General features: G+C 36.4%; 3 protein-coding genes, 1 non-coding gene and 3 pseudogenes across 6 annotated transcripts; 4 read left to right on the top strand and 3 right to left on the bottom strand.

Moving 5' to 3' along the window:
• Positions 1–8336: 8336 nt before the first annotated feature.
• Positions 8337–12266, bottom strand: LOC120158461 (GRF1-interacting factor 2-like). 2 transcript variants are annotated; one of them, XM_039169287.1, is made up of 6 exons: positions 12194–12266; positions 12027–12116; positions 11774–11914; positions 9634–9710; positions 8997–9084; positions 8518–8913 (listed from the first exon to the last, which is right to left on the bottom strand). In XM_039169287.1, the coding sequence occupies exons 3-6, from the start codon at positions 11849–11851 to the stop codon at positions 8518–8520; spliced, it is 639 nt and encodes a 212-aa protein (XP_039025218.1). In that variant the 5' UTR covers positions 11852–11914; positions 12027–12116; positions 12194–12266. The 2 variants fall into 2 exon arrangements, with proteins under 2 accessions (XP_039025219.1, XP_039025218.1); XM_039169288.1 differs by lacking the exons at positions 12027–12116; positions 12194–12266 and having other exon boundaries at positions 8337–8913; positions 11774–11851.
• A 33822-nt stretch (positions 12267–46088) lies between these two features.
• On the top strand, positions 46089–60997 carry LOC120158467 (CBL-interacting serine/threonine-protein kinase 9-like). Of its 2 annotated transcripts, none has more exons than XM_039169292.1 (17): positions 46089–46097; positions 54948–54955; positions 57028–57253; positions 57409–57471; positions 57573–57644; positions 57793–57900; positions 58049–58129; positions 58665–58718; positions 58815–58940; positions 59025–59114; positions 59232–59354; positions 59594–59701; positions 59876–59992; positions 60105–60161; positions 60370–60444; positions 60589–60659; positions 60752–60997. In XM_039169292.1, exons 3-16 carry the CDS (start codon positions 57062–57064, stop codon positions 60655–60657), a joined length of 1335 nt encoding a protein of 444 aa, XP_039025223.1. In that variant the 5' UTR covers positions 46089–46097; positions 54948–54955; positions 57028–57061; the 3' UTR covers positions 60658–60659; positions 60752–60997. The 2 variants fall into 2 exon arrangements, with proteins under 2 accessions (XP_039025223.1, XP_039025224.1); XM_039169293.1 differs by having other exon boundaries at positions 60589–60674.
• Positions 60998–72779: 11782 nt separating this feature from the next.
• On the top strand, positions 72780–74173 carry LOC120158466 (annotated as a pseudogene).
• Positions 74174–74968: 795 nt separating this feature from the next.
• Positions 74969–78116, top strand: LOC120158465 (annotated as a pseudogene).
• Positions 78117–85454: 7338 nt separating this feature from the next.
• LOC120158464 (3-ketoacyl-CoA synthase 1-like) lies at positions 85455–88304 on the top strand. Its single transcript, XM_039169291.1, has 3 exons — positions 85455–85708; positions 85927–85989; positions 87809–88304. The coding sequence occupies exons 1-3, from the start codon at positions 85455–85457 to the stop codon at positions 88302–88304; spliced, it is 813 nt and encodes a 270-aa protein (XP_039025222.1).
• Positions 88305–88769: 465 nt separating this feature from the next.
• Positions 88770–88841, bottom strand: TRNAQ-CUG. Its single transcript has one exon. It is a non-coding gene; the product is annotated as a tRNA-Gln (tRNA).
• A 1920-nt stretch (positions 88842–90761) lies between these two features.
• On the bottom strand, positions 90762–93916 carry LOC120158462 (annotated as a pseudogene).
• Between the last annotated feature and the right edge of the window lie 50263 nt (positions 93917–144179).

Genomic DNA, 144179 nt, shown 5'->3' with positions numbered 1-144179 from the left:
CGCATAAATGGTGTCATAGCAGATGTGCACAATGCATGATTATGTTTCTGATCAGACTTACTTATACCCACTGATCGTTTGTATTTGTTGCTGTAACTACGACTCTAGCCTTACATCCTGTTCTTGTGACTGGCGTATGAGCACGTTGACGATCAACAGTATTGACTTTTGATACTCGAAACCCTTCTTTGGAACAACAAAATTCTTGTGTCTTCACATTCCCTTCCACGTCAAGCCGTGTTGTTCCCTTACGTGCACTAAACCCATGTTCCCGTGCGAATCCCTTGTAAAAGTGCCAAGCTTGATCACGTGAACAGAAGAGCTGACCAACCAATCTGTCAGATTCATCAACATTATGTACTTCATGGCATTCCTCGGTTGGCTTAACATTGTCTACATCAGTATTATCCATGGCAAAAATTTTGTTGTGCAAGTTCAGTGCTCCAGGAGTTGATGGATATGTAAACGAAGGTTCATTTTGAACATGTTTCTGTCGTGCTGCTTTCAATAGGATGTGGCATTGGTAGTGGTAGTTAAAGGGTGGGTACAACATTAAATTCGCAGTACATATTTAGGTATGTACAATAACTACAAGTATATTATCATTTTAAATTCGCAGTACACTGTTAAAAAAATTGAAACATAAATTACATAAGTTTTAAAAAAGTATCGATCCTTTTTATAAAAGTATGGACACTTTCAATATAATAGGTAAACATATGATGTAATAGGTAGCCCTTATATAATGTAATAGGTATCGTTTATATAATGTAATAGGTAGTGGTTATATTGTAAAGTGTCTATCCTTTTTATAAAAGTGTCCATACTTTTTTCACTGTGGAAAACATTAATTTAAGGTTATCTTTTGAGTGAGTTTTAAGATATTAATTTAGTAATTATAGGCGTCTAATGATTTATTTTTTACGTTACGGTATATATTATTATTAAATTAAAAATTCTAAATAATATTTTATAAAATATAAAAACAATCAAATAATTTTTTGTGCAAATGAAATTATTAAATCAATATTGTAGGTGGAAAACATGAAACACTGTTAAAAAAATTGAAACATAAATTACATAACTTTTAAAAAAAGTATCGATCCTTTTATAAAAGTATGGACACTTTCAATATAATAGGTAAACATATGATGTAATAGGTAGCCCTTATATAATGTAATAGGTATCGTTTATATAATGTAATAGGTAGTGGTTATATTGTAAAGTGTCTATCCTTTTTATAAAAGTGTCCATACTTTTTTCACTGTGGAAAACATTAATTTAAGGTTATCTTTTGAGTGAGTTTTATATTAATTAGTAATTATAGGCGTATAATGATTTATTTTTACATTACGATATATATTATTATTAAATTAAAATTCTAATATTATTTTATAAAATATCAAAACAATCAAATAATTTTTTGTGCAAATGAAATTATTAAATCAAATAATTCAAATTGAAAATTAAACAACAAATCAATTAAACATTGTTGTGGGTACATTAATTGAACATTGTTATGGGTACATTATTTGGATTAATTTCGTTGAGATGGGTTATGTATAACAAAACAATCTATCTCGCATGTGAGTACTTTATTCCAACCATGTGACAAGTGTGACAACTCCATCAACTCACAACTCAGCTTTGAACTCAATCAATATTGTCTTTTAGCTTGATGGTTCATAAAGCATGTTACTTGAACAGTATGAATCAATTATGCAATTTTCATGTTCAATTTAACACTGCATTTCAAATTCATTTCATATGTAATTGGAGTTTGAATTTAAATTTCAATTTGAGTTTGAATTTCAATATATATTTCGGCTCCACTATAAATATTAGCCCAAGCCAATATGCATGTTATCATTGATTATTCCTAATTTCCATTGTTTTTTTTCCAACGTATAAACGCGAGGGAAATCCCGACCATTTTATTTTTTGGTCAACTTTAAAGCGTCAGAAACGTTTCGGGCGTATGATCTGGGTGGTATACAAGAAATGTAACAAATAGCAACTAAAATCATAAGTTGAGTACCACCCAAATCATAAGTCTGAAATACTTCCGATGCTCATCAAAATCCAAAGCTCATATGGTGCCAAGCAAAAGGAAATCAAAATCCAAATCTCATATGATGCCAAGCAAAAGGAAATCAAAATCTACAACTTGAGTTTGAACATTGATATGATATGTTCAGTTGTTATCATGTTGGGATTTTCTCGTTTTTGATTGCTTGGATAGTTGTTCTCTTGCTTCTTCAAGTGTTCTTAAGGTTATCCTTTGAGTGAGTTTTAATATATTAATTTAGTAATTATAGGCGTCTAATGATTTATTTCTTACGTTACGATATATTATTATTAAATTAAAAATTCTAAATATTATTTTATAAAATATAAAAACAATCAAATAATTTTTTGTGCAAATGAAATTATTAAATTAATATTGTAGGTGGAAAACATGAAACACTGTTAAAAAAATTGAAACATAAATTACATAAGTTTTAAAAAAAGTATCGATCCTTTTTATAAAAAGTATGGACACTTTTAATATAATAGGTAAACATATGATGTAATAGGTAGCCCTTATATAATGTAATAGGTATCGTTTATATAATGTAATAGGTAGTGGTTATATTGTAAAGTGTCTATCCTTTTTATAAAAGTGTCCATACTTTTTTCACTGTGGAAAACATTAATTTAAGGTTATCTTTTGAGTGAGTTTTAAGATATTAATTTAGTAATTATAGGCGTCTAATGATTTATTTTTTACGTTACGATATATATTATTATTAAATTAAAAATTCTAAATATTATTTTATAAAATATCAAAACAATCAAATAATTTTTTGTGCAAATGAAATTATTAAATTAATATTGTAGGTGGAAAACATGAAACACTGTTAAAGTATCGATCCTTTTTATAAAAAGTATGGACACTTTCAATATAATATAATGTAATAGGTAAATTTGCAATGCTATCGGTATAAATATACCGGTTTACTTATAAAATAGGTAAATATAAGCGCTACCTAGTATGTTATTGTACTTTATAATATTTCCGGTTAAATAATATAACATAACCGGTCTAAATTTTAACCGGTCACTTGTTTAACCGGTCACGCCGTATATTAGCCGTTTTTTAGGCGCCGCACCGCAGAACCACCCTTAATCAATACTCTATCGCTGAGCAGTGAATAGATACAGCGATGCACCTACGCGGGGTGGAGGTGGTCACTCTCTCTCTCTCAAAATTTAAAATTATTATATATTTTAAATTTTTTTATTAAAAATATATTTTTATTATTCTAAAATTTTATTCGTCCTTTTAAATTTTGTAAGTTTAAATTCATTTCTTATAATATAAAATATTACGTTCGCTCATGAGTAGATAGGAGGTTAAGAGAGAGAGGGGAGGGGAGGGGAGGGGGGGCTTTGCCGTTGTCAAGTTTGGCCGTTTGATTGTCTACGGAAGGTGGGAACCATGAAAATGAACGTTTCGTGACCATATCTCTAATCCTAAAAAAAATTGAATTAGTTTATATATAGATATATAAAGAGAGAGTCATAATCAACCCTTTGCCCCTTAAATTATATATATGTATTATCATTATATTATCTTTTATTTTTTTTTATAAAATTTTTAATCTCTAATATTTAACGGTTATCGAATTATGCCAAAAATGTTAACTCCTTTTAAAATATATATATAATCAATAGAAACGTAACACATGATACTTTTTTTTTGAATTAATCACTGGTATCTGATTTATTGACCGATTAATTCAGATCGAGTATTGTAGAGGTGAGGGAGATCCTCCCAACTCAGTTTGCTCCATTCACAAACGTCAGGATTCGAACCTCTGACATTGCTTAAGGGACTTAACACATAATACTTTAATCATCGCTTGACCTTTTAATTATTATTATTACATTTACACAATCAAACTAAAGCATTCTCTTCAAATTTTCTTTAAATTTTGTTTTTGACTTAATTGCATAAGATGTTTCTGAATTATAATTTTTATTTTAGATTCATCTTTTAAATTTTAAAATATTTTATATCAATATCTAAATATGATTCACATTCTAAATTTTAAAACTCTTTTATATCAATACTCAAGCTATTAATATTGTTCTACTTTGATCCCTTTCGTTAATGTACTGTTAATTTCACTAATTTTTTAAGGTCATTGGAATTGAACTTGTGACCTAAAATAATTTTATTTTTTTTAAAAGGTTTTAATTTTTAAGGGTAAACTACAAAAATAATCACTGAACTTTTAGGATGTTTGCATTTTGGTCACCCAACTTTTAAAAATTACAACATAGTAACTGAACTTTCAGTTCATTTTCAATTAGGTCCCTAATGTTATCTCGTGTTAGTTTTATTTGACATGACACTTCTTCTTCTTCTTCTTATTATTATTATTTTTCTTGCTTGAATGGTATTATCATCCTTGCAACAATTTTTTTCTTTTCGAAGCCGTTCCTTTAAAATAGTTATTCCCATAACTATCAGGATTGCCAGTCTCATGGAACTGAATGGTATTATCATCCTTGCAACAAAATTGTATTTGTTTATCTTCCTGATCGTTTGTGTCAACTCGCTTCTTCTGAAAGTACCTACTTCTTACAATGCTCTTTTAGCTATCAGTTATTGTTTTACTTTTAGCCGCATGTGCAAGAGTACTATGATAATGCTCATGTGATGCTGGAGAGGGTCTATGTGTTGGCTGGTCAGATTCTTTTGGCAACACACGGTCAGGGCTTCTCGTCTCATACACCCTAGCTTCTATATCCATAAGCACACAAAGTATTTAACTGATGGTAAAATTATAAACTAATCTATCAGACATGAATATTTACCACGATTTGGAGATGCTGCATACTCAGAAAGCTCAAAAATGAAGACGTTTTCTTCCTGTAGAAGTTGAGGCAGGAAACGTAACAAAAAATTACAACTATTTAAATGAACTAAATGTAAATCTAACTCGCATCAGTCACAATGTTGTTAGTATTATTTGACTCGAGTGAGGTTGACAACAGGGTATCAATCTTGCAAGAAGCATCCTCCGCAGTAACGTGTTTGTCAGGACTGATAGAAGAATTAACAACCAGACTTGAATGCTTAGGTGATACTCGAGGGGCCTTGAAGATTCTTTTTGCTTCAAGAGAAGCAAAGCCTTCAGTTGTTAAGCAACAACAATATACAAACAACTAGACAGCTTCTTGATAACTGAATAATGCTCATTCCATATATTGCAATTTTCCCCTAAATATGTCATAAATCAAAGTTAAGAGAAAGTAACATCAAGGGATACAAAAATAGTTGGTCAGAAGTTTCTTCTACACAGGCAAATCTAGCCTTTTTCTTTCACTGTCAGGCTTAAAACTTTTCAGCTGTAATTTCTGTTGGACACCGACTGAGAACTATCACGACACCCTGTTGAAGGACCAAGTAGTCAGGAACAATCGTCAATTAGTGAAAATGATGAAAGAAAAATATGGAATTCAAATACTAAATAGAACAATTACCTGAAACGGCATTTGCGTAAATGGATCAAGTTCACCTCTTGCTATGCCTTGAGCTATTTGTTGGGGTATTGGGGTATTCCAAATCAAGGTTTATCAAGGTTGATCATGAAGATAAATAAGTAAACAAGATAAAACGGGAGGTAACGTGCCACGTCAGATAAAACTAACGGGAAGTAACGTCAGTGACCTTATTGAAAATAAATTAAAAGTTCAGTGATTGTATTGCAAGTTTTAAAATTAGAGCAACCAAAATACAAGCACTCTAAAAATTTGGTGACTATTTATGTAGTTTACCCCTTTTTAAAGGTCATGAATCATCACTTTTAAGAATATATTGATTTTTTAATTAAAAAATTAATAAAACGTCAACATATGATCAAAATGAAATGATATTTATAATTTGAGAATTGATATTAAATGTTTTTATTCGTAAGAGACATTCTATACTATTATCTCTATTTTTCTTATTATTTCTAATTTTGAAAATAATATTTTTTTTTCAAAATTGAATCATAGTCCTAAAAATATAAATATTTAAAATTTAAAAACCAATTAAGTTCTTAAGGGATATTCTTTACTATAATCTTTTTTTGCTTCATTTATCATTGACATATGAAGTATAAATGTAGAAAAATTATTCCCTGACTCGAAAAAAAAGGTAGAACAACTATTTTGGTATCAAATTTGTTTTGCTGGAATAGTATCAATGACCCTATGCTGACCATCTGTTTTGATGGTAAGATTATTCATTTTCCCAAACAAATTTACCGCTCTTCTTACTCCGTGGTTATCGGCTGCAGTAAAATAATCATGGCCAAAAATCACGTTCAGTTTTAGGCCCATCGAACGGTTGACGACGAAGATGGAATGATGAAAATTTTGAAGAGTCCAACGTCGATTTAGGGAGATTGAAACATTTTTTGATAAAACATATGTCGAAATCACATTCAAAAGGTAAAAAATGTACGGATTGGAAAGTTTGAGCTTTACCGGCCGACAGATGCGATGACCGACATCTGTAGACACGGTGGCTGACGAGCTCATCCTTTAAATTTTTAATTGCGGGGTACTAAAATGAAACAAAAAGTAAACATTAAGTATGATTTTAAAAAAATTAAAGTTTAAGTATTAAAACAAACTAAAATTGATAATTTAGATACTAAACACGTAATTTACACACACAAAAATATGTTAAACATTGAATATATTATACTTTTGGTTTGGAGATGGTTTTTGAAATTTCTAAATCTTGATTATGTTGAATTCACTAAAACTATGTTAAGGTCCTTAAACATGCTGCTCCGCCTACTAGAGCTTCCATCAAGCTCACATCTTTTATATACAATTTTTTTAACACCGGCAATGGGATTTCATTAATATAAATAATGGAAAGAATCAGAAGTATAATGCATTCTAAAAAACAAATTGGAGACAATAATTATAAAAAAAAGCATAAATAAAACAAAATATTAAATTAAAAATATGAAGAAAAATGAAATATTCTATTGAGAATGACATCAACATCAAAATAATTCAATGGCCTTGATAAAACTTCTTATCTTTGTCGAACAAGACACTTTAAGAAGTATAAAGTGATAAAGGAATAGTGACTGAACCAAATAATTTGACAAATTGCTTCACTATACAATTCTAACAACCTTTTATTAAAGATGGATTTGAAATACGTGACTACCGACAAACCAAGCAGAAAATAAATGTTGTGAGGATCAAGCACCAACAGGACCGCTGTGGTACGCGAAAAAAGTATCAAAAGTCATAAAGAACGTGTCACAAAAGCAGGAAAAGAGCATGTCACAAGAACATAGAAAAATGTGTCACAATGACATAAATTCTTATTTAAAAATAAAAAAATTCAAAAAAAAAACGACATAATATAAAAAAAGAGAAAGAAAATAATAATCATTGGCAGTTAACAATTAATATTAAAATTGGTGATACCGTCTGCTAAACAAAATTCGAGGAAGGTAGTTTTGGCTTTGCTTGTAGACGCAGCATTTTTTTAAGTCAAATTACATAGATCAACATCTTAATTTAAAAATAATTTCTTAGATTCTTTTTATATAATTGAAACAGTTCAGGCAGAACTTTCACTAATGACTTGGAAAGATTCCAACCTTCCAGGAGAATCGTAAAAGCTAATGGATATTATTTTCACATATATATGTGGTTATTAAAATTAAAAAATGATAAATATATTTTGAAAAGAATTATAAACTTACATTCGTATTTCTTTAAAAGGTTATTTAGGATTCCTTTTTCTTATCAATAAAATATTTTATTAGAAGTGGATGTCTTTCTTTCCGTCTATACCTTATTCGTTGCTCTTTACCTCCCCTTCCTCAAAGCTCGGCGCCATCAATTTGATGTACCAACACAAATTTAATATCATACCAAACCGGATAATTAAAAGGCTAGTGAAGGTACACGGCAGCCAACTGCTTGTGACAATAGACCGGCATCGCTATCTTCCTCAACCATAGGCTTAGCCTTATCTCATGGACCCCTGTTTGTAAAGGAGAAGCCAACTGCTTGCCGGCACCTTTAACTCCATTCACTTGAACTCGACTACTCATCTTTAACGAATATTTAAGTGGTCTCATGGTAGGTTCCACTTACAACCATGACCACCATGGGCTGTTTTAGCACAAACATTACCGGCAGCAACCGAGAAAGCTTTAACTGGGATCACAATTCAGATACACGCAGAAGCTTTAAGCTTTTCTTCCGATTACAATTAAAACTGTCATCTAATTAGCTGCTTTTTCGATTCATTGGCATGCCAAGAGCCTCCCAACAAAGGTTAACTACCTAAACCCTTTAATACTAAAGAGCAACAAAGATAAACTTTTAGTTCTAACACCGTCTGCCCATCGAAAGATTACCGAAACAGTACAACTATTGTAAGAGGCGCTTACTATCAACATCCATAAGTATCGGATCAAAACAACTTAGGGTGGGCAGTCACTTTGCCTTGTCTACTCCGTCACTGTGACCACCAGCTGTGCCGCCCTGCCCATCAACACCGGCTTCAGCACCCTCTTGCTTGTTCCCACCACGTCCATCATTTGGGCCCGAAGCTGAAGAGAGACCACCACTGCCACCACCTCCAAGATTAGCCTCGGCTTGCATGGGATGCATGCCGTTATTGGACCCTCCAGGTCTGATTCCCATTTGAGCTTGCATGGCTTGTTGATGCTGCAGGTGTAGCTGCTGTTGCTGTGCATCCTGCATTTGATGCGGGTTGTTGAATTGAAACGGCATCCTTTGGGAGAACATTCCCTGCTGCTGTGCCATTGCAGCGGCCTGAGGGTGCTGCATAAAATATCCTCCTGGTTGCATTGCAGGATGCGGTGCCATCTGTAGTTGTTGGAAAAACATATGTGAGCAGACAGTGTAACAGCAGATAGAATAGAAGGAAACAATTTAATTTTAACACTCACTTGAAGAGGCATTGTGGGCGTTGTTTGTGGTTGCGCATCCGCAATCGCAGCTAAGTACATCAAATTCTTTTGCAGCTGAGCTTGATACCTAAAACATCAAAATCTTAGATATATTTGCTGCCTAAATCTCACGCATGTAAGCATATGTCCTTGCGTGAATGTGCAAAACCAAACACATGTACGGGATGGAAAACAAACGGTAGAATGCAAGTAAAAAAACTAGTTTTACTTGCATTTAAAATTCACCTCTTTGGTAGAATGCAAGTATAAATTATTGTCCCAATTTCCAAGCTTTATAGCTTCTAAAATTCTCCTCTTTGGTACCATCTGGATCGAAACTAAGCTAATTGACTATATCATTCATATGCTAATGACCAAAAAAATGTAGAATGCAAGTAAAATAAACTAGTTTCCCATCACAAATCCCTAATAGCATGTTTGAAGAAAACCAAGACAACAAAAAGTTGTAGCTTCTGCCGACCAGAACAATACATGTTATCCTGACTTCTCCGGATATTGTTGAATTATGCAAGGACCAAAAGCGGACAAGAAAACCACAAGACTAAATGAGAGCAAATAATGATGCACGCACCATCAAGATAAATAGAAGAAAAAGATAGATTCATAAATTACTTACTGGGCACATTCAGCGAGTTTTCCGAGATTCTGGTTGTCCAAAATTGCCAAAATCAACTTCTTGTTCTCATCAAGGTACTGCAATAAGATTGGGAAACGAAAAAACCACAAGAACAACTTAATGTCCCAATTATTATATATTGCATTCTTTGGCACTATGCGACAAAAACTGTCAATATGCCCAACAGATAACTATTTGGGGCAGATATTCAGACTCCTCTAAATATTACAAAATCTTGGGGGTATGCAGTTTACCGAAAGATTGTATGTCAACCAAACTCTACCAAAATAATTTTCATTTAAGCACTTCTTAAATTCGTCGAGGTCTTCCTGAAACTTCATTTTTCAAAAGGGATGTTGACCTAGGAAGGATAGCCCATTCAGTAGGAAGTTTTGGCATAAAAATGGATAGTAGGAATGTCGAATGTACAGACCCCTTCAAATGCATTCCCTTTGATAGAACAAATGATAGCTTTTAAGGTTTTAGGTTAGTCCACAACAGACATAATCATCATCCATGAGAAATAACTCATAGAGCCCACGTCTTAGAAGCTTCTAAAAATCAGCAAACAGCTTTGCTAAATAATATCACTGACCTTCTATCTAATACCTCTATGACTTTCGGGAAACAAAACACAATATCAATAAATTCTTTAATAATTAATAATATCAATGTTTAAGATTTATGGCACAATATAACTAACTAATGCTTTTCCTCGAAAGGAATATTAGCATTTCAGGAACAGATAATAAAAAGTGGAACATGAAAATCTCATCTATCACCCTGTCTTGATCTAAACTAAAGTTAAGCGATGAAAAGTAAGCATAACTATCGAGGCATAAGCGGATATGAATTGCTTTTAATTAGTTTAACTCAAGCACGGACCAGATAAGAGCCACTGGGACAGCTTTATTTATTTATTTATTTGAAAAACTGGGACAGCTTTAAGCTAGGGGCCCTTTATTAGGAAAGCAGCATTTCAGCTTCTGCTGCAAGGACCATATCTTTGGAACCATGTAAACAGCTTAACTAATCTAGTAACTCCATTTGGATTCCATTCCCGAGCATGGTAACCAAGAGGGAATTCACAACAATTAAGTAGTTGGAGAATTAATACACACTGAAGATCAGTAAAACCTCAACATGGATCTATAATATATGCCCACAAACTCTCAAGTATGTCTCAGATTTTTTTTTCATGTCAAAATATTCCAAGTAAAATGTTTCATTGCTTTAATGAATTTTCAGGAAACATTGCAAATAAATTTCAAAAAGATGTTATATAAGAAAATAAATTCGAAAAGACATTAAAAGGGTTGTTATAGATGATTTGCATACTTCGTAAAAGACAAACAAAAGGGAGGAAATGCTTTAGGAGACAAAACGGTGAGAATCAAATTGACAGAATAGATCAGAACTTTGATTCTCCCCAGCACCAAGAATAATCACTAGATGTGCCAGATGCATCTCACCATTCAATATGGCACAACTTTCTTGCTTGTAATGACAGATTCTAAAACTACAAACGGAACCAAATTAATCAACCACATCGTATATGACAAAAATATTAGTTAGATCAAATCCCCTGCATTACCAAGAACATCTCATTTAAACAACCACATCATACCCGACAAAAAGAATAATTAGATCCCCAACATGACCAACAACTTCCAATTTAATCAACCACACCTTTAGCGACCGTATACGACAAAAAGAATAATTAGATCGCTGCATCAGCAATAACTTCCATTCATCTCTCTATGCTATCCATCTCTGTTACCCTAACTTCTTAAACCAACATCAGCTAACCCTTACCTTTTCAGCATCGTTGTTCTGTTGCAATAACTACTAATATATACAACCAATTCACAAAAGCACAACTCTTCCATCTCATAAACGTAATAACCATAAACATACATGAAAACGAGCTGCTTCTTTTTCTCTTTTGGAACAAAATAAGATTACGGGGCTTCTTCTATCTCATCAAAAATTATTCTTTTTTAAAGGAGAGTTGAAGCCATATCTAAAAATTACCATAAAAATGAAAACTTCCAGGTCAGCATCTAACCATCAACAACCCCATAACTTATAAGTACTAGCACTAAACAAAGTATATCTATCACTATAAATACAAATATACCTTCTGAATCTGTTCGGTAGTGATGTTGTTAGGTGGGAATGAAGGCATCATGGGAATCGTTTGCTGTGGCTGCTGCATCTTGTGTGAGATTAACTTTACTCCAAGAAGAAACCCTAACCCTAATAACCTTAAAAAAATCTCCAGCAAAAAGAAAACCCAAAAAAGAAAAAAGAAACAAGTTGAATATCCCCAAATAATAAACAATGTGAATAGAAATAAAGGGTATGTACTATTTCTTAGTTTGTCTTTTTACCTTAGTTTCAGCAGGTGAGTGTGAACGAGTTTTGCTACCTTCTTTAATGGTTTAGAGGGGTTTCACTTTCATTAGGCAGTGATGATGATTCTGGAAATTAAGACAATGGAAGTTAACATAATAATGAACTCAAAGAAAGAGAAAATTTAAAATTTAAAGATTGTAACCGAAGGAAAAGAATCAAAAGACAGAGATTTTGGTGTGTCGGGTTGCGTTGTTAAGACAAAAAGCCCAGGCTTTGGTTAGTTTATTGGTTTCTTGCACGGTTGCTTACGTCGGTTGGTTTTTGATTTATGGGTAAAGTACACACAAAGTCAATGAACTATTTATAAATGATTATTTACTCTTTTAAATCTTAAAAATTACAAAATAATTATTAATATTATTAAATTGTTATAAAATGATCATTGCATCATTATAATAATATTATAAAATTGTTATAGAATGATCATTAAATCATTATAATAAGTATAAAGGTTCAATTAATTTAATTATAATTTTATAATACATATATAAAATTTAATTATTATTTTGTATTAATATAAAAAATATATTGTTTATAACTTTTGAAAGTACATTGATCAAAATGACCATTTTAAAATAATTAAGTGACCGTTGATATACTTTTACCCTTAATTTTTGGTTTGTTTGGGCTTTGGTTTGAGTTCGCATGCCTTTCTCCAACATTTGACCTACTTTTATGGGACTGTCGATGGTTTTCAACTCTCAAGAACTTGAATTATAACTCACATTTTTCTTTTTCCTTTTTTCTTAGGCTTAAATATAAAAAAGTGTCTAATTTATGCCTTTGATTTTATTTTGGTACCTAATATTTTTTCGTTTCAGTTTAGTACCTAAAGTTTCATTCTGTAACTCAGTTTGAGTCAAATCATGACGAACTGTTAAGTTTGGTCGTTAAGTGACACGTGTCACAAAGTTATAATTTTAAAAATTTATTTGAAATTGAAAAATTAAATTATATATATATATTGTTTAAAGGAAAACACAAAATTTTGAAATAAACCTAAAACTTTAAAAACTTTTATTTCAATCCCTAAAACTTAAAAAACATTCATTTCAACCCCTAAACCTATGTCGACCACCGCCTTTTGCCATCGACGAAGCTCCACTCAACCTCCCTCCCCCCGGCGACCAAAAACCCTATGAAATCATGATTAATTGACCGTCGAAATCGCATGGGATCGCGATTTTCATCCTATGGTTCGCGAATATAAAACGTTGATTTATCATCGACCGACCATCGATCAGTCACGAATTCAAAGTTTTGGGGTTTTTTTCAAAATTTGAGTTTTCTTTTTAATATATATATATATATATATATATATATTAAATTTAAATAAAAAATTTAAAATTACCAAGTTGTGACATGTGTCACTTAACTGCCAAACTTAATGGTCCGTCACGACCTGACCCAAACTAGTTAAAGAATGAAACATTAGACACCAAACTGGAACCAAAGGCATACTTTGAGCACCTTTTTTATATTTAAGCCTTTTTCGTAGTTAATCTATTACAATTATAAATGATAATATTTATTTTAAATATATTTAATTATTTAATAATAAATGTTCAAATACTTTATAGTTGTTGGTACTTGAATTCGAGACTTTTAAAAATATCAATTATACATTTAATCATTAAGGTCGCTTAATTCAATACTAATACTTATTTTTATGTGAAAAGTTTCTCTTAATATAATAATTTAAAAAAATGAATAGGTTTAATTGGTAGGTACCATAATACATACACACACACATATATATATATATATATATATATATATATATATATATATATATAACGTTAAGATACATTTACATTGTGTAAAACTCTTTTAGTTTTATACTCTTTTATGATCATTGGATGGGAGAAATTAAAGGCTGAGATTAACTCATTGTTTTTTTTCCAGTGAATATCTTCTCATTTTTTACTATTAATCTCAACCTTTGATTTATCCTTCTCTAATGATACTAAAAAATGTGTAAAACTGTTTAGTTTACATAGTGTAAGCGAATCCTATATATATATTAAGTAATAACACACAAAACTATTTCATCATTAAGTGAAAAAATATTATATTTACACCAATTTAAAATATAAATTACTGCACGAATCAAGCAATTGTGGTGGTAAAGGAATTGTAATTATTCTTTGAGGTATTAGTTTCGAGCACCAAAAATATTAAAGGTACAATGTACTTACTCCATATTGATAAAAAAGTAAATTACTTTATTATATAAAATAAATATTTATAAAATTTGAATACATGATTTTCAAGTTGTTATAATAGTAATAATAATCACTAAACTAAACTGTTCTTTGAAAAAAACATTGTTGACTTTTTAAATTTTGCTTATGGGTTATTTTGATGCCAATGTCAAAATTAATTGAAGTAATTAAATTAAAAATTATTCGATATGTCTGTTGAGTTTTTAGATTCCACAATAAAGTAAAAAAGCTAAAGAAACAAACATAAATTGTGGCAATATCAAAGACTAACCTTTGATTAAATTATTCAAAATATATAATATACTAATTAAATAAACTTATTTAATATAAAAGTTGTATAAATTTTAATGTATATAGATTTATTGAACTTATTGAGTGATCTCAGTGGTCAATGAAAGTGTTGTTCTCTCTTGAAATCATGGGTTCGAACAACTACGTTTGTAAGGTGTGTGTGTTCAGGGATGGACCTAGGTGAGGGCGGGTGCCTCCCTAAAATCTTTAAATCTCTATATATTTTAGATATTTTCTTTGTATTTTCTGTTGAAAATCTATTTTCGTCCCCCTAAAATTTTATAAGTTCGTCCATTCTAACTTAAAATCATGTGTTCGTCCATGTGTGCAGTGTCAATGGCTAAGAAATATTATAAACAAATGATATTTTATAATCATCCCAGACTATTCAAAAAAATATAAATATACTTATTTTAATGGCATGTATTTCATTTAAAATTTTAAAGTTTTCAAATTTAGAGTAGATTTAAATTTAGTATTTTTTTAACTAAAAGTTTTTATTATTGTAAGTTATATAAAATTTAAATATTCTCAAATACATAATGTTACGGGACTAAACTTTTTTTAGCTGATTCGTGCAGCACTTAGACATTTTCATGATCAAAAAGGCGTCCAAGTCAAACTTAACTACATCCTTGTGAGAATTCAAGCTCACCAAGCGACGAATAAACCCGCTAGGGTTAAACAAATGTGCAGAAACTAAAGACCAACGGGGCTACACAAGCCACTAAGGTTGAACACAATGCGGAAGTATAAACACTTTCGGAGCTTTCTAAGCCACCACGAGAAGTAACAAAACACAAAGGCTAATACAAAGAGAAATAAGGCCAAAAGGCTAAGAAGCTATAAAAAAAAGTAACTCAGATAGAAAATAAAAGTAAATGCTTGAGATTTTACTCAGAAAGAATGAAATGATTACAAAAGAGATGAGAAGACCTCTATTTATAGTTGAGCTCCTCAAGATCCAACAGTTTAGATCAAAATACATCGATGACTTACACTGAATCCCACCTTACCAAGATCTTTATCTTTATATTGTCTAAGGTATTTTAATTCAAATCAAACATTATCTACGGGATAAAATATAAACTTTTCAAAATTATATTTTTGGGTCCCTAAACTTTTACATAGTTTATACTTTAGCCACCAAACTTTCAAATCTTACATTTTAGTCATTAGTCAAAATTTGGGGTATTACAATATCAATGTCCCGCTTTTGGAGGCCATTGATAGGGGTGTTCACTGTTCGGTTAAAACCGAATTAACAGACCAAATCAAAATTTTGGTCGGTTAATTTTGGGTTCGATTGGTTATCGGTTAATAGTTTTTTTTCAAATTTTGGTTTTGATTAATTCAGTTTGAAATCAGTTAATTAACCGAATTAACTGGAATTATTAAATATTTAATATTATATATATATTATTTAGCTTTCAGGGTGTTTGAACTCGATTTTTACCGAATTAACAGACCAAATTAATCCAATAAACCAAAAAATATTAATTATTTAATATATAATATATATTATTTATAAATTTTGGTTAATTCGGTTACTTTGGTTAACCGATCAATTAACCGAACTTAGTTCGGTTTAGTTAATTTTTTTAGAAAAAATTTGGTTCGGTTAACAGTTAATGGGAAAAATTTGGTTAATGGAATTTAGGTAATTCAGTTTAGTCAGTTAACCAAATTACCTGTTTGAACACCCCTAGCCATTGATCAGATGCCAACATATGCTAAATTTCTCAAGGACATTGTCACCAAGAAGAGAAATGTGGAAAGGTTTGAAACTGTCGCCACAGGAAAAGAATAATGTTCTGCGCTGAGTAAACTTCCGCCGAAGCGAGAAGATCCTGACATCTTTGTTATTCCATGTTTTATTGGTGATAAATATGTGGGGGAGCCCTGTGTGACCTTGGGTCAAGTGTAAATTTGATACCCAAGTCCATGATCTTGAAGCTTGGAATGGGTAATGCTCGACCGACCACCGTGATCCTACAATTACCTAACTGAACTCACATTTGTCTCAAAGGAATAATTGAGGATGTCATAGTAAAAGTTGACAAGTTTGTGTTTCCTGTTGATTTTCTCATTCTCGACTGTGAGGGCGACGATAATGCGCACACCATTCTGGGGCGTCCCTTTTTAGCCACTGGTCACATTCTCATTGATTGTGAGAAGAGAGAGTTCACAATGAGGGTGGTTGATCAGAGTGTAACTATCAATGTCTTCAACACACTTAAGTATGTGGACGATTCGGAAGAATGCCAATGTTTGTTAGATGTGAAGCGTGCGGATAACGCTGTAAATTTCTGCTGCAACAACTTTTTACAGCTGGAAGAGTATGAGAGATTTACTGAAGCTGAAGAAATTGTGGAGTCCGAGGAATTTTCCTTAGTGGTGGAGCAGTCTAGCTTACTTCTAGCTAGACCAGGTACGCGCTTTGAACCTCTTGACTTTGATGAATTTGTTCCTCCGAAACCTTCACTACAACATGCTCATACCTTGGAACTTAAACCTTTTCCATCACATTTGAAGTATTTTTACCTAGGTAGTGATGATACTTTACCTGTTACAATATCTGCTAGTCTAACCCCTAAGCAAGAATACAATTTGATAAATGTTCTTTCACAGCATAAGAAAGCTCTAGGTTTGACTGTGACAGATTTGAAGGGAATAAGCCCTAAAATTTGCATGCACAAGATTCAGTTAGATGATTGCTATAACAATTCTGTAGAACCCAAAGGAGACTTAATCACGTCATGAACAAAAATTATTATGAAGGACATTATTAAGTGGCTTAACGTTGGTGTGATTTACCCTATCTCCAATAGTTCATGGGTCAACCTAGTGCAATGTGTGCCTAAGAAATGTGGCATGACCATGGTGAGTAACGAGGAGATTGCCGAAGAGGACTGTCATGGGCTGGAGGATTTGTATGAACTACCGAAAGCTAAACAAGGCGACAAAGAATGATCATTTCCCCTCCCTTCATTGATCAGGGTATGCAAATCATTTTATTGCTTCCTCGATGAATACTCAGGCTATAATCAGATTGCATAGTGTCAGAAAACTAGGAGAAGACCACCTTTATATGCCCTTATGGAACCTACACCTTTAGAAGGATGTTGTTCGTGCTATGTAATGCCTTAGTAACCTTTCAGAGGTACATGTTAATAATTTTTTCAAATATGGTGCAGGACTTCTTGGAAATCTTTATGGACAATTTTTCCGCCTCGGGCGACGACTTTGACAAATGCCTCAGCAATTTGGATAAGGCATTGAAGAGATGTGAGGAGGCTAATTTAGTGCTCAACTGTGAAAAATGACATTTCATGGTGACAGAAGGAATCATGATATGGCATAAGATTTCACAAAAGGGAATCGAGGTCGACAAAGCCAAGGTTGAAGTTATCGAGAAATTACCTCCACCCACTATCATGAAGGGTATAAGGAGTTTCCTGGGACACGCTAGATTCTACAGGCGATTCATCAAAGACTTCTCCAAAATTTTGAAACCTCTCTGTATTATGCTACAGTAGAATCAACCATTTATGTCTGATAAAGAATGCTACAACGTGTTTACAGAGTTAAAGAACAGACTTGTCACAACACCAATGGTTGTCCCTCCTGACTGGATGACTTTTTGAATTGATGTGCGTTGCAAGTGACTACGCCGTGGGAGCAGTTTTTTGGAAAATACGAGGTAAAATTTTCCATGCCATTTATTATGCTAGTCGCACACTTAATGAAGCACAGATAAACTATAAAACCACGGAAAAAAGAATTACTTGATGTGGTATTTGCTTTGATAAGTTTAGGGCATACTTTATAGGAATTAAGGTCATTGTGAACACCGATCACTCGGCTATTAAGTACTTGGTGAATAAAAAAGATGTCAAACCTAGACTATTAGGTGGATATTTTTGCTGTAAGAATTCAATATAGAGGTTAAGGATAGGAAATGAACTAAAAATCAGGTTACTGATCATTTATCTAGGCTAGACAACATAAATGAATGCCATGACAATTTAGAAATCTAGGAGGAATTCTCTGACGATAAAATTTTATTTGTCGCTTCATGTCCGTGGTATGCTGACATAGTTAACTTTCTTATGAGTGGTGTTTTGCCTCCTGATTTAAATAGCCAGGGAAGAAGAAAGTTCAGACATGATGTGTGACACTATCAGTGGGACGAGCCCTATCTATTCAAGCAATGTGTTGATCAAATAATTAGAATATGTGTACCTGAAGAATAACAACAAGATATTTTATACCATTGGCACAACGCACCGTGTAGAGTCCACTTTGGAGGTGTTAGGACTATTGCAAAGGTCTTACAGTATGGGAGTATTCATTTCGTATGATCGATGTCAGCGCACTAGGAATATTTCGAAGAGACAGGAAATACTATGGCATAACATTTTGGAAATAGAGCTCTTCGACATATGTGGAATAAATTTCAATTGACCCTTCCCATAATCCTTTGATGATCTTTACATACTCTTAGCAGTGGACTATGTGTCCAAGTGGGTTAAAGCTAAAGAAACTCCAAGAAATTACTCAAATACCATGCTCAAGTTTCTTCACAAAAACATATTCACACGATTCAGAGTACCTAGAGTCATCATAAGCGATGAAGGCACCCACTTCGACAATAAATTCATTGCTAAGGCATTGCATAGGTACAGAGTGCGACATAAAATTGGCATAGAATATCACCCCAAACTAATGGACAGGTTGAGGTATCCAACTGAGAGATCAAGCAGATTCTTAAAAAGGCAGTGAATACAAAGCAGAAAAGCTGGTCACCGAAGCTGAATAAAGCACTTTGTGTCTATCATATAACCTTTAAAACTCCACTGGGCATGTCCCCATTTAAACTCATGTATGGAAAGGCATGCCATCTACCCGTCGAGCTAGAGCATAAGGCCTACTGGGCGATTAAGAAACTCAATATGAATGCCCAGCTAGCTGGTGAGAAAAGGTTGCTAGAGCTTAGTGAAATAAAGGAACTTCGTGCCCAAGCTTATGAGAGTGCCCTTATATACAAGGAGAATACCAAACGTTGTCATGACAAAAATCTTCTGCAGAGGCAATTTCATGAAGGCCAACAAGTCCTCCTATATAATTATCGGTTGAAGCTTTTTCAAGGTAAACTGAAGTCCCGATGATCTGGACCATTCCAAGTGCATAATGTGTATCCACTTGGAGTTGTGGACATTAAAAACCTTGACGATGGTTCTATCTCTTAAGGTGAATGGCCAACGCCTCAAGGTGTACAATAGAGCCCCAATCTTGTGAGACAAGTCAACACTTCTCCTCCATGACGTTTCAGAGTTTGCACTAATTCTTTAAATTCTCGCTAGAACAGTTATTTTCATAGTTTGTATATAAATAATTATTTTAACTTAATCATTTCTTTCCTTTTTATTTTTACTTTAACCTTAGTTTTCTTTCTAGACATGACAACTTGGAGAGAGAGCTCAAAAGATGACAAAAAGAAAACCTAATATTTTTTTTTTGCTAAGGCGGAAAAAAGGGAAAGAACAAATCTCTTTATTATTTTATTTATTTTTATTTCTTTTTAACTTTTCAAACCCACCAATCACATTATAAGTGATTATTACATTCTTTTTCTCTTTCATACTTTTTCATTAACTCCCCCAAAACCACCCATTTTTTCTTTAAAACCTCACACTCATATTCTCTTTCTTCTTCAATTTATTTTTATTCTTTTTAGTTTTCTCTCAAATTTATTCTTCTCCACCAATTTTTGTTATAACCACCATCTGAGTTTCTTTCTTTTTCTACTTTCCACGTGAAACTGTCACTACTACCACAATAGAGTTTTCTTTTATGTTTTCTTTTTGTCAAGTTGAGATGGCACGATGCAAGAATGTTTTCGGTGAGGGTTCTTCCTCTCAACTACCACAACAAACCCCCGTTTAAAAATTTAAAAATAATACGACGGAAGAGAGATTTCAGCATATAAAAGGCTTGATTAAGCTCGGGAATCACTCAAGAAGCACCCCAAACGACATGAGTTGGTTTATAAACTTATTCAAAAGCTTTAGTAAGTTATTCATGGTCTTAAGACATCATTTAAACATATTATTAACACCTAAAACATGATTTGGTTGAGAAATCAAAGATGAACCATAAAATTCTCAAATCACCAAATCTTAGCAAAAAAACATAGATTTATGAAACCTTAATACTCCAAAGGATTAGTGTAATACCCTACACCAGTACGACACACAATTGACCAATAAGAGTTCCACAATGAACCATCAGAGTGGCTAACCAAAAAATTTCCTTATCATACTCACTTAAAACCAAAGCTTCATGTGTAAATACTTGCAATGGAATAGAAAATAAATTCCATGTAAAAATAGTTTACAGTCGGGAGCTCTCATAATTACAAAATAAATGAAAATATACATACAATGTATTTAAAACAATTTATAACTCAAATTTACAAAATAGAACTTTGAATATACATGTCTTCTAGAAATTTGAGACGTACTCTGCACTGTTGTTTGGTCTGGACTTATTCTAGTCAAAAGGCTCCTCTACTGATCTTCACCTAATCTGCAAAAGGAAACAAACTCCAAACACTGATCTAACTAGCCCAGTACCACACTAACAACTAAAATATACTAACAGGGGTACATTTACAATATATTTTAATAACTGAAAACAATACAATGCATCATCAATACAACATTAGTGAGTATCCTTGCGATACTTACTCTCTATGCTATGATAGACGTCATGATACGGATGAGGGATTTATGCATCTTAGAGCTCACGCACCCCTCTAGTCTACCGAGGATGTGGCCCCTGAATCACTATATTAGAAACCACACCCCCAACTAGCCCACCCCTTACGAGTGTCGGACCTTGTGCCCTAGCTAGTTAGTTTTAAGGGCCTTTCGCCCTCCATATGGATATCCAAACTGCATCTATACTTTTGACACCCTAAACTAGAGGAACTCATATGTCCAAATTATTTCCCAAGCATCAACCAAGGCTAGTTTTATGTCACCCTAATTATTTAGTTTCTATGTTTGAATTAAACATCGTAATTATTTTCACTTATAGTCTTATTTGATAATATACTGAAGTATTAGGGTACCTCGGGTCTAATTCCCTTAAAAATGATTCTTTTTGCCCAAAACCGACTGAGAGTATCGATAATAGCCCAAAAGTATTGATACTCCTGTAAAAGTTTCGATACTTTATATAAGTACCGATATTTTTAGACATTTTGTCCTGCCTAGTTTTGATACTTCCTGGGAGTTTCAAAACTATCAAAATTTTGATACTCTTGAAAGAGTATCGATACTTCTACCCAAAAAACATGTTTCTACCTAGAAATAAAGAACAAGTATCGATACTAGCCAAATAATATCGATACTTGACCTGCATAAGACTTAAAAACAAGCAAAAAATGATATATCTCACTCCCAAAGACCCTTGTGATGTCCCCAAACATGATTAAAGTCTTACGTGTCATAAAAATGGTATAAATAAGGCTTATACCATGCTTAAAATTTAGAAAATAAAATCTACATGTAGACACCCATTTTCGTCTCATATATATATATATATATATATATATATATATATATATATATATATATATATATATAATATAATATAGTTTTGAAAACATATTTAAAACATTTATATTATATAGTTTTTAAAACACTTTGAAAATAAATATAATATATAGTTTTTAAAACGTTTTTAAAAAAATATATTATACGGTTTTAAAAAACATTTTTAAAATAAATATAATATTTAAAAAGAAACATTTTGAAAACATATATATATTATATAGTTTTGAAATCATTTTAAAAACTTATAATATATAGTTTTTAAAAAAAAACATTTTTGAAAACTATAATTTTGAAAACGTTTTTAAAAAATATATATATATATAATTTTAAAATACTTTGAAAATATATTATATAGTTTGTAGAAAATATTTTATATTATTATTATCGTTGTTATTTATTTTTATTTATTTATTTTTATTAATTTTATTTTTATTTTAATTGTCCAGGTCTATTTTGGGGTCCAAGTGAGCCAAGTCGGGCTTGACCCAGCCCAGTTTCTGAGCTAGGGTTTCTCAACTTAGTCCCAGCGCCGCATGGCTTATAGCCGTTAGATCGAGCAGTGATCAACGGCTCAAATCGCGTGATAGCTAGGGTTCTGAAGCCCTAAAAGTTTCATCAAATGCGCAGCCAGATCTGGACCGTTGGATCTGACCCAATCCAACGGTCGAGATCAAGGGTTCCAGAAGATCTAAAGTCACCGGTCAGCCGAGGATTCCGGCCACGTGCAGTACCAAAATCGGAGCTACTCGGACTGAACCATCTGAGATCACCGAAAACCACCCCGGAATATCCGAGATCAACTCCAACCACGACCGGAAATGGCTCCAACGGGAGCCTATAAAATCAAGGCATCAACACTGCCACGAAAAAAAGGAGTGGAGGCTAGGCAGAACCATCGAAGCCATCACCACCACGAAAATACCACCAGAGAACTCACAAGAGAAAACACAGTACACACGAGCCACAGAACCGAGGCCACAACATCGGTCTATAATCGAGCAGAACACAATAACAGTACACAAGAAACCATCTTAAACCGAAACATCACAACACAGAAAACCAAAGCACCGAACCAAAGCCAAGCACAACAACCCACGAAATCCAAAAAAAACCCACACAAGCCTATACTACACATCGCACAAAAAAGAACATAAATACAAGTCACAAAGCAAACCACTCGTACAAAAGGTGAGGCTTCGGTCGTGGTGCTCGTCGGAAGAAGAGGGGTCACCGGGAATACGAACGGTTTAAGGGTAAAAATCGAAACTTTACACCTAGATCCACGCTGGTAGGGATAAGTTTTGGTGTTTTAGGTCTCGGATTTGGGTGTACGGGGTTAAAGGGAGTATTTTGCTAAGGTTCAGTTTGTCCGGCCGTAACTCGCAGCGGCCGGGGTGTCGGGTTGCGGCCGGCCATTGGCCGAGGAAGAGCCTGAGAGTGTTTCTCTCGTTTTGAGAGATGAGATTTCTGGAAAATAAGAGAAATGAAACGAAGGTGGGCGTTTTAGGCTATTTATATACCAGGGACTGTCTTGTAATTAGAAGATAATTTAATCCTCTCCGCCGTCCCCCAAGGTTTGAAGTGCATTTCATTTCAGTCACCATATCGACTTGGCCACAAAATTTTCAATTTATTCAATTTGGTCCCCATTTATATTTTACATTCTTTGCAATTTAACCCCTAATTTCTTATTTTAAGTTATTATCATCATTTTTTAAATTATTATTAGTATTATTTATTTTTACTTCATATCGTTTCCATTTTATTACTGTTAAAATATTATTTTATTTTTTTTGCCTTTTTATTTTTATTTACTTATTTTTCTATCTAACATTATTTTCTTATTTTTTTAGTAGTAATCTCAATCGGTCAAAGGTAAGTAATTCGAATTGGATATTTTAAATTTTAAATTTTAAATTTATTAACTTTCGCAAATGAAGGCAACCGAAAAAATAATTGGTACCGAAAGGGCGGTTCAAGGGTGCTAATCCTTCCTTGACCGTAACCGACTCCCGAACCCGACACGTTTCTGGTACGACGCAGATCAGGTAAGATGGTGTCCGACCCACCTAAACTCATTTTAAAGTGGTCGGTGGCGACTCCTAACCATTTATTCAAGTCGAAGCCCAATTCCGGGGCCCAACCGAAAGACGGTTACGACAGCTTGGCGACTCCACTGGGAACATGTAAGTGAGTCAGGCCAGAATTAATTTCCGGTTGTCTTTTTATGCGAAAATTGTAAATTTAAATTTAAATTTATTTATTCGATTCCAATTATTTACCTTTGATTATTTTTCAAATAAATAGTTGTACTAACATTTTTTTTAATGATTTTAGATTTTTTAAAAGTTTCTATCTCAGGCTCTGTACCCGAGCTCCGAACCCTTTTAAGTGGGGGCGAAAGCGACGCCTTCGTGTGAATTTATTCACCGTATGGGCCTAGCAAGTAACCTTCGGGATTCATATACCTTATGCCTTCGTGTGAATTCATTCTCCGTATGGGCATAAGGGAATGTTTCCTCTCGAGTTTAACTTAGTCCACACAAGCTTATAATGGGCTAAGGACTAAGGGTCTGGCAAGCCCAAGGGGGCACCGACAAGGGGAACTCGAGTACCTTTTTTGAACCTAAACCGGGAGAGTACAGGGAATTAGAGCCCACCCCGAAACCTCATTCCAAACCCTAGGCTGTTTTATTTCCTGCTTTATTTTCTGTTCAAAGCATGCGAACTAGACAAACATGTGGTTAGGTTTTGTTTGAAATTAGTATGCGGGATAGAGATCATGTCCGGGTAGGAATAATAAGCATGTGGGGTAGATATCATGTAGGGTAGCATTTTTCATTTTTATTATTGTTTTGATTTACCTCACTAACTCTTTTTATTTTTATTTATTTATTTATTTTTTTTCATTTTGTTCTCATCATTCGCATCATTTAAAACGAGGTGTTGATCCACCAAAAATGTGTTTGTTAAACGTAAATAATCTGCATTAACAGACAAAGGAGTTATAATACAAAGAGATAAAAAAACTCAGAAGTCCAACCGTGGTCAAAGAATACTCAAAGGCAAAGTTGCAGGGGCAATATGAGGAAAAGGTCACTGACCCGGTCGCTCCTTTTGAAAACTACAAGAACAAGATGGTGAAACCCTAGCTGAGCTGGATGACATTACTGACGAATTCAAGAAGCAAGCTTCGGATAGTTTCTCTCGATGGAGGGCTCCAATGACACTTTCGTTAGAAACAAGCTCGGTAGAAAGTGAAAGTCGGAGATGCAGTCCTTCGAGATATTTTTTGGGGCAAGCATCTCATTATTTGCACATTTTAGCCAAAGGAGCCGGAATGGTTCGACAGGATATTCAACTAGTGAAAAAGACGAATCAACTTGTCAGAAGCTGTATAGGATTTGTACCATCAAAAAGAGTTTTTTGTCTCTTCAGACGTAACACTTTTGTCACCAATAAGGGTTATTCAGAATAACATGCACATTTTTTGGATCAATGCCTCAGACATTTCATGCATCATATATTTAGACATTTTGCATTTCTTATTTTCTTTGCATTTTGTTATTTTCTTTGCATTCACATTAACTAACATAAACATGTCTCATCAAAGGGAACAAATACTGGATACACCGCCTCAAGCATTGGACACACCCCATCCACATAACACTCGTTTGAAGAAGAAGAGGATGGAAGCCAGAATTACACAAATCGAGGAGAATATGTTAAAACTACAGAAGGAGCTAGAAGACAAGATAAACCAGAACAGTCGAAATACTCTGGAAACAATCACAAAGAACCAAGAGTCCTTGGTTGATCAGATCGTTGCCAAGTTAGTTGGCCTACAACAGACCAGTGCGCCCGGGGCAGGTTCACCGGAAGGGGTAATTATACAACCTACCCCGCAAGTGGTTATCTCACCTGAAATCCTACCAGAACTTCGAGGGGACTCATCTGCTACAAAAACAAAGCCCTTGTTCTCTGTATTTAACCCTAGGAACAATCCGGGTTATTACCATGTACCGGATGTGGACGAAGATGAAAAAGCGAGGAAGATGGAGGAAAAAATCAAACAATTGGAGGACCAAATGAATATAGTCAAAGGAGACCGTGACTACTATGAAATCGATGCAACGGAACTTAGTCTAGTCCCGGACTTGGTTCTTCCCCCGAAATTTAAGTCCCCGGAGTTCGAGAAGTTTGACGGGAATAGTTGCCCATCCGCTCACATCACCATGTCCTGCCGAAAGATGACAGGATATGGAGGAAACGACCAACTCCTGATCCACTGCTTTCAGGATAGTCTGTCGGGCTCAGCCATTCGGTGGTACAACCAGCTAAGCCGATCAAATATCAAGACCTGGAAGGACCTGGCCAAGTCATTTCTGGAACAATACAAGCATATCAATGACATAAGGCCTGATCGAGTTATGCTACAAAGCATGGAAAAGAAGCATAACGAGAGTTTCAGGCAGTACGCAAAAAAATGGAGGGATTTGGCTGTGCAAGTTCATCCACCGTTAGATGAAAAGGAAACCCGAAAGCTTTTCGTGCAGACCCTGAAGGCTCCATACTTCGGGCACCTGGTTGGGATCACATCAGGAAGCTTTTCAGACTTGGTTATGGCCGGAGAAATGATTGAGTCGGCCATAAAGCAAGGTAAAATTAAGGATGGCGAGGCCAGTAGGAAACCTCCTATGCGAGAGCAGGATGGAGAAATTAACAACATCAACCATGCCAGTAAAGATGTTACAATCTCCAGCCCAAAATCAACTACAGCTGTACCGTTAGGTACTTCTAAACAAGATTCCAGGAGGGAAAGGGAACATTTCGACCCTATTCCCATGACCTACAAAGAGCTTTACCAGTAACTTCTTGACACCCATGTGGTGTCACCATATCCAGTAGAACCCATGAAGCCCCCATACCCCAAGTGGTATGATGAGAATGCGTATTGTGAATATCACGGCGGAGTCCCAGGGCACACAATTGAGAACTGTTACGCATTCAAGAGGGTCGTACAAAAGATGCGTAACCAGAACTGGATCGACTTCAACAACTTGGGGGCATCCAAGTGAGGGAGATCATTTCATCATTTGAGGCATTCTGTTTGAACTTGTTTTTTTTCACTTTTTCAAGTTTTTGTAAGAATATTTGAATAAATTTATGTTACTTTAATGATGACGAGCAATGAATCACATTTGCAAATTCGCAATTCTCTGAATATCATTTGAGTTAAAAAAAAACTCTATAAATGGTTCAAAGTTACAGATCTTTGACAGAGTAACATGATTTAAAACAATGACTTTGACCTTATCCAGAATATACCCTCAAACACCGTACCCTGCTCTTGCAATTAACCAATATACCTTTTTCCTTTCATAAGGTGCGGACAACACGAGGCATCATTTGCATATGACAATTACTATGTTTTTTATTTAAGACGTTCAATGACGATGATGATCTTTACAAATGAAAGAGTCGAGTAGGTGAATCCAGTTTAGGTCAGTTGCTTGAAAATTGAACTCTAAAGATGAGATTCCTTGACTTTCAAAAACACCTAGACTATGACAGGTTCTTCTTGACAATCTTAAGAAATTAAATCCGTAAAAACTGAGCTATTCCGCTAAGGCAATTGGTTATAGAGGAAACTTGAAAGCCCTGGCCTTATGAGTAGATTACGTTCAAACCATGATATTGCTCGGACACTTGGCAATTCGGTGTTTGCTCTACTGCTCTTGTCAGGCTGAAGACTCTATGATGAGATGAACCCTTCAGTTAACTTGATAAGAGTGATTATAATATTAAGCTGTCCCACTAAAGCAATTGGTTAAAACTCCCCGACTTTATGGATAATATTCAGCTAACCTGATAAAGGTGTTTACATATTGGGATGTCCCTCTAGAGCAATTGGTTAAACGCCCCGGCTTTATGGATTTAGCTAGCCAGATAATGGCAATATTAAATAAGGAGTTTCGGTAAAAATGGAATAAGGGAGTTAAAGAACACCTGTTATAGTCAACTTCACACTAGCACTCAAGGATTTTATTTTTAGACCGATATTTCTGCACTACCTTTGTTGGAGGAGCCTACAGAGATTGAACAAATGGAAGATTTCAGAGGACCGAAATAAAATATCTAGTAATTGGTCATTCTAGTTGCGTCATTTTGTCCGCATCCAATTAAAATGCCAAGCCAAAGGAAAACATGTTGCAATAACCAAAAATGACCTCTTCATTAATGACATTTTAGGTCAACCTAAAGCCAACTCATCCCTTTGAACATTTGTCAAAGAGCTGTAACTCTGAAATCATAAAAGAGCTATTGCTTCCTTTGATATACTTTGAACTCATGTTTACAATTTGATTCAATTACGAACAATATTTTACAGAATTTTCATCCTTTTCCCTCCTAAAACAAGAAAAAAAGGAGAAAAACATTTTCAAACAGGACAGTCTCAGGTATGAAAGGTCTGTAAAGCCAAAGAGAATGGGGCACGATCGATTCCAAGGACCAGATTGGCAGACAAAGCACGAGACTCCATCCAAGAAATAACACATAATTTATTCATGTTGCATGCATCTTAGACATACTTAGGTGCATCACATTCATCATTTTAGCATACATAATTTTGCAGATTTCAGAGTCAAGCTTCGAATTTAGGACGAAGGTACACCTCAACCGACTTTACATAACTACAGATCTCAGAACCAATTTTAGATGGGTTTGAGAACCAATTCAGATCAAATCTAGTTCGGCTCAAACTCACCATGAGCAACATGTTTTTAGTTAACACTTTCAAGCCAGATTTCAATTCCACGACGGAAGATATCCGGCTGTCAGAATTTATCAGTAGGTTTTCCCAGACCAGCTTAGGGGAACCACCTGAAGAATCATGACCGTTTTCGACCCGTAAAGGGAAGCCATTTTTAAACAAACTATTTTACAGCTTAGCTCAAGGCCAGAAGGGCTACCTGCCACCAAGACCTTCGAGTTCGACTACGCTCAGCTCCAAGGCACATCATTTGCAGTATAGCTTAAGTCGAGAAGAGCTATCTGCCAAAGACCCTTAAGTTCGATTACACTCAGCTTCAAGGGCATAACATTTACAGCATAACTCTAGGCTAGAAGGGTTATCTGTCAGCAAAGACCTTTGAGTTCGACTACGCTCAGCTCCAAGGCACATCATTTGCAGATAGCTTAAGTCGAGAAGGGTTATCTGCCAAAGACCCTCGAGTTCGACTACGTTCAACTTCGAGGGCATATCATTTACAGCATAAATCAAGGCTAGAAGGGTTATCTGTCACCAAAGACCTTCGAGTTCGACTACGCTCAGCTCCAAGGCATATCATTTGCAGCACAACTTAAGTCTAGAAGGGTTGTCTGCCAACACAAGACCTTTGAGTTCGACTACGCTCAACTCAACGGCACATCATTTGCAGCATAACTTAAGTCGATAAGGGTTATCTGCCAACCAAAGACCTTCGAGTTCGACTACGCTCAGCTCCAAGGCATATCATTTGTAGTATAGCTTAAGTCGAGAAGAGCTATCTGCCAAAGACCCTTAAGTTCGATTACACTCAGCTTCAAGGGCATAACATTTACAGCATAACTCAAGGCTAGAAGGGTTATCTGTCACCAAAGACCTTGGAGTTCGACTACGCTCAGCTCCAAGGCATATCATTTGCAGCACAACTTAACTCTAGAAGGGTTGTCTGCCAACACAAGACCTTTGAGTTCGACTACACTCAGCTCCAAGGCACATCATTTGCAGCAAAACTTAAGTCTAGAAGGGTTGTCTGCCAACAAAAGACCTTTGAGTTCGATTATGCTCAGCTCCAAGGCATATCATTTGTAGCATAGCTTAAGTCGAGAAGGGCTATCTGCCAAAGACCCTTAAGTTCGATTACACTCAGCTTCAAGGGCATATCATTTACAGCATAACTCAAGGCTAGAAGGGTTATCTGTCAACAAAGACCTTTGAGTTCGACTACGCTCAGCTCCAAGGCACATCATATACAGCATAGCTTAAGTCGAGAAGGGCTATCTGCCAAAGGCTCCCGAGTTCGATTACACTCAACTTCGAGGTCATATCATTTACAACATAGCTCATGGCAAGAAGGGCTATTTGTCAATAAAATTGTCGAGTTCGACTCTATTCAGCTCGACGATACCTCAATCACACTACTGTTCGGCTGCAATCAAGGTTTTCAAGTCGAGAAGAAGACCTGGGTTAACCGTGCCTTAGTGACAAGAAACTGCTTTCCGACAGCATAGCTTAAATCGAGAAAAGCTATCTGTCAACGAATACCTTTCGAGTTCGATGTCATTCAGCTCAAAGGTCTATCAACCACATGGTGGAGTCAAAGAACTATTTTCTAGTCGAATTTTTAAACCAAAGTCTTTAAATCGAGAAGAAGACCGAAGTTAATTGCAATTTGGCAACGAGAAGCCACATTCCAATTTCAAATTCTGAACTACGACTTTTTATTTCGAGATGGACTCGACTTCGCTACGAATAAGCCATTCATAACCCCATTCGACAGGGAGTTATTCTATTCAATCTTCAACTCCACCGGACGAAAATTTGTGTCTTTTTGTCTTTGTCCTATTTTTCGTTCCACGAATTCATTCCACGAAAAAGGACAAAGAGGGGCAGCTGTAGACACCCATTTTCGTCTCATTTTATATATATATATATAATATAGTTTTGAAAACATATTTAAAACATTTATATATTATATAGTTTTTAAAACACTTTGAAAATAAATATAATATATAGTTTTTAAAACGTTTTTAAAAAAAAATATATACGGTTTTTAAAAAACATTTTTAAAATAAATATAATTTTTAAAAAGAAACATTTTGAAAACATATATATATTATATAGTTTTGAAATCATTTTAAAAACTTATAATATATAGTTTTAAAAAAAACATTTTTGAAAACTATATAATTTTGAAAACGTTTTTAAAAAATATATATAATATATAATTTTAAAATACTTTTGAAAATATATATTATATAGTTTGTAGAAAATATTTTATATTATTATTATCGTTGTTATTTATTTATATTTATTTATTTTTATTAATTTTATTTTCATTTTAATTGTCTAGGTCCATTTTGGGGTCCAAGTGAGCCAAGTCGGGCCTGACCCAGCCCAGTTTCTGAGCTAGGGTTTCTCAACTTAGTCCCAGCGCCGCATGGCTTATAGCCGTTAGATCGAACAGTGATCAACGGCTCAAATCGCGTGATAGCTAGGGTTCTGAAGCCCTAAAAGTTTCATCAAATGCACAGCCAGATCTGGACCGTTGGATCTGACCCAATCCAACGGTCGAGATCAAGGGTTCCAGAAGATCTAAAGTCACCGGTCAGCCGAGGATTCCGGCCACGTGCAGCACCAAAATCGGAGCTACTCGGACTGAACCATCCGAGATCACCGAAAACCACCCCGGAATATCCGGGATCAACTCCAACCACGACCGGAAATGGCCCCAACGGGAGCCTATAAAATCAAGGCATCAACACTGCCACGAAAAAAATGAGCGGAGGCTAGGCAGAACCATCGAAGCCATCACCACCACGAAAATACCACCAGAGAACTCACAAGAGAAAACACAGTACACACGAGCCACAGAACCGAGGCCACAACATCGGTCTATAATTGAGCAGAACACAATAACAGTACACAAGAAACCATCTTAAACCGAAACATCACAACACAGAAAACCAAAGCACCGAACCAAAGCCAAGCACAACAACCCACGAAATCCAAAAAAAACCCACACAAGCCTATACTACACATCGCACAAAAAAGAACATAAATACAAGTCACAAAGCAAACCACTCGTACAAAAGGTGAGGCTTCGGTCGTGGTGCTCGTCGGAAGAAGAGGGGTCACCGGGAATACGAACGGTTTAAGGGTAAAAATCGAAACTTTACACCTAGATCCACGCTGGTAGGGATAAGTTTTGGTGTTTTAGGTCTCGGATTTGGGTGTACGGGGTTAAAGGGAGTATTTTGCTAAGGTTCAGTTTGTCCGGCCGCCGCTCGCTGCGGCCGGGGTGTCGGGTTGCGGCCGGCCATTGGCCGAGGAAGAGCCTGAGAGTGTTTCTCTCGTTTTGAGAGATGAGATTTCTGGAAAATAAGAGAAATGAAACGAAGGTGGGCGTTTTAGGCTATTTATATACCAGGGACTGTCTTGTAATTAGAAGATAGTTTAATCCTCTCCGCCGTCCCCCAAGGTTTGAAGTGCATTTCATTTCAGTCACCATATGCAACTTGGCCACAAAATTTTCAATTTATTCAATTTGGTCCCCATTTATATTTTACATTCTTTGCAATTTAACCCCTAATTTCTTATTTTACGTTATTATCATCATTTTTTAAATTATTATTAGTATTATTTATTTTTACTTCATATCGTTTCCATTTTATTACTGTTAAAATATTATTATTTTTTTTGCCTTTTTATTTTTATTTACTTATTTTTCTATCTAACATTATTTTCTTATTTTTTTTAGTAGTAATCTCAATCGGTCAAAGGTAAGTAATTCGAATCGGATATTTTAAATTTTAAATTTATTAACTTTCGCAAATGAAGGCAACCGAAAAAATAATTGGTACCGAAAGGGTGGTTCAAGGGTGCTAATCCTTCCTTGACCGTAACCGACTCCCGAACCCGACTCCCAAACCCGACACGTTTCTGGTACGACGCAGATCAGATAAGATGGTGTCCAGCCCACCTAAACTCATTTTAAAGTGGTCGGTGGTGACTCCTAACCATTTATTCAAGTCGAAGCCCAATTCCGGGGCCCAACCGAAAGACGGTTACGACACTACAATTGATATGCTCAATAAGCTTATTTTTTACCTTCATGCTATTGAATACATTAACATGACCCACAAAGAGTATAGAGAAGTTATAAGTTAGGATACCTTGATTTATAGGCTAAAGCAAAACTCCAACCCATTCAATGGAAGCTTTTTCCTTCCCCTTTGTCTTGGAAGCTTCACCCACTTCTTTCACTAATCAAGATAATAAAAAAAAGAAGTTTCTAAATTAATTATATAATGAAAATAAAGATTCAGTATACTTTCAACAACCTAAATCTAACAAAAAACGACGTAGAATCTTTGGATTTATTAAACCTCCAAAAAAACCCATTTTGGAAACCATAGACGAAAACTTGCAAAATAGGGCTTAAATTAAAGCTTGAAGAATGATGATTCATAATCTTACCTTGGCTCAAGCTAACTAAGATTGGATTGCTTGAAGATTGACTCTTGAAAAGAAGGGAAATGGAAAATCCTAGAAGGAAGAATGATAAGAGTATTTGGTAAGATAATTTTGGGGTTGGTTCACGTGAATCTGATATAAAATGGGGGAAAGTTTTCATCTTCACTTAAAAATGAGTAAACTACTCTTTAGGTCCCTACACTTTCAAGCCCACAAGAAAATCATCTTCTTTCCTAATTCTTTTGGGCCCAACTCAGCCCAATTCCCATTAAACTTGGTCCAAACCATTTTAATAAATATTTTTGGCTCAAAATGAGTCTCGGGTTGACCTGGATTACTAACCCGAGTTTCGGGGCATTACAACTAGAAATACACTACCTTAAATTTAGAAACCCGAAATGAAGCCCTTTTTTCTGTCAAGGACCCTCCTTTTTTACTTTGGTTGATTTTTCACCATTTTTCCTCAAATTAAAAAGGAAGACAAGATGCTTAGAATACCAAGAGTCATACGATGAGTTTGAAACAGATTAGAAGTCAAAAAGGAGTAGAGAAAAATGTTCTTACAAACTCTTGAAGCTATGAAGACTTGGAGGAGAGAAGAAGAAGATAAATGAAGAAGAGGAGATGGGATGAGAACCCCCGTCCAAAACACCAATAAAAAACCCTAAAATCAGCTTCCAAAATCTTCAATAGTCTAATTATAATTTTTGGTCCTCTACATTTTATCTTATATTCAAAAATCCCTTTTTTATGACTAATAGGGCCCCAAAGCTAACTCAATTAAGCCCAATAACTTAATTTATAATTTCACATGGTCCACTTACCTATCAGGTAAACCCGAAACTACTAACCCGTAATTTTGGGTGTTACACACCCTTATACGGTAAATCAGAATCGGGAAGAGGCAAAGTATCAGGAAAAGATGGAGCACTTACAGAAGCAAGGCAAGCTAGAAACTCAGCTGGAACACACGAAAAAATAAGCGCACAATAATGTTGCCTTAAACGTATTTGGGACACATGATCTACAAGCAATGAAAAACCTTGACCTGATGGAGACACCTCTGGTAAATTAGAAGAGCATTCTTTGTAGAAAACGAAAATAAAAAGTCATCAAACACGATATGTCTCGAAACAAATATTTCCCCAGTCTCATCCATACATCTATAACCCATATGAGAAAGACTATACCCTAAGAAAGTGCATTTTACTAGCCTAAAATCCAGTTTATGCTTGTTAAATAGCCACAAAAGTGGAAAACAAGCACACACAAAAACGCACATAAAGGTATATATTGGAACTTGTTTAAAAAGTTGTTCATAGGGAGATTTGCCTTTCAGAACAACTGTAGGCAGCCTATTTATAAGAAAAATTATAGTCGTAAAGGCGTAACTCCAAAATTTTAGAGGTAAACCTGCTTGAGCAAGAAGAGTCAAACCCATTTCTACGATTTGAAGATGCTTCCATTATACTTTACTATTCTATTATGAGGTATACAGACACGTAATACGATATTGTACACCATGAGTTATTAACCAATTAAGTAATAACCTGTCACGGACTAAACTTTTGGGTCCATGGGCATTGGCGTAAAGGTTCACAGAAGGGGTATATTGCGCAGACTTTGGGCTTGTTGGGCATGGCGAGTTGGCCTGGTTCACGGAGAATGCTTGCGAGTCCGTAAAGGCTCGAGTTCATGAAGGATCAAGTCTGAGGCATCCGAGAGAAGCGACGAAGTGTTACATGTTAGATGGCGATAATTTTGTCGAGGCCCGTTGATTCGGACCGAGACATGTGTGTTCAGATTTCTGTAGAAGAATAATACAGAGTGTTGGGCTTTCCTAGAACCATCAGACCTGGCCCGATCCTTGGAAGATTCCAAAAAGAATAATATTATCCAATAATTAAGGATTTAATTATGGATAATGTTTTATTTGAATTCAAATACCTTAGAGATAGAGTTCTGGTTAAGGTAGGATTCAATGTAAGTCGTCGATGTACTTTGATCTAGACTGTTGGATCTTGATGGCCTCAACTATAAATAGAGAGCTCCTCCCCTCATTTTGTAATCATTCACTTCATTCATTCTCTTCAGAGTAATAAAACTCATGCATTTACTCTTACTCTCTCTGAGTTCAATCTTTCTAGCTTTCTAGCCTTGTCGGCTTGTTCTCTTTTGTGCTTAAGCCTTTGTGGCTTGTGTTGTCGATCATGAGGGCTGAGATAGCCTCGAGAGTGTTCTTTTCTGAGTTCTTTCAAAGTGCCAAAGTTAATCAAGTCTTGGGGACTTAGGAAGTTCCCACAATGCTAGTGCTTCGCAGATCTGCTTCAACCCAAGTGGCTTGGATTAGCCCCGATTAAGTGTTGTTTCTGCATTGTTGTTTAACCCTTGAGGGTTTATTCGTCGCTTAGTGAGCTAGAGACTCACAAGGATATGGATCAGGCTGACTTAGGTGCCATTTCAACCTGGAAATCATCTAAGTGCCGCACAAATCGACTAACAGAAGTCTAGCCCCGTGACAGGTGGTATTAGAGCGTGTTGCATAGCTGAATAATGTAGCCCCGCTACTAGAAGTGACAGAGCGAATCGTTGGAGGCAGACAACGATCATTTTTGTACGTGGTTGGTGGAAGCGAGTCAAAGCAAGTCAGAATGTATGTGTTGTGGATTCAACAGTGATCCGAGCTTGTCTTGTGACAAGAAGCATTTTAGCGAGTTGATGGAAGCCGTTGTGGATTCAACGACTGTACCAGATAGGTTGTGGAAAGAAAATGAGATAGTACAACAAAAAGGAGTTGTTCCCACAGAGAATGGCACGGAGAGCCGTGGTGTTGGGATTGAGCTAGAGAAACAAAGTGTGGGAGTTACCCCAAGATCGTTGGAGGTGAGGATCAAGAACCTTGAGAGCTTCGCGGAAGAAGCCAAGGAGGCCCAAGGAGTTGTGGAGTCCCGCCTTGAACAGTTAGAATCCATGAGGGATGGGTTCAAGGATGTGGCGCAACAGAGTCTCCACGATTGGACGTTGATAGAGATGAGTAATACGCTCAGGGTCGAGTTGTTGGCCTTGAGGGAAGAGATGGATGGGCTCAAGAGTGAGATACTCATGTGCAAAACAACAATGAGTGATGGTGGTGCGTGCAATACCTTATTCGAAGGACTTAGACCAGGGGTGATGCTTGCCAATGAGCAAGGTGATGCCCAGAGTTGTTCGGAAGCCGGAGCTGTAGCCGAGTCAAGGTGCGAGCTTGCAGGATCCAAGCCAACCAAAGGCGAGTCATCTATACCCATGCCCGAAGATAGTGGTGAAAATGGGGGAGACCATGACAAGGGACAGTAGATAGATGGCAGAGAAAACTCTTCGAGTAGCCAAGAAGTGGCATCGACTGGTCGTGGTCGGATAAAGCCATCGGGGAATCATGGCAAGGCCAAGTCCGTGTCAAAGAAGAAGGTGAGTAGCAAGACTCTTAAATGCTACTTCTGTGATGATCCTCACATGATAAGAGGATGTCCTGAGAAGAATCGCCTTACTGTCATTGTCAGAGGAGAATACAAGTCGGAAGGGGAAGTAGCCAGGGATGGTACGACTGCGGGAGTCAAAGCAGTCAAGCTAGGAGCAAGGCTCAGCGCGAATGCTAGTGGTGTAGGAAAGCCGAGGGTAAACAAGCGAGATCCACTGAAGTGTTTCCTATGTCAAGGAGCACATAGGGCTAGGAGTTGCCCAAATACAGAAAAGCTCGGTACCAATACAAGTGGAGAAGCTGGGAAGCCGATGGTAAAGAAGTGAGAGCCATTGAAGTGTTTTCAGTGTGGAGGAAAACACAAGGTGTGAGATTACACCAATGGAGTAAAGCTCGGTGCGAGGGCCAAGCAAGAAAGCCGAGGCTAAAGAAACAAGAGCAACTGGAGTGTTTTCGGTGGAAAAGTCCACACATAGTGCGAGAATGCCCAAATCGAATCAAGCATTCCAAGGGAAAGGACAAGGCCGAGAGTAGCGAGCCTGCAAAGCTTGGTTAAATGGTGTTTACTTCTGTCAAGGTTAGTCAGAACCAGAAGCATAATGGGTTGCCCAAACCCAATGTTGCCAAGGATGACGAGGAGGTAGCCGTTGTTGTGGAAGCTGGAGTTGGTAAAGAACCAAAAGAGTCAGAGACATTTTAAGAGCAATCGAGCTCAGTGCATGCCGAGAGTAAGGCATGGTCTAAGTTGATGAATCTTATACATGAGGGGATGTTGAAGGAGTATGCGAGTGAGTTCAAGGAACTCGTGCTCCAAGTCCCAAAGTTGACTGAAGAAGATGCATTCTTCACCTTCACAGATGGATTAAAGCCATGGGAAAAGGCGACGATGGAGAGAAGGGGAATCAAGGAGTTGTCTAAAGCCTTGATAGCCTCCGAGTTCATCATAGAACTTGGATTCAAGAAGACGTCCAAGCCAAAGTTGAAAGTCGAGGGTAATTGAAAAAGTATTCGAGACAAGGGTTAGTCCAACAATGATGAGGAGCAAGGCTCTTCGAGTGATGCTTGTTCGAGTGAAGTTTTTTCGAATGATGAGCATTTGAGCACTGATTGTTCAAGTGGTGAACACATGTCTAGAAAAGACATGTATGGTATTGGCACAAGTAAAGCGAACAAGTGCCTTACACCAAGGGCAAGAAAGGAGCAGACGAAGGGTCACCGAAGTAAGGGGCCATAAGAGTTGCAAGCTTGCCTGGATAAAACCGAGTGGTCTGAAAAGATGAAGAAACCCAAAATCGAGTTACCCAAGGACATGGGTGAAGACAAGGTCAGTGAGGCTACGAGAGTTGGCTCAATGAACTTGAGTTCTGCCAAGGCAAGTAGAGGCCGAAAGCAGAATGGGTTGATGTGTGTGAACATCAACGTTGTCGAACCATAGGGAGTTGCCTTAGTAGATACGGGGGCAACTGATTTATTCATGTCAAAGAAGGATGCCGACAATCTTGGTTTGAAAGACGAACCATCGAAGGGGGCGAGCAAGACTGTCAATTCTGAAGAGGTTCTAAGTGAGAGGAATATTGTTTTAGGGACTACCATCGAAGAGACAACCGATAAGAGGTTGATGGAGTCCAATCTTTCTAGAGACATGATGAGCGAGAGCTTACCACCCATGTAAGAGGGTGGAAGTCGTACCGGACTTCAAGGGAGAAAGTATCGATGCGAGTAGAAACACCAGACTTCTGGATAGAAGTGTTGGTGTGTGGAGTGCCAGACTTCGTGGAGTAAGAATGGCTGACACATAGAGTAAATGTGCTGAGGGAAATCGAGGGACATCTCAAACATATTCCAAGTGTTGAGTTTGATTCACCATCGTTGATGAGCATAGGTCGAGGACATAACCATCTTTTTGCGGAGTTATTAAAGATTGGAAGGGACATCTGAGACTTTCAGAATTCTTAGGGACAAGCGAGTGCTGTCGATGAATCTGAGTTGTCGTGTTGTATGTTGCCGGAGTATCCAATTCTTTGCCGCTAGATAAAAAGTATCATTGTTTGGGTGAATGCAAACAGGTAGGATGGATTTCCTACGTTCGAGATGAATGCCACGGTGTGCTAGATGGTGATAAGACATGACGGTGTTAACCTAGGCAAGAAAGCCAAGGTGTTTTGATAAAGCATCCAAGGTGATCAAGACCAAGTGTTCTCACCTAGCGACGAGGGCGTTGCTAGATCAAGTGGGGGAGATTGTCACAGACTAAACTTTTGGGTCCATGGACATTGGCGTAAAGGTTCACAGAAAGGGTTGAATTGCGCAGACTTTGGGCTTGTTGGGCATGGCGAGTTAGCCTGGTTCATGGAGAATGCTTGCGAGTTCGTAAAGGCTCGAGTTCGTGAAGGATCAGGTCCGAGGCGTCCGAGAGAAGTGACGAGGGTGTTACATGTTAGATGGGGGCAATTTTGTCGAGGCTCGTGGATTCGGACCGAGACATGTGTGTTCAGATTTCTGTAGAAGAATAATACAGAGTGTTGGGCTTGCCCAGAACCATCAGACCTGGCCCGTTCCTTGGAAGATTCGAGAAAGAATAATATTATCCAATAATTAAGGATTTAATTATGGATAATGTTTTATATGAATTCAAATACCTTAAAGATAGAGTTCTGGTTAAGGTAGGATTCAATGTAAGTCGTCGATGTACTTTGATCTAGACTATTGGATCTTGAGGGCCTCAACTATAAATAGAGAGCTCATCCCCTCATTTGTAATCATTCACTTCATTCATTCTCTTCAGAGTAATAAAACTCAGGCATTTACTCTTACTCTCTCTGAGTTCATTATTTCTAGCTTTCTAGCCTTGTCGGCTTGTTCTCCTTTGTGCTTAAGCCTTTGTGGCTTGTGTTGCTGATCGTGAGGGCTGAGATAGCCTCGAGAGTGTTCTTTTTCGAGTTCTTTCAAAGTGCCAAAGTTAATCAAATCTTGGTGACTTAGGAAGTTCCCACAGTGCTAGTGCTTCGCAGATCCGCTTCAACCTTAGTGGCTTGGATTAGCCCCGAGTAAGTGTTGTTTCCGCATTGTTGTTTAACCCTTAAGGGTTTGTTCGTCGCTTAGTGAGCCAGAGACTCACAAGGACGTGGATCAGGCTGACTTAGGCGCCATTTCGACCTGGAAATCGTCTAAGTGCCGCACAAATCGACTAGTAGAAGTCTAGCCCCATGACACAACCTATATTCAGATCCGCCATCAGTTTGCAATGCCTTGACCTTGCAACCGAACTGAACTTCAACAAGATTTTAGAAATTGAAAAAGCACTGCGCAACTTTAGGTTTTCGCTTTATAAGATATAACCACGTATGTCGACTATAAACATCAACAAATGAGACATGATACAAGTAACCATCATAATTCACCGGTGCAGGTCTCCAAAGATCTGAAACAGCAATATCAAAGGTTTTCATATTCATTAACAATCTTTGAAAAATGGAGCTATGAGATTTCCCTTGCAAACAAGCTGAACATACATTGTTCAATTTATGAAACGAATTGTGAAGAATAGAAGATAGGGGAACGAGAGCAGCACTCTCTTCATATTTTCATTTATAAGACCATAATATCTCCAAGAGGAGACCAGCCCGTTTATACAAAGTGATGATGTGATTAGTTATCAAACGATCTAACAACCTAACCGTCCAAGAGTAATAACAACATATATCCTCTGTGATGCAGCACAATCAACCTATTATGCATTCACTCTATAATACTCTAATACAAGTTGAGTTATTTTAAACTGGTGTTTTAAGGTACACATGTTTATATTGAAATTGAATTGTATGTTTTAATAAAGAAAAGAATGATTTTATTAATTTATTAATTAAAAAATTTATATTGAAAGACTAAAGATCATTTTTATCAAATGAGAAGTCATTTTTTTACTATTTTATTAATTAGAAGTTTTATAATTTTAAGAAATAATAATAATTTTATGAGATCAAGGTGACTATGATCTCAATTAGCCTCCAATGCCGGTCGTGGATGGTGATGTAATGATTATTGCATCATTGCCATTTGCAAGAATGACAAGCTGCGGTGCCATCACTGTCCTGTTTTCAACGTTAAAAGATGGAATCCAAGCTTGAAGCCTTGAACAGGCAGAAGCTAAACCTGAAACACAATTTTGTGCCATGGTAAAAGAGTAATAATCTTTGGTAAGCAGTCAGTACAAGTTGATATATTACTTTCCAGCAACAATCACTCCTCCAATCCTCCTAACTAGGGCTGTAAAAAGCTGACCCGACCTGTAAAACTGACTGAAATCGACCCGAGTCAAAATTGTTTTTGACCTGCGCTGTGGCGATCCGAAACCGACTCGAGTCGGAACTGGTGTTGACCTGAACCCGAGTTGGACCTGGAAATTGTGGATCCGAATCCGACCTGATAACGACCTGAACCCGAATTGAACTGAAAATACGATACCCGAACCCGAACTGCATCCGACTGATATGAACCCGAACCCGAGATTGACCTGGCCAATAACTGGTATTACCCAACCTGTTTTCAACCTGACATGTTTTCAACCTGACTTGTTTTTAACCTGACCTGTTTTCAACTTGACCTGTTTTTAACCTGACTTGTAAATGATCCAACTTGTTAATGACCTGATCTGATATTTACCTTACTTATATATTACCATGGATGAAATTATAAGATTTTAATAAAATTATGAGTTTTTTAGTTTATTATGTAATTATTAATATGATTACTTTTTAAATGGTATAATAAAATATTTATTTTGATAATTAAATTAATAAATAGACCTATTATATAAAATTATTTAAAATTTTAAAAAATTATTTAAAAGTAAATTAGATAAAACATGATTAATAATGCAAAGGAAAATTAATATAGTTTAATTTATAATTATATAGTTTAATTTATAAAGACAAAATAATATTAATAATGAAATTATTTATTATGTAATATATTAACGTTTTACATTATTAATATAATAATTTTGGCAATACATTAGTTTACAAAGGTCAATACATAAGCCCACTTTATTACAAATATATGCATTAGTGCTAGTCCATTTAAATTAGGGTTTATAGTTTAGTATTTATGGTTTAAAGTTAGAATTAGGGTTTAGGTTTCTATAAATTATATTTTATTACTTTATATAGTTTATGCATAGTGTTTCTATAAACTATATAAGTAATTTACTTTATATAGTTTATATATATATAGTTTATATATACTATACATGGTTTATACATACATATTATATAAAATTATTTAATAAAATTATTTAAATGTAAATTATATAAAACACGATTAATTAGGTGTTAAATAATTAGTATGTCACATTGCATATTATATGGTTCATAAATAGTAGTACATGTCATATTAATTTAAATTGCATAATTTGTATTTTAGTTGCATCTTAGGTTAATTCACATTAATGACTCATTTATTTTGTTGTTATGAATAAGTAATAACAAAACCCAAAAATAAGTCCATTTGCAATGGTGCTAGTCCATTAACATTAGTTTACATAGGCCCAATGCAAGCCCACTCTTTTATTACAAATATATATGCATTGGTACTAGTCCATTTAAATTAGGGTTTATGGTTTAGTGTTTATGGTTTAAATTTTAGAATTAGGGTTTAGGGTTTAGGGTTTAGGGTTTCTATAAACTATATATTTTATTACTTTATATAGTTTATGCATAGTATTTCTATAAACTATATAAGTAATTTACTTTATATAATTTATATATATATAGTTTATATATACTATACATGGTTTATACATACATATTATATAAATTTATTTAATAAAATTAATAAAATTATTTAAATGTAAATTATATAAAACATGATTAATTAGGTGTTAAATAATTAGTATGTCACATTCTATATTATATGGTTCATAAATAGTAGTACATGTCATATTAATTTCATTTGCATAATTAGTATTTTAGTTGCATGTTAGGTTAATTCACATTAATAGCCCATTTATTTTGTTGTTATAAATAAGTAATAATAAAATCCAAAAATAAGTCAATTTGCAATAGTGCTAGTCCATTAACATTAATTTAGATAGGCCCAATGCAAGCCCACTCTTTTATTACAAATATATATGCATTAGTGATAGTCTATTTATTTTAGGGTTTATGATTTAGTGTTTAGTATTTGTGATTTAAAGTTTATGGTTTATGATTTAGGATTTCTATAAACTATATATTTTATTACTTTATATATTATATATATATATATATATATATATATATATAGTTTATATTTACTATACATGGTTATACATACATATTATAAAATTATTTAAATGTAATTATAAAACATGATTAATTAGGTGTTAAATAATTAGTATGTCACATTCCATATTATATGGTTCATAAATAGTAGTACATGTATATTAGTGTTTGTCCATTATATTAGGGTTAATGGTTTAGTGTTTATGGTTTAAAGTTAGGGTGTATGGTTTAGGGTTTAGGGTTTCTATAAACTATATATTTTATTACTTTATATAATTTATGCATAGTATTTCTATAAACTATATAAGTAATTTACTTTATATAGCATATATATATAAACTATATAAAGTAAATTGCTTATATAGTTTATAGAAACACTATGCATATTATACATATCATACATGCATTAATAAATTATACATATATGCATACATATTATACATACATGCATGCATTAATAAATTATATATACATATCATACATTCGAATTTATAGTCAAGATATTAAAAATTATAATCAATAAAATTCAGGCGCGATTTTTTCCCAAATTGTCAAATAAAATTCCCGCGTTTGTTTTTAAAATTCAAAATAATAAAATTCAAAGTTGGTGACCGGGCTATAATTTTTAAAATTTTGCCCAAATTGCCAAATAATGACGCGATTGTTTCCGCACCAAAAATTATTCCCACGTTTTCAAATCACAAAAGAATCACATTATTACATTAATATATACATACATATTATATAAAATTATTTAATAAAATTAATAAAATTATTTAAATGTAAATTATATAAAACATGATTAATTTAGTCATTTTTATATTAATTTAAACCTCACATTTTAAATTTATTTCGATTTAGTCCTTTACCTATGTGTGTTGTTTAATTTATATTTTAAGATTTTATTTGTAATTTTACATTTCTTCAATTTTTTCATTAATTTTATTTATTTTTACAAAATTGATCCATGATTTTATTTTTCTCTTATTTTACTCGAAATCATATACAATTACAACTTCCAATTCAACAATCACGAAAGATGAAAAATTAATTAATCCAAAAAAATAAAAACGACCGACCTGAACTTAATCCGTATCTGATAAACATCCTACCTGAATTTTATCTGTCAATGATGTGACCCGATCTGAACGAGATCCGACTGAAGTCAACCCGAACCTAAATTAACCTGGTATTTATCTGCTTCGGACCTAAATTATTTTGACCTGAACTGAAATCGATCCGAACTAAAAATGACCCGACCTAAACCCGATCTGGATCTGGTGTCAAATCAACATGAAAATAACCCGAACTGATTTGACCTGACCTGAACCCGATCTGGATCTAATGTCAAATTAACCTGAATTGACATGTATCTAATTTTACCCGACCTGTCAAGATCTGTCTGAAACCTGACCGATTACTCCTAACTCACCAATAATCTTTGTGGCCTTTGGTCAGTTGTCACTTTGATGTCCCTTCATGGGATTTTGTGGACCTCTTGAAGACCCATTTTTATTTCTGATCGGTATTATGCTATAAAAATTTTAGTCTAAAAAATTGGCAAGGTCAACTGTTCCAGTCTCCACGAATCATATATTTAAAAGTGGCTGACATCTTTCGAAATAAAAAAAATATCAGAAGTGTAAGCGTTTAATATCAAAAGATTAAAAGTTATATTTAAACATATACTATCTTGTATTTATCTAGATTATTCGGAAAAAATAATATCGTAAATATATCAAATATTGATCTATAATATATTATTAGTTTGTAAAATTATACATCGTCCTTTCATGACATATTAGATTTCTAGAAATAAAAAGAATGGTGTTGTAATAGTTACATAAGGGTCAGACCATTGAAGGTGACAAAAACTTAATTGATTCTCTGATTCCTCCATAATTCATTATTTGATCATATAAACCCCCCTTAGTTGATACCTTCCATTACACCATTCTTTACATTTTTAATTTCTTCTCATTAATTATACATAATTGTAAAGGACTTTGCTGTCTTTAGCTAGCCTGGAACATACGTTTAAGCAATCGATAAACACAAAATAATTGCACTACCAAACCATTCATCTCTAAACTGTGCAATCTGATTGCCGAGCATTTAATATATAATAAAGTACTAATACTATAAAAAGGCAAATCATAAGAGTATGCCTCAGTGTAAGGATAAATTACAAATTTCATCACTCGATTTTTTACTCACGTTTATTTTGATTATTAAGTTTAAAAAAATAATTACTCAATAAAGTTTAAACTTGCTCCTATTTCATCTACTCAAATGTTAAATCATAAATAGAAGGGTGACATAATAACTATATGTGTTGATGTGGATTATTTTTTATTAGCATAAAATCCATGTGTCCTTCAAAAATGAATGTTTTACTGTTTCATCCATATGTCACGTTGATGATGCGATTACCATTCTCTATTGTCTTCTCTAACCACTCAAAATATCAACGAACTCGAGTGATTGTTTCCTACCACTCTGTCAGTTTAGATTTGACCTAAAATCACTTTAAATTTATAAAACTCAACCCTAAATCCAAAAATCCTAAAACTATAAACCACTATGATATATGATATTCATCATTCTATCGAAGTGGAATAACTCCACCTCCACACCTTTGAAATTTGGAAGAAGATGCTTCATGATCAAAAAAATAAAAAAGAATTCCAAACTATGAGTTTTTTAACAAAAAACGTTTTGATATCATTTAATAATTTTTAAAAGAAAAATGTTTGGATATAACGTCGTTAAGTATTTAAGGATGGAGTGATCAAACTAAAAGTTTAACGAATAAATTGAAAAATATAAACTTTGGTGACTAAAATACAAGTGAAACAAAAGATGGTGATGAAGTTTGTAATTTACTCATATTGTAAAGTTTATGTAAAGGTAAAACATCATAGAAACAATCGTCAGGAATTTGAAGTAACTAGCTTGATCACCTTGTCCAGTTCATGATTCGAGCCATGATCAGTTGGTGATCGGGTTACATCCTCTGTACGGCTGCAGATATCAGAAACGAAAATGGCGAACCAAATGATGAGTGGAGTTGTAAACAGAATAGACCAAAGGGCACCATCCAAAGCTGTCTATTTTCTGGATGATATTCATATTCCCACCATACCAACAACAATCCTCTGGCCAAACTCAGCAGAAACGACCATAAGCAAACCGTGTATATCTCCGATATTTTCCTCGATTCCATCGTCTTGCTCTCGAATATCTTTTCTTTATCAGAACCCATCAACGAACCCTGAATAATTCCCTTCAAAACAAAGAATCACCCTCTTACATATACATAGGTTATATCGATGAACGAAGAAGTAAACAGTGATTGAAGCACAAATCAATCCAGCGGTGTGCCTTTGTTCTTTAATTTGTAACCGATAAATTGGGTTTCAGGTTTTAAACAAGATTCAACTGGTGCGTGAATGTAGAGGTGGCAAATTAGTCACTCGGATCGAGTTTGTATCGGGTCATTTCGGGTTGGGTAATTTGGGTCTAGATTAAATTCGGCTTAATTTTGTTAGGATTTGGTTCGGATCTAGTTCGGGTGTACGGTGAATCGTATAGGGTCGGGTCAATTTTCGGGTTAGGTAATTATTGTATTGGTTGTTTTTCGGTTCGGATCAATATCAGATCTATTGATTTTTCGATCATGTCAATATCAGCTCAGGTCAATACCTGATCGGTTGATTTTTGGGTCGGGTTAATACCAGATCGGTTAAATTTCGGATCGGATCAATATCAAATCGGTTGATTTTCGATTTAGGTCAACCTTTAGATCATGTCAATTCGGGTTGAATTGGTTACGAGTTTAATCAAAATCAAGGATACATAGAATAATTGATAAATATTATGTCTTCTTATTTGTTAATTTTATCATTTAGGTTTAATTTCAATTCTCAATCGTTAATTAAACCATCATTTAGAGATGATAAATCGATAATTTGGCACAAATATGATCCTATAATATGTGTTAGAATTTGTTATCAAAATTTTTTATTGATATCGTATGAAAAGTTTATAATAACTATTTGATAAAAAAATTATTAATTTTTTTTATTTCTAATTATAAATTTAATTTTTTATTAATTTTTTTAAAAAAATATATAACTTTATTTGTTAAGTTTTAGTCGTAACATAACTAAATTTTATATTATTTTTATTATAAACATAATATTATTTTCTTTCTTTTAGTTATTTTATATTATTTTTACTATAAATATAATATTTTTATAATAAGTAAGATAAGTAAACTTTATTTATTATTGTTTCAATCTTACAATTAGATATTACTTTTATATTTCTCTTAAACTTTATATTATTTTATTATAAATCTAATATTTTTAATAAATTATCAATTTTATTTAAATTAATTTATTATTAAAAATGATTTTTATCGTTTAATAACTTTTACCAATTTAAATATGTTCGGGTTGCTTTCGGGTCGGTTAAATTTGGTTCAGGTTTCTTTCGGATCGGATTAAAATTCAGTTCGAGTTGTTTTCAGTTCGAGTTAATTTAAGTTTCGCTAAATTTTGGATCGGGTATGGTTCGACTCGGGCATGGGTCAGGTATCGAATCAAATTTGATTATCATATTCAGGTTAATATTAGTTCAAGTAATAAGTTCGGGTGAAGTTTGTCAGGTATACACGTATGTTTCTAGGGTAGATATTTTGTATTTTTTAAATGAGTTCCTTGTTTATTTGACAAGTGGGTTGTTTGCTTGCAGCTGCACATACTAGCACAAAATGGGCTTTAATTCACTATGTGATGGATGCTAAGGTTGTAATTTAGCGGGGACATGAAGATTCTTTGGGTGGCTTTGGCTCTTCCCAGGCAACTGTCTAATATAGTTTCTACAACTGAAAGTGGAAGGTACTACTGTGTTGTGATGGAGAAGCAAACCAGTAATTTTTTCTTTTTAAAAGCTATATATAATCCATTTAATTAAAATATTATTATAAATATCATTTTATCATTAATTATTAGATAGGATATTGATACGACTATTACAATAATAAAATTAATCATAATTTTAATTTAAAACAATTCAATAAAGAAATTGTTTAAAATTTTCGATAATTGAAAAAGTAATTATTATTCCTAAAAATTCTGAATTTGAACATATCATCTCATTTGAATCCAAAACAATAGACAACCCAAGAGCTACAATAAGCCCAACACCATACAGTCCAACTAAAATGCCCCGAGGGAAGATAATGAATATATTTAAGAGGTTGTAGGTGCTGCAGAGAGGAACAGTGACAAAGATGGACAAGGAATCGAGTGATTCTGCATAGTTCCTTACCTGGCGATGATTTATGGAAATATAAAATCAATTTCTCTTCTATTCCGCCTTGTCTTCCCCAACTTTCTGTCCTCTCTCATTTTTTATATGTAATAGAATGTCACGTGGAAAACCCAGAACATTAAAGAAAGAAAGCAATTTGACCCACGACGAAGTACGGAGGGTAGACCAAATATGTGTGCAGAAGCTAGCAGGTTGTCACGGACTTAATCGCTCAATAAGCCTCCTTAGCTCCTTTTCGTCCCTCGCGATAGCTAAGTCAGCCTCACTCGAATTCGTGCTAGTGAAAGGATTGGAAAGGAAGCAAAGAAGCAAGGAAAGAACTTAGAGAGAAAGCTTGTTGAATGCTTGAATGCTTACAACTCTTGGATGATTTACAAATGAGGATTCTACACCTATTTATAGCATCCCACCTCCTCAATGGACGGTGGAGATTGATTTGATCCTACGGTAGGGAGAGATTCTCTAGAATTCTCCATTATTTCCTACCTAACATGGAAGACTCTAGAATGCTTCTAGAATACTCTACATTTGTACAAGTCTTGAGTATTTCTAGAAGAATCTACATTATTCTATCAACCTCCAAGACCAAATGTGGCCCATCATAACCCAAAGTGTGAGAAAAAGCCCAAGTTCGTGACAAGGTGTTGACCAAAATCTCTCCCACCAGATTCTTTTGTGGACACAGTTCCATTGCCTTTGTCCCACATGGATAGAAACTTGTAAACATATCCACTCCGCTCATTTCATTTATGTCCACCTACAACCTCTCGGAAGCTACGTCGAAAGTAGCAAGCTTCATTCTAAGATTTTCATAGTTCTATAAAGGAATTATACTTTATGATTATAATATAATATCTTTAACATAAGACGATAAATGATTAATTTTATTTAACGGAACATATTTGAAATTCATATTATATTTAAATATAAAATTCTATTTTATTATCTATATTTATATATAATCATTAAAGAGCAAAAATGGAAGACGAAATTTTCTCAATTATTGATAGTCGTCGCCCAATCCTTATGCATTGTTCAGTTATTTCTTTATCCTCTATCTTAAGGTGTTTTTTCCTGAAAAATCACCGGTGACCAGTATATTTACCGATCTAACACCGGTTAGATTATATTTCCCGATCTAACACACTTAGCAGTAAAGCGCGCCCCCTTAACCGCGCTATATGTTGCTTTGGCGTCACGTGGGGTAAGGCGCGCCCCCTGCACCGCGCTATATGCTGACATGGGATACACGTGAGTATAGCACGGATCAGGGGCCACGCCTTACCTGTGTATCTGTCACGCGTCAGAAAGTCGCGCCCCCTGCCCTGTGCTATATATTTAATTACCCCCATATCCCGACGCTTGACACCCCAATCCTCCATATAAATACCCCCATCCTCAATTACTTTCATCACGCCAAATTCTCTCAAATTCTATCAACTTCTCTCAAATATTTTTATATTCTCTGTTTAAGGTATATTTTATTATATTTTTAATATTTTGTATTTAATTTATTTAAGCATTTTAATTTATTTAATATTTTACTTATATAATTTTTTTGCAGATATATAATAGAAGGCGATCTACTTCGCTTGGATGGAAATCATATATCTCGACACTTTGATAATACGGTAACATTTTAACGTTTTAATTTAATTTAAATTATTAGTAATAATTTGTTGATTTATTTAATGCATGATTATTAGATTAAGAATTAATTTTTGTAATTATTTATTTTTAGGAAAATGACCATGTATTAGATCCTTTTATTAGGAACCTTAAGTTAGTGATACCTAGCTGTGTCTTGCCGTATTTAGTAGAGGCTGGATTTGGTTACATAGGTAGATATCAGAGTCACTGTAATATAGAACCAGACCTTATCTCTCCCTTAGTAGAGCGGTGGAGGCCGGAGACCCACACATTCCATCTTCTGTGCGGAGAGTGCACGATTACACTTGAGGATGTTGCTATGCACTTGGGGCTTCCGGTGGATGGGGATGTTATATCAGGGATCACGCAGGGTTCCTGTACTACTTCGTGTAGGGAAAATCTAGGACATGTCCTGGAAAGTTTTAACGGTGGTCAGATACCGTTAAATTAGTTATATGCCAATTTTCGGGAGTTAAGCGAGGACGCGTCTGAGGATGAAGTTAAAATGTATGCACGGGCATGCATACTGCAGCTGATAGGAGGGTTGTTGATGCTGGACAAATCGCGCAACCAAGTTCACTGCATGTGGTTGCGACATCTGAGCGACTTTCATCTGGCCGGATCATTCAATTGGGGCTCGACAGTTTTGGCTTTGTTGTACATGGAGATGTGTCGAGCCATTACTACAGGCTTAATGCTATCGGCAGATATCTCCTGCTGCTGCAGTATTGAGCATGGTATCGATTGCCCTTTTTATGTCCCGTTGTGAAGAACCCATTCGTATGTCCACTACTCCTAAGGTAATTATAAAACTAATTTCGTATATTAATAATTTTATAAAGCGTATAATAATTTTTTTTTGAATAGGTGGTCTACTGATAGGAAAAATCATCAAGAGCTACCTGATGATTTAGAAAAAAATTAGGGTGCTAATCGATCAGAAGACTGGTACATAGGTATGAATTTTAATGTTTAAAAATCGATTTTAGATTATAATTATATAATTAGATTATTCTTTTGATAAAAAATATATATATTTGTTTTAGTTTGAATGGGTGACATATTCTACTGATGATGTGAGGGCGGCGATCCCACCTGAGTTGAGAGGTCCATCAGATGTTTGGATGGCGATGATCCCCTTGATCTGTTATGCGACCGTCGAGTGACACTCCATTGATCGCGTGCTCCGGCAATTTGGTTGTTTTCAACCAATTTCGGAAGCACCTCGTAATATGGACGAGTTATATAGCACAGATAGACGCGACAAGACAAATACAGATTGGCTGGTGAGGTATCATGAGTGGGTCGTGTTGTGGGATGATCGACATCAACGCCTTCCCCATAGAGAGCCCATTTTTGATGACCTCTTGATGGTTGTTGACGGTTATTATGAGTGGTTCAACAGCAACGAGAAACTGTTTCTTCTTCTCGAGAATTCACGAGGGCAGACCTTTTCGCGACGTCGACAGAGACGTTCACCGACATAACACCATCATCCCCTGACTCGTGGACGAAGAGCAGGTGCTTCTGGTTAATCCTCAGCTTTACCAGCAGGACCTTCACAACATCCACTGATCCAACGACTTACATACTGCATCCATATATGATGTTGCCACCGCCGTCTTCACCTGGTTTTATGACTCCGTCGTCGCCACCGTCACAGATGACCCCTTCTGGAGGCTATTATGGGTCTATGTTTGTAGATCCGACTTGGGGTTCATATGCTGGATATTTGGCAGGTTTAGCCTCATCACCCATGGCCGCAACACAGATACCTCTTGTACAGTTTTCACACTTAGCGATGTTTGAGTTTTATGAGTTTTCCCAGTTTTCGCATGCCGGTGGGATAGTCAGTCATACACCTCCAGGGTCCTTATTCTATGGAGGTGCTTCATTGTCATCAGCTCCTCATCAACCTAATGTACCTACTCAGGAGGAGGATGACGAAGACGACGACGACGATGACGATGATGATGGTGATGATGATGACAACGAGGAGTCACAACCAGTGATACGAAGAAATCCTCCTCGAGACCGACATCCACCGCCCTGCGGAACACATTTGCATCGCAGGCATCGATAGATTTTTTATTTATTATATTTGTATTTAGTTTATTGGACTTTTTAATTTTAATTTTTTATTATTTCTCATTTAATACTTACTTTATTTTGTTAATTTTGTTGGACTTTTTTTTAAATGTATTTTAGTTAATTTTGTTTATTACCATTTAATATCAGTTATTGTAATTTGGTTATCATTTACCATTTAATACTTATTGTAAGTTTGTTGTATTTAAAATTATTTTGAAATACCAAATTGTTATTAGTTTGATAAAATTTAATGATTGTGTTCGATAACTTTATTAAGTTTGTCACTTATTATCTCTTTTATTATAATCACATATAACGCAAACGTCCAATCTCGTATTATTGTATCATTTTTTTTTAATTTTCATCATCGATTATCGAATGACATTAACTTGAAGTAAATGCAAATTAAAGTAAAAGAATTATTATTTGATAAACAAATACATCATTTCCTCATCAATTGTTACTTGATGGCAACAGAAGTGGACATGTTTTTCTAGTGTGTTATGAGTTTCTACAATGCCCATATATTCTATCTTGTCTAGATCTTTCTCTAATATCCATATCGCAATGAATTCGATTGGATTTTGGACGACTACGCTTCCTCAATAAACTCGGATTTGGTACAATTGGAAGCCAATCTTGAACCTCATCAGGGTCTTTGTCATTACCTATGGGGGAAAACTTAAATTCGTATACCTTAAAAACTTCATATAGTAGGTATACGGGATCCACAAAATGGTTATAGTCTTGACGTGTATGCAAGCAAGTTGCTATCACATGAGAGCATGGATACTTTAGAGCTTGAAAAAACCCGCAGTCGCACTTTCTGTCCCTTAGATTTACTCTTAACGACACATCTTCAATCCCTTGAAGAGGTCGCAACAACTCTGTGACACGAAACATTTCATGCCTTCTAGAGAAGCTTGTTACAGACATTCCATTTGATGCATCAATTTTTTTTCTGTAGATCTGCAACTAATATAGGGTGATAGACATGACCGCCTTGCATCCAGGTTTGAGCTTGTCCCCCGAGCTTTGCAAAAAGCGCCCCCAAAAAAAATATAGTCTTTACCAAAGTCGCTACTGGTAGGTGACGTGCACACTTTAAGGTTGATTTGATTGCCTCTGCCAAGTTGGTCGTCATGTGTCCATATCGATATCCACCATCATATGCGTTCGTCCACATTTCTTTATCGATGAGGCTGATGTAATCGTATCCTTCCTCGTTCTTCACCCGCAAATCTTGAAGCATTGATTCAAACATTCGAGGAAGTAGTTCGTAACATGATCAAAAAATGTATAACTTACTAACGTGCTTTATTTGCAAAATTAAAACGATCGAAAGAAAATAAACTACATCAGTTTCACTTACCCATACGCACAATTAATTGACGCTCATCATTCTTCTTGTACCTTCCATGGTAGTTCGCAGCAATGTGTCGAAGACAATACATATGTTGGACAAAGGGTGGTTACCACATTGGACCCAAAGACTCCATTGTTGCTTTGATCCCAGCTCCGCGATCTGAAATGAAACATATGTTTTCTCTCGTAATAACATGTGCACCTAAATTTCGGAGGAAAAAAGCCCAAGAATCTATATCTTCTCATTCGACAAGAGAAAAAGCAACTGGAAGAATGTTGCGATTGTCATCTTTAACAACTGCCAATAATAAAACTTGCTTGTATTTTCCATACAAGAAAGTCCCGTCGATCTGGACCACATGCTTGCAGTATTTGACAGCATTAATGCACTGTGGGTAACTCCAAAAAACCCGGTAGAATTGGTATCGATCGTGAAGAACTCGATCATTATGGTATGCATAGGAGGTTTTGAAGTCCACAATTGTCTCAGGATTCAACGTCCGCACCAGCCTAAACCAACCTGGAAGTTCGTTGTAAGATGCATATCATTCGCCATGAAGTTTGACAATAACATTTTGTTTTGCCAACCAAGCTTTTTTATAGGAGACAGTGTACCCATACTGCGATTGTATAGCTGAAATCAACACTGCAACAGCTATATGAGAGCTTGTTTTACCATGAGCATGATGGCTTGACGTATCATTTCAGAGTCCAAGTTGGGATGATATTGGTTGACCCCTCCAGCACAACATGTGTGAGGACCGTTGTATACTGTTAATTCTCATATGTTGTTTTTCCTCTTCATTTTTGATACACTAACCATCCAATTGCATCAGTTTTCGCGTCGGGCACAGTAGCATACATATTTTTTTGTCGTGGATCGGTTGACTCTGGACTGAACAAAATTACAGATATTGTAATTTTTTATAGCCATCACCGCTTCTTCTTTGCTTGAAAACTCCATGCCTAAAGATAACTCACCATTATTTATTGATGAGTAATATCCATAGTCACCGAGATGAGGCATATCTGCAAATTCTGGCCCGTACATTGCACCATAATCACCTTTATACATGTGTGCAGGAGGGTCAGTTTGTGCCACATTTCCTGGAACTTCATCACCATCGGAGTTGAATTGTTGTGATTCTGGGTGAATGAATAGTCCAGTCTCAGCATCATCCGCACCAGGCTCACGAATCGGTTCTTCTGGTGGAGATGATGGTTCCTCCATAAGCTTCACATTTAGGTCGAAGAACCTACTACTTGCACGCCTTCCCCTTGAACTAGAAGGCATATCGACATTGAGATCGAAAAAGCTCGCAGTCGAATGCCTCCCCTTGGAGCTTGAAGTCATTGTGTCAAATGGAAACTGCACAGATGGTTGCGTCGATGTCATCTCCATATTAAGGTCAAACGAATTTGCAGATGAATGCATTCCCCTTTAACTAGACGCGATGTTGCCATACGGATTGTTCGTCAACCCACCTCGATACATATCGTAAGGAGTTGCGGATAAATGTCTCCCCATTATGGCATTAAAATCATTACACATTACTATCATCGGGATGTCAACTTGATCAACCAGCCCATAGTGGGAGCTTAATGATTAACCCCGAACGACACGCACTTGAATAAAATTTGCATACATCTCAATATCGGCGTCTGAATAATTACTTTGAGCTTCAACCATCATTTCAGCATCATCATTGTTCAAAAGTTCGAACGCTGTATAAGTTAATGACAACAATGATGTTGGAAATCTGTACTGCAACGACGACATTCTTCTACTACTTCCAACATGAATCTTCCTCGAAATCTTCGTTATCAGCTCCTCAAGAGTTATGTTTCTCTTCAATGATATTTTAACACGCTCATTTGATATGAAAATAACGCCGGTTTCAACTTCTCGAATTTCACCACCATAATAAACAATAGCTGAAAGTCGCGCCATTCTTTGAGTTTAAAAGTGTGGCAATATTATATCTGCAAAAAAAAAAACAACTGAAACAATGATGATTAAATAAATAATATATGAAGGAAAATATAACATAATAATTTTTTACACATAAACATAAATAATTTAATTTTATATTATTACCTGTATCGCAAAACTATTTCGACGTATATTCTCTCTTTCTAATTTTACAAACACAAAAATTAATTGAAAACAATTAGTATAATATTTTTTCAAATAATCATAATAAACAATAAGTATAATAAAAAATTTATCACAAAATTACCTTATAACGAAAAATCGCACGAACTTCTGAATCAAATATGAGACAATTGTCAGAATTATTAACTCGTTGACGAAATTGTTGTATTAATTTATAAGTCGAGAGAAGAGATGTGAGGAACTTAACCGAGGGAGAAGGGTATTTATAGACGAGAAAAGTTGCTATAATTATACAAGGCGCGGTACCTGCACCGCGCCTTATATAATTATATCAGTTAAAGGTAAGGCGCGGCCCCTGCCCCGCGCTATATATAATTATGTCAGAGAATTAAAGGTAATGCGCGACCCTGACCCGCGCTATACCTTACGTGGCGTAAGGCGCGCTCCAGGGGCCGCGCTATACCCACGTGTATTCCATGTCATCATATAACGCGGTTCAGGGGGCGCGCCTTACCCCACGTGGTGCCAAATTAGCATATAGCGCGGTGCAGGGGCGCACTTTACTGCAAAGGGTGTTAGATCGGGAAATATAGTCTGGCCGATGTTAGATCGATAAATATACCGGTCACCGGTGATTTTTTTGGAAAAATGCCCTATCTTGAACTTTTTATTCACTATTTTCATCCATTTATTATTAGTAAACTTGTGATTTTACAACTCCTGTCTTAATCCCCGTCCCATCCGAGGTTAAATTTAAAATAGCTATAATAAATAAATTTTCTGCATAAATTTTATTATTTTTCATATTTTTTTAAATTTAATATTTTTATTAAAACTTTATCCTATTTATTTTTAAAAAAAAATTAATTTAGCATCATTTAAACATTTATTTTTATTAAATTAAAATATAATTAATATCAATGTTAAGTTTAAATCCAAATTTGAATAACTTAGACCTTAGTTTAATGGATTAACGATATTAATAGTTAAATTTAAATTAAAAAATAAAGGAATAAAATTAATGAAAAAGTAATTTTTTAAGGAAGTTAAAAAATACATTAAATTTTAACCTAATATACTTTGATTATAATTTGTTATGACAAAATAGATAAGATATTAGGGAGAGAGAAGGAAAATAGAAGGAAAGTCACGGAAGAAACGCGGGATAATTGAACAGAAGATGATGAGTCCAGGTCATCATATTGTGGACCCCATAATCAATAATTATGAAATATAAATAACCATATCGCATTCCGTCCCCCCCGCTACTTCGTCCCTTGCACGCGCTATTTGTCCAACTTTTCCCTCCCATCTCTCTCGATCAGAAATTAGGTTCGAAGACGAGAGAATGAGCACGAAGAAGAAGACGATGCGTGCTAACGCGATGAGGACGCGTGTTGGGAAGTACGAGCTCGGGAAAACCTTGGGCGAGGGCAGTTTCGCCAAGGTTAAGTTCGCTAAGAATGTTGAGACCGGCGAGTGTGTCGCCATTAAAATCCTCAACCGTGACCAAGTTCTCCGCCACAGGATGGTGGAACAGGTCAATACTCCCCCCTTCCTCAATCTCCTCCGTGCGCACAAAGCATTTCTAAATTAAAAAAAATGAAATTCGATGAATCGAATCTGGATTTGTGATAAAATTCCTCGTGTTATAATTTTGAAAAGCCTTAAGAAATTTGGTTTTGTATGGAGCAGATAAAAAGAGAGATATCAACAATGAAGCTTATCAAGCATCCCAATGTCATTAAAATATTTGAGGTAAAATAACTAATCCCTGCCGTATCAGGTTCATTCAGTTTAGCATTGCGGATATCATTATTTTGTCCAAACTTTTTTTTCTTATAAATTCTAATGCATAGGTTATGGCAAGCAAGTCGAGGATCTATATCGTGATCGAATTTGTTGATGGAGGCGAGCTTTTCGACAGAATTGTAAGAAATTGCCGTTACTTAACATACGGATATCTATAGTGGAATGAATTAAATTGTGACCCTGAAGGAACCTTTTTCGATCTACATGAATGCATGTGTTAGGTCGTCGTTTATTGTTCATGGTAGTGAAAATCTTGGATATTTGTAGGCCAAAACCGGGAGACTAAAAGAGGATGAAGCTAGAAGCTATTTCCATCAGCTTATAAATGCTGTTGATTACTGCCACAGTAGAGGCGTTTACCATAGAGATTTGAAGGTCTGAACTTTTCTGTTTAATTCACCGATCAATGAGTACTGCTTTTCAATTTTTTTTTTTGAATTAATTTGGAGAAGTTTATTCAATGTGAGGCGGGTTGTTATTCTAATTCATATGTATTTATCCATTATTTTTCTACTTTTTACAGCCTGAAAATCTTCTTCTCGACTCGCAAGGTGTTCTTAAAATTTCAGATTTTGGATTGAGTGCATTCTCGCAGCAAGTTCGGGTAAGCACGTATTGTTCAGTTATTGACTACGATGAATACATATTCTTATGCCTATTGACGCTTGTAATCATATAAGCAGAAACTTATCTATTTTAAATCTATTCACCGAACTTTTGGATCAGATATGTATTTTTTGTTGATAAAATATTAAGTTTTATGATAAGGGATCAAATTTTTTGCGTTATGATTTTTTGGGTTAATCTTTTTGCTAATGATTAACAATTATTTAATTTTGAGTATTAGTTTTTACTTTAATAAAAAAAATACTTATTAAAAATAGTTTATTACTTATTTTTTTATATCAGTTTAAGCGTTGTTACTCGCTAATTATCCTTTCCTATTAAATAATTCATCTGGTCTTTAATCAGACAAAGTTATAGGGAAAGCCCCCAGTAATTTCCAAGAAAAATAATGTCCAAATGGCTAAAGAAGGCCAGCCACCAATCATACATGTTAAATTTCAATAATTGTGGAAAAGAAGGAAAACTTCATGTCTGGTAGTGTCATCTTTTTCTTTGACACGTTTCTAATATAGGAGGATGGATTGCTTCACACTGCTTGTGGGACTCCAAATTATGTTGCTCCAGAGGTATTCACTCAGGGATTTATAGAAAATAATTTAGCTCTGATGCTGCAACCTTTTCCCTTTTTCTTTAATCGTGGCATCTGATATTTTTCTTATCAGGTGCTCAAAGATAAAGGTTATGATGGTACTTCAGCAGATATTTGGTCTTGTGGAGTTATTCTCTTTGTTCTTATGGCTGGTTATTTGCCGTTTGATGAACCAAGCCTTGTAGCCTTGTATAAGAAAGTAAGTACCTAACCTCCCAGATTTGGCTTCTCTTTTTCAACTAGAACTTCATTAAAGTTGTTGATACATCGTGATAAATTTCAGATATGTACGGCTGATTTCAGTTGTCCTTCATGGTTTTCATCTGGTGCAAGGAAATTGATTAAACGTATTCTTGATCCAAACCCTCTTACAGTAAGTTCCAAATCATTTCGTCCTACGAAACTTTATGATTGCTTGCAATCTTTGTTCTCGGCATAGGCTGATAAACACATACATTTCTATTGAAGTTCTGCATGTTCTTCTTGGCAGCGTATAACTGTTCCTGAAATTCTACAAGATGAATGGTTCAAGAAAGGGTACAAGCCAGCCCAATTTGAGCAGGAAGAGGACGTAAATCTTGATGATGTAGATGCTGTTTTTAATGACTCAACGGTAAGACATTTTAGATTCTGTTTGTTTTCCTGCTCTGAGAAGAGATTTATTGTAAGCAGAATTCTTTACAAGCACTTTAGTTTTAGAATGTGGGTGGATGGAATTCTTTTCCCCAGACCTCTGAACATTGACCCTCTAAACTAGTTCTTTTTCATCTGTGTCCATTGCTTTGGAACCAAGTTAGCCTATATGAAAGAATAAATTGCATTTCATGCTACTTATGGTTTGTTTATTTGCAGGAACACCTTGTAACAGAAAGGAAAGAGAAACCTGTGTCCATGAATGCTTTTGAGCTTATATCTAGGTCGCAGAGCTTTAGTCTTGACAAATTGTTTGAGAAGCAGAGTGTATTTATCTAAGATCCCTTTATCTTTCCATGTGTTATATTGTGTTAATAATAGAATTTGAATAATTATCTGTGTCAAGTGCTTCTAGACAGGATTTCACCTTCCATCTTATAATTATTAGAAAATTTTTCTTAGCTAAGCACTCTTTTGCATCTGGTTTGAATTAAACTACAGGGTTCTGTGAAGCGAGAAACCAGTTTTGCTTCTCAATGCCCTCCTAATGAAATTCTCTCGAAAATTGAGGAAGCTGCAAAGCCTATGGGCTTTAATGTTCACAAGAAAAACTACAAGGTTTGATTTATCTGAACCTATGATGGGCAAAATCCTCTTGCTTATTCAAAACATCTAGTTCATATGGTTGCAAATTCTGTTTCATCTCTCATGTATATTCACTTTTTCTCAGATGAAGTTGAAAGGCGACAAAACTGGGAGAAAGGGCCAGCTTTCCGTTGCTACCGAGGTACTGCATTGTTTGTAGCCAGTCAACCACCCTATTCAATTCTTTTGAAAACAATGAAAATTTTACCGTTGGTTGAAATGGAAGCATACATCATTTGGATAATTGTTTAGCTTATGTAGCAATTTCTAACTGCCCTTTAAAGGATTTAAGACCGTTAGATTCTTCCATATCAAAGAAGCATGTGAACCTAATTGCTCTTAGATCTCAGGTTTTTGAGGTGGCTCCCTGCTTACATATGGTGGAGCTTCGTAAAACCGGTGGCGACACATTGGAGTTTCACAAGGTATACCTGCTTACAAATTGCTTATAACTTTACCTTCGTCGATGAGAAAATGTTTAGCTTCCCTGCATTTTCAGTAACCCACTTTAACAGGGATCTTTCTTCTCTGCCCCGAGTTTCACATATAAATTCTTCTTTTAATAACAGTTCTATAAAAGCTTTTCGAGCGAACTGAAAGACATAGTCTGGACAACGGGAGAAAGTACCGAAGCATGAAGATGATCTGCATGAAGGTGATCTCTCTTGCTCCCCACTTCATATTACTGACATAATGAACCAAGTTTATTGACTTTGTGTTTTGTTTCTGCAGGCCACAACAAAAAGCGTCTTGTACTGGTTCATTATTAGCTTGGCCTCGTGTATATACTGTTTGCTTGCGCGAACTACATTGCTTCAAAACGTGAGGCACTTGGTTCGTTGACCTCTTTTATCCCCTTTAATTTTCTTAGGGATCAAATGTTGGAATTTTGCAAACAGGTAGCCTAGCTATGTTATTGTTCATCAGATGGTGTATTTTGAGGAGATCAATAAAACCAGAAAATGTTTGAAACTAACATATTTGTTGCCATTTATTTTTAAGCAAATCCAGAGTTATTTCATTTTCTTCTCCAAATTCCTTCATCGTTGTTGAAGTTTGAAAGAGGAATTTCAAAATGTTATATTTGTGATTATTTTGTTTATATAAATGTTTTTTAAAAAATATTAGGCTATTGGAATTTATGGGTTAAAAGAATTATAATAGAAAAAGAATAATGTTACTAAAATTAAAATATATAAAACTATGTAATATGGATATATAATATTTGTAAAAATATAAAAACAATAATAATAGATATATATATATATATATATATATATTAGAACTAAATAAAAAATAAAAAATAAATGTAAAAAAAACACTTTTTTAAAAAAAAAAATTGGATTTTTCATTCATATGTCAATGACATCAAGTAATGCATCATACTTAATATATTTCGGTTCATCAAACAAAAAACAAAGACGATTAATCCATGACTAGGGATGGCAAACGGGTACAATTTCGTGGATTCCGTAATGTACCCGCCCCAATTGGGGCGGGGATGGGTATAACTTTAGTAGGTAGTGGGCGGGCGGGGATTTAGAAAGTGGTACCCGTCGCGGGTAGTGGGCGGGTGATGGGTTTGAGACCTTACCCGCTCCGTATCCGCCCGCCCCACATCCGCCCGCCCACTAAATACCCATTAAATTTTGGATCATTACAAATTTAGGTATAATTTTAGGGTTTGTCATTTATGTGTGCCAAATAACAAAAAAAATTATGTGTTTGTCATTTATGCTTCTAGGTTTTAATTATATATTTTATTATGGTGTTTTATGTACTTTAAGATATATGTTAACACTTAACTCAGATAATTCTTGGTTTATTTTATTATGTTTCTTAATGGACGTGTTTGTTTTATGTTTGTTGCTTATGTATAACTTAAGGTTGCTGTCAGGCGGGATAACCGGATACGTCTCTAGTTGGTAGTGGGTGTGGGGATGGATTTGAGAATGTATCCGTGTGGGCGAGTGTAGATTTGAAAAATTTTACCCATCATGGATGGTGGGTGGGTGGTAAATTTGAAAATATTAGGTGTGTATGAGGATGAGACAGGAGATATTTGCACCCGACCCACCCGTTTATCATCCCTATCCTCGACAAAGTCCAATGCAAAAGTGAATAAGCCACTTGATTTACGTCAAGATTGGTATAATGAACTTTAATAGTTGGAAACCCTTCCATAAGAACGTGCGCCTCTTTGAGCAATAATCCCAACACCAAAATATTTTTCTTGTGATCATTAAAGTAAGACTAAGTTTCTTTTTTTAGTATTGAAGATTCAAACATAATGAAACAACATGCTATTTTTTATAATAAATATTTGGTCAATTGATTGTTAACATTTGTTACTCCACTAATAGAAGTTGAAGTGGCATGTTTGATTAGCTTATTTGACACTATTTGATTATGTAAGATATATATTGACCGACCTTTGACTCTAATAAAAAAATCCTCTTCAAAGAGGAGCCGATCTCAAATTGTTAACCGGCTCACCATCTTGAGTCAAACGGGTTGGCAACAAACCTTTTCCTGGGATTTCTTTATTGTTTTTATCATAAATCAATCATCTTGAGTGAGGTAAAAGAAGCTTCCACTCTTCGCCGGAGAAGAAAGCTCCCTAAGGACATCACTGCCGCAAATAGCTATAGCATGTAATCAGCAAGGATAACTCTCTCAAATGTCTACAAGAAATTCAAAAGGAATGAAGTCATCGTTACTATAAAAAGCAATTGAAACAAATACAAAAAGCAAAAATAATAATAATAATAATAATAATAATAATAAATAACATTTAAACATATCAAGAAATACTTGTATGCAACCAAATGAACTCATTCCCAGGAACACTTTTATCTTTAAATTTTGAAGATAATCTAACATTTCTTAAACAAAGAACATATGCTCTTTGTTAGTGGAATGTCATGTTTGCTCAAAGTGGGGATAAAACCCCAGGGCTTGATGTATTTACTTCTCAATATTTTAAAGTAGTTTGGAGTATTGTGGGTGAGGATTTAATTCAGGTTGTGGAGTTTTTCTTTGATACTGGGCGTATGCATCCTGCTTTTAAATGTATGACGCTAGTTCTTGTTCCAAAGGTTGAGAATCTTTCTTCGATGAAAGAGTTTAGGTTTATTTCTTGTTGTACTGCGGTCAACAAGTGCATCACTAGGATTATCTCGGGCAGAATTTCTATGTTTTTGAAGGATGTGGTTTCGAGCAGTCAGAGTGCTTTTATCCAGGGGAGGAATATTATTGACAATACCCTTATAGCTCAGGAGCTGGTTAAGGGTTATGGGAGGTCTACTATTTCTCCTTGTTGTGCGTTGAAGATTGATATTCAAAAGGTGTTTGACACTGTAAGTTGGGACTTTAACCTAAAGGTGCTGAGAGCTTTGGAGGTACATCAGATTACTTGTGATTGGATCCAGAGTTGCATCACTTCTCCTAAGTTTTCAGTGGTTTTGAATGGAGGTCTGGTTGGGTACTTTGAGGGTGCGAAGGGCATTAGGCAAGGTGATCCTATTTCTCCTTATTTGTTTGTGTTAGCTATGAATGTTTTGTCTCGAATGCTGGATACTGCTGCTGTTCATGGGCTGTTTAGCTATCATCCCAAATGTCATAGGATTTGTTAATTTTTTCGAAGGTCACGTATGACTAGGTTATGGGGATTTAGTTGGTTTTGCAGCAATTTTATGAGTTTTCGGGATTACAGTTTAATGCTAGCAAGAGTGAAATGTATTCCTCAGGGGTGGCTGAGATTGAGTTAAGTATGATTGAGGGGGATTAAATCGACTAAACTCCCTGTGAGGTGGGGGGTTCCTCTGGTTACCAGGAAGCATACAGTTGCGGATTGCCGGCCTTTTTTGGCTAAGATTGAGGCTCGGTTTCAAACCTGGGTTGCTAGGCATCTCTCTTATGTTGGTCGAATTCATATAATTCGTGTTGTGATTTTCAGTATCCAAAATTTCTGGAGTCGACAGTTGGTTCTTCCTAAGGTTGTTTTATAGAGGATTAATCAAATGTGTTCTCGTTTTTCTGGAAGAATAATGATTCGGCTGTAAGGGGCAAGAGTGAGTTGGAATGTTATTTGCTATCCTAGGTCGGAGGGATGTCTTGGTCTTAAGATTTTCATGTTTCAATTTATTAAGAAATTTCTCATGGGAGACGGCTCGATTTGGGTGGCTTGGTGTCGTGAGTATGTGCTGAAGGAGGTGGAGTTTTGGTGTGCCGAGGCCAAGTCAAACAGCAGCTGGATTTGGAAGCGGTTGCTGAAGTTAAGGGCGTTGGTTTCTGCTGGTATGGTTTCGAACTTTTTGCCTGATAATGATGAGCTATGGAATGTTGTTAGAGTCCCTAAGGATAAGGTTGTTTGGCATAGATTATTGTGGCGTGCTTTTCACATCCCTAGGCACTCTTTGATCTCTTGGATGTCTGTGTTGAATCGGTTGCCCACTAGGGACAGGCTTTGTTTTATGTGGTGGGGAGTAGGAGAGTAGGGACCATATTTTCTTTGGATGTTCCTTTTCAAGGAATGTGTGGATGGGGATTTTGAGGATGTGTGATTTGCATCGTGGAATTGTGAGTTGGGATTTTGAGCTGAATTGGGCTATAAGGAGGTTGAAAGGTAAGTCCTTGCTTACGGTTGTGCTCCAGCTTGCATTGAATGCGGTGGTCTATATGGTTTGGAATGAGAGGAACCTGCGAGTTTTTCAGGGAAGGCAGTCCTCTGAGCAGGTGTTGATTAACCGTGTTAGAGAAGTGGTTCGTTGTAGGTTGCATGGGAAGTTTGTTTTTTGCATGAAAGGCAACAATGTTAATAGTAGATTGTGTTGGGCGTGGGGTTTGTTTAAGAATGAGGCCTGTATTGGCTTTGTTCCGTTGGTTGCTGTTTTTTAATGTATTGCTTATTGGCAGTTGCTGCCTTTCTAGATAAATAAAATCAGTGCATTTATCAAGTTTCAATGACACAAACCAATGAGAGTTTTGGTTGAACTCAGATTTATAAACCTATAAAATACAAAAACTAAATTCACTAAATTAATAAATAGGTGCAAATTCTAAGCGCTAAGAGTAATTTTAAATGAAAAAAATATTATATATAAATTTTGTTTGGTTTAATTATTTTAATTTAAAGTCAATTCTTACTATAAATAAATAAAATAAAGAATGAATCCTAATTCTAGTTTATTATATGACACATTAAAGAAGTTGACATTAATAGGAAGTTAGACGATGAAAGCAATATTGAACGAACAATTATTATATATATAATTTTTGTTTTATTTAATCATTCTAATTCAAAATTAATTATTGTCATAAATAAAATAAAAGAATAAAACCCAAATTCTAATTTATATATAACAAATTAAAGAAAGAGTTCGACATTTAATAGAAAGATACTTTTAGTTATGAACCGACTTGTAAAAGGAACCTATCTGCCTATAAATATGTGGTTTTCGTCTTAACGAAGACAGTAAAAGAATCTGATAAAAGACTAGAAGTTCGTAACTTGTTCTAATAATTGTTCTCATCAGATCATTCGACATGTTGACGATACAACACAAAATGTAAGTAATCAAAGCAGTCGTTCTTCTTTTCCCCTTCATCTCAGCATTCCACTGTTTTTCTTTTTCTTTAAAATATATATTAACTTCATCTGTTATATGAATTTTTATCGATCAAGTGGAACACACATTCTTCGCAACAACAATGGCAATGGAGATTTTGATGATTCCAGGATTCGATCCAAATCCATTAAGGATTACTTTGATCAACTGTCTGAAAAAAGGTTATATATACATACATATACTGCTTTTAGTTTTTATGTAAAATGTATTTGGTCTAACTCGTTTCAACACACTGCAGGCAATCAGTGAGAGAGGAAGCATTATCAAAAATCTCAAATGCTTTAGTTTGCTATACGGAGCCCGATTTTGTAGAAGAGAAGTAATATTTTACTCACAAAAGAACAAATTAATATCAAAAGTTTAAATATTAATTTTAAATGATTGACAATCTTATTTGCAGCTTCCTATCGCTGGCTTACCACTGCTTCCATTGTATTAGAAAAAGTCGTGCGGTCAAAGAGATAGAAAATGCAATCAATATTATTGGTGAGTTTAATCTTTCATGATAATGTGATTATTTGTTCGTTTAAATTTGATATTTAACTTACACGATTTTAATATATATTTTCAGGATTGATGGCAATGATTACTGAATCTGTTGATAAATCGCATGAAGCGTATGAAGATATATTATCTCTAGTTTCTCAAAGACTTCAATCTAAAGTTGATATTACAAAGGTAATTGCTGTATTATACTCACTAAGCTATCTAATTATTATTTAATTTTGTTTACATGATTATAATCCATGATTATGCTATGTGTTATGTATGGCTCATAAAAAGTCTCGTTGTGGGGTTACGAATTATGTGGGTTGGGGGTGTGGGGGCGCAGCCCCCGCGGTACGGTACAGGGTTGATTTTGTAATTATGTACCAAGGTTTTCTATTATAAATAGAGATGTAACCTAGACCTAAAATATCATTGAATAAAACTTCTAGCGCCGCCTAGGCACCGAGGACGTAAGCACATTGCCGAACCTCGTAAAATTCTCGTGTTCTTTCGTTTTTCTTTACCCGTTTTCGTCAACAATTGGTATCAGATGTCAGGAGCAAAATTCGAAGTCGCGAAATTCGATAGTCAGGGTAACTTCGGATTATGGCAAACGAGGGTGAAGGATCTATTGGCGCAGCAAGGGATCTTGAAGGCTTTGCGACCTACAAAGCCGGCGTCGATGGATGAGGAAGATTGGGAAGAATTGCAGCAGCGAGCGGCAGGAACCATACGATTATGCTTGGCGGACGAGGTCATGTATCACGTCATGCATCTATCGTCTCCAGACGAAATTTGGAGGAAGTTGGAAAGTCAGTTTATGTCCAAATCCTTAACGACAAAACTGTATCTGAAGCAGCGGCTGTATGGGCTGAAGATGCAGGACGATCACGATTTGGCGCAACACGTGAATGTCTTCAATCAAATCGTTTCTGATCTGGCTCGGCTTGATGTGAAAATTGAGGATGAAGACAGAGCGATGATTCTGTTGTGTTCGTTGCCTTCCTCTTACGAACACATGGTGACTACTCTTACATATGGGAAAGAGACTATCAACGTTGAGGAGATTACTGCAGCCTTGTTGGCTCACAACCAGCGAAAGCAGAATGCAGGGGAAAGCTCTCAAGCCGATAGCTTATATGTCAAGGGTAATCGAGATCGTGGACGGAAGCCAGAGAAGGCAGGGTCCGGGAAGCGGAATTCCAGATCCAAATCCAGGGATAAGAAGACGATTCACTGTTACAAGTGCAAGGAGGCGGGACATATGAAGCGAGACTATCCGAAGTTGAAAAAGCAGACCGATGAGAAGCGTGATGGCTCATCCAAGTCTGTGAACGTGGTCGAGGATGATACTTCTGATTGCAGTGAGGGTGATATGCTTTCTATTTCAACGACACAATTGACGGATGCTTGGATTCTTGATTCTGGATGTTCTTATCACATCACGCCAAATAGGGAATGGTTTTCGACATACATGCCGGTTAATTCTGGTTCGGTTTATTTGGGTGATGATCGATGTTGCAATATTGTTGGTATTGGTGATGTCAGAATTAAGATGCACGATGGCTCCGTTCGGACGTTGAGTGGTGTTCGACATATCCCAGACTTGAAGAAGAATTTGATTTCCTTGGGCACTTTGCACAAGAATGGTTTTATCCCTAAGGCTGACGAGGATAGGGAAACCATTCGGATTGTTAAAGGAGCATTGACTGTGATGAAAGGCAAGATGACTGCAGGGAATATCTACAGATTGTTAGGGAGTACCGTTGCAGGTGGAGTTCACTCTGTTGAGTCCTGTGATGATACGACAAAATTGTGGCATATGCGCCTTGCTCATCTTAGTGAATGTGGTATGGCAGAATTACACAAGAGAAACTTGTTGCATGGTGTCAAAAGCTGTAAGCTCGATTTTTGCAAGTATTGTGTTCTTGGTAAACAGACTAAAGTCCGTTTCAAGACTGCGAAGCACACAACTCAAGGGATTCTTGATTATGTGCATTCTGATGTATGGGGGCCTTCCACGACATCGTCTTTGGGTGGATCTAGGTACTATGTTACTTTTATTGATGATTTTTCACGGAAAGTTTGGGTGTATTTTTTGAAACAGAAATCTGAAGTTTTTGAGAAGTTCAAGTTGTGGAAAGCTGAGGTAGAAAACCAAACAGGACGAAAAAACAAGTGTTTGCGGTCTGATAATGGTACGGAGTACACAGATTCACAGTTCCTACAATTCTGTAAGGAGCATGGGATTCAGAGGCATTTTACAGTGCGCAAGACACCACAACAGAATGGTGTTGCGGAACGAATGAACAGGTCGTTGAATGAAAGAGCCAGATGTTTGCGGTTGAATGCGGGGCTTCCCAAACACTTCTGGGCTGAGGCTGTTAACATGGCGTGTTACCTTATCAACAGATCGCCAAGGGCATCGCTGGCTGGGAAAGTTGCAGAAGAGGTATGGACTGGTCATGATGTTAGTTTTGATAACTTACGGATTTTTGGTTGTCCTGCTTATGTGCATGTACCTGCTGATGAGAGATCCAAACTTGATGCAAAATCGAAGGAGTGCATTTTTCTGGGTTACAAGAAAGGTGTCAAAGGATTCAAGTTCTGGGATCCAGTTGCGAAGAAAGTTGTGATTAGTAGAGATGTCGTTTTTGATGAACAGTCTATGTTGCAGCAGAAGCAAGACACGACAGTGGTAGATTTCGAGCAGTTTCCAGTTGAGAAACCAGAAACTTCTCAACCGACTTCTGGTGGTTCCACTACGGATGATTTGCAGGATTATAGTCTCGCCAGAGACAGGGTGAGACGGACGAATATAAAGCCTCCGAACAGATTGGGTTTTGAAGACTTGGTATCTTTTGCACTTACTGTTAGCAGTGATGATCCAGTTACTTTTCATGATGCCGTTACTAGTCAGGAAAACGACAAGTGGATGGCAGCCATGGTTGAGGAGATTGAGTCTTTGAATCACAATCGCACATGGGAGTTAGTTCCCCTTCCTGAGGGTAAGAAGCCGATTGGTTGCAAATGGGTGTATAAGAAGAAACCAACAGTAACAGAAAAAGAGGGGGAGAAGTTCAAGGCTCGTTTGGTAGCGAAGGGTTTTTCACAGCAGAAAGGAGTTGATTATGATGAAATCTTTTCTCCTGTGGTCAGGCACACTTCAATCCGAGCAGTACTTGCATTGGTGGCTAGTTGGGATTTGCATTTAGAGCAGATGGATGTTAAAACTGCTTTTTTGCATGGTGATTTAGAGGAGCAGATCTACATGCGGCAACCTGAAGGTTTCACTCAACCTGGAAACGAGCATTTAGTTTGCAGATTGAAGAAATCTTTGTACGGGTTAAACAGTCTCCGAGACAGTGGTATAAACGGTTTGACTCCTATATGATCAAGATTGGCTACAACCGATGTGAGTATGATTGTTGTGTCTATGTTAAGAGCCTTGATGATGGTTCTTTTATTTTTCTATTACTGTATGTTGATGATATGTTGATTGCTGCGAAGAACATGGATGATGTTATCGGTTTGAAAACTTTATTGAGTCAGGAATTTGATATGAAAGATTTAGGTGCTGCAAAGAAAATTCTTGGAATGGAAATTTGCAGGGACAGAGACTCAAGGAAACTGCGGCTATCTCAACGGGGTTATGTTGAGAAAATGCTAGAAAGGTTTGCGATGAGCAGCGCGAAACCAGTTAGCACTCCATTGGCGAATCACTTTAAGCTCTCATCAGAACAGTGCCCTAAGACAGATAAGGAAGCTGAAAATATGGCAAAGGTTCCGTATTCTAATGCTGTTGGCTGCTTGATGTATGCGATGATATGTACTCGTCCTGATTTAGCTCATGCTGTTAGTCAAGTTTGTAAGTACATGTCTAAACCTGGTAAGCAACATTGGGATGCAGTCAAGTGGATCTTTCGGTACTTAAAGGGTACTGTGGGACATGGAATTGTTTTTGGGAGTCAGCGGGATAATCCTTTGGTTGTAGGATATGTGGATTCAGATTATGCATGTGACTTGGATAATAGAAGATCTACGACAGGGTATGTGTTTACTCTTGGTGGAGGGCCTATTTGCTGGAAGTCTACTGTTCAATCTGTCGTGGCACTATCTACAACTGAAGCTGAATACATGGCAGCGGCTGAAGCTGCAAAAGAAGCTTTATGGCTTACTGGTTTAGTGAAGGAGTTGGGTGTTCAACAAGGTGGAGTTCAGTTGCTTTGTGATAATCAAAGTGCTATTCACTTGGCTAAGAATCAGGTGTATCGTGCTAGAACTAAACATATTGATGTAAGGTTCCACAAGATCAGAGAGTTGGTTGCATCTGGAGAGGTTTTGTTTCAGAAGGTACATACTGATGAGAATGCCGCTGATATGTTCACCAAGCCAGTTACGACAGACAAGTTCAAGCATTGCTTGGACTTGTTGAATGTTTCGAGTTGTTAAAGAAGCAAGGTAACCCAACCCACATTGAAGTTTCCAAGGGGCAGGATATTCGCCAAGGTGGAGATTTGTTATGTATGGCTCATAAAAAGTCTCGTTGTGGGGTTACGAATTATGTGGGTTGGGGGTGTGGGGGCGCAGCCCCCGCGGTACGGTACAGGGTTGATTTTGTAATTATGTACCAGGGTTTTCTATTATAAATAGAGATGTAACCTAGACCTAAAATATCATTGAATAAAACTTCTAGCGCCGCCTAGGCACCGAGGACGTAAGCACATTGCCGAACCTCGTAAAATTCTCGTGTTCTTTCGTTTTCTTTACCCGTTTTCGTCAACACTATGAGTATAGGTTCTTGAATGCTTGGCTGTGGTTACGTTTTTCGGTGCTGGTAATTCGGACGAGACGGAACAAGCAATGCAGTTGTTATGGGACTTCATTCTTCCTCCTGCATGTGCCTCGAGTGTATGTAATTTTAATTTAAACCTCGATGTTTAGTCAATTAGTTGAATATGTCTTTCTTTACGATTCCTGCGATTTGCTATATCAGTTCATATATCTTGTTGTTTTCCTTCATATATCTTATCAGACGGAAAAGAAACATTCATCGGCTGTTCTGTCTGCTGCTATATCTGCCTGGTCTTTTCTCCTCACCACCATTGAGGGATGGAGACTGAGTTACAGGATTTGGAAAGGGCGAGTCTACTAATTAAACAATTTAATTTATTGTAAAACATGCTACATTCTTCTCTACTTAGTTTGATAGTTCTGGAAATCCCAATGCAGGGCAATTTCTTGCTTCTCTAACTTACTGGATAACAAGGACGAAGCGGTTTGCGCAGCGGCTCGTGAGGCCCTGGCTTTAATTTTCGAGACCAACTGTCTCGAAAAATTCTCGACAGAAACCGATGATTCCGGAAAGTTGTCTACAGTCGTAACTTCCATTGAAGACTGTCAAAATTATTGTGAGACCATAGGTGATCAGAACCTCGAGTTGTCCACATGGTCTCAGATAATACAGGTACTGATTCCTAATTTCTTTGATGATTTGTTTATCTTTGGTCATACTTTGTAAAGATGTTTAACAGCTTATCATTTGAATGCAGATGAGGTTTATAAAACGTTTTCTAGGAGAAGATGGATTTGTTCAGCATATGATGGTATACATAACAACTTTTACCCTTCTTTACCTTGAAAGTCTCTTTTATGCTAAAAAGGGAAAACTCATTCGTTTTATAAACAGAAAAATCAAAACTTTCATGACATCTTCGAGTTTAGCCCGGAAACGAGGAACACTTGCACCGATACGCTGTACGTACCCGACAGAGAAAAGGTCGGTTTTACTTGATTCATTTGAGCAGTTAATTTATAGTACTTCTTTGGCTTCAAGATTCATCATATCTATTTTCTTTGTTAATTCTATAGGTACAAGTTCGTTTTTATTGTGATTCGAATCCGATACAGGAGGATTGCTCTCTTTTACCGTTCATAAGTAAAAAGGACAAGAAAATACAGAAGGTAACTTCTTGAAATTACATTGCCCTGTACTTAATAATCACACCTATGAATGAAGACTATGGGTGAATTTTGGATTAATTTTGTGTTTGAATGTTCTTTTTTTCTTTTTACCAGAGATTGGATGTGTCTAGCAATTCACCTTTGAACAAGGCAAAGACTCTTTTATTGAAGAAGAAGCGAGCTATTCAAGAGGCAGAAAAAGATTACTTTTATCGCCGTGGATTGAACATTTAAGTGGATCGGAATATTATATTTAATACCGATAATGTTTAATTTTTTTATTTTATTTAAGAAAGTTTATTTTTTTAATTTTATTAAATAATACCTTTATTTGAATCAATTCCTTTATACTCTCGTTATCGTCCAATGAATTTGATTTCTATATTATTCAATTATTTGTTTGATTATAAATATTGTATATTTTAACATTATAATTTAGTCATTCAAGTTTAATATTATTATAAATAAATTATTTACGTTTAAAATTAAAACAAAATTAACTTAATATTTTATTATGACTAAAATATTTATAATGGCACTTTAATTAAATAATTAAATTAGTGATCAGTGATATAATTTATCCTATAATTTAATTCAAAATCGATGTAAAAAGAAAACCCAGATTTTACGCTCCATTTTTACATGCAAAATCAACTGGCTAGGGTTCTCTTCACTGAATGGCGAAATCAATGAAACTGGCGGGCTTAAAATCCGTGGAAAATGGTCACGAGTCGGTTTGGACTGCAACATGGGTTCCTGCCACCAACTCCCGCCCGCCCCTCCTCTTAACCGGATCCCTCGACGAAACCGTCAAGCCGTGGAGGCCAGACGAGCTCGAGCTTGTGCGCATCAACACCGGCCACTGCCTCGGCGTCGTTTCGGTGGCCGCCCATCCTCCCGGCGTGATTGCCGCCTCCGCCTCCCTTGACAGTTTGGTTCGTGTGTTTGACGTTGACACTAACGCCACTCTCGAAGCTCCTCCATCTGAGGTCTGGCAAATGCAATTCGATCCCAAGGTAAGCGCTTCTTTTTTTACACTCTCAAGTTAGAAACTATGTTAGCTACGGAAATTGATTAATTTATGAATTATTTGAATGTTAAATTTCAAGGCCAGTAATAAACACAGTTCAGTATTCCTTTATGGTGAATTGTATATTGTTATTGTAATAATTACCATTGGAAAATTACACTAAATGAAGTTAAGCTTGGCAATTGGCAAAGTAAACTCTTTCCCACGTGTTATTTCACTCTTCCTGATAATTTTTTTGTTAACAAAATCATCTTAAATGAGGTTGTATTTCATTCTTTTAGCGCCATAAGTTCTCTCTTTCGGTTTTTGTTGAGGAACTTACCTGGGATTCAATGATGATCTGTTACTATCTTTTCAATTTTAGTCATTGCCTTGTTTTAAATGTCATTCCTACTACTTATGATGAATAATTTCCTCGATGATAGCTTCTGACTTAGGTGCTATGGTGAATCTCTTTTACAATATAAGGGCATTTCTTTTCGAATTTGATTTGTGTTGCTTTCTAAGATTAGCTTTCAAAATTAGGGTACAAAGCTTGTTGTTGCTGGTGGAGGTAGTGCATCAATCAAGCTGTGGGACACTGCAACATGGAGGTTGGTTTCAACTTTGTCGGCGAGTCAAGCCCTCTGATAACAGCAGTAGCAAGAAGTTTGTACTATCTGTCGCATGGAGTCCAGATGGAAGACGACTTGCTTGTGGTCAATGGACGGCACGATTTCCATTTTTGATGTAGCTCGTGCCAAATTTCTACATCACCTCGAAGGCCATCACATGCCGGTTAGGTCTCTTGTGTTTTCTCCTGAACCCGATGGATGGAAGCTATACTCAGCATCTGATGATGGTCATGTGTATATCTATGATGCTGAGGAGAAAGCTATAATTGGGGTGATGTCAGGCCATTCTAGTTTGGTGTTGAGCGTTGATGTAAGTCCGGATGGAGAGGCTCTTGCAACTGGCTTAAGTGATAAAACCGTAAGACTATGGGATTTTAGGATGAGAGCAGCTATACCCAATTTCTTTGGAAAATTCATTAAATGCTAGGGACACTATTTTACCCAATTTCTGGTTTTATTTTTTTGTTGTGCTGTTGCTTTTGTGGTTTCAATGTTATTTTCCAAATACTTCAGCTCATCCATAACAGAACCAAAATCTGCCTTCACCAGCACTGGCGGATTAGCGAGCCGGAAAGCGATATCGGGGATGATCTTCAAGTGATAATCAGCCTTAGATTGTGAAAACTTCAATCCACAAGTTGTGCTAACCACGATCGCTTCATCCCCAGGGTGCAATAACCCCACTTTCCCTAAGTATGGGGACAAACAAACATCTCGGTCGAATCGGCCTGCGCCATTACATTCATTAACTCCTCCCCAGTCGCTTCTTTGGCCATCCCATTTGATTTTCCCCCTAAAGCATAAACAACACTATCTATAGAAATAGGGTCACCAATTATATGTCATTATCATGAGAGATTCATTAATCGGAAAAGACGGAGGAGAATTAGGGAAATTGGAAATAGGGTTAGGGATTTCAATTAAGGGGAGGGGTGTTGCCAGTAGTGAAGGAAGTCACGCCAACAGCACCAACAACACCTACAAGGGAATCTAACTGTTAGGATAGCTGTATTGCCAGCTGGTAAATGGGTTGTTACAATGTAAATATATAAGCAATGTACTAGGTAAGGCTTACGGTATAATTGGAATGAATGAAAACTCAGTCTTCTTGAAATCCCTTTCTCCTCTCTTTTAATCTCCCTTCCTCTATTTCCTTCGATTGTTCTTCTTCTTTCGTAAGGTCATAATAATTGGTATACAGAGAACAACTCCTGGCAAAGCAATGGCTGCATACTCAGTTTTTTCTGTGATTCAACAACAGATTGAAGACTTATCAAAGTTAGTGAAGCAAGATCAGTACTTGGAGACAAGGATTGCAATGAATAAGGATCATTTGGAGCACATTTTACAGTTGTTGACTGGTAAAGAGTGTGAGTAAAAACATGATGATTCTCAGGTGTTCGATAAATTACCAACATCAAAGATTCAAATTACTGCTTCTTCTCGTGGATCTGGAAAACATTCTCAGCTCATACCATCAACTCCAAGATGGGCTGTTGTAAATGGTGCCGGTGTCATTTTAAGTGTATGTGATGAAGAGGTTACACACTATGAGACTGCTAGTTTAACGGCTGCTGCAGTCCCTGCTCTTCTAGTTCCTCCTCCAACAACAGCCTTGGATGAGCATCCAGTTGCTGGGTTACCAACTCTTGAACCATATGCACGTTTGTTTCATCGGTACTATTATATTACAATTCCAAGTGCCACACAAAGACTTCTTCTTGGACTTTTAGAAGCACCACCATGGTGGGCTACGGATGCAATTGATGCTATCGTGCAGTTTCTGGAACTCCTTCAGGCTGCTGAAGATTATACAACTGGTATAAGGCTTTCTCGAAATTGGATGCTTTTGCATTTTTTGCGGGCAATTGGGACTGCAATGTCTATAAGAGCGGGTATTGATGCTGTTACTGTTGCAGCTTTATTTTTTCGCATACTTTCACAGCATGCATTGTTTTTTCCTCCAATAAGACAAGTTAACGGAGTAGAAGTTTAACATGATCCTTCTGGTGGTTCTATATCGTGCTTTAGAAAGCAGATTGAGGTTCTTGCGGCTGAAGCAACTATATATACTCTATTAACAGAAGCTTTTATCGTCCCAAAGCTTGTTTTAGCAGGGCAGTTGCCTGCCCAACAAAATGCTACTATTAATCTTGATCCAAGCATGAGGAACATACAAGAGCTGAAGTCATGGCCTGAGTTCCACAATGTTGTTGCTGCCGGTTTAAGACTGGCCCCACTTCAGGGAAAAGTATCTAGAACATGGATAATATATAACAAGCCCGAGGAACCTAATGCAGTTCATGCTGGAATTCTCCTTGCTCTTGGATTACACGGATTTCTACGTGTTTTACGGATTACAGACATATACCAATACTTTTCACAGGACATGAAAGCACAACTGCAGGTTTAATGTTGGGTCTGGCAACTTCTTATAGAGGGACTATGCAACCTTCAATAGCAAAGTGTCTTTATGTGCATATACCTGCTCACCATCCATCTTCCTATCCAGAGTTAGAGTTACCAACACTGCTGCAGACTGCAACACTAATGTCACTCGAGCTTCTTTTTGAAGGATCAACACACCCTCAAACAATGCAAAGATTACTGAGTGAAATAGGCCGAAGAAGTAGAGGCGACAATGTCCTTGAAAGGGAGGTTATGTTGTTTCTGCAGGCTTTTCATTGGGTCTTGTTGCATTAGGCCGAGGAGAAGACATATTGGGATTCATGAATGAACATAACCGGGGCACTGGGCAGATGATGGATGGGACCTCTGTAAATGTTGATGTCACTGCACCTGGGGCTATGATAGCTCTTGCTTTAATGTTTTTGAAGAGTGAATCAGAGGTGATTGTCTCTAGGCTCACAATCCCCCAAACACATTTCGATTTGTAATACGTATGACCTGGTTTTATAATGTTTCGTGTCATTGCTCGGAATTTGATCATGTGGGGCAGGATTCATCCCACTAAAGACTGGATTCAGTCCCAGATTCCTGAAATTATAGAAAATGGTGTCAATAGCCTTGGAAATGATACTATGGATATTGATGAAATGGATGCATAAACTACTGTACAGGCATATGTCAATATAGTAACCGGGGCATGTATTTCTCTTGGGTTGAGATTTGCTGGCACAAAGGATGAAAATGCACAGGAGTTGCTTTATGAATATGCTGTCTACTTCCTGAATGAGATCAAGCTTGTTCCCACTACAAATAGGAATACCTTTCCCAAGGGTTTATCTCAGTATGTTGACCGAAGCACATTGGAGATGTGCCTTTATCTTATTGTTCTATCATTGTCTGTGGTTATGGATGGTTCTGGACATTTACAGACCTTCAGGCTTCTAAGGCTTCTCCGCAACCGAAGCTCTGTAGACGGTTATGCCAACTATGGTATCCAGATGGTGGTGAGCTTAGCAATTGGTTTCTTGTTTCTTGGTGGAGGAACGAGGATATTTTCTACCAGCAACAGTTCCATTGCAACATTGCTTATCACTCTCTATCCAAAGTTGCCTACAGGACCCAATGACAACCGTTACCACCTTCAGGCATTCTGACATTTGTATGTCCTTGCAATGGATGCTCGTTGGCTTCAAACTATTGATATCGACACTGGCCTCCCCGTTTATGCTCCTCTTGAAGTCACAATCAGGGAAATTGAGCATTATTCTGAAACAAGTTTTTGTGAGATTACTCATTGCATTCTGTCTGAGTGTTCTATTTTGAAGACAATTCGTGTTTGTAGCCCTCGATATTGGCCTCAAGTGATTGAGCTTGTTCCTGAAAATGAGCCTTAGTGGAGTCTGGGTGACAGGAATGACCCATTTCACTCTGGTATTCTCCATGTCAAACGAAAGGTTGAATCGTGTTCATATGTGGATGATCCCCTAGGGTGTCAGTCACTGCTTTCACGAGCAATGCACAAGGTCTTTGATTCGACAAGTCTAAGAGCAGTCAATGATGGACCTACTGTTGTTACTGTTGATCAACTTGTCAACACTTTCTCTTCTGATCCAAGTTTAATTGTTTTTGCACAACTCTTCTATGACCTTTCCTGGAATAGCAAATCTGATGTTGACTTCCAGGTGTTTTGCTTACAAGTATTATTTGAGTGTATAAGCAAGGATAGACCAGCTCTTCTGCAGGTCTATTTATCCTTGTACACCACCATTGGCACATTGGCAGAGCAAGTCTCCAGCAGTGATATTCTTGTTGGCTACTCATTATCTCTCTCTAGTTTAAAGTGTGCACTGTCCTATAATGAGGCTGTCTTGACTGGAAGGTTGACCACTTCAAATGGCAGCATTGTTCAGTCTGTGTTTCTAGGATCATTTCAAGGGAAGGGGAAAATCATAACTATATGAGAAGTCAACAAAGAAAGCAGCAGGAATCAGTTACTTAAACAACAACTTTTGAATCTAAAAATTTTTCAGAAGACTCAAGCAAGGTTGAAATTTTTTGCTAAAATAAAATTGACAGACAGGGGTATAAAGGCAGAGGACAAAATTTACCTGAAGTTTCGATCTTACCATCAAACCTCACTTGCTCTTCGAAAAGGATTAAGGCTAGCAGCAAGGGTCTATGGTACCTACATTGTTTTACAACATGGGGTAAACTATATTGAGCTTAAGGCATAATTATTAGGATTTGATCCTTGGGGACAAGGATCCTTTCATGGAAGGGGTATTGTCATGATCATGAGAGATTTATTAATCGGAGAAGATGGAGGAGAATTAGGGAAATTGGAAATAGGGTTAGGGATTTCAATTAAGGGGAGGGGTGTTGCCATCAGTGAAGGAAGTCACGCCAACAACACCAACAACACCTGCAAGGGAATCTAACTGTTAGGACAGCTGTATTGCCAGCTGGTAAATGGGTTGTTACAATGTAAATATATAAGCAATGTACTAGGTAAGGCTTACGGTATGATTGGAATGAATGAAAACTCAGTCTTCTTAAAATCCCTTTCTCCTCTCCTTTAATCTCCCTTCCTCTATTTCCTTCGATTGTTCTTCTTCTTTCGTAGGGTCATAACATTATAATATCCCAGGCAAATGCCTTGACTGCCTTAAACCGAGTCCACTCAGATTCATAATACAAATAAAAAGTATTATAATTGGCTGCTTGGGAACAAACCAATCTAACCCTTCGTAAAATGCATAAATATTCCCCAGGAACAGTAACCCAGTCTGGGACTTTCCAATCAAACTGCCGCAAAATCTCAAAAGCAGCTGTTTTTGACCTCCGAGTCTCAAACTGTTCAATAAATTGGCAAGTTATATTGGTAACTCCGAGATAACTTTCCGGATTTGCTTCATGCAACCGTCGAAATTGGTGTTGATGCTCAGAACGAACGCGCCATCATCAATCGGTTTAACTAATTGCCAATGGTCTTCTTTCTTTTGTATTGTCTTTTTTACCATTTTGACTTTATTTGTGCTTTTCGTTGATATGCTTTTTAAGACTACAGCTAACCGTATCCTTGTAGCTTTTTAGACAATATAATCTTTTTTTATGGTATCAATTTATCGTGGTATAATATTATTAACATAAATAATATTAAATAAATTGTTCTAATATTTTAAAATAATAATATTCACTTTTATATAATAAATAATAATATTTATTTTATTTAATATTTAAAATAAATATTTTTAAAAAAATTATCAACTAGTAGAAAATAATTTAAACAGCATCCTCTAAATACCATAAAAAGATTTTCAGAAATTGTTTTTTAGGAAGAGCCTGTTTGTTTTTTGATAATTGATTTTTCAAAAAATATTTTATATATTTTTTAGTATTTCGTTGGAAGAAAACAAATTATCAATACAACTTATTTTAAGAATCTATTTTACTTATCAATACAATCGGACTTAAAATTTAAATACCAACCTCAACTGTTTCTATACTGGGAATTTGGGCAGGTTACTTGTCTGTCAATTGGCATGAGCGTAACAATAATCCATTGCCTAACCTTGCCACTTTACCCACAGTATACCAGTCTCCTCCTTTTCTTCCCATTTATGTAAAATAAACAGATTTAATAGTTCCTTGGCAATAACTACAAAACTCTGAACCTCGTACAACGGGAAACTAGGAGACGTCAAAAACTCTTTTCGGCTTACTTGAAGGAAGCCTCGCTCTCGTTATTAGATTTTTTAACATGATTTCTTTATTCGTATTATCATTAAATTTATTGTTGTATCGAAATTTCATCTTTTGTCTTATAATGATTTTACCTATAAATGAACGAATCTATTTGATGAAAAAGGAAACCCGGCTATAATCTCGTATATACACAAGAAGTGAATAACCCCTTGAATAGAGAGTGATTATGGAGACGATATGGAAATCAAAATCCGGCAGATACTCATGTTTGCCCTAATCCTACTATTTTCCATTGTAACTTTGGTTTACTTCACAAGTCTAAAACAGGACCTGATTTCAGAGTTATGGGCCGTGTCAACCAAGTTGGAGCCCCTTGACCGAGTTGTCCAAGTCCCTCCCAAGGTTTTTCGGCGTTCCAGATTCATCTGTGCAATTGGATTTTGCAAATTCTCATTATATTGAGAGATATGACAAATGGTATGACACCATTCCAAGTTATGACACTCAACAACAACAACTACGACAATTGGAGTATTAAAATGAAGACACTTATTGGATCACAAGATGTGTGAGATATCATAGAGAAAAGCTATAACGAGCCTACGGATAATGATGTTTTTGCTACTCTTACACCAGATCAAAAGATAACTTTGAAGGATTCAAGAAAAAGAGACAAGAAGGCTCTCTACCTCATCTATCAAGTATTAGATGATGACGGTTTTGAAAAGATTTCGAGTGCAAGCTCTAGCAAGGAAGCGTAGGAGAAGCTGCAAACCTCTTACAAAGGATCCGAGCAAGTGAAGAAGGTTCGTCTCCAAACATTAAGAGGTGAATTCGAATCCTTACACATGAAAGCATCCGAGTCGATTTTAGATTATTTCTCAAGAGTAGTAGATGTTTCTAATCAATTGAAAAGAAATGGTGAAAATTTAGAAGATGTGAGGATAATAGAGAAGATACTCCGTTCATTGGATCCCAAATTTGAGCACATAGTCGTGACGATTGAAGAAACTAAAGACTTGGAAGAAATGACGATCGAGCAACTCCAAGGATCATTGCAAGCATACGAAGAGAAGCATAAGAAGAAGCATGAGTTTACTGGGCAACTCCTCAAGCTACAACTCAAGGATATGCATGAAAGTCAACGCAATGATAGAAACCAACGTGGCCAAGGCAGAGGCAGAGACCATGGACGAGGTGGAAGTCGAGGATGAGGCTGGAATTACAGAAACAACAATTCCAACGACAACTATGAGAAAGGAGAAAACTCAACACGAGACCGTGGAAGAATCAATCCGAACTCAAAGTATGATAAATCTCAAGTTCGATGTTATAATTGTCAGAAGTTTTGGCATTATGCTTCAGAATGTAGATCTCCCAACAACAAAATTGAGGAGAAGGCCAACTACGTGGAGGAAAAGACAGATGGCAAAGAAACTCTTCTTCTAGCACGAAAGGAAACTGATGATGGCAAAGCAAATTCCTGGTATCTTGACAGTGGTGTAAGTAATCACATGTGTGGAAGGAAAGACATGTTCGTGGAGCTAGACGAGTCAGTAAGCGAAAATATTTCATTTGGAGATGATTCCACAATAGCAGTGAAAGGGAGAGGTAACATTCTTATACGTTTGAAACATGGAAGACATCAATTTATTTCAAATGTCTACTATGTGCCCAATATGAAAAGTAATATCTTAAGTTTAGGGCAACTGGTAGAGAAAGGTTATGATATTCATATGAATAATTATAATCTTTCTATAAAAGATGATAAGAATAGCTTCATTGCTAAAGTGTCGATGTCAAAGAATATAATGTTCTTGATCAACATACAAAATGATGTTGCAAAGTGCCTGAAAGCTTGCTACAAAGATGCATCATGGCTTTGACATCTTCAATTTGGGCATCTCAATTTTGGAGGCCTAGAGCTACTATCTAAGAAGGAGATGGTGAAGGGACTACCTCGCATCAACCATCCTGACCAGCTTTGTGAAGGGTGTCTAGTCGGGAAACAATTCAGGAAAAGCCTTCCAAATGAGTCAGAGCCAAGAGCCAAGAAGCCATTTGAGTTTATCCATATCAATGTGTGTGGACCGATCAAGCCAAACTCTCTCGGTAACAGTAACTATTTTCTTCTCTTCATTGATGATTTTTCAAGAAAAACCTGGGTATATTTCTTGAAACAGAAGTCAGAAGTTTTTGAAGTCTTCAAGAAGTTTAAAGCAGCAGTAGAGAGACAAAGTGGTAGAAAGATCAAAGCAATGAGATCCGACTGAGGAGGAGAATTTACTTCCAGTGAGTTTCAAGAGTTTTGTGAAGCAAATGGAATTCGTCGACCAATGACAGTTCCTAGATCCCCTCAGCAAAATGGTGTGACAGAAAGAAAGAACAGAACAATCCTCGACATGTCACGAAGCATGCTCAAAAGCAAGAAACTACCCAATGAATTTTGGGCAGAAGCAGTAGCGTGTGCAGTCTACTTGATAAATCGATCTCCAACAAGAAGTGTATGGGGAAAGACACCACAAGAGGCATGGATTGGAAGAAAACTTGACATTTCCCACTTGAGAACCTTTGGAAGTATAGCCCATGTTCACGTACCAGACGAGAGAAAAACGAAGCTTGATGATAAAAGCGAGAGTTTTTTCTTTATCGGCTATGATACAAATTCGAAAGGTTACAAGCTGTACAATCTAGACAATAAGAAGATTGTGATTAGTCGAGATGTGGTTTTCAACGAAGAATGAGGATGTGATTTTAACTCTCATGCAGATGACTTAAATTTCTTTCATCGGTTTAAAGAAGATAAACTGACAATGAGGGAACAACTAGGTGAACTTCAACAAGAGCTTGAAACTCCACCCACTTCACCAACATCAGCCACTCAAGGAGACTCATCACATTCGTCATCGTCAAGTGGAAGTCAAAGTGAAAGAGTTGTGCAACGTACAAGAAGCCTTAGAGATCTCTATGAGGTAACTGAACGACAAGATAATCTTACATTATTTTATTTGTTTGTCGATTGTGAACCAGTGAGCTTTCAAGAAGAGGTACAAGAAAAGAAATAGAGATATGCGATGGACGAAGAAATCAAGGCCATCGAGAAGAATGACACATGGGAACTTACCTCACTTCCCAAGAGACATAAGGCGATAGATGTCAAATGGGTGTACAAAACAAAGCAAAACGCCAAAGAAGAGATTGAAAGGCACAAGGCGAGGCTAGTTGCTAAAGGCTATAGTCAAAAGGCTGGAATTAACTATGATGAGGTATTTTCTCCTGTTGCTCGATTGGAGACTATCAGACTAGTCATTTCTTTGGCAGCTCAAAATAAGTGGAAGATACAACAAATGGATGTAAAGTCTGCCTTCCTAAATGGAGTTCTTGAAGAGGAAGTCTACATTCAGCAACCATCAGGCTACGAAGTCAAAGGGCACGAAGACAAGGTGTTGAAGTTGAAGAAGGCTCTTTACGGGCTAAAACAAGCACCAAGGGAATGTAATAGCCGAATCGACAAGTACTTCCAAGAGAATGACTTCAACAAGTGTCCCTACGAGCACACTCTATATATCAAGATCAAAGATTGAGATATTTTGATCGTGTGCCTCTACGTGGATGATTTGATCTTCATCGAAAGCAACCCAAGCATGTTTAATGAATTCAAAGATGTGATTATGAAGGAATTTGAGATGACAGACATGGGGCTCATGGCGTACTACCTTGGCATTGAAGTTAAGCAACAAAATGATGTAATTTTCATTTCACAGAAAGCTATGCAAAGAAGATCCTGAAGAAGTTCAAGATGGAGAACTGTAAGTCAATAAGCACACCGACAGAATACGGGATCAAGATGTCCAAACATGAAGAAGGCGAAAGTATAGATCCAACATTCTTCAAAAGTTTAGTGGGAAGTCTACGCTATCTAACTTGCACGAGGCCTGATATTCTCCACGCAGTTGGATTGGTTAGTTGTTATATGAAATCTCTAACAACCACCCATTTTAAAGCCGCAAAGAGAATTCTTCGCTATCTGAAAGGTACAATTGACTTTGGCTTGTTCTATTCAGTTTCTAATGATTATAAGCTTGTTGGATATAGCGACAATGATTGGGGTGGAGACATAGATAATCGAAAGAGCACTACTGGATTCGTATTTTTCATGGGAGATACTGCTTTCACATGGATGTCAATGAAACAACCGATTGTCACATTGTCCACTTGTGAAGTAGAATATGTTATTGCTACCTCATGCGTTTGTCATGCAATTTGGCTTAGAAATCTATTGAAGGAGATATGTTTGATACATTAAGAGCCTACCAAGGTTTGTGTCACAACAAGTCAGCCATTACCTTAGCAAAGAATCCAGTATTCTATGATCAAAGCAAGCACATCGATATTCGCTACCACTATATAAGGGAATGTGTTGTAAGAAAAGATGTGGAAGTTGAATACATGAAGTCACAAGATCAAGTTGCCGATATTTTTACCAAGCCACTGAGCGAAGACTTCATAAGATTAAGGAACTTACTAGGAATCACAAGATCAAGTTTAAGGGGGGGTGTTGGATCATAAACTTGATCCATTATGGGAGCCTAAACCCAAACCCAAACTAAAACTAAATTGATGTCATTGCTTACATCAATTAGATGAAGTTGTCATTGCTTACATCAATTTAGTTAGGTGAGAGTTAGGTATTTGTAGACTTTAATGGTTTAAATTATTTTATTTGTGTGGTGTAGGATTATTCTTGAGTAGTATAAATACCCTCCCTTTTTAGTTTAAGCATCTAGAAAAACTAAGAGCTTCTAAGTGAGTGAAGAAGCAAAGTCTTATAAGAGTGAGTTGTAGTTCTTATTTTTGAGTGAGAGTGCTCTTGCAATATTTGTTTGAGTTTTAATAAAAGTTGTTTGTGTGAGTGTTTTATTTCCAACACAGCCAAGGCCTTCGGCTTGAGGCCATTGATGCTGCTGCAAGACTAGCTGGTTCGCTAGTTGTGTTCTTTCTCCTTGGTCTCTACTTTGCCAAGCGGTCCAGGTCGATTTACCTCGTCGACTTCGCTTGTCACAAACCTGAAGATGATCGTAAACTATCATCGACTCGTTCATGAAGATATCGGAAAACAGTGGAGCTTTCACGGAGGAGACGCTTGAATTTCAAAGTAAGATTCGACTCAGCCTGGTTTAGGCGACGAGACGTATATCCCTCGAGGAATAACATCGAGTCCACCGAATCTATACATGGAAGAGGCTCGAGCTGAAGCTGAATCTATCGTGTTCGGAACACTCGACTCACTTTTTGAGAAAACCGGAGTCAAACCAAAGGATATCGGTATCCTTATCGTGAATAACGGCTTATTTAATCTAACCCTATCTCTCTCATCCACGATAGTCAACCACTACAAGCTACGTACTAATATCAAGAGCTATAATCTTTGAGGAATGGGGTGCAGCTCCGGTCTTATATCGATCGAGCTCGCTAAAAACCTCCTCCATGTCATTCCGAACACGTATGTAGTAGTGGTAAGCACCGAGAACATCACCCTGAATTGGTATTTTGGGAATGACAAGTCCATGTTTCTATGAAATTGCATATTCCGCATGGGTGGAGCCACCGTGCTTTTGTTGAATAAGTCCCGAGACAAAGTTCGTTCCAAGTACGAGCTCGTTCACTTGGTTCAAACCCATATGGGTGCGGATGATGTACATTACAACTGCATTTACCAAAGAGAAGATGGAAAAGAGATTGTTGGGGTTTCTTTGGCACGTGAACTAATGGGCGTGGTTAAAGAGGCACTGAAAATCAATATCACCACTCTGGGTCCATTTGTATTACCGTTGACAGAACAGTTCATGTAATATCCTCAATACCGGGTTAGTAACCAAAGTGTGAGATTTTAAATTTCAGTGACTAAATTAGATAAATTGAGAAATTCAAGGATTTAATTGAAATATTTGATGTAGGATGAATTAGAAAATGAAGGAAGAAGAAAGAGGTAAAGGAGTCATTGAACAAGGAAAATAATTAAATATTATTTGGGGTTATTTTATAACCCATGTGAAACATGTGTAGGAAACAAATGTTTCAAGATAACTCTTCTTCCTTCTTCTCCATCGTGAAGCAACCCAAGCCAAGGTGAGTTTGATTTCTTTTGGTTAATTCTTAAGATTAAAGTATGGTTTTGATTAAGGAAGACTTAGGAAACATGATGAAGATAAAAAGGGTCGTAGAAACTCAAAAAGTTGTAAGTTATGGAAGATTAAAGGGAAGAAGTGGATAAGTGAAATTTTGAATAAGGATGTATAAATAGATTTAGAAGGTGAAATTGACTTGTCATAGGTGTGACTAAGAAGCTATAAGTGTTAAATCAAAGTTTGGATTACATGGAAAATTTAGTAAGATTCTTAGTTTTAAGAATTTAAATGAGATATAGGAGATAATAAGGTGTTGGAATGATAGAAGTTAGTTAAAATGATTGTAGTTGAGTTGGGTGATATAAAAGAAGTTTTATATAAGGAAATTTAATGAAAAGTTGTGGAATTTTTGGGTGAAAAAGTCTGATCTGAGCAGGGTGTATCGGTACACTATAAATGAGTACCGATGTACTAAGATCAATTTTGAAGGTGCATCGATACATTAAGGGGTGTATCGATACATGGGAATTTCGAATTGGATTTGGGTACACTCCTAAAGGAAAATAGGAATTTTAGCTGATTAAATCAATTTAAGTTAATAGCATCGAAGTATAAGGTTTAGGCTTCTGATAATCATCTTGAAAATTATATTTATATAGATACAGAGCCTAAACGAATTCCGGAACAAGTGACAAGTAAGATTGATCGAGGGAAAGACAAGGAGACATAGGTGAGTGCATATGCATAACATGAATATAATAGTATATTTAGTTCTAGACTTGTGATAAGTCTAGATGTAATATCTTGATACATGATTACATTCCATATTATGATACATGACATGAATTTATATTATATGCATTATGTGACAATGTTCTAAGGAATATGTATGAAAAGTTTACATGAGCCATGTGATAAGGTAAGAATTTATATGTCTACGAGATATAAACTATGTGAATTGTGAAAGCCCATGTTATGTAGATGAGAACTATAGGTATAGTTGGCATGCCAAGAGTAGAGGGTCTACGCGGTCCTTGGGGACAATTCTACGTGGTCCTTCGGGACATATATGTATTCTTTGGAACATGTATGAGGTCTTTTGAGACACATACTTGATCCTTGGTATATGTATATGATTCTTAAGGAATTTCTATGTGGTCCTTATGGACAAATCTTATATGGCACTACGGTGCATTTCTACGCGGTCCTTCGGGACAAATTCTACATGACTCTTCGGTGCAATTTATACGAGCTGTGGTAAATAGATTGATATGTAAGGTTAGACAGCTGGGACAACATTACTTCTACAACTACCAGATCAGAAGAAACTGAAATATTATGTATTATTATGTGATAAATAGATTGATATGTAAACAAAGTCATTAAATTAAGTATGCATGCTCTGATTGAGTTTGGTAATGTTTTAAACGTATTTATGTAAATGGTAATGTTTTAAATTGAAATAAAGCATTACTGTAGCAATGCATCGGTACACTGTAGCAGTGCATCAATACACAATTTATATTCGATGTTTTTGTGCATCGGTATGTTGTAGCAATACATCGGTACACTGTAGCAGTGCACAATATCAATACTATTCATACATTATAGTACTATTCATAAAAATATTTTTACCTTAAATTTGTTATAATGAAAATATAATTCAATAGTATATTATTGTATTTTCTTAATATAAATCCAAACATTATGTTATTTTGTAAGAATATTATTTTAAAAAGTCAATGTGACATCTCGAACTCGTATCTGGGTCGGGTACGGGTTGGGGTGTTACAGTTCAAGTTCTTCGTTTCCCTTGCTAGAAAGAAGATTTTCAAGGCCAAAGTTAAGCCCTATATGCCTGATTTCAAGCTTGCTTTCGAGCATTTCTGCATCCACGCGGGTGGAAGGGCGGTTTTGGATAAAATACAGAAGAAGTTGAAACTATCAGATTGGGATATGGAGCCTTCAAGGATGACTCTACATAGATTTGGGAATACTTCAAGTAGTTGCCTGTGGTATGAGTTGGCATATTCGGAGGCTAAGGGTAGGATCTCGGGTGGTGACCGGGTATTGCAGATTGCGTTAGGGTCGGGTTTTAAGTGTAACAGCGCTGTTTGGAGAGCTCTTAGGACGACTCCCATGAATGGGTCCAGAGGTAACCCGTGGAAGGGTGAAATGGACAAGTATCCGGTGAAGGTTCCTCTTTTTTATGTTTCTGTAATTTCTTTAAATACTGCAAATACCTGCATTTCCTCCGAACTAATCAAACGACATGTATCTGGAAAGAACATTATGCATTCTTTACGTTTTCAATAAAGAACCCTTCAAGTAATGGACGACTCCTAAAGAGAGTAATTATGCTATGTATTTTCATCTAATAGAAAAATAATATTAAAATTTGGAAAATATTCTTAAATACACAGAATTTAAAATTCTGAAGGTTCCACGGAGATATGAACTCGGTTTACTGAACTCAAGAGTCCAATGTCCTAACCACTCGACCATGGAACCGCCTGACTATGACTGCTATTATTAATAAATTAATCTTAGCCCAAGCTAGAGTTGGTTTTAGCTCTGTATCATCTGAAAGATAGAAAAATTAAGAACTCTTGAAAGAAAATCAAGAAATTCTTGACCATGGAACCGCCTGACTATGACTGCTATTATTAATAAATTAATCTTAGCTCAAGCTAGAGTTGGTTTTAGCTCTGATCATCTGAAAGAAAAATTAAGAACTCTTGAAAGAAATTCAAATTTATCAGAGTTTTACTTAAGAAAAAAAGGTTCCACCGAGATTTGAACTCGGGTTACTGGATTCAGAGTCCAATGTCCTAACCACTAGACCATGGAACCACTTGACAATGCCTGCTACTATTATTAACTTACTCTGAAGACTGTGTTTGATAATTCTCTAGCTTTTATGTCAATAAATTGACCCAATTGCTGCATTGCTACTTTTGGTGTTTCTAAGAAAAACTTATATCTTTTAAAAAATGGGGATTTTATTATTCAAAGTCAGCAGAGTAGTGATACTGATATATAAATTATATATTAGGGTAAAGAAAGAAAACACTGTTAATTAATTTTAGGATAAACTATATGTATAATCATTTAATTATTATATTATTTCTTTTTATTTTAATTATTGTTGTTTAATTTTGTCAATTAAATCATTTAACTATTTAAATTATATCAATCAAATCACATGTAATTAAGTATTTAAATAAATCCAATTAAATTATATTTAACATTGAAAGAAAATATTGACGTAGCAGTTAACAAAATTGATATAATTATACATTTAATCTCTAATATTTATATATTTTGTCATTTTTAATCTTTCAATTAAAAAGTGATACGTGTGAACATTAAACAAAAACATTGACATAACAATTAGTAAAGCATGTACGACACGAAGAAAAACGATTGGGCCTCCTAAATGAATTAGGAAAGTAGGGAAAATAAGCATGTGGAATAAGTCTCTCGATGCTTGCCCGCATGGATGGACTAAGAAAATGCTGGAGGGTGCGGTCACAACCCCTTTAAATTGTAAATTCTCTTATATTTTAGTTTTTTTTTGCATTTTTTTATTAATTATCTATTTCATATTCTCTAAAATTTTATAACTTCGTACCCACTACAATTTTTTATATAACTTCTTAAGTTCACATTCCATAGTATAAATTCATACCTTCGTTCTTGGTTGTCTGCCCTCATCCCATACGAACAAAATATCGACCTCCTTGTCATTTTCTGATCAACATTCGGCCTATTCCCATTTACATCGCCTACCAGCTGCCTCTATTCCTAAGCAACAAGATGGAAAGGAGATAACTAGATCGGATGTGGTGTGGGCTCTGAAGAGAGCAGTCACTTAGAAAAAGATGCCAAGGGAAAGAAGGGGCGAGTTTCTAGAATTTCAGAAGGAAATGGACATATAAAATTTTAGGGGTAAAACTATATTATTAATTAAAAATATAAAAAAGAGTCTAAAATATATGTTAATCTAAAATTTTTAAGAGAGAAAAACTGCATCCATGATCAGCAATAGATCGAGGGGGAGCGGGTGGGCGCAATCGCCTTCCTGAAAATTTAAAAGTACCATAAATTTTAATTTTTTTTCTATGTATTTTCTATAGAAAATTGGTTTCACCCCTGAAATTTTAGTTCTCCCCCCAACATGAAATCCTGTGTTCGTCCCTGTCCATGATCACAAAGAAGGGACAGCATTGAGTACATAAATGGTAGAGCCTTGGAGATGTTTATATTTCTATAACTTGTGTTTAGTTTTAATTCAAGCTGTTAATAAAGTTTAAACATTCAAGTTGGGCCTGAAACTTAAAACTCCAGTCACCAAATTGCATAATTTTCTTGTCCGTCTTTTTCCTTGTTCATACCCACTTGGGTTTTTGGTGGTAAGAATTTGGCCCTCATTTGGTCGTTGAAGTATTTAGGATTCTTTCATGTTCGTTAGCTTTTTCTGCCACCAATATCCCTTTGGATATTCAATCAGTTTTATACCTTAGCAATCTACCATAAAACAAATTTCCAGAAAAATTCATCCACTTCGACCATTAAAACAGCTCTTAAATATATACACATACTCGTGATGGTCTCAGCTACTGAATTTTGTTGTGAAGGCTTGAGCGCTTCTCAAATGCTTTAAAGACGGAATATAAGGACAAGCAAAAATAATAAAAATGGGGAAAACAAGATGGGTGCGCCAAAAATTTGAGATTTTCCGAAAACCAATCCAATCCGACCATATTAATTTACCACAATACGGAGTGGCGCCTGTTAATGTATAGCCCTTGAAGCCAAAAGCCAACTTTCTGTTGTTTCCTGCTAGGTAACAATAAAACAATCCACCACGTACCAACTAAACACGTCAAACAATACTAATTCAGCTACCTCTTCTAAACAGAGAAGACCTTTTAATGTTTTCATATGATGCTCCAGTTTCCTGATTCCGGCATTGTTTATGCTCCTCGATTTTGGGTTGGTTAAGGAGACCATCCAACTACAAGGTCTCCTGTTTCTGAGCAAAAGCTGCATGTCATGCCTACACCTCTGCATGAACTAATAGGGTTTGTACCTTCTACTGCGGTTGCCATCAGCGTCACCGTTATTTCCACCTCGTCCTGCTGCTACACTCGGACCATGGCTCCAATCTGCTCTTCGAGGTCGTGGGGATGGCATCTGAACTCCAGGCTGCTGGCTGCTCAAATTCAAGAACAATAAAAGCTATTGTTGAAATGTGTTGTAATCTTACTAAAAGTATTATAGTTTTAACAAAATAAGGGGACTTACAGGACATATCCTATTCGGCCATCTGGTAGAACCATCGGTACCATAGCCATATTTGTTGGCATTGGCCCTCTTCCATATATTACTGGCTGTTGATGTGCATGATTATGCATTATTTTTACCAATACGAGAACCATATCTAAGAAGAAGAAAATGATACAAATCAACTTGATTACCTGTTGAAAACTAGTAGCAGCATCAAATCCAGCACTTGCAGAGCCATATGTAGAATCTCCATTAAAACCGCCATACCCAGGATGCTGAAGATGGTTTGCATGAGGCACCGCACCATAAGTATATGCTGCATCGGTCTTCTTATCAGCCTGAGGTTTGGCAAGGACAACCTCCAAGACTTGGCCTGCATTCAAGTCAGTCGAAACTATTTTAGGGGAAAGGCAGCGATTATAGCATATACTGAAGGAAAAAATTGATTTAAATAAACCAACTGTAAGCAAATCCTGATAAAATGGAAAGTTGTTTTTCCTTATATATTTCATAAGGCAATACACTTACAAGGACACTCTGATTCCATTAGATCATAATTAATTAATTTCTCATCTTCATTAGAATCCTCAATAAATGCATAAAGAAATGTTATCACAGCAGTCTCGAAATCAGTTCACTGAAAATTGATTAGCTGAGACAGATGAACAAGCATTAAGGGTAAGGCAACCAAGTAATTTCCAAACAATCACGACATAAGTACAACAAGACACAAAACTAAGAAATATTATGATGCATACGTATTTATTTTTCATTCACATACAGTCAATTTCTTCAAAACAAATAATTATCATTAAATTTCTATTTCCACCGAATAATGTCAAAATTCAACTATTCAAGCCAAAATTTAAACAAAGAGATGCAATACTCATTCAGAAGGCCCAAAGTATTTCAACTCATATTTACAAGCTTGCATTCAGTACAGCATGTTACAGAGCTTATAAATGGGAAGCTCTTACATAAGGTAGTAAATAACTTCCAAGAAGTTAAAGAGAAAAAAAGAAGAGAGTGGGGAAACGCAAGAGAAAATTACCATCTATTTCAAATTTCTCAGCATCTTTGACAGCCTTCAAAGCACTTGACCTTTCAGCGTAATGTATAAACCCAAAATTCCGCTTACCGGCTTTGCCAGGTGGCATAACCACTTTTATTACTTCCCCATGGCGCTGAAATACTTCCTTTAGTTTCTCCGTAGAAGTGTTATCGGGAATGTTTTTGACATACAGTGCCTTCACCTAGTAATTTCAAAACATGTAACACAGTACAAGAATCTTGATATGAAGATTAGCTCTTTGATTAGTATGCTTAAAACAGGAGGCTGCATACATCCAATTAATAGCATTTAGCAATTAATGATCCAAACAAAAGCTAAAAAGGTTTTACCCCCAGCTTTAAGAAAGAGGGGGTTGCGGGGACAAAAGAGCCATAGAAGAATCCCAATGGTGGTTCCACAATATGGCACTTCAAAATAAATTTGAAAATTAGAATTACCTGCGAAGCAGCAGAATTTTCCGGTGTACTCTTTGGATCAGCCCAGGTGACAGTAGGGTTATTGCCATCCAGCTTAAAATTTGCATTTGCCATTTTCTGCCTTGAATAATCAGCGCATGCATTGTTGTAGTACAAGGCAAAAGCAAAACCACGATTACGGCTTGTATTTTGAGGATCCTGCAATTCACAAATTAAAATGGTAAGTGGATTTCCAAATATTCACTTACCATAAACCAAAAGCATCATCTAGAGAAAAAATCAACCTTTATTAGTTCTATATTTTCAACTCCGGGACCAGCACTCTCGACAGCTTTTCTGAACTCATCCTCAGTCAAGTTCTTAGGAACATTACCGACAAATAATCTGTTCTTAGTTTCAGAGAAAGAACATCTTATAGTTTTACCCTGCAGAGATTATTGAGCATATTAAAAAGAATACCAAACTACATTGTAAAGCAGCAATGGAGGTGAAAGATTGCATCAGCAAGCAAATGCAAGGGACACCAAAATTACCTTGAACTCTTTACGGTGCAGCTCTTCAACAGCCTTTTCAGCAACCTCTTTTGTTTTAAATGCCACAAATGCGTAACCCTTGCTTTCACCAGATTTCTTATCTTTAATCAAACGTATCTGCAAAACAACTTGCTGTTAACAGTTAACACCCGAAATTAACCCCCCCCCTTTCAAAAAAAATGAGCTTGAAAATCACAAGCACAAAATTGCGACCTCAAAAATTTCTCCTATTGGTTCGCAAAAGTCCCTCAAGTCATCTTCCGAGGTATCCTTTGGAAGCCCTCCAATGAAAACCTCAGAGCCACTAGGCGGTAAGGCAAGAAGTTGAGCCCACTTCTCTTTTTCTTCTTCACAGATAGAAGGCATGGGCTTTTCTTCATCTTCTGCGTGTTCTGTTTCAATGCGGCTTCTTTCTACTTCAAATGATTGATCTTTTCCATCCGCTTCAGATTTTGAGTCCTCATACTCTTCTTCATTTTGTTCCCCATTTTCATCACCACCACTATCCACTCTGTCCTCATCTACATGTTCTTCAACATCATCATCCTCTTCTCCATGTAATTGTCATCAAGATCCACCCGCTCATCAACTTCTGCATTCTCCACCATGTCTGGTTCTTGTTTCTGATCAGATTGAATGATACCAGATTACATATCTATAGTTTACGAAAAACATGTTCAAGTACGTAGCAATAGTATATGAATATTCATAACATTCAAAATTATCCCGGCCCAAAAAATCAAAAGAAGGTAAAAAAAATAAAAAAAAATGAAAAAAATGCACGAAGGAAAGAAGATAAAAAATTTGCTACTTCGATTTCTCAGCAACCAAATAGAGCTGTACTGTCATTAAAACTGAAGGGTAAAAAGAATCAAATTCCCCCTCTCCCAGTAAATTCCAACAGCAAAAAGAAATTAAAAGAAGAATTTTTTTTATTAATAAAGTATCTATTGGATAACTCAAATTGAAACAAGCCTAAAAGTGTTTAACAGGAAGAAAAAAAATACCAATTCCTCATTCACATAATTCCTAAAACCCAGAAACAAATTAAAGAAAGCTAAAATTCAATGCCAAAAATGCAAAACCCTACTTAAAGATAATGTCACGACCTTTTGTCTTCCCCTAAATACACATGCAAAGCATAACAAGTTTCAACACTAAACTATAAGCGAATAAATTCCAAAGACAAACAGATGCAAATGTGACAAATCTAATCAATATAAAGGAGAAAAGATTGAGACTTTAGGGCAGTCATAATGACTATAAGAACAAAAAAAAAACACTAAATAAAAGAGATTGAAATCTGGGCTTACCTCATCAATTGATAAATTTATTGACTTTGTTAGCTAAAATTTTGATGGCTTTACAATTGAGTAATTGGAAATATATTTCCCAAAATCCAACAAGAATCAGTATATTCAACTATAAACAGAATTTGTTCGGGTTTTTCATTAGAAATAAACAGAAACAGGAAATACCCGATTTTGAATTGATGGGTTTCTTTTTGCTGGGGAAATGACCATTGAAAATATAAATATTTGGGTTGAAATTTATCGGTTCTCCGGTGGGTAACCTCTGCGAGTTCTATTATCCGACAGTGTCTAATGAGCAGCGTCTTTCTTTGTTCCAGTACCACCCTAATTCGGAGGGTGACAGGATACGCTGCGGTTTCGATTTTACTGGTAATGTGTTATTGACCAATCAAATTTCGCCATGTAATTGGGAAGGGTAAAATTTTGTGGCGGTAGTGACTTTACTGGTAATGTTGGATGGGTAAATTACACCTTTCTCAACCAAACTTTACTCTATCTCCTATTTTATTAACCCTACTTTCAATTTTCTATTTTGGTAACTAAACATTATATATTGAATCATTTTGCTCACTCTGTCGTTAAATCTCTAACGGTGTGATGACATGGCACAAGCATCAAAACGATGTCATTTTGGAAAAACTCAAATATACACTAAAACGTCGTTTCAAATCTTTTTATTTCCCATTGTCGTCGTCAACCACCACGTCATTTTTCATTCTGACCACTGTCGATCTTCATTGATGGTGGCAATTCAGTCCCAAAATGCATGGATTGGCTCATTCGACCCCACTGAGTCCGAATCTGGTGGTTGTTTCACAAGAAAATGTCTTAAAACCTATGAATTTGGACTGAAATGATTCGACTTCCTCACTTTCAATCTCTGATTCGTTGACTTTGAAGCAAATTACGACATAATAGAGGTTAGATTCAAACTCAAGGTGTCGAGGCAAAGTAATCCATGAAATTTGGAATGAAATGATTCGACTTCCTCACTTTCAATCTCTGATTCGTTGACTTTGGAACAAATTACGACATAATAGAGGTTAGATTCAAACTCAAGGTGTTGAGGCAAAGCAATCCATGAAATTTGAGACTTAACGATCACTATTTACGACGATTGACAGTGGTCGGTGGTGGCATCCGACCACCTTCTATTTTTGTTTTATAGTTGAGTGAGCAAAATATGAGAAAAAGTAAAGTTTAGTGACATGTCATCACATCGTTTAAGAGTTAATGCAGAGTGAGTAAAATGATTTAATCTGTAAGTTAAGTGAGCAAAATAGAAAAATTGAAAGTACAATGAACAAAATAGGAAAAAAGAGTAAAGTGCAATGTGGAACAGTGTAATTTACCAAATGTTGGATCGACGAATCACTTTTAGGAACATATGTAGTTGACACGTGGGTATTTTGCACCTTTGTGCAATGAAATTTCCGAAACACGATTATTGGGCTGGGCCGATTATGTAATACAAATAATGGGTTAATGCATGATTAAGTCTATAAAATTTTTAACTTTTTTTTTTATCCAAATTAGCCCTGAATTTGAATTTTTGGGAACCATAACATTATAGATGGGCTCAAATTTTCAAATAATGTGGCGGGGAAAAATAATTGTTCGAGTAATGCACCCGAGAGATTATTTGCTCGAATGGGGTGAATGTTACATTGTTGAACGGAGACGCACTGTGGTCGTTGCGTCTCCCCCCGAATAGTCAAAGTCGCCGTGCCTTCCTAGTGTCTCCTCCGCTGAAGTCATCGTGCCTTCCCGGAGTCTCCCCCCGAATACGCATGAAAATCCATTTGAGCCCCTTGCATGCCCCATGCGCTGCTGCCACCTCATGCGCTACTGCCACTTGAGCAAAAACTCGTAGAAGACGTATGGAAATCCATGCGACTCCCCCTACGCCCGTGAACTATGCATACGCCCGTGAACGAACCACGTGAAGGTTGCCATGCATGCAGATTGCGTCCTACATGGGGCAGAAATAATGGAGCAATAATGATAGACGGGAGGGAGGGATAATTAGGGGTTGGGGTTGAAGCCATTGGGTTTGAGTTTTAAATATATATATATATGGTGTAGGGAGGGAGGGTTACACCGAGGGTGAAAGAAAAAAAGGGAAGAAGAAAGAAGAGAGAAGAGAAAAGAGGAAGAAAGAAGAGAAAAGAGAAAGAAAAAAAGAAAAAGAGAAGGTAAAGTTGGTCAGTGCTACATTATTCGATAAATTTAACCTGGTTAGTTTTCTTTTTTAAAATCTATATTATTTATAAAATAATATGAATAATATAAATGGTAAATTTTAATTTGTTTGATTTATTAAAGTGATTATTTTATTAATTAATGTTGTTGAGTTTGAATGGAATTTAGTTTAAAAAAATAAATTATCTTGAATTTAACTTAAAAATATAATGCATATTAGGTTTAAAGGAGAAGATTCAAACAAGGTAATTTTTCATTGTTATTGTTGTTTTTACGAATTTTTACTTGTTTAAATTAAATTAGTTACTTAGTAGATATTTTTATATTAAATTAAATTAGTTACTTAATATATTATTTTTAAATTGATTTCGTTATTGTCGAACCGTCTTTCGGTTGGGACCCGGAATTGGGCTTCGACTTGGATTAAATGGGTTAGAGTCGCCACCGATCATTTATTTTATTAAAAATGGGTTGATCGGATACCTTATTTCTTACCTGATCTGCGTCTTACCAGTGATATGTCGGATTCGGGAGTCGGTTACAGTCAAGGAAGGGTTAGCACCTTGAACCGCCCTTTCGGTACTATGTAATTTCCAGTTGTCTTTAGTTAAGAAAAATGTAAATTTAAATTAAGAGGAAAAAATATCGATCCAAATTGCTTACATCTGATTGATTAAAAACATATCCTTTAAAATTCAAAAATGTGTTAAAAATGAAAATAAATTATACAAAAGCGAACAAAATAAAGAAAGTAATATAAAATAAAGAAAATAAATGAATAAAAGAAAAAGTAAAGATAAAAATAAATAAACAAAATGAAGAAAGATGATAACATATACATATAATATAATATTAAATGAAACGGGTGAAAGCAATAGTAAAAGAATAATAAATAAATGCTAAGAAGAAAAAGAATAAATAATAATAACATAAAGTTAAAAACGGCAAACCTAATCTATTAATTAATCAAAGTAGAGCAATGCATAGAAATGAAGAAAAAACGGTTTGGGGGGGTAGGTAGATATAATTAAGGTGGGTATAATATATATATATATATATATATATATAATAGTAATAAAATATATATATATAACATCGAATACCAAAAAAATAGAGAATAATAGTAAAAATATATAAAATTAAATGAAAAATATATATATACATAATATTAATAAATAAAAATAGTTACGTCATAAAAAAATAATATCCAAATAGTAATAAGGGTCGAATTAAATAAGAAAAAGAGTTAGGTGTCCAGATTAAAATAAAATAAAAATTACGGGCCAATATTAAAATGAATTTAGGGACTAAAATGGGGTCTTTTAACACAGTATGGGACCAAAAGGGGTATTATCCCCTTAATTTATGAAAACACACGGGTCTAGGGGTAAACACGGGTCGACACTCGGGCTGTAACTGGGTAGGCGGGTCATGTATTTAACTTAAAAATCTGTTTTAATTTCCCATTCTTTCTTTCTCCAAGCCAAATGCCCCCCTTTTTTCTCTTTTCTCTGCCTTGTTCTTCAAAATGAGAACACACGTGATATTTTCCAGAAACCGGCGGTTGCTCCGCCTTGTGCCGCCTCGCCGCCGCCGTTCATCGGCGGCAAAACCCAAAAAGTTTTCATTTTTTTGAAAGAGTTTCATACCCTCATCCCGAAAATATAATTTGTTTTTGCAAAATAGCCTCTAGGGAGCGTAAATATGAAAACGGAGTTCCGAAAGCTCCCCCTTGGTCATCGGCTAAAAGTCATATTTTTTGAGGTTTCTTTTCAAAGCAAAACCAAAGAAAGGCAACACATGAGAGCAGTAAACAAATAGACAAGGTAAAAACGCTACCTTTTTATTATCTCTTTCGAAAATATTTACAAGGGCTTGAACCTTCTTGGCTTTGTGTGTTTGTGTGTGGTTGTCACGTAGTGATCTTGTGTTCGAATCCAGTGTCCATCCGAAAACGGGTTTGATTACACTTATTTATACTAAAAAAAACCTATTTTTAGATTACATTTGACTCCTAATAGGACTCTAACATTTGTTGGTTGTGGATGAGCCTTGCGAGATTCTTGCGTCGTTGGTGGTGTTGACGGGGACGTTGGATCCGTGAAGTGCGGCTGAGGAAGACGTGATGAACCAGGGGACTTCGGGGGCTTCTGATGAGATGGGGCATGCAAGAAGCGACGTGCTAGGGTTTTCTGGAAACCCTGATTTTTAAAACGGGTCATGGGTCCTTGTTGTCGGGCTTGTGATTTCTTGGGCCTGTGTCATGTAAACCCAAATGAATAAATAAATGTATTATATAATTATAATAAATCGTATGTATATTATGTAATACACATATATTGTTATAAACGATGACACATAAACGTAAATGCCATGTGCATTATAAATTATAACATTATTATATTATAATTTATATGGTTGAAATTGAGTGTCTTCAGTTGCCCCTTTTTGCTCATTATCGTGTAAAGAAAATAGAGCAAAGATTAAAAGACACAGATTTCGTCCACATCGACTATCCTCTGTCATAGAGTTGAAACCCGATGCTGAAACTGGTTTGTCAATCACAAAATGACTCCCTCATCGTGAGGTTGAGTCAAAACCAGAATATTTCGAGCACGAAATCCTTCGTCGTGAAGTTGAACCTAAGAATTGGATATCCTTCGTCGTGAAGTTGAAATCCAATGCAAGCCGAGTTGTTTCGAGGCCAATATTCTTCGTTGTGAAGTTGAAATTGACTCTGAAACTGGAAAGTGTGTTGACAGATACTCCTTCTTTGAGTTGAATAACCTTCACTGTGAAGTTGAAATCCAATCTAAAGATGGATGCTGCTTGTATTCATGATTCCCTTCGTCGTGAAGTTGAAACCGTGGGTGGCCCTTTCGTTGTGAAGTTGAGCCTTGAATTGGAGTCCAATATCATTCATTGTGAAGTTGAAATTAGCTCTGAAATTGGGAAGTTGTTTGTTGACAACCAGCGGTCCCTTCGTCGTGAAGTTGAACTTGCGTTGTCTGGAGTCCAATATCCTTCGATGTGAAGTTGAAATGGGCTCTGAAATTGAGAAGTTTTTTGTTGACAACCAGCGGTCCCTTCATCATGAAGTTGAACTTGCGTTGTCTGGAGTCCAATATCCTTCGCTGTGAAGTTGAAATTGGTTCCGAAATTGGGAAATTGTTTGTTGACAACCAGCGGTTCCTTCGTCGTGAAGTTGAACTTGCGTTGTCTCGAGTCCAATATCCTTCGCTGTGAAGTTGAAATTGGCTCCGAAATTGGGAAGTTGTTGTTAACAACCAGCGGTCCCTTCGTCGTGAAGTTGAACTTGCGTTGTCTGGAGTCCAATATCCTTCGTTGTGAAGTTGAAATGGGCTCTGAAATTAGAAGTCGTTTGTTGACAACCAGTGGTCCCTTCGTCGTGAAGTTGAACTTGCGTTGTCTGGAGTCCAATATCCTTCGCTGTGAAGTTGAAATGGGCTCTGAAATTGAGAAGTTGTTTGTTGACAACCAGCGATCCCTTCGTCGTGAAGTTGAACTTGCGTTGTCTGGAGTCCAATATCCTTCGCTGTGAAGTTGAAATTGGCTCTGAAATTGGGAAATTATTTGTTAACAACCAGCAGCCCCTTCGTCATGAAGTTGAACTTGCGTTGTCTGGAGTCCAATATCCTTCGTTGTGAAGTTGAAATGGGCTCTGAAATTGAGAAGTTGTTTGTTGACAACCAGCGGTCCCTTCGTCGTGAAGTTGAACTTGCGTTGTCTGGAGTCCAATATGCTTCGCTGTGAATTTGAAATTGGCTCCGAAATTGGGAAATTATTTGTTGACAACCAGCGGTCCCTTCGTCGTGAAGTTGAACTTGCGTTGTCTCGAGTCCAATATCATTCGCTGTGAAGTTGAAATTGACTCTGAAATTGGGAAGTTGTGGTTGATAACCAACGGTCCCTTCGTCATGAAGTTGAACTTGCGTTGTCTAGAGTCCAATATCCTTCGCTGTGAAGTTGAAATTGGCTTCGAAATTGGGAAATTGTTTGTTGACAACCAGCGGTCCCTTCGTCGTGAAGTTGAAATTGGCTCCGAAATTGGGAAGTTGTTGTTGACAACCAACGGTCCCTTCGTCGTGAAGTTGAACTTGCGTTGTCTGGAGTCCAATATCCTTCGCTGTGAAGTTGAAATTGGCTCTAGGTAAAACCTGCAAAGATATGCATATATGCGATGTTATGGATGTCATGCTCTTAGGTATGCCTAAAATGCATATGCACCATATGTTATTGTGGGCTATGGAGAGAAATCTCGATCTCCGGTGGCCTGTCGTTGTTGACTCTTAATTTTGAAATCTTGAAGTTCTGATATCTGATCTTGAATTCTTCAAATGTTTAAATCTGGTGTGCACATTCTATTTTTGATTTGGGAGATACTTCTCGACCATCTCAAGTATGTGCATAAGCCTTGATCGACTTTCGAGTACCTGTACTTTTCAATGAATCTCTGTACAGTAATATGCGATTATCTTTCACAAAAATAAATAAATCATTAGGTTTAAGTCCAATTCAAGATGCTCAAAAAGGAATTAGAGGGAAGATTGTCTTTATTCATAAGGAGGAAGAAGAACAAATATGACAAACATTCTACAAAACGAATACACGATGATGTGTAAATGAATGTCTTAGATCTCGATAATGTGAGCACTTCTGAGCTAAAAAGCCGTTTGGTGACCTTGCATGCAGCCTTTGCCAAAGGATCTTTGAAAATGCGACAACATTCAGGAAAGCGCAGTATTTCTCTGATTTGTTGAGTTTGTACCGGGATGTTTCCACTGTTAGTATCCAAATCGCCCTTTCTGGGATTTCAACTTGGACCCATCCTTGGTTGCAAGACGCCCTTTGCGAGTTTTCATCTTGAACCCACCTTGTTTTCTTTCTTTTTCTTTCGTTCTTTCGTTCTTTTTTCTCTTTTTCTTTCTCTTTTTCTTTTTTTCAATTTAGGGCGCCCTTTCGGGTTTTCACCCTAAATATTTTTCTCTTTTTTCTTTTTTCTTTTTTTCAACTTAGGATGTCCTCTCGGGTTTTCATCCTAAGCGAAGTATTTCTTGACTGCATCCGAGTTGATGGGATGTGGCAGTTCAGGTCCGTCCATTTCAGCCAAGACAAGGGCTCCCCCGGAGAAGGCATTTTTCACAACATAAGGTCCTTCCCAATTTGGCGTCCATTTTCCTCGGAAATCTTTCTGGACTGGCCAAATTCTTTTTAGCTCTAGATCTCCTTCTCGGAATATTCTCAGGCGCACCTTTTTGTCATGTGCTCGGATCATTCGTTTCTGATAGATTTGACCATGATGAATGGCTTTCAGTCTTTTTTCATCTATCAAATTAAGCTGATCATATCTGGATTGTACCTACTCTGCATCGTCCAGTTTGACTTCTGTCAAGACCCGAAGAGACGGAATCTCGACTTCAATGGGTAACACTGCTTCCATTCCATAGGCTAGTGAAAATGGAGTTGCCCCAGTCAAGGTTCGTACCGAGGTTCGATAAGCGAACAAAGCAAAAGACAACTTCTCATGCCAGTCTTTGTAAGTTTTAGTCGTTTTCTCCACTATCTTCTTAATGTTTTTGTTTGCTTCTACTGCTCCGTTCATCTTTGGTCTGTACGGAGTAGAATTGTGATGCTTTATGTTGAACTGTTCACAAGCAGCACTCATCATCTTGTTGTTCAAGTTTGTTGTTATCAGTGATAATCCTTTCAGGTATACCATACCGACATATAATTTCTTTCTTCAGAAACTTGCAAATAGTGGATTGAGTGATACTGGCATACGACGCAGCCTCTACCCATTTCGTGAAATAGTCAATCGCTACGAGAATGAAACGGTGACCATTCGAAGCCTTCGTATGGATTTGCCCAATAACGTCCATGCCCCACACAGAGAAAGGCCATGGTGACGTCATTACATGAAGTGGATGGGGTGGAACATGTATCTTATCTTCGTAAATCTGATATTTATGACATCTTCTAGCATAGTTGATGCAATCATTTTCTAGTGTGGACCAAAAATATCCGCATCTCATTATTTGTCTTGACATCATATGTCCATTTGCATATGCTCACAAACTCCATCATGTACTTCTTCTACTATCATTTTTGCCTCTTCAGCATCGACGCACCTTAACAGGACTTGATTATGGCTTTTCTTGTATAAAACCTCTCCGTCAAGGACGTATCCATCTGCCAACCTTCTAAGGGTTCTCTTCTCGGTTTCGGTGGTTTTTTCTGGATAACTCCAATGCTTAATATACTGCAAAACGTCGTAGTACCAAGGCTTAGTGTCTTTCACTTCTTCAATTTGGTAACAATGAGTGGGTATTCATACGACTGCATGTTAATTGGCATCATTTCAGACTCCCCACCAGCCTTGAATGCGGCTGCCAAGGTAGCTAAAGCGTCAGCCATTTGATTTTTTCTCTAGGCACGTAGTGGAAGGTGACTTCGTCGAACTCTTTGAGTAGATCCAGCACTAGTTTCCGATACTCTAACAGCTTTATATCCTTGGTTTCCCATTCTCCTCGGAGCTGATAGACTACTAAGGCTGAGTCTCCATACACCTACAAAGTCTTTATATTCTGCCCCAGTGCAGCTCGAATTCCCAGGACACAGGCTTCATATTCTGCCATGTTATTGGTGCAATCGAAGTTTAGTATGCTGGTAAATGGGTAGTGACTCCCTTCTGGAGAAATCAGGATTGCTCCGATGCCATGTCCTAATGTATTTGATGCCCCATCGAAGTGCATTCTCCAGGAATTGTCCGCCAAAATGCTTGCTTCTTCTAAAGATATGGCCAGTAAGTCTTCGTCTGGGAAATCAAAGTCCAGCGGCTCATAGCTCTCATCAGTTCTGCTTGCCAAAAAATCGGATATAGCACTGCTTTTTACCGCTTTTTGGCTCACATATTCGATGTCGAATTCAGACAAAAGCATCTGCCATCGGGCTAACCTTCCGGATAGAGCAGGTATACCCATCATGTATTTTAATGGATCTAACTTAGAAATCAGCCAAGTAGTGTGAATCAGCATATACTGCCGGAGTCTTTTTGTATCCCAGACCAGAGCACAACAAACCTTCTCAATAGGAGGATATCAGACCTTGCAATCGGTGAACTTCTTGCTTAAATAGTAGATGTCTCTTTCCTTCTTCCCAGTCTCGTCATGTTGACCCAGGACACACCCCATGGAGTTCTCGAATATAGAGAGATACAAGAACATAGGTTTGCCTGGGATGGGGACATCAGGATAGGAGTGTGAGACAAGTACTCTTTTATCTTCTCGAATGCAATCTGACAGTTTTCATCCCATGCTCCAGGGCTGTTTTTTCGGAGAAGGTGAAAGATTGGATCACACTTGTCAGTTAACTGAGATATAAACCGAGCTATGCAATTCAATCTTCCTAAAAAACCTCGGACCTCCTTTTGGGTTTGTGGTGGAGGTAGATTATGGATAGCCTTAATCAGGATCAACCTCGATGCCTTTTCTACTGACTACAAAGCCTAATAGCTTCCCGAATATCACCCCGAAGGTACACTTCTTAGGGTTCCGTCGTAACTGGAATTTCCTCAATCTCTGGAAGAGCTTTCTCAAATTCTCGATATGTTCATTCTCGGTCTGTGCCTTGACAATCATATCGTCGACATAAACTTCGATCTCTTTGTGCATCATGTCATGGAACAGGGTCACCATAGCTCTCTGATAGGTTACCCCAGCATTCTTTAATCCGAAAGGCATCACTTTGTAACAGAAAGTTCCCCATATTGTGATGAAAGTGGTCTTCTCCATGTCTTCAGGATGCATCTTGATCTGATTGTACCCCAAAATCCATCCATGAATGAAAAGTAGGCGTTCCCGACTGTATTGTCCACCAGAGTGTCTATGTGCGGCAGAGGAAAGTTGTCTTTGGGACTTGCCTTGTTAAGGTCCCGGTAATCAACACACATACGTACTTTCCCGTCCTTCTTCGGTACAGGCACTATGTTGGCTACCCACTCCGGGTATTTGGCCACTTGAAGAAAACCGGCATCAAATTGCTTCTTGACTTCTTCCTTGATCTTAAGGAGCATTTCTAGTCGCATTCTTCTCAGTTTTTGCTGCACAGGTTTGAATTCTGGTTTGATTGGTAGTTTGTGAACTACCATATCTATGTCTAGCCCCGGCATGTCTTGATACGACCAAGCGAACACATCTCTGTACTCCTGAAGTAAGGCTATCAGGTTTTATCTTGCTTCAGGTGAAAGAGTTGTGTCGATTTTAACCTCCTTTCGATCTTCATTAGTGCCCAAATTTAATGTTTCGACCGCCTCCTCATGTGGCAGTATTTTCTTTTCTTCTCTTTCTATCATTCTCAACAATTCAGTAGGCAAGTTGCACTCCTATTCATTATCGCATTCATCAAATTCCCCAAGACAAATGGTTGATTCAAAATCCACCTCCGGATCAGGATCATCAGTGCCTATATTATCGTTATCGGGGGACCTGAAAGAAAAAAAATGTGCGTGCGTGAGAGGATAATATCCCACACGGAACAATCAAGAATTAACTTCGAGAGTAAGTGGAAATGAAGTACTGGAATGAAGGAGATAGAAAAAGGAAAATTTGTTTGCCATGGAGAAAGAAAAATGCATATTTTATTAAAACTTAAACAAAATATTTATTCACCCTTACAAAAGATCACCTATTGCCTCGGGTATAGGAAAATAGGGATAGTTCGAATATTACTCTGAAAGACTCTTGTAAACCACATGTAGTTCTTCCACCGACCAATTGCTAGGCACGAACCCAGGTGGCAGAGGGCATATCCCGAATCTATCTCCGTTGTCAACATCTTCTGTGGTCATGACATTGATGATTAGATCTTCCAGAGTCGCTTTTAACTCGGATATGGTGGTTTCAAACACATAACCACCTGACTTGAATATTCTGAAAAGAGGCAGGAATGTCATAGGCTTCCACTGGAATTCGTTTCCAGTCAATCTAGCTAATCTTCTCTCCCGATTCTTTTGGATTTCCTTTCTCTTTTCATGATAACTAGGCTGGAAACCGAGCCCAAATTGATCTAATTTTGAAATAGGAAGGACAAGATTAATCATTCCTTGCAAATATTTCCCAAAACCTCTTCCGGTCCTGGCACCTCGGCCCAGGGTTTGCTTGATCTCCATCCTTGTGTATTTGGAGAGTCGGGGTCTTGGAATCCTCTTTCCTTCTGCCACGAATGTGGCATTTACAAATTCCAAGGAGCAGAACGAACATTCTACCGCTTCCTCGTCTACTTCGATGTATGGGGCCTCCATGGTCACGCTTGCCATAATATCTTCCTCAGCATTGATAATTACTAAGGCCCCGTTAATAACAAATTTAACTTTTTGGTGCAACGTGAGGGTACTGCACCTGCCTGATGAATCCATGGCCTTCCCAAAAGACAACTATAGGACGGCATGATATCCACCACAAGGAACTCAACATCATAGGTGGCTGGTCCGATGGTCAACTATACCTCGATCTTTCCGATTACCTCTCTTTTGGTCCCGTCAAATGCTCGGACCACATTATGACAAACTCTCATATGAGATGTATTCTATTGGTAGCCTTTTCAATATAACCAAGGGCATCACATTCAGGGCTGAGCCGTTATCGATTAAGACGCTTGGTAAAGCGTACCCCTTACAGTAGGTAGTAATGTGTAACGCCTTTGTTCGGCCTCTTCCTCCCAATGAATCTCATCAACTGAAAACGAGATGAGATTATCAGCTTGAATATTGTTCATCAGTCGATCCATCTTGCTGACTGGTATGTCTTGTGGCACGAACGTTTGATTAAGGACATTCAACAGTGCTTCTCGGTGCGCCTCCGAATTTAAAAATAGTGCTAGCATTGAAGTACGCGTAGGTAAGTTGTGGAGCTGTTCTACAATGTTGTACTCACTGTGCTTCAAAATCTTGAGGAACTCTCTAGCTTCTTCATCCTTTATAGGTTCATTGACCACTAGCACATCTTCTTTGAATGGCTCAAGTGGTCTTTGCCCCACTTTGCTATCGCATCCTTTGGAAGTACTCACCTGACATTCGTATTTTCATGGCACTTACCGATTGTCCTTATATTGAAATGGCCGAGGTGCTGTGATAACCACCTTGGCTGGTGTTATCACTGTCGTTTTTGCCTTAGGGGTAATTATCAAAGGGCTACCCCTACAAAATCTTATGTCTGATGATTCTCCGGTGGCACAAACATCTGCTTCCAAAGAATCTTGAATTTCTTCGCAAAACTCCAACTCTTTTCGGTCCATCATGAGCTGGACTAACAATCTGAATTCTGGGCAATCTTACACTTTATGCCCTTCTTCGTTGTGGTAACAACAATGGTTACCATTTTCATTTTCTGTCGTATCTGGATATGGTGCAAGAAATCCCGCCTTTACCATTTGGCTCCAAACCCAAGCCAAAGGAGATTTGATCTCTGAAACCCTCGATTTGATTCTCTTGCCCCCTTCGATAGTAACGACATTGATTTCTGTCTCCTGATGATTGGGTAAGGGATTCTGGGCAACGTTTGGTGCTCAGAGTTGAAAGTGATCCAATTCTTGTTCCGCATTCGTTGCACAAGTCTCTTGAATGCGAGACAACTTTCAATTGAATGCCCCTGCACACCGCCGTGGTATTCGTAGTGAGCGTTCTCGTCATACCATTTCGGGTAAGGGGGATTTATTGGGTTCATAGGATAAGGTGACACTGCATGAGTGTCGAAGAGCTGTTGGTATAATTCTTTATATGTCATGGGAATGGGGTCAAACTGCTCCCTTTCCCTTCTTGGTTTCCTCTGGTTCTGTCTAGAAGTACCGGATGGTACAGTTGCTGTGGAATTTGAACTTGAGATCGTAACCCCCTTGTTGACGTTGTAGGTGCTTACATTGTTGATCTCTCGCTCTTTGTTTTTCATGAGAGGTTTTTTACTGGAGTCTCCTCCCTCAATCTTTCCTTGTTTAATGGCCAACTTGATCATTTCACCGGCCATGACTAAATCTGAGAAACTTCCCGACGTGATTGCTACCAAGTGCCTGAAGTAAGGTGCCTTCAGGTCTGTACAAACAACTTTCTAGTTTTCTTTTCATCCAAGGGTGGATGAACTTGCACAGATAAATCCCTTCATCTCTGTGCGTACTGTCGGAAACTCTCATTGTGTTTCTTCTCCAAGCTTTGTAACATAACCCGATCTGGTCTCATATCGTTGATATGCTTATACTGCTCCAAGAAAGACTTGGCTAAGTCTTTCCACGTCTTGATATGAGTTCGGCTAAGCTGGTTGTACCACCGAATAGCTGAACCGGACAGGCTCTCCTGAAAGCAATGGATCAGGAATTGGTCATTCCCCCCATATCTGTCATCTTTCGACAGAAAATAGTGATATGGGCTGAAGGGCAGCTGTTCCCGTCGAACTTTTCAAACTCAGGAACTTTAAACTTTGGTGGAAGCACCAAGTCTGGAACTAGGCTCAACTCCATTGCGTCCACTCCATAATAATCATGGTCTCCCTGGACCATCTTCATTTGATCTTCTAACATTTTTATCTTTTCTTCCACCTTTTTAGCTTTATCTTCCACATCAAAGTCTGGGACATGATAATCATCCGGATGATCGTCAGGGATGATCGTAGAAGTTTGTATCCTAACAGTAGGTGCAACTTTCGCTTTGGTAGCGGATGAGTTCCCGGGTAATACTCCGGGTGAGATAACCACTTGTGGGGTTGGTGGTATGGCCACCCCTCGGAAGAAATACCCCCTGATGCACTAGCTCGTTGTAAACCCGACAACTTGGCCACGATTTGGTCGACCAAGGACTCTGGTTTTTCTTGATGGACTCCAGAGTACTTTGACTATTCTGAGTCATTTTGTCCTCCAGTTCTTTCTGCAATCTTGCCATGTTCTCTTCGATCTTCTCCATTCTGGCCTCCATTTGTCTCTTTTTTGCTCGAGTATTATGCGGGTGATGCGTATCTAATGCTTGTGGTGGTAAGCTTGGTGTCTGAGACATGTTCTGTTAGTTAATACGAATGTAAAAGCATGGAAAATATAAAATAAAAACTAACATGAGATATAAAATACAAAATATGCAACGTATACTGTATGCAATTTGGAGGCATTGATCCAGAAAAGTGTTCATTATTATAAATAATCCTTATTCAAACAAAAATGTTTTATCTTTTAAGAGACATAAAAACAAATTAAAGGTACATTCAGACTAAATCCTCTAGACCCCGAACGGCCTCCAGTAGGTTGACAAGTCTTCTGCCTTCATTGTCACTGGTTGAATGCCTTTTCGAACCACTCCAGCTTCCCTTGCTAGGCCGTGAAGATGACGGGCTGCTTTTTGCACTTGATCCAGGAAATCTCGGATGGTTGTATCTCGGGCCTTCACCCTTCGCTGTGCTTGTTCCCAACGGAAATGCCATTGTATTCCTCCATCAAAGGGTACTATCTGAAGCTCGTTTGCTTGCCTCTTGAACCCATCTACAATAGCTTCTAACTCTGCTATTGTCTTGCCATCTTTCTCATGTTGTTTTTCTAAGTCAGCTACCCGAACTCTCAAGCGCTGGTTCTGATATTAACTATCTGCCAAGCGTCTTTGGGTAGTCTTCATATGCTCCTTCCAAACTCTCTGATCAGGCCCCTCGAACTTTTTTTTCAGGCTATGAGCTTCATCTTTCCAATATTCAGAGGTTACCTTCACCTTGGAGTTATCCTTGACCTTATCTTGATATCCCTTTCTCAAGTCTTCGAGCTCAAAACATACTCTTTTATGTTCTCTTTCCAGTTTATCAGCTCGATCTTTCTGAGAGTCGGCATCTAGCTTCCACTGATAGCGCTCGGCTTCAAGTTCCCTTATCCTCTGCTTTAGCTCATTATTCATAGCTTCAAACTCGGTCTTGGCTATCTCAAGCTCAGAAGGGACATGCCTGAGATGTTCCTCCATGGTCCGAGTGTCCTCACAGTCTAGCACAGAGATGTTGTCATTTTTCCTCAATCTTCGCCACTCCACATAATTCGGAGTGAGCATGCTTCTGGCAGCTACAACATCCATCCGAAATACTTTCCTCCATGAATCGGCTGCTTCTTTGATCATCTTCTTATTGCTATCACCGTGATACTCAAACTCTGATCTAGCTAGTCCGCATGTTACTGGGACAAACTGACGTGCCCCATACTGTCTAAGTGCTAACAATGGAGCATACCCGACCGCACCCCAAAGTCCAAGTAAGGTCATAGTGTCAGAGTCCCCACATCGGAAAAGAACGTCACTGAGGAACAACCAGGGGGCTCTCCAGACAATATCCTGGTCCTGAAGATGCGTAAAGACCTTCATCCATTTTTCTTTTGAGGCGCCTTCATGCCATTTCATGGTGATGAATTCACCTAGAGGTGAATATGTGGTGCTGAAACGGCGGTAAACAACCCCGTTGGTCTTCCAGAAGTGGCTGTGAATCCAGACTTGAAGGAGTTGAACACACCCAGTGAACCTTCCTCCGCCAGTTCTTCTACAATGGTTGAGAGATCGGAAAGTCTCGGCTAAGATGGTCGGTGCTAGATTGACCCTCCTCGGGAGTTGTTCGAATAGCTCCACTACAGTGGCATCGATGTATCCCAAGGTCTTTGGGAAAATAATTAGACCATACAGACCTAATGCAAACAAGTCTATTATCTTCCACTCATCGGGATGGTGCTTCATTAGTTGCTTGATATGAAGCCAAGCAATTCCTTCCCCGTTGCCTTTACATCGAGCCCAGTCAGTTACCAATTTTTCGTCAAACCCGGCAACCTTGGCTAGTGCATTCTTGAAAGACTAGCTTTTTATGTGTTTAAGATAGGTCCTCTCTAGCTTGATACTTTCACAATGCAACAGTGTAGTGTACTCTTCAATGGTAGGTACCATGTCCTCTTGATTAAAAGTGAAGCAATTGTATCCTGGGTTCCAGAATTGAACCAAGGCTCTGATTAAGGCTCATCAGTCTTGATCTGAAGCAAAAAAGCATTGTCACCGTACCGTTGGCTGAACTTCTGTTTCTGATCATTCTTCCAACTATCCCAGATGTCTCGAAGCTCTTGCACGTCATTCTGTTTTAGGCTGATAGAGGCATAGTTGACCAGCTCTGACACATAGTTTCCTTGAAGACTGTCTCCCTTCTCCTTCTGAGTCTTCTCGGACCATAGTCGTACCTCAGAGTTTTTAATCTCTTGTATTACAACACCTTTTTCCATTTGTTCAGATTATTTTGTGTGTAATAAATGCTTTTTAGGGATCAATGGCCTCTTGTTATGATGCAAATGCTAAAAAAAACAAACACATGCAAAAAGTTAGTACAAAAAAAACAAACATGAAATGACGAAAGGGAGAACAAAAAAACAAAAAAAACATGGTTAGGGTAAAAATATCCTAGGTTTTGGAATGTGGTTTCGGGGTAGACTCTAATTCTCCATAGTCTCCCGGTTTAGGTTCTAAAAAAAGGTACCCGAGTTCTCCTTGCCGGCGCCCCCTTGGGCTTACCAGACCCTTAGTTCTAAACCCATCATAGGCTTGTGTGGACCAAGTTAAACTCGAGGGGACACATTCCCTTATGTCTATGCGGAGAATAAATTCACACGAAGACATAAGGTATATGAATCCCGAAGGCTACTTGCTAGGCATATGCGGTGAATAAATTCACACGAATGCGTCGCTTTCACCCCCACTTAAAATAGGGTTTGGAGCTTGGGTATAAAGCCCTAAGTGAAAAAAGGTTTGAAGGCTAAAATCATGAGAAAACGGTTAGTACAACTATTTACTCAAAAATATAATCAAAAGTAAGTAAAAAGGATCGAAATATTACCTAAAAATTTAAACTTACCCTTTTCGTTAAAAAGACAACTGGAAATTACCTTAGCCTGACTCACTTACCTTTGTCCCCAGCGGAGTCACCAAGCTGTATGAACCGTGTTTCGGTTGGGCCCCGGAATTGGGCTTCGACTTGGATTAAATGGGTTAGAGTCGCCACCGATCATTTATTTTATTAAAAATGGGTTGATCGGATACCTTATTTCTTACCTGATCTGCGTCTTACCAGTGATATGTCGGATTCGTGAGTCGGTTACAGTCAAGGAAGGGTTAACACCCTTGAACCGCCCTTTCGGTACTATGTAATTTCCAGTTGTCTTTAGTTAAGAAAAATGTAAATTTAAATTAAGAGGAAAAAATATCGATCCAAATTGCTTACATCTGATTTATTAAAAGCATACCCTTTAAAATTCAAAAATGTGTTAAAAATGAAAATAAATAATACAAAAGCGAACGAAATAAAGAAAGTAATATAAAATAAAGAAAATAAATGAATAAAAGAAAAAGTAAAGATAAAAATAAATAAATAAAATTAAGAAAGATGATAACATCTACATATAATATAATATTAAATGAAAACAATAGTAAAAGAATAATAAATAAATGCTAAGAAGAAAAAGAATAAATAATAATAACATAAAGTTAAAAAGCGTCAAACCTAATCTATTAATTAATCAAAGTAGAGCAATGCATAGAAATGAAGAAAAAATGGTTTGGGGGGTAGGTAGATATAATTAAGGTGGGTATAATATATATATATATATAACAGCGAATACCAAACAAATAGAGAATAATAGTAAAAATATATAAAATTAAATGAAAATATATATATACATAATATTAATAAATAAAAATAGTTATGTCATAAAAAATAATATCCAAATAGTAATAAGGGTCGAATTAAATAAGAAAAAGAGTTAGGTGTCCAGATTAAAATAAAATAAAAATTACGGGCCAATATTAAAATGAATTTAGGGACGAAAATGGGATCTTTTAACACAGCATGGGACCAAAAGGGGTATTCTCCCCTTAATTTATGAAAACACGCGGGTTTAGGGGTAAAAACGGGTCGACATGCGGGCTGTAACTGGGTAGGCGGGTCACGTATTTAACTTAAAAATCTGTTTTAATTTCCCATTCTTTCTTTCTCCAAGCCGAATGTCCCCCCTTTTTCTCTTTTCTCTGCCTTGTTCTTCCAAATGAAGAACACACGTGATATTTTCCAGAAACCGGCGGTTGCTCCACCTTGTGCCGCCTCGCCGCCGCCGTTCATCGGTGACAAAACCCAAAAAGTTTTCATTTTTTTGAAAGAGTTTCATACCCTCATCTCTAAAATATAATTTGTTTTTGCAAAATAGCCTCTAGAGAGCGTAAATCTGAAAACGGAGTTTCGAAAGCTCCCCCTTGGTCATCGGCTAAAAGTCATGTTTTTTGAGGTTTCTTTTCAAAGCAAAACCAAGGAAAGGCAACACATGAGAGCAGTAAACAAGTAGACAAGGTAAAAACGCTATCTTTTTATTATCTCTTTCGAAAATCTTTATAAGGGCTTGAACCTTCTTGGCTATTGTGTGTTTGTGTGTGTAGTTGTCACGTAGTGATCTTGTGTTCGAATCCAGTGTCCATCCGAAAACGGGTTTGATTACACTTATTTATACTAAAAAAAACCTATTTTTAGATTACATTTGACTCCCAATAGGACTCTAACATTTGTTGGTTGTGGATGAGCCTTGCGAGATTCTTGCGTCGTTGGTGGTGTTGACGGGGACGTTGGATCCGTGAAGTGCGGCTGAGGAAGACGTGATGAACCAGGGGACTTCTGGATGAGATGGGGCATGCAAGAAGCGACGTCGTGCTAGGGTTTTCTGGAAACCCTAATTTTTAGAACGGGTCGTGGGTCCTTGTTATCGGGCTTGTGATTTCTTGGGCATGTATCGTGTAAACCCAAATGAATAAATAAATGTATTATATAATTATAATAAATCATATGTATATTATGTAATACACATATATATGTTATAAACGATGACACATAAACGTAAATGCCATGTGCATTATAAATTATAACATTATTATATTATAATTTATATGGTTGAAATTGAGTGTCTTCAGTTATAATATTTCCATTATTCAACATTTAATCTACTAAACCAAATCGTTTAAATTAGATGCATTGACAGATATTGCTCTTGTATGTAACTTTTATGTGTTTCTTGTTTGTGTTGAATACTTAGATGTAGTTAATAGTATTTGTTTTTTTATGCAGTATTTCCCTCTAAGAAGCAACAACTTTATGTGTTATTAAATTATTAATGTTATTAAATTTTTTCTACAGATTTGTTCAAATGGCAGAACAAAATCATCTACTTCATCTTGACGGTCAATATATTTCTAACCATTTGGGAGCGATGGTGTTATTATTATTTAATAAAATATTATAATTATTTATTAAATATAATAAATATTAATGTTTATTATATGATTAATTGATTAATTTCATGAATATTATAATTGTAGGAAGACGAGTAGCGAGTCCTCCGTAATCGGGTCAATATTCCCGCTAAGCCGTACCCTTTAAATGAAGATCATCTAGAAGAGGTTGGATTTTATTATGTTACATTTGTTCAAGAATATAAGTTGGTCTTGGGTTTGATAAGTGCATTAATTGAACGTTGGATTCTAGAAACACATAAATTTAATTTTATGTGCGGAGAATACACGATAACCCTATAATATGTGGCCTTCCAACTCGGGGTTCCAACAAATAGGATGTTGATGGTGATGAGAAATAATTACAATACCGTGGAAGCACTTTGTAATGAGTTTCTTTATTGGGTAGACGACAGTAAGCCCAGATTTAAAAGGGTCGCGTTTGAGTCTGTCGTGGTTGGAGAATCAATTTAAACTCTAAGAAAATAGTACCCAAGAAGAAATTATATATGCAACTCTAGCATATATCTTGCAGTTGATTGGAGGAGATTTGATGTCGGATAAATCCAGTAATGTGGTCACACGCAGTATCTCTCGTTTTTAAGAAATTTTGAGGATACACGTCAGTACAGTTGGGGATATGTGATATTGACGTTCTTGTACCGTAAGATGTGAAAGGTGTCAGTAATCATCAATAATATTAATACAACAAAAATCGGTAGATGTCTGATGTTGCTACAATCTTGGGCTTGACATGGACTTCCATTTTTAACACCGATTAGTCGAACAACGATTAACTTTCCTATTATCGGAATGTAATATTTCTTTTCTCTATTTTAATTTAAATTTTTAATTATAATTTATGTTATTGTGATTAAAAAGAAGTAACAAATTTTTTTTATTTACAGACGGATGCATAAAACAGAAAGGACGGGGCTAATGCATAATAATGTAAAAGAGTTTCGGTTGAATATCGACATTTATAGAAAAAAAGTATATTTTATAATATATAATATAATATACTATACTATACTATAATAATACTATTTAATTAAATTAAATTAAATTTATTTAAATTAAGTTGTTTATTTATAATTTTATAAGTTTGCCTAATGAATTAATTTTTGGATGCCTAATTTTATAATATAATTATAAAATAATATTTATTTATTTATAATTTCACGTCTAATTAATTTTTATAAATGTTAATTTTACAGTTTAATTGGAGGCTGTACATAGAGCCAGAAGTTTTAGCGTGTGTGCCACCAGAGCTTTTGGAGGGTTGTCAAAATTGGGGTGTTGTTACACCATTGATTCATTTTGCTTTTGTTGAGATATTATTGTGGATCGAGTTTTGAGGCAGTTCGGGTGCCACCAACTTATTCCGCCCATTCAATGGGATCATTACCCCTTACACATATTATATGAACGAGGTAAGCACAACGTGAATTGGGTTACGAAGCACGCGTACTAAATTAATGCTTGGAACAACAGAGCTTTATACGTGCCACCTCTTAATCCAATGAAAGATGATGAATTTAATTTTGAGACTTCGGCTTACCTTCATTATTATTGGGATCATGGAAAGTTGTAAGTGATAACGTTTTGAGAAAGATAACAGTTTAAAAAATATAAGAAAAAATTTGGTACGGTCGATAAATTTATAACGAGTGGAAGTGGGAGCTCATCTCAACAACATGAAGCGAAAGCAGCACAACCGTTTGATGATTCTTCTGTTCCGGCATACATGCCATACTTGATGCATCCTCATGCACCCATCAACTCTCTCATGTTTAAATCAACGTATGATTTTGAGCAAATGACATCTATGATATCAAATATGACTATTTGTCAGCCTACGTTTCTAGGAGGGATGAAAGAGCAAAGTTGTCGAATGGGAGAGGATAGTGGTTGGCATATATTTACAACACTGGTTGATATGCCCTCAATGAATGAGGAGGATGAGTACCATACTCTTAAGCAACCGCAACGACCACAACGCATTAGATGTCCGCCTCGACATTATCATTCCACAACACCCCAGCATCGACAAGAATTATAAACTCAATTGTTATTTGTATAAAAATATCTAAATTTTAATTTTAATTTTTCCTCGACATTGGGCGTCCGCATCGACATTATTATTCCGACTCAACAAGTATTATAAAAAAGTGACCAAATTGATTAAATTCAAAGATTTGTTTGAAGATTAAATTAAATTAATTTGATAATAAAATATATTAAAATATATTTAATAAGTTAAGATAAATACTCTTCCCAATATGGTGGATACAAAGTGTGGGATATGCATGTAGAGGTATCTAACGACTTCCTGGTCGTTCAATTTTCGCCAAAATGCCTCCTCCTTGATCGAATATCAAGCAAACTCCATCTTCTCGAACGACATATTGACGTAGTTTGGTCAAAAAGAAATCATATGCCTCTGTTATCTCTCCTTCAACAATGGTGAATGCAATTGGGAAGATATCTCGTTCACCATCTTGTGCAACTGCCATCAACAATACATGCTTATATTGACCATACAACCATGTACCATCTACTTGGACCACATGTTTGCAAAATGGAAATCCATCTATGCATGACTTGAATGCCCAAAAAAATATAAAATATTTTCTTCCCTGGAACAAGTTGACCATCTTCGTCATATGCAGGCATGGTTTAAAACTTCACTATGGTCCTCGGGATGAATTGCTTCATCGCTTGTAATAAATGTGGTAGCTCATTGTATGATGTATCCCAATCTCCATATGTCAGCTTCATTTCCTTTATTTTCGCATTCCAAACCTTTTCATATTTTACTTGGTATCCAAATTGGCTTCGAATAGATGCAACTAACACTGAACAAGGGATCATTGGATTTTTTCAACCAATATCTTAATATATTCATATATTACATTGGAGTCTAATATTTGGTGGTCTTGTTCGATTGAGTTTTGTAAACATGTGTTAGGACCATTGTACCTTGTGAGGACTATTGTACCTTGTGATGACCCAAGCATAGTGCCTCTCAATTTTGGACATTCTGATCTTTCACTTGCACTCTGGGCCATATTTAACACACTTCGCATATATGTTTTTTTTGTTGGATATGGACAACAACATGGCCTTTGATGCAATACTATTTAATTGCTAGTGTAGCTTTAACTTTTCCTCTAAATTATATCCCAAGCAAAAATTCACCAGAATTTTCAAATGATTCAGCCATGTGGTATGGAGGTATATGTGATATATCTGAGAAATCTGGTGCTCTCATCGCATCATAATCTATCTTTTACATATGAGGGGTAGGTTGATACAGTGTTAGAACTTCATCAGTGGCCAGGTTAGGAGCACCACCACATCCAAAATTATTATCATCAGCCAAAACAGGTTTCTCAATTTCTTCATCTTTGATGGAATCATCATAGATTTCTCCCAATCGATTTTCAGCATCAACAGTCATGTAACATCCTCCATACCGGGTTAGTGATTAAAGTGTAAGATTTTAAAATGTCAGTGATCAAATTAAATTAATCGAAAAGTGAAGGAATTAATTAAAGTTGTTGGGTAGGATGAATTATTAAGTGAATGAAAACTAAAAGGGTAAAAGGGTCATTAAGCAAAGGTAATAATTAAATAATAGATAATGGGTATTAGTGAAAGAAACAAGAGTTTCCAGATAACTCTTGATTCTTCTTTCTTCTTCATTTTCTTCTTCAACGTGAAGAGCCCAAGCTAAGGTGAGTTTAATTTCTCTTGATTAATCCTTAAAATTCAAGCATGGTTTTAATTATGGAAGCCTTAAGAAAGATTATAGAAGGAAAAAGAGGTGTAGAAACTCAAAGAATTGTAAGTTAAGGGAGATTAAAGATTAAAAGCCATTGAATAAAATATTGGATTAGAGGTCATAATAAGAATTAGAAGTTGGATTTGACTTGTTATCAAGCTAATTAAGAAGTATAAGGTGATAGAATTAAAGTTAGAACATGTTGGTATTTGAGTATGATTCTTGAATATCATGTAAAAGATAGGATTTTGAGTTTAAGGAAGTGATTTGGAGTATAAACGAGTTTAATTATGTGTATGAAAGTTAGGAATACTAATGGAAGTGAAGTATGAGGTATGGAGCTGAATATGAAGGGATTTTCGAGTTCAAAAATGATTTCTGGGCTAGGGGAATCGGTACCCATTCAAAGGGGTACCGATACCCTCTCAAACGAGAAGAATTCCATAATATCATGAGGGTATCGATTCCCCCAGTAGGGTATCGATACCCCCTAAAGGAAAATGGAAATGTTGATTTCTTAAAGTCGTTTAAGCTTTTAGTATCTAATTTTAAGGTTACATTTTGATAGATTGCCTTAAATTGTATATTTGTGTAGATACCGAGCCTAAATCAGTTTCAGAATGTTTGGGAAGTAAGAACGATCGAGGGAAAAACAAGGACATCTAGGTGAGTGCATATGCATAGCATGATTATAGAACTATACTCAATTCTAGACTTGTGATAAGTCTAGATTTTATATTTTGATACATGATCATATTTTGTATTATGAGACAGGACATGAATATACATGAAAATTTATATGAGCTATGTGAAAAGGTAAGAATTTATATGTCTACGCGATATAACTACGTGAAATATAAAAGCCCATGTTATATAGATGAGAACTATAGGTATAGTTGGCATGCCAAGGGTAGAGGGGCTACGCGGTCCTTCGGGATATATATATATTATTTGGAACATGTGTGAAGTCTTGTGAGACACATATTTGATCCTAGTATATGAATATGATTCTTAAGGAATTATATGTGGTCCTTATGGACATTATTATATGGCACTACAGTGCAATTCTACGCGGCACTTCAGTGCATTTATACGAGCTGTGGTGACAGCATAGTGCACAACCTCATAGTACTCACATACCTTAGGTTCTCAGTATGGTATCATGGGCTAGTAAACTTAATAAGTTGAACTCATGAATGTTAATTGGATAAGTATGCAGGTATGAAACATCAGTATGGTTATTACATTGAATATATATATATATATATATATATTATCTTCATACTTCATCTCATGTTGACATGTCCATTATATTTCATTATTATTATTATATTGCCCATGTTGACATGTCCATTATATTTCATTATTATTATTATATTGCTCGCTAAGTCGATGACTTAGCGTGCGAGTGTTTCACACGTAGGATCTGTGAAAGTAGATGAGCAAGGTTAAGCAGCTGGACAATATTACTCCTGCAACCATCAGATCAGAAGCAACTTAATCAGTAGGTCATTTTGTTATGTAAATGGAAGTTTGCATGTAATTAAAGGGTTAAGTTGTGTATGCTCTGAATATTTTGGTAAACTTATATTACCATATGTATATTATCGTATTTTCTTAATATAAGTTCCAATATATTTCTATTATTTGTTAAGAGTCGTGTTTTAAAAAGTCAATATAATATCTCTGACTCATATCCCGGGTCGGGTATGGGTAAGGGGTGTTACATTTAATGGTATCAGAGCTATGGTTTAGCCGATTCTAGGCATAAACCAGAGTCTATAGAGTCTTTAAATAGAATACATCCCAACAAATAGTGAGAATTTCTGATCTGGTATAGTATGAGTATGTTGTTTTGCTAATAAAACAATGTGTTTATTTTATTAGATGTCTGGACATAATAGCTCCCGAAGTGAAGCGGGAAAAAATAGGCCTACTGAAAGCAGTAATTCACCTGCCCTGGCCAGGCAAGGTGAAGGACGGGCATCTCAAGGAGTGCATGTGCAAGATCAGGATACGTTCTTTAGAACGTTAGACGCTATTCTGACGCGTCTTCAACCTTCTGCTCCACCAACTCAAAGAATGAATGTAGCAAAAGAGTTGAGAGGTTTAGGAGCTCTCGAATTTAAGGGAGAAGCCGAGGAAGGTCCGGTTGCGGCATATCTTTGGCTAAATGATTTGAAAATCATGTTGGATGGTCTCCACTGTTCTGAAGTGGAGAAATTAGATGGAGTTGTCTCGTTGCTGAGAGGTCAGGCGAGGATATGGTGGACGAACATCACCATGAGGATGGCCAGTGACCAGTTGACTTGGTCTTTATTCTTAGATGAATTTAAAAACAAGTACATTGGAGATCAATTTATTTGGCAGATGAAGCAAGAGTTTTTGAATTTGAAACAGATGAACCACTCTGTATATGAGTATGAATATGAGTTCAACAAGCTGAGCAGGTTTGCATATGGGCTTGTGCCTACTGAAAAAGATGCTTGTGAATGGTTTGTGGAGGGCTTGCGCCCTAGACTTAAAGAAATGTTGATAGTATTAAACTTGTCCTCATTCCAAGAGGTGATTAATCGTGCAAAAGCTTTGGAAAGAGCTCAGAATGAGAGATTCGGGGATTTTAGAGTTCAGACATCAAAGAGAATGGGTGCTTCTTCTAGCTCAACACCATCAAAAAGAGGAAGAGACTCAGAATTTCGATCACAAGCTAGATCAGAATCAGTTGCATTGTTGCTAGGGGAGCAAGTCAGGCAAGACCTAGACAGACGCAGTCAGTGGGATCTGGTGTTGGGAGATCTACTCTGAGTCAAGCGAGACAGTGTCAGCACTGTGGGAAGAACCATTTTGGGGTATGTCGTATGGCTTATGGGACTTGTTTTCGATATGGAGATGCTGGACATTTTATCCGATACTGCCCGTTATTGGTTGGTGAGCCTGCACCATCTAAGAGAGTTGGTTCCACTTCACAGAGGGGACGAGGAAGAGGTAGAGGAAGGAATCAGTCTGAATCCTCGGTGTGACCGAAAGTTCGATCCACTGCTCGGGTATACAATTTAAAGACAAGTGATGACCGTGATGATCCTGATATCATTGTAGGTACTTTTCAGCTGTATGATAAATTAGTATTTGTTTTGATTGATTCGGGTTCTAATTATTTGTATATTACCAGTAAATTAGTAAAAGAATTGAGAATTCCCGTAGAAGCTACGAGTAATATGATGATAGTAACTAATCCGTTGGGGCATAGTGCTCGGGTGGACAAGGTCTGTAAGGGGTGTCCCATAAAGATTCAGGGAATTGAATTCCCTGCTAATCTGATGGAATTACCCTTTGACGAGTTTGAAGTGATTCTGGGAATGGATTAGTTGTTTCATTACTATGGGAATGCGACTGTAGATTGAAAAAGGTAACCCTGAAGAGTCCAGAATGAATAGAAGTAAATGTGATAAGTGAAATGTATAATCCTTTAGCAAATGTAATATCAGTTATGTCTGCCAAGAAATTACTGCTACAAGGATGTCAAGGTTTTCTTGCTAATGTGATAGATTCAAGAGCTCAAGAGAAAAGGTTAGTGGAGATTCCAATAGTTTGAGAGTTCCCTGATGTTTTCCCTGCTGAATTGTCAGGATTACCTCCAAGTAGAGAGGTAGAGTTCCAAATTGAAATAATGTCGGGAACAACTCCTATTACAATGACACCTTATCAATGACTCCAAAAGAACTACAAGAGTTAAAGAATCAATTGCAAGAGTTGCTAGAGAAGGGATTTATTCGACCAAGTGTATCACCTTGGGGAGATCCGGTGTTATTTGTTAAGAATAAGGATGGATCAATGCGTCTCTGCATTGACTATCGACAGCTCAATAAGGTAACAATCAAGAATAAATATCCCCTCCCATGCATTGATGATTTGTTTGATCAGTTAAAAGGAGCTTCAGTATTCTCGAAGATTGACTTACGTTTCGGTTATCACCAATTGAATATTCAGGAGAGACATTCTGAAGACAGCTTTTAGAATGAGATATGGCCACTATGAATTCATTGTAATGCCATTTGGAGTAACGAATGCACCTGCTGCTTTCATGGATCTTATGAACAGGATTTTTCACCCCTATTTGGACCAGATTGTTGTATTTATTGATGACATACTGGTGTGCTCAAAATCCCATGAAGAGCATAGCACATATTTGAGGATTGTCTTGCAAAATTTAAGAGATAAAAAGTTGTATGCCAAATTGTCCAAATGTGAGTTATGGTTAAACGAAGTATTTTTCTTGGGGCATGTGATCTCGGCAGATGGGATTAGAGTGGACCCTCAGAAGGTCAAAGCTATAATAGAATGGGAAGTTCCAAAGAATGTATCTGAAGTTCGGAGTTTCCTTGGACTTGCCGGTTATTATCGAAGATTCGTTCAGAATTTTTCAATGATAGTGCTGCCTTTAACGAAGATGATGTAGAAAAGAAAGTTCAAGAAATTAAACATAACCTCAAAGTAGCCTCTGATCAGCAAAAGTCATATTCTGATCTTAAAAGAAAAGAGATTGAATTCGAGGTTGGAGATAAAGTTTTCCTTAAAGTATCTCCCTGGAAGAAAGTATTACGTTTTGGTCAGAAATGAAAGTTAAGTCCTAGGTTCATTGGGCCATATGAAGTTGTTAATAGGATAGGACCTATGGCATATCAGTTATCATTGCCACCGGAAATGGAGAAAATCCATAATGTCTTCCATGTGTCCATGTTACGAAAATATAGGTTCGATCCCTCTCACATCGTTGCACCAGAATAAGTAGAAGTTCAATCAGATCTAACCTATGAAGAAGAACCAGTAAGAATATTGGCTTATGATGTTAATCAGTTGAGGAATAAATCAGTTCCGTTGGTTAAAGTTCTCTAGAGGAATCACAAAGTAGAGGAAGCAACGTGGGAGCGTGAAGAGGATATGCGTTATCAATACCCCCATCTGTTTGTGCAATGAAAATTCGAGGACGAATTTTCTTAAGGAGGGGAGATTTGTAACGTTCTCCATACCGGGTTAATGATTAAAGTGTAAGATTTTAAAATGTAAGTGATCAAATTAAATTAATCGAAAAGTGAAGGAATTAATTAAAGTTGTTGGGTAGGATGAATTATTAAGTGAATGAAAACTAAAAGGGTAAAAGGGTCATTGAGCAAAGGTAATAATTAAATAATAGATAATGGGTATTACAATATCCAAGTGAAAGAAACAAGAGTTTCCAAATAACTCTTGATTCTTCTTTCTTCTTCATTTTCTTCTTCAACGTAAAGAGCCCAAGCTAAGGTGAGTTTAATTTCTCTTGATTAATCCTTCAAATTCAAGCATGGTTTTAATTATGGAAGCCTTAAGAAAGATTATAGAAGGAAAAAGAGGTGTAGAAACTCAAAGAATTGTAAGTTAAGAGAGATTAAAGATTAGAAGCCATTGAATGAAATATTGGATTAGAGGTCATAATAAGAATTAGAAGTTGGATTTGACTTGTTATCAAGCTAATTAAGAAGTATAAGGTGATAGAATTAAAGTTAGAACATGTTGGTATTTGAGTATGATTCTTGAATATCATGTAAAAGATAGGATTTTGAGTTTAAGGAAGTGATTTGGAGTAGAAACGAGTTTAATTATGTGTATGAAAGTTAGGAATATTAATGGAAGTGAAGTATGAGGTATGGAGCTGAATATGAAGGGATTTTCGAGTTTAAAAATGATTTCTGGGCTAGGGGAAATCGATACCCATTCAAAGGGGTACTGATACCCTCTCAAACGAGAAGAATTCTAGAATGTCATGAGGGTATCGATTCCCCCAGTAGGGTATTGATACCCCCTAAAGGAAAATGGAAATGTTGATTTCTTAAAGTCGTTTAAGCTTTTAGTATCAAAATTTAAGGTTACATTTTGATAGATTGCCTTAAATTGTATATTTGTGTAGATACCAAGCCTAAATCAGTTTCGGAATGTTTGGGAAGTAAGAACGATCAAGGGAAAAACAAAAACATCTAGGTGAGTGCATATGCATAGCATGATTATAGAACTATACTCAATTCTAGACTTGTGATAAGTCTAGATTTTATATTTTGATACATGATCATATTTTGTATTATGAGACAAGACATGAATATACATGAAAATTTATATGAGCTATGTGAAAAGGTAAGAATGTTATAGTTGAAATGCTCCCTCTGTTAATCTTCTTTACAATTGTTTTTTCTCCTTCTATCAATTTTCTGAATTGCAATTGCCCCTATTTCATTCTTACATATATATGGTTGAGAGAATTTTTTAGCCGTTCAACTTGTTATTATAGGGTACGGGTTAGGATAAGAGTATGGGATAAACTTTTATCATTCGAATGCCAGCTACCTATTGTATCTACCCCTTAGGAGACGTATGACAAGCCATGTGACTCCCTCCCCCTCTAAGCACAATGCATCTTCGAGGGGCTGGGATGCCGGGACAACAACACGACTTTGGTACACTGTAGCATTCACCCTATTTCGCGAAATAATTTCGACACGGCATTATTGTAGAATTTTTTCCACCGCATTATTGGAAAAATCCCCCCTATTAATTTAGGTGAATTAAAGGAAAAAGAAAATAAAGAAACTAAACAAATAAATAAAAGGATCAAAATAAATTATATCAAAATTAAAAAGTCTATTTAAAAAATTAGAATAAAATTAATAAGATTTTCAATGAAACTTTGAGAGACTATTATCATAAACAACTCCTACCCATTTAAAAATGTGAATCCTCTAAGGGATCCAAATCGAGTCATCAGATCATTTAATCAAATATAAAATTCTCAAAAATATAAAAAAAATTAAAATCGAATGAAAATAAATAAATAAAATAAATGAAAAAAAATTCATTAAAGATCCACCATCGATTTTCATCGAAAAAACTCAAGGAAGGCAAACTCTATGAAGATTAATTCAAAGGTATTTTTTCCTTATTCGTCGGTATTCTCTTCTCGAATAAAGTTTTCAAAAAAAAAAAAACAAAGACAATATGAAATTGAACAAAGAAATAAAAAGAATTACCTAGTCAAAAGTTTTCTTTTATTGCTCGAATCTTGTAGGTTACAATCCTCCCTTTTTTCATTACAAAATAAGAGTGCCTATTTATAGGCTCCCAAAAAACCCTAAAAGAGAAAACCCTAACATCTTTTTTTTAATGTTAGATATATTAATTAAAAGGAAAAAAACTAAAATAATAGAAAGATATTAAATTGCCCTAAATAAATAATGGAAAGTATAAAGCTGAGTTTATTCACAAATAATCAATAAAAATAATTGAAAATTCATAATAAATTAAAATTTTCGTATTGGACTAGTATCAAATTTTCTACAAGCATTGTCTTCGCTAAAATGAGCATATCTTTAGTTTTCAATGTCTGATTGAGGCATTTCAAAGTGCATTGGAAAGCTAACTGAAACTTTATTCCTTCTAAAGAAGACATAACATCCTGAAAACATTTGGATCTTGCTTAAAAATTTGTTTCAAGTCGGTTGATGTCTTGTTCTTCAAAATCAACTTCAATAAAATGTTTGGGCTTTGGAAAAGAAAACTAGGCTAGACAAAAAATCAGGTATTACAGTTTCCCCTCTTTGCTCATTGGTGTGTAACGCGAATAGAGAAAAGATAAAAAATAATTGATTACACATCTTCATTCCATGGTGTTGTTGATTTTCTTTATCCTTTGGCCAATACGCTCTTCCACTTTATTTGTATCTTCAATAATAATTGGGCCTTTTTTGGGTCTATTATGAGGGCTTGTTTACATCTTCAAGTAGACGGGTTTGAAAAATATTTGTCTAGTACGCCTTAGTCCCAAAGTAATTGATTTTGCAAAAGTCAACAAAATTATTAATTAGTGTGCTTGTAAATATTAAAGTCAGTTTGGATGATTAGTTCTTATGCTCGAGGAATTCCTCGAACTTGATATCCTTCATTGCGAAGTTGAAATTGTCTTTGAGAATTTTGGTCGGACGATAGTTCCTCACTGCTATCATGCGGTAAACACGCTCTGAACTTGAACACTTTGGTCGATAGATAGTCATTCTCGACTTAAGTTATGTTGTGAGCGACCTCTTTATTGCGAGTTGGTTTTGGATTGTGAAAAAGTTTCTAGTTGCTAAATCATTGTCAATATTGGGCCTTCTTCTAGACTTAAAGGCCTTGGTTTGAATTTTGATTGGAATGTGGTTCCTTGCTGCCACAATGTGGTATGCTCTCAAGTTGAGTGGAATTGAACTTGAAAGCTTTGATCAACAAATAACGCTTCTCAGCTTAAGCTATGTCGAAATATGAGCTTATAGATAGTTCCTTATTTCTAAATCATAGCTGATTTTGGTCTTCTTCTATACTTGAAGACTTTGGTTTGGATTTTGACCGAAAGGTAGTTTCTCGTTACTACTATGCTGCCAATGCGCTCTTGAGTTGAATGGAATCAAAATTGAAAGCTTTAGGTTGATAGATAGCTCTTCTCGACTTAAGCTATGTTGTAAAATATTCCTTCAAGTGAAGGATTATTTACGATGACTCCCCTTCAAGGTTTAAGTCGGTCTTGATTATTTGGATGTCTCCATTTCGCAAGTCTAAGTCAATTCTGGATACTTCGAGCTTATCTTTCGTTGTAAAGTTTCAACTGATTTGAAAATTATACGCATACATGTAAAGTCATGAATGTAATGCTCCTAGGCATGCCTGAAATGTAGAAGATTAGCTCCTCATCATGAGTTGGGTCATGCCAAGAAAATGTATAGAGCAGGATGAAATTTTTCAAGAGAAATATCTCAAATGAGATGATTTTTTTTCAAGGGAAACTCTCTCGAGTGAGACGAACATTTTTCAAGGGAAATATCATAAAGGAGATGAAATTTTTGTTTAAAGAAAAACTATCTCGAGTGAGACAAAAAATTTCAGGGAAAATATCTCAAATGAGATGCAATTTTGTTTCGTGAGAAACTGTCTCGAGTGAGACGGAAAACACCTCAAGGGAGATGAAATTTTTGTTTCAAGAGAAACTGTCTCGAGTGTGAAGGAAAATTTTCAAGGGAAAATATCTCAAGGGAGATGCAATTTTGTTTCAAGAGAAAATTCTCTAGTGAGACAAGAAAAATTGAAGGAAAATATATCGAGTAGGGTGAAAATTTGTTTCGAGTGAAATTATCTCGAGTGAGACAAAAAAATCAAAGAAAAATATCTAAAGTGATATGTAGTTTTTTTTCACGGAGATTGTCTCAGGTGAGACGAAATTTTTTCTTGAGGAAAGCTATATTGAGTGAGATAAAATTCTATCTCGAGAAAAAATATCTCAAGTGAGACAAAACTTTGAAGTGAAACGATATTAAGGAAAACAAAGTTTTTTTTGAAAGATTTAAAAGATATCCTCAAGAGAGAGAAAAAGAAAACTGAGATTCTTTGAAAATAGCAAAGATGTCCTCAAAATAGGAAAATGGTCTTGAGGAAGACGTTTTTTTAGAAGGAAAAAATAATGAAACTTTAAGATAGGAAAAATAGTCGCGTGATCTTAAGAATGACACATTTTTTTATGAAGTTTTTCAATGAAATCCTCAAGAAAGAGAAATAATTGATATTAAGAAAGACAAATTTGAAAATATTCTCATGAGAGAGAAAATAATCTTAAGGAATGAATGATAAATGTTTGATATAAATATGTCAGTGATACGAGTGCATACTTTTATGAATGATAATGATGAAGATGTGTGCGGGAAGTCTTCATTCCCCAAATCTTTAATCTTCCTCATCATCTCGGTCAAGTCTCTCACCGTAATTCTTGGCTTACAAAAAAAATGTTCTTGGCTTGCAATATTAGATGTTGTAATGCAAAATTATAACCTGATGGATCACGTTTGTTTTGAATTTGTTCATCATGTTTGTTATTTTTAGTTACATTTTGATTTTATATGAGAAAATAAGTTTGTTTGGTTGGTGAGAAAAATAAGCTTAATTGAGCCCTGTATATCGTTGTTGAGAAAATATTGATCGAGAAAATAAGCCTACATCTGAGTTGCATTATAAATTTCAGGACGGTATAATAACATTACTTTTCGAGACAGCTAAAAATCTGCTTCGACCTGTTGGCTAGAGGTTGTTGACGAATATACAAGTTATTCAAGTATTCATTGACAACACTAAAGAATTGAATCCATGGTTTAGCTGTTAACATAATATAGATATACTATCTTGAACAACCGATCAAATACAAATACAGATTTAAAACATGATTCTCGAGCACTAAGAGATAATAGAAAAAAAAACATAAAAGAAACGCAAGTGCTTGGCATCCAATGGATTGACTCCACTTGGATATGATCATATCAAGCAAGATGTACCTTCACCGGATACTTATCAATTTCACCCTTCCACGGGTTACCCCCGGTCTCATTTATGGGACTGGGAGTCGACCTAAGAGCTTTCCAGACAGCACTGTTACAGTTAAAACCCGACCTCGAATGCAATCCGTCACACCCAGTCTCCACCTGAGACCCTACCTTTAGCTTCTGTATAAGCCAACTCATACCACAAGGAGCTGCTTGAAGTATTTCCAAATCTATGCAGAGTCATCCTTGAAGGCTCCATATGCCGATCTGTTAACTTCAAATTTTTCTGTATTTCATCCAAAACCGCCCTTCCACCCGCATGGACGCAGAAATGCTCGAAAGCAAGCTTGAAATCAGGTATGTAAGGCTTAACTTTGGCCTTCAAAATCTTGTTTCGAACAAGGGTAACCAAGAACTTGAACTGCAAACAAAGAGAACTAATGTTTTTCTACTTTGGAAAGTGCAAACAAAACCAGAAATTTCTGACAACTTTAGTACAGGAACTAATTTACACTCTTCGTTTTTTCAATAACCCATGTTGAAGCTTTTTAATCTAAGAATTCGAGTTAAATTCAAATAATGTATACTTTGTTCTAGGTTTTTGCATGTTGAATTTTCCCATGTACCGCATTCGGGTAATATTCCGATGCATCCTATTGCTATTAACTCTTGGACGCAGATTTAACCTCTATGATTATATATATTCGAATAAAATAAATTGTATTCTATAATTAATCATTTATCTTGGAAGAACACAAGTAACAAAGATGATTAATGACTTACTAAGGGTAAATATCCTAATTTTGGGGGGAAGACTATAGGAGGTGACATTGATTTGGACGAGCCATAGAACTTATGTGGCCCAACATGAGTGCATTCGTGCAGATTTTGTTTCTTTCAATGGGCTAAAATGGGTTTTAAAATAGTTATGGTGTACATTGTCGTCCAAATTATTGTGTTCTCATAGGGAAATGAACCCCAAAAACTTCAGGGCCCGGAAGGTTGAAACCCATCTAAACTAAATTTTATTGGCGGATAACTAACATAAAATAAAATAAAATAATAGGTACAAATTTAAAAATAATAATAATAATAATAACATTTAGAGTATTAAATATGTAATTTACTTTTAATTAATTTTGCGAAAAAATTATCTTATGATTTTTTTATAAATCCATATAAATATAAGATAACATATATTCAAATACTCTCGACCCTTTAATAATAAAGGCTCATACTCTTAAAATATGCTATACCCAAACTCAAAATGCTAAGAGCTGACAATAAATCTCTTAATTATGGTGACCATTTTATTTTTATTATAATTTAAGCATGGGAAATGAAAGACTTTGCCTTTTGAAGGGGCGAGATAATGGGGAGAGGTTGGACGGGGCTCGATGAAAATAAAAGAAGATGCTCAACTAAAAAGTACATGTTTTTTTTGGATAAATCGTTATTTTATTATCCAAGAACAGTAACAGATACAAAAAACATCAGAGGTCAGAAGTAGTGATCAGCCTATACAAAAGAATCAGATCATTCAATACCCCAATGCTCACATAGAGTAATGTTAACAGTATCATTCCTATTAATATTCCTATCACTCAATTGAATTCTAACAGTATTCGTAATGCTAAGGAATAGTTCTTGTAAGCTTCTGGATCGATCTTGGAATAGTCGTTTGTTGCGCTCGTCCCAAAGAGTATAGATAAGGGCTGTTAATGCAAGTTTCATGATAAAAGTTTGAAGAGATTTACCTTTCCAGTTTGTACTTTCCCACATGATAAGATCTTCCCAAGAGTAAATATTGAATGGCAGACCAGAGGAGGAGCAGACAGCAGACCACAGCTGGTTAGCCATAGGGCAGTAGAAGAATAAATGATCCCTTGTTTCACAAGGGTCGTCACAGAGAAGGCATTTGTGGTCACTAATAATATCCATATGGAAGAGCCTATCTCTAGTTGGTAATCGATCAAGTAAAGCCATCCAAGTGATTAAACTAAATTTAGGAACACGTAGAGGGAACCATATAATTTTTTGCTATGGTACTTGAGGTTTTTTATAACGCAAAGTGTCCCATATATCAGAACTTTTTCCTGTTCCAGCAGTAAGAATGGGATAAGCCATAGCTCGAAGTTTGAAAATACGCTTAAGGCTCCAGCTGAAAGAAGAACCAATATGAATCGTCCAAAAATTGTTGCCTTTGAGAACATAGTTATTAATCAAAGCCACCCATAAAGACCCTTCTCCTGCTATAATTTTTTTAATAAGGAACACCATAGAAGCTTTATTCCATGTTTTCAAGTCTTTAATTCCAAGGCCACTTTCATATTTTAAGTGACAAATGTGCTGTCAACTCACCCTAGCACCGGTTGCTGCTTTATCAGATCCTTTCTAGAAGAAACGCGAACAGAGCTGCTCAGCTTTGCTTAAAACCGATTGAGGCAGAGATATTTGCCTATACCATAATTTGTAATGCTAAATAAAACGGTTTTGATGAGCTCGAGTCTACCTGCATAACTCAAAGTTTTAGTAGTCTAGTGATTAAGTCTTGCTCTAATATTATCAATGAAAGTAGAACAATCCTTTTCAGAAATTTCCTAGAGACCAAAGGGATTCCTAAATAGCGCACAGGCAAACTGCCAATTTTAAAACCAGTGGCCAAATGAATTTCCTCAAGAGATGAAGAATGAAAACCAGCTGCATAAAAGTCACACTTTGAGGCATTAAGCTTTAGGCCTGAAATCTCATAAAAAAGGTCTAAAACACTTGTGACCCCAATGACAGAATCAATCGAGCCTTTACAGAAAATTAAGAGGTCATCAACAAAAGAGAGATGGGTGAGGCCAATTCGTTTGCATTTAGGGTGGTACCCAAAGACACCCCTTTCAGCTGCTAAATTAAGGAGTCTAGAGAGGACATTCATTGAAAGAACAAATAACAAAAGAGAAAGGGGGTCTCTTTGTCTAATTCCTTTGGCTCCTTTAAAAAATCACTTAAAGTCCCATTGAAAGATATGGAATATCTAGCTGTAGAGAAACAAATTTCAATCCATTGAAGGAAGACCAATAGCTTTAAGAATGGCAGAGATGAAATCCCAGTGAAAAGTGTCAAAGGCTTTATGAAGATCAATCTTAAGAGAACATCGAGGAGAAATATTTTTTCTATTGTAACCTCTAACCAATTCTTGTGCAAGAAGAGTATTGTCCACAATGCTTCTTTCTTTAACAAAATTCGTCTGGTTTAGGAAGACTAAATCTGGAACGAGCTTTTGAAGTCTCCAAACCAAATTTTGGTGATGGCTTTATAGAAGACTAAGCAATAATAAATTGGTCTAAAATCCTTAACTTTGCTTGGGTTAGGAATTTTTGGGACCAATGCTATAATAGTGGCATTAAAAGCTGGGTGGAGAGAAGAATCAAGAAAGAAATACTTAACAACAACAATGACATATTCTCCTATGATATGCCAAGTTTTTTTGAAAAAGAAAGGGTGTATCCATATGGCCCAGGAGACTTATCGTTTCCTTGACAAAAGAAAGCATCCTTAATTTCCTCATTAGTGATTTCTTTAATAAGATCATTAGTATTGTCTTCGGTTATAGAGGATTTGAAAATATCTTTCAACAAGGAAGGATCAATAGCTTTCACCTCATTGTCAATGGTGCCAATCAAGTTAGTAAATTAGTTGATCACCTGAGCTGACATTGAATCAAAAGATTCCAGCCTGTTTCCATAATCATCAACAAGGATTTGAATAGTATCCCTTTTATGCTTAAGAGCTAGACCAGAATAGAATAGTTTAGAACATTTGTCACTCTCTTTTAGCCATTGAATCTTTGATTTTTGCTTTAAAAATAGAATTTCAACAGATTCGAGATATTTGAGATCATTTTGCAGCTGAATTTCCTTTTCAATGATTCCTCACCCCTAAGAGTTTTAAGCTGTTGATGCTCCAATTCTGTCTTCTTTTGGAGAACCCTTAGTAATATCACTATAATTAGAACGATTGAGATCTCTAAGTCTGGCTTTCAGACGCTTAAGTTTAGAGAAAAGAAACCGCATTGGATTTCCTTGAGTAGGAATGATCCAAGATTGCTCAACAATAGTAAAAAAAATTGGGGTGGAGAGCCCAGAAATTGAAGAACTTGAAAGGTTTAGGTTTATTAGCTTGAACATCTTTGGATAGAAAGACTAAAGATAAGCAATGATCTGATATTCCTGGGAAAAGGAATTCAACATAAGAACTTTTAAAACTGCTCATCCAGGTCTGGTTAACTAAAACTCGGTCAATCTTTCTAGCAAGAAAAGAATTTTGTTGTTTGGTGCTCCAAGTGAAGATTGGACCAAAATAAGGGTAATAGAGGAGATCAAGGCCAGAAATAGTGTCTTGAAAATCATATATATCTGGAGAAATGATAGGACCTAGAAAAGCAGAGTCAGAACTCTCAAAGGGGTGGAGAGTGACATTAAAGTCACCTCCAAGAATCCAGGGGGATTGGCCAGTGATGGAATTCAGGAGTTGAAGCTGCTGCCAGAGAAATCTTCTTTGGATACCATCATTACTCCCGTAGAAAGCAGTAATAGTTAGAGAGTCACCGAGATGAGAGCTTTGATAGACACACATTGATCAGTGTATGAATAACAGCAAAATCAAGTCCAGATTTCCAAAGTATCCAAATTCTGCCGTTAACAGCAAAATCATAATTTGTAGCAACATACCAATTTTTAAATTTGATGTGCAGAATTTTTCCACCCTTATCAGATTTAACTCTGGTTTCCATAAGACAGAGAACGTCAACTTTATTCTGAAAAGCTCTTTTGAGAACTTTTTCTTGTTTTAGAGGACAATTTAGTCCTCTAACGTTCCAAAAAGCAACAATCATTGGGATTTGTTGGCAATGGCAACCTTATTGCCATCCTCAACATTGGACTTAGCCATCACTAATTTGTCTTTCTTCATTGATATTAAGCCATTAACTAAGGTAGCTACACATAGGGTATACTTTCGGGGTTTTTGGTTAGGCATTGCTACTATAGGATTAGTATCATCGACCCCATTAAGAACTTTTAATCTGTTAGAGGAAGCAACTAGGGTTTAGTTTAGCTTTGGCCTACCCCTGTCTTTCTTTATAGTTGCCCGAGAGATATCACCCTTATCAATAGATGGAGGAGCAATTGATTCAGGGATAAGTGGTACCTCTACTTGTTTCTCCACAGTAAGTGAAGGGTCCTTATCAAGATCTTTGCTAACAGGCTCAGGGACTTCATCAATATGGTTTTTCTCTTTCGAGTCCATAATAGAAGGAAGTTGTTTTTCTTGTAAGAGCTCAATTCCCCCAACAGTACTCTCAACCTCAATAAAATGAGGTTGTTCTTCTTTTTTCCTCTAAATTTGAGTTTTAACTGGAATTTGGACTTTTGAATTCTTGCAACCCTTATCAGAATGTCCAAAGATGCAATAGGATTTGTATCAAGGTGGAAGTCAAGGCACCTCGACAGCGACCGAAACATAAGTTCCTTCACTAAGGATCACTTCTATGAATTTCGGAATATCATCGGTTACCCCTATCTCTATGCAAATTTTAGCACATTCAAGATGAGTCTTAGCAGTTGTAATTGAGTCCATGGAAAGGGGTATTCCAATGGAACTCGTAATGTAGCTTAAGCCAACGCGATTAAAGAGCTCTAAGAGAATATTAAAGAGATGTATCCAAACAGGTAACCTAAACAGATCAAAGTTTAGTCTATGCATATTCGGTTCCCATTTCCTAAGAATCAAGGGCTTATTAAGAATGTTCCATGGTCCGTTCTCTAAAACCCAATTTCTATCAGATTCAGAAGAAAATGAGAAAACATATAGATTGTTATTAGCGTAGCTAACCTTTACGTGATTTCCCGCTGAAGTTTTCTTCCAAAGATTCTCCACAATCCGCTGCATAGAGGCAAATATGGGAGTTGCGCAATAAATTGACCCACGAGCAAGTGATTCCATTCAGAAATTCCAGATTTAAGGACCTCTGTAGGGGGACGGACCACTATGGAACCATCGCGAGCGGTAGGAGGGAAATAGTCTAAGCCCTGACCAACGGAGCACCCAAAAAGATCTCTCCAGTTCATTGGGTCTTCGCTCAAGAAAGAAATCTGGATCGGAATAACAGAAGGTAGAAAGCAGAACACCAGAAGAGGAACGGAGGCGCTGGAATACGACGGAGATCCTCAGATCCGTTAGGCCAGCTAACGTGCACCAGAAAACCTTATTGTGCGCCTCGAGAGAAAAACCACATTTGAGTTGCTAGATTTTTATTTAAAGTACACGTTTTCATATGCAATAATTAGCCGAAAATTATAATAGCAAAATTATTAGTAGTTGATGGCCAAAAGGAAAATCATTAGTAGTTGATTTTTTTTCAAATAAATTTTCTATGAAAAATATCATAAATAATAAAGTTTTTTTTTCAAATAAAAAATTAAAATATTTATCATTATATTCAAAAAATAATTGATACAATGATAAATTTAAACCACAATATTTATATCTTATTAATGGAATTTGACTTTCAGCATTGCTGTAAAGGAAAATCAAATATGACACTTAGTTTTTGAAAAATAAATTAATTTTAATTATATGTTTGAGAAAAATATAAATTGAAAACATAACTATTAAAATTTTGATTTTTTTTAAATTTTCAACATTTGACAATGAAAGCTCAATTACAGTGATGTAATTGTTGGTGCTCGAACCTTTAACCTCTCTGAATAACAAAATATTCTTTTGACTATTGAGTTAAATTGATTCATACAACTTTTTATGATTTTTTTTTACTTTTATTATACATCGACAACCTCCAATTAGACCATGACATTTCTTTTAAACGAGAGTTAAAGAAAGTAATAAACAAAATAATAATATAAGGGATAAAATAAATTAAAAATAATACAAAGAACCAAATTGAAAATTAGATACAATACAAGGAAGAGTTATTAAGCCCTAATATAAATATTTTTGAATAAAAAACTAAATAATTATTTATTAGTGATAGAGGTGTCCATGAGCGATTTGAGTAAAAAAATTAGAGAAAATAACCTCAGTGACCAAAAATGCCTTATAATATACGATTTTAACCAACTTTTTTTGGATTTGCCAAAATGACCAACAAAATCGCAACGCGTTCTCCAGAATCGCAAATCAGTTCCCAGAATCGCAATGCGATAGTACAAATTAGCATTTCGATTTTCCAGAATCGCAACGCGAATATGAAAATCGCAACGCGAACATATAAATCGCAACGCGATTCTGACTATCGCAACAAGTATCCGTAAAATCGCAACGCGTATTCGTAAATCGCAACGACAATACGTAAAATCGCAACGCGTATCCATAAATCGCAACGCGTATCCATAAATCGCAACGCGTATCCGTAAATCGCAATGCGAATACGTAAATCGCAATGCGGTTACGTAAATCGCAATGCGAATACGTATTCGCTTTGCGATTTAGTAAATCGCAACGAGATTCTGACTATCGCAATACTGAATTTCAAATTCGCAACTCGATTTCTGAATTCGTAACAGGTTTTAATTTCGTAACACAAATGTTTTGGGTATATAACTACGCAGCAGGAGCAACTTATAACCTAAATCCCTAAATCGCAACTCATTCCATCTCCATCTATCACTCTCTCCGGTAACATCCGTTCCTATATCCAACGACATCCTTCCCCATCCGGCAACATGTTTTAGTTTCGCAGCTCGTTTGTTTAGTAAATTAATTTACAATAATGAAATCATCTAATGTTGATCATGTTTGGATAGATTTGTGTTTTGGAGGGTCATGGGAGAATGTTCATGGTGTTTTACAATATATACCTTTACCCATGAATCTTCAATTAAAACTGTCATTAAAAAAGTTAACTTATGAAACTCTAATGTTACGTGTTGCAAATAAATTGAATTTAGAGCCCCTAAGTGGATTTAGGCTATCTTATCAGAGAAATGATAAAGTTTATTTGTTAACCGACAATGAAGATGTTGAACGATTCATTGCTTACATTAGTGTTTCAAGTGATGATGTTACATTGTATGTTGTTAAACCTAGAAGTAGTGAAGTTGGGTCAGTAGCGGGTAGTAATCAACTAAGTTTTTCAACCCCAGTTTATGGTGCTCAAAATTTAATGGTTCCACCACAATTTCATCACCAAGCAAATATTGTTTCACCACATTTCCAATACTAAACACAATCTCAAAACCCACAACCTTTCCCTAATCTAAATCCCAATCAACTTTCAGCACCAAATTCCGGTTTTCGTATTGACCAGTTAGACGATGATGAGCAAACAGAAAAAATTGTGAGTACTAGTCAGTATTCAAAATTTGATCTTGGTCAATACCCGGACTTTGATCTTGGTCAATACTCGAATTTTGATGATTTTTCAGAAGAAGAAATAGACCTGCGTGTAATGATTTTGATATTGGTCAATACCCGAATTTTGATGATGAAACAGCCGTTGCCGAGGAAGATGTTGCTGATGATAATGAGGAGGAAGTTACGACTGTAAATGAACATGTTGAACATCCATTCTATAATTCATATAACACTGAAGAAGAAAAAGAAGAAGAAGAAATCCCCAAAGAAAAGTCCCCGAAGAAAATATCACGGGAGTATAATTGGAATATGCCAGAATTACTTCAGATACCGGAAGAAGAGTTGGTAAAGATAGCAGTTGATTGTTACACAAAAATTATTCGTATCAAGAAATATGATTGTTTTGATACAAAGGAAGACTTGAAGATAGCTTTGTATACGAAATGTGTGGAAGATGGCTATCAACTAAAAGTTAACAAATCAAGCAAAGATCGTTTCGAAACAAGGTGTATGATTGACAAAAACTGTATGTGGCGTATGATTGCAAAGAGGATAAAAGATTGCGAAATGTTTCAAGTTAGGAATTTTATTGATAAACATACATGTTCAAGAACCCAAGTTTTTCCTCATCATAGACAGGCAAACAAAAAGGTGTTGGGTGGTTTTCTGGCTGAGTTAATGTTTTTGAATGGTAGGGTATATCGGGGACATGAAATTATGACTGACATGAATGCTCGGTTCAAGATTAGTATCTCATATTCTCAAGCTTGGAGAGCCAAATGTTATGCCTTGGAATTGTTGAGGGGGTCGCCAGAAGCATCGTTTGCCCAACTGCCGGCTTATTGTCACAATTTAAAGTTGAAAAATCCTGGGTCGGTAACTCATATCAAAACAGATAGAGATGGACGCTTTGAGTTGCTGTTTATCGCCATTGGTGCTGCGGTTAGTAAATCAATATAATTTTGTTGACTCATTTTTGTTAGTTGCATGCATTTCACATTTAAATGATTATATTTCTTGTGTATATGATTTTGTAGATTTGTTCGTTTATTAATTGCATGTGCCCAGTTATTATAGTTGACGGAGCACATTTAAAAGGTCGATACCTTGGAGTAAACTTATTAACAGTAGCCATGGATGCTAACAATGGGATAATGCCAATAGCTTACGGGGTTGGCAAATCTGAAACCTCTGATTCATGGACATAGTTTATGGGGCATCTTAGGGATTGCATAGGTCCTATTAGTAATATGACAATCATATCCGATAGGGCAAACTCAATTGACAACGCTGTTAGAAGGTGTTTCCCAGATGCTTTTCATGGACTTTGTGGTGTTCATTTGTATAGAAATCTAAAATCAAGGTCTGCTGGTATAAAAAATCACAAATGGACATACTGAAAGGCTGTAAAAGCTTATCGGGAAGTGGATTTTAATAAGCATATAAACTGTTTAAGACGTGTTTTGCCTCAGTGTGCTCAAACACTAGAAGATTTCGGGTTTGAAAGATGGTCAAGAGTACATCAACTTGGAGCAAGATATGGTTTCATGACGTCTAATAGTGCAGAATCAATCAACGCTCTAAGTCGTCATTCCCGGAAATTACCCATTACTATGTTAATGGAGTTTTTTCGAGCCTCTATTCAACAGTGGTACTACAAGAAAAGAAACCATACAGGTATTATTTCTTTAAATTCGTAACTTTATCATATATTTTACTAAGTATTATTTATTTAAATTTACAGGAACATTGGAACATCGTGTTACACCATTGACAGAAAAAAAGATAACGAAACGTGTTGTGAAGTCAACGTCATGGAGAGTTGAACCATGTTCAAACACTTTGTTTGAAGTACTGGATAATAACTTAAATGGGCTTGTCGATCTAAATGCAAAGACATGTAGTTGTATGAAATGGCAAACATCTGGTTATCCGTGTGGCCATGTTATAAAAGTTTCTCTTCATCTAAACCAAGATAATTCAAGCGCATACGCTATGGATTGCTACACTACAGAAGTATATCGATAGACTTATGGCGAGATTGTCTACCCTATTTCACATCCTTCTGAGTGGGACATACCAGATGACTTACAAACAGTTTTGCCACTAGCCATGGACAGAAGGCTACCTGGCCGACCAAAAAGTCACGATCGTATACCGTCTAAGGGTGAAGAGAATAAGAGATCGACATGTAGTCAGTGCAAGGAAAGTGGTCATATAAGGTTGACATGTGGATCACCAGTGCCATCACAATCATCTTTTCCTCTACCAAAATATGGATCCTCATCAAAATCCAAAGCTCATATGGTGTCAAGCAAAAGGCAATCAAAATCGCAATCATCTTTAAAATCCCAATCACAACCGGTTTCACCGTTAGGGACTGTTAACCTAGGTGATTTTTAAATGCAAACGTTGTATTATGTGGATTTTATGTGTGAACTTTTAACATTTTCAGTTAGGCATGTATTAGTAACTTGAGTTTGAAAATTGCTATGATCTGTTCAGTTGTTATCACTTATTAGGCATTCATTTGACTATCGCAACACGGAAATGACGTTCGCAATCATCTTAATGTCTATCGCAATGCGAAATGAAAATCGCAACGAGAGAATCGCAATGCGAAATGAAAATCGCAACGTGAAAATCGCAACGCGAATATGAATATCGCAATGCGGAAATGACTATCGCAATGCGAAATGAAAATTACAACGAGAGAATCGCAAAGCGAAATGAAAATCGCAACGCGAATTTAGTTTCGCGTTGCGATTTTAGTTTCGCGTTGCAATTTTGTCGTTGCGATTTTCATTTCGCATTGCGATTCTCTCGTTGCGATTTTCATTTCGCATTGCGATAGTCATTTTTGCCTTCAACATAATGCGGATTGAAATCAACAAAATCAACAATTACATTTCAATCAATTAAACAAGCACAAATAAGAATTATGTTCACATCAATTAAACAAATCAACTTTTACAAATCATCTTTTACAAATCAATTAAACAATCAAAAAATAAGCAATAATTCTTATTTCCTCATCTACTATTGAATCAAATTTTGCAGCCATACATCATTTTCACGTAGCTCACTTCTGAGATTAACCTGCAGAAACCAAACATTTGCTCAAACAACACTTTCTACACATCTAAAACCTACAAACAGCAAATTATTGAATTCTAGGTACTTAACCAAACATTTTCAAACCAAAAGCCTATAAACTTACCAATTGTTTATGGACATTTTTATAACGCGGATGCAGGTAGGCAGCGTCTCGTATATATCGATCTAGCCATATAATACCGAAACCACAAGCCTACTACAGCTTATCTCTATCAGTGGGAGGTAAATACTTTATACTTCCTGTGATCAAACGCTCCAACGCCAAGCATACGAGAGGACCACAATCCCCTCTGGCTCCTTTCGTTTGTTGTGGTGCGGTCTCATCTCTGCTAACTGTAATATTGAGCTTCTTTGGATTCTTGTTTCCAGAACGAGTCCAATAATTAATCGCATCCAAGAATTTAGCCAAATGAGAGCTCCATCCCTTAATAATATCTCTTAAATCAGCCAATGATATATAATTTATCATGCTATCATATACTATTGCCTTAAGGGATGGGAGCTGAAGCTCGATGAGAAGCCAATGTTTACGTTCCAAAACAGGGATAAACATCTGCAATCATAAGTAATAATTCATTCATTTGCGCACTTATTTATGAATACCTTTAAACTCAATCTAAAATAAATACTAACCTTATCGACCTCCCACCATGCAGGATAAAGTTTAGCTTGTCCATTGCCCAACGCAAATGATTCATCTCGTTGATTCTTCAAGTGAACGACGTTAAAAGACGTCGGCATAATTGTATATCGTGTATTTCTTTTATTTTTCTTAAGTTTCCTAATTATTAGAAGACGTGACACCCACGCATCGATATGCTGTTTTACAAAAAAAGAAATATATTAGTGACTTACATAAATTTAAAAAAATAATCAAATTGAAATATAAGAAAAATATAAGACTTACCCCTCTATCGAAATAGCCATTGTCTTCGACCCCTAAAAATACGGCCCACCAAGACCGATCAAGCAACAAATAGATATCATCGTTGAGCTTGCATATGTTAGTGTAACACCCCTGGCTCCGCTCATGTAGATAAAAATCAACTGCGGTCTTAGCCCAAAGGGTGTTATCCAGAATTGTATCCGGTAGTTGTCTCCTCTCCACTTCAGATACCAGAATGGTACTGGGCGGTAACTCATGCGAGAGCCAACTCTCATCCATCATGTCCGGCACGTCAGAGGGTTTCTCAAGAATCTTACATATGACGCCATGTGAATCGGGCTCTTGAATGGTGGGAGAGACCTCTTCAAAGATGACAGTGGCCTCTTGAACGGTGGGAGGGGACTCTCGAGGAATGATAGGGGCCTCTTCAACGATAGAAGTGGACTCTTGAGGGATGACAGGCGAGTCGGGCTTCTTCTTGCGGTGTCTTCGCACTATTGGGTGTACAGAGACTTAATAGCACGTGCACGCCGTCTGATGCGTGAACTCCGACGTGCAAGAAAAACCTGACGTAAAGCATCCACTTTATCGGGCCGCTAAATAATTAAATACAAAAATCAGTAAATAAACAGACATGATATTTAAACAGTGAAAACAAAGACAACTATGTTTCAAACTTGCATTGTATTCACCCAAGTCATTATTCTATCATAGTTCACAAAATACATCAGATAACAAAGACAAATATGTTTCAAACTTGTAACACTGTCAAGTTAGTATTTGTCTTTGTCTATTGGTTGAAGTAATGCAATTCATTCAAGTTTCAATTTGCAGAAGAAGAATAGTTTCTGGAACTTAAAATCGCAACGTGAAAAATGACTATCGCAACGCGAAATGAAAATCGCAACGAGAGAATCGCAACGCAAAATGAAAATCGCAACGAGAGAATCGCAATGCGAAATGAAAATCGCAACGCGATTATAGTTTCGCGTTGCGATTTTGTCGTTGCGATTTTCATTTCGCGTTGCGATTTTCATTTCGCGTTGCGATTTTCATTTCGCGTTGCGATTCATTTCGCGTTGCGATATTCATTTTTCATGTTGCGATTTTAAGTTTCGTGTTGCGAAAGTAAACTATTTCTTCTTCTGCAAATTGAAACTTGAATGGATTGCATTACTTCACCAAAAGACAAAACAAAGACAAATACTAACTTCAGAGTATTAAAGAATACACAATTTAGCAGAATTGGCAGCAACCGAACAAATTTACTTTTAACCAAAAGACAAAACAAAGACAAATACTAACTTCACAGTGTTAAAGAATACACAGTTTAGCAGAATTGACAGCAACCGAACAAATTTACTTTCAACCAAAAGACAAAACAAAGACAAATACTAACTTCACAGTGTTAAAGAATACACAGTTTAGCAGAATTGGCAGCAACCGAATAAATTTACTTCAACTAAAAGACAAATACTAACTTCACAGTGTTAAAGAATAAACAGTTTAGCAGTATTGGCAGCAACCGAATAAATTTACTAAGCAATCTAAGTGAAATGGTTAATCTAAGTGAAATTACGAGTAAATTTATCATCAAGTTAAATATGTTAAAATCTTAAACTTACCTCGTTGCGTAGAGTATGAACCTCATTCTGCAACGATACTACCATCTCACGTAGAGCGGCAACCTCACCACGTAAAGTAGACACCTCCACACGCCATGCACCATCGTTATCACGTAGAGTACCGATCTCCTCACGCAAGGCATTGACCTCATCACGTAACTCCCTTGACTCATCCCGTGGAGGTGGAGGTGGAGAACAGGGAGATAGAAGTCATGGCATCTTTGCCGGTCGCCTATCATGAGGTGATGGTGGAGAAGAGGCTCGATGATGTGACGGGATAGGTGATGGCTCTTGTTGTAGAGGTGTATAGTCGGGTCGATCAGGTGATGGCTCTGGGTGAGGTGATGGCTCTCGAAGTGGAGGAAGTGGAGGCTGCTCATCATTCGTGCCATTAAAAAAATACTGACTAGCTTGCCACCAATCAGTGGCAAGCTCAGCCTCCGTGGGTGTCAGTCTCTGTAATGGAGTGTTGGCCTCCTAAAAATATAAAAACTCAAACAAAGTTAAACGTCTACTATTAATAACTTGTTTATATATGATAGTATTTGTGTTAACTTACATTATTTATTGTCGCATATGGTATTAAGTCTTCCCAATCCAACAGACGTTTCCTCTTCCAGGAAATAGCCCTAGGAATATCATTTGAAGTTTTTAATGCATATGTCTGCATGCTGGGGAAAGCCTCGAATATCCAAATCTACAAACAATATAAAAACAAACATTAGTAATTGTTAAATAATTAATTATAAATTTTGAAAACATTATATAGAAATTCTTACCTTAAAGGCCCAAACAAAGCCTGACAAGTGTATTTCGACCCATCGCCACGCAAACTTTTGCGGTCATCAAAGGCAGACGACAACTTAGTCCAGGTAGCTTTCCATATATACGAACCCCACGGAAACAGATTCCATGCATTTAGGTCCTCTACCAATAATATTAGCTCCTGAGGAATAGGTTGTCTGGCCTCTCTGCCTAAAAAGTCGGCATACAAAAATACTAGAAGGCATACTCGGACAACATCGACATCATTCATCCGAGTAAAACCATCTTTCTTATTAAACAATTTCTTCAGGTCATCGACGTGTAAGTTCGACTTCTCTATTAACTCATTAGGAAAAACCCGGGATAACCATGATGGGCGGGTGATATGACGAGTGTACCGACCTACATCATCGTGTCCGAATCGTAGACCAGTGATTAAGCAGAACTCCTTCCGCCCAAAACAAGTATACGCCGGTGGAAAATGAAACCATATCTCTTCCTCACCACGTTGTATACTGTCGGGTAGATCGCTAGTCATGGTCTGAAGCCACAAATGGGTCAAATTAGCATCTCCACCCGGATGCTGTACTCTCAGCCATGGCTCGAAGCAGGTTTCCTCAAACAATTTTCTTTGTGCAGGTGAAAGCTTCGAAGCAATTGTAGTGTCTAGGCTAACTTTATTCCTTAATGTCAATGAAGCCGAAAAAAATTTCTACAAAAATAATAAACATACCAAGTTAGATATACCAAAAACTACATTGTGAAGATATACCAAAAACAATAAACATAAAGAGTAGTAGTTTATTCTTGAAACTAAAATTTGCAACACTGTTTTATCTTTTGGTTGAATGAAAATCGCAACGAGAGAATGACTATCGCAACGCGGTAATGACTATCGCAACGAGAGAATCGCAACGCGAAATGAAAATCGCAATGCGAAATGAAAATCGCAATGCGATTTTGGTTTTGCGTTGCGATTTTCATTTCGCGTTGCGATTTTCATTTCTCTCGTTGCGATAGTCATTTTCGTGTTGCGATTTTCATTTTCATGTTGCAATTTTAAGTTTAGAAACTATTCTTCTTCTGCAAATTGAAACTTTAATGGATTGCATTACTTCAACCAAAAGATAAAACAAAGACAAATACT

Source organism: Hibiscus syriacus, unplaced genomic scaffold, assembly GCF_006381635.1.
Source record: "Hibiscus syriacus cultivar Baekdansim isolate YM2019G1 unplaced genomic scaffold, ASM638163v2 tig00111313_pilon, whole genome shotgun sequence".
NCBI classification, from domain to species: domain Eukaryota; kingdom Viridiplantae; phylum Streptophyta; class Magnoliopsida; order Malvales; family Malvaceae; genus Hibiscus; species Hibiscus syriacus.
The sequence above is the reverse complement of the archived record's forward strand: the minus strand, read 5'-3'. Positions and strand labels throughout refer to the sequence as shown.

Coding starts and splice junctions, on each gene's coding strand:
- LOC120158461 (XM_039169287.1), bottom strand. CDS start 11,851: ATGCAGCAGCCACAGCAAACGATTCCCATGATGCCTTCATTCCCACCT. Junction 9,711..11,773: donor CTACCGAACAGATTCAGAAG/GTATATTTGTAT, acceptor ATCTTATTGCAG/TACCTTGATGAGAACAAGAA. Junction 8,914..8,996: donor CGCCCACAATGCCTCTTCAA/GTGAGTGTTAAA, acceptor CAACAACTACAG/ATGGCACCGCATCCTGCAAT.
- LOC120158467 (XM_039169292.1), top strand. CDS start 57,062: ATGAGCACGAAGAAGAAGACGATGCGTGCTAACGCGATGAGGACGCGT. Junction 57,645..57,792: donor GCGAGCTTTTCGACAGAATT/GTAAGAAATTGC, acceptor GGATATTTGTAG/GCCAAAACCGGGAGACTAAA. Junction 60,162..60,369: donor AGCTTTCCGTTGCTACCGAG/GTACTGCATTGT, acceptor CTTAGATCTCAG/GTTTTTGAGGTGGCTCCCTG.
- LOC120158464 (XM_039169291.1), top strand. CDS start 85,455: ATGGGTGGAGCCACCGTGCTTTTGTTGAATAAGTCCCGAGACAAAGTT. Junction 85,709..85,926: donor CCGTTGACAGAACAGTTCAT/GTAATATCCTCA, acceptor AAACATGTGTAG/GAAACAAATGTTTCAAGATA. Junction 85,990..87,808: donor GTGAAGCAACCCAAGCCAAG/GTGAGTTTGATT, acceptor TTCCCTTGCTAG/AAAGAAGATTTTCAAGGCCA.